Below are 144,179 nucleotides of genomic sequence, written 5' to 3' on the forward strand. Positions count from 1 at the left end.
TGGTTAACACGGCGGCCACCAATTGCTCGTTCTGCCTCGGATTCACCTCATTTCAGGTTGGATCTGGTCTCTCCCCCTGAAGCCGAAGCAACCTTTCTAAAACATGTCTGATTCTTGCATATCCTCCACACTTACAGGCAACCAAAAATCCCACTGCTCTTACAGTGAAGTCAAAGCCATGGGCGTGGGTCACGGGCATGGGCTGGCCTGGGCATCGCCTGCCTCTCAGGCCCTCCCTGCCTGCTCCCCCGAGCGCCCCACCCTCCAGAGAAATGGCGCCGGGCAGTTGGCAGAGCTTCAAGCGCTCCGTCTCCCCCCTCTGCAATCTTCCCGCCCGGCTGGCTGCGTGACCTGAGTCTCACGGGTTGCCGTGGTGCGTCAGACATTTCTCACCAACACCCCAGATGCTGACGCGCATGGCTGGCTCACAGCAACGGGGACAGTGGCCTGGGGTGGGAGACAAGAGGCAGCATGTCTCTTGAAAGAGGAAAGCGGAATTTTTGCCAATGCCACGGCCACGATTCGAAATTCAGAAACGGAAGAACAAAACAGAGCCGTTCAACCATAACGGCTTATGGCAAGGGGGACACAGATGGACCAGACATGATTGCCATGTGCCGCCGGGGCCACCGCCAGGCGCACGCTCGGTGCCGGACCAGTGTGCAGGACCCCCGCGCCACAGGCAGCCATGTGCACACCCACTGAAGGCCGGCAGGGGGTCTGTTCTCTTTGTAATACTGGCATTTAAAACTGCTCTGGCAGATGGAAGAAAACTATGTAATCAAAGTTGACATTTTAGTTTACTCTCTGTGCTTGTTAATTCTATTATCATTCACTGGGAGACCCGCGCGGAACGGTAACCAGGCTGCGGCAGCTTGCAGCTCCTGCGAAGAGGGTGCGCGTTTCCAGGGGCCGAGGAGACACTAATGATGAGCAACAATTAATCAATCACAAGCCTGTCACTCCCTGAAGGGGTTCAGGGGGGCGTAAAAGGTAAAGGCGCTATAAGTGAAATTTAATGAACAAAATAAACTAACAAACAAAATAGAAACGGACTCATGGACACAGAGAACAGACTGGCACCTGCCAGAGGGCAGGTGGGCGGGGGGCGGGGTGAGAAAGCTGAGGGGATTAAGCGAAAGAAAAAAAATACAGACACAAACAACAGTATGGTGGCCACCAGAGGGAAGGGGGGTGGGGTGAGGTGGGAAGGAGTAAAGGGGAGATGCATGGGGACAAAAGGAGACTGGACTTGGGGTGCCGAGCACACAGTACAATACACGGATGACGCGCTATAGAATCATACCCGTGAAACTTGCATAAGGAGAGTCACCCACTGAGTTCAATGAAAAAAAAGGTGACGGTGAATGTGTGGAAAGCTCAGTCTGCATTGGGTCACGTGCAGTTTTCAACAACATTCTCTTTGAGTCTTACGCTTAAAGAAAGGGAGAGATGGGGATGGGGGGAGAGAGAGATTTTCCGTCCCGCGTTGCTCCTTCATTTTGTCAGAATTCTTGCCTCTCTGTTTCTGGAGTCAACTAGCGTTTTCTTTCCCGATTCTCTCCTCTGTTTCCATCAAAAAGGCAGCATTTGAGCAGAAGCCTGGCTCAGCCGAAGCTTGGCTCAGACGCGGACCGCTGCGCACCTCCACCCCGGTCACGAAGTGTGAAACGGGGTGAATGGCCTCAAAAGGCAGAGTCGGCGTGGCCGCCGCCCGTCCCTCCCGGGAGCCCGAGGTCCGCGCGGAGGGCAGCGCCGGAGGCGTGAGGCGTCCAGACGGGCCTGTTGGTAAAAAGAGGCGCCGACACTCTCCCGTTTTTCTCAACCTGTGAAACAGGCTCATTTTAAACTCGGCTCCGGGGTCTTCTCTGTCACAGCCTGGCTCACGTGTCGCCTCCTCACTGCCTGACCCAGTGCAGCTAGCACTCCAGCCGCCCTCCGAACCCCGGGCACACGAGCGTGGCTACGCAGCGCCCACTGGTGTCCCTGAGCAATCACACCAAACACATAAAAGAAAACTCCCGCCCGTGGTCACATCCCTCCAAACAGACCCGAGGGTTTTCACCAAATCTAGGGACTGTGAACCAACATTTGTGGACTGGGACACAGCAACACGAACTTCGGGGGTGCGATGCCGGTCACGTTTTCACTTCATTTCCTCTTTCCTTTCGTCCAGGACTAACTGCCGGCTTCTGCGGTGTGAGACTGCTTAGCAGGTTTCTTTCTTCTCTGACCCGAGAATGAAGGCGAAGGCACATGCACGCAGCTCCCCAGCGGCTGGCCCGGGCCCCCCAGAGGCCACGCCTGGCGCAGCTGTGACGGGCTGGGCGAGCGCGAGGCGCCTGCGCACTTAAGATAGTGTTTCAAAAACACCTACCCCATCGTTACCTGTCAAAGAGAGAGAAAAGTGCATTTGTATACTGCTCTCGCTAAGTGTAAGATAATTCAGCCACACGCATGGAGTGCAGTGTAATATCCTGACAATTTGGGATCTTCTCTGGTTGTTTTTCTCACTCATAGTTTACAATCATGAACACAGAAGTAACTTAGAAGGATATGTTACCAAGTCCTGTTCAAAATATCATCGAAAGTTCTTTTTTATAGTCCATTATGTCGGCAAAAATATTTTTACCTTCTCAGTTGTTTTGTGTTTGTTTAGGGTTTTCGTTTTTTGTTTTGTTCTGTTGTAATTTTCTGATTCAGAAAACACCGTGGCCGGTAGATCAAAGGTGTACAGTTCAAGGGGAATGAAGCAGCCAGGTCTGGCCAGGCAGCGCTGTCAGCTCTACCTGCCGGCAGCTGGCGGCTGTCAACGGACTGTTCTCAGGGGTTGTCACCTGCTGCAAACATTCCTGTCTGAGCTCCATCAGCGGGGGCAGAGAGAGCTTCGTTTTGTTTTCATTTTTACTCCAAGGTGCATCCGTTCTGGCAGAAGCCAAGCTCGGACAGAAGCTGATGACAATAAGGATCGCATGTCCAGACCTGAGCCAAATGGCACCACGTCGTCTTCAATGTATTAGTTGTAGGTATGTAGTAGTTTTAGGGTCCCTTGTACAGCGATGCCCCGGCATCTTCCCGCCTGGCCCTTCTCCGCACCCGGGGTCCACAGTGGCCCGTCAGCCTGACAGTGCCCTCGTGCTGACCTTCTCCAGGCCCTGAGCAACGCATTTCCCCAACAACCAGCCATTGGGGGCCCTTCCCAGTCAGCGGTGACGGAGCCCAAGCATAGACCAACCCAGGGACACCGATCACGTTCTCACACTTGACGGCTGGCAGGTTTGGAGTTTGGGGCTCATGCATGAAAGGAAATAAATGTGAATGGACAAAGGAAGAAGGGTCCAGGCCCAGGGAGGGAGAGAGAGTGGCATTCAGTGACAGTTTGGAACTGTTCTCCGATGCGCTGAGTTCTGGGTCCAGGAGCCCAGACCCAGCGGGGCTGCCTGCACCCCCCGGTCCCCCGACAGTCTCAGCGAGAGCCCCCAGGTGTCCCACACGCTGCTTTATCTGCCAAGGAGTATTTTAAAACACAAGGCCCTGAATTAGATATTTTTATTCCTACGTTAAGGATTTGGAAACCAAGCCTAAGACAGGTTCTTTCTCAAAATAGCCCACCTTGCTGGTCTCTAAACCCAGGCACATTTTGCTAAAAGACCGAGGCATCTGAGACTCAGATGATGAAGACCATACCTTTTGCACCTAAGTCTGTCAACCTTAGAATCAGCCCGTGCTTCCGGCAGCCGCGCTGACCCTCTCTGCGAAGGGGCACCTGCGCACAGGTGCACCACGGTAAGCCGTCACCTGCCTTAGCGGGAGGCCCAGCTCCGCAGAAGAGGGTCCTCCCATGCAGTGGACACCCCAGGCTCCGGCCAATACTGTCAACAGTCGATGACGTTTATGGAGCTGTGCGAACCTTGCACAACTCACTGTGCTCCATGCTACCTGGATAACTGTGTTTCTCCCTTCCAACAAAACACAAGCAGAGGTATCACTATGATGCTGATAGCAAAGTGGAGGAAGCTGAGACTTAGAGAGAAAATCAGGGTTTTGCCAGGGCTGAAACGCCAGACCTTGGAATCCGGCCCCCTTCATCTTTTTACTTCAAGGCACGTGTCTCTAGGGTGAGAGCGTTCATGTCACCTTTCCTGATGCTAACTCCTTAGGACCCTAGTCCCTGAAGCCACTTGCTTGGGACCCGAGTCCTGGGCGGAGATGTGCCCACAGCTCCTCCTAGTGGCAGGAGCGGCCACTAACATGCACTGCCGGGTTAAGTGCTGGGAACCCGGGACACCAGGCAGCCCCAGCTGCGGCTTCGCGTGAAACACCTGCGCTCACACCCACCCTGAGCTCCGAGGCCGCGCTAAACGTCTGACGCCTTGTCTACACCGGAGGCCGTTAGCAACCGGGGAAGAGCATCGCGCAGATTAAACTGATAAAACTATCCCCGATTGTTTCGGCAGATGTGGAGCAGAGACCCCGGGGGCGCGTTGTTTTCCAGTTTCTTCCTCGCGCTGAATGGCAATGAACATCCGCGTTTCTTATCCCTGCTAATGACACAGTTGCACTGCACTGCGCTGCGGGAACTCCCTTTTCTGCTCCTTTGTGACTCGTCGCATTTAGTTGCATCCCCTGCAATGACCGGTTGCCTCCTCTTTTAAGAACGGGGTGCTGCCAGACACGCAGCTAATAGTTCAAGAGAGAGCGCTACGTCATCCTCCAACGCCGATTCCCTTCAGGGTTGATGCTTAAGGCGCGCCCAGCGGCAGGGGTCGGCCGTCTGGGAAAAGTGGCGATTTCCAGGCGCGCTCACAAGACCACAGCCTCACACACGCGTCAGGCCAGCTCGGACTGCTTGCCCCCTTCTCGGGAACAGGACACCTCAGGGACAGCCTGTGGCAGGTCCACCCGTCTTGTAATGAAGTCTTGCTCCTACCCTGCTTCTGCAGGAGAAGGCCGAAGAGCCCCTGGATAAGATATCGGGACACGTGCTCCCAGAATGGAAGCCAATTAACTGTGCACGTGATCAGAGGCAGTTTAGTGCTGAATAGAACGCCCCAGAAGCACCGGGGATCTGGCAGCGGATCCGCGCACCTGCTTTTGTGAGGGTGGCGAGGACTGCGTTGCACTCCTGGGGCTTCCTGAACCTTGGTCAGGGGACCCATTCAGAGCTCGGCGAAGGCGGCACACGGCTGTGGACTTCAGAAAATGACTCGTTAGGCACATCGACTCTGTATTGAGCGCTTAAAAGCTATCAAAATTGACCTTTCCAAATTGCAAGTAATTTTTAACCAAGAGTTCAATCTCTTGTTTATAAAATGCACCTTAGATCTCAGGTGGATGATGTGATACGCACTTAACAAGCAAGAAATCAACCTGAAGGGTCCAGGGCAAAAGCCGTGTGGCCCCAGGACTCCATGCCGCCTCTCCCACTGAGGAAGAGCCTCTCAGACCGGGAACGTAGTATCAGGCATGGGCCTGGAAAACGATGCTTCTTCCTAGAGCAAGTTCTGGGAAAACAAAAGCGGCATTTTCAGGGGCTCTTGTATTCACAGTATGTAAATAATATATGGCACATATGTCCTTATGTATTTTTTCCTCCAAAAGAACAATTATCCAACAGATCCAAAGAATTGCCCAGAGCAAATGTTCTTTTTCTCCAAAAGAACAATTATTAAACAGATCCAAAGAATTGCCCAACGCAAAGCAAGCCATGACATCACACTGATACACATTTACTGAAAACCTACTACGTGCACAGCATAGCTCTGCTTGGAGGTACACAGTGATTTAGAATGTTTGGTACCCGTGGCTGGCACCTCCCTGCTGGTCCACGTTTAGAAAATCCTCTCCATAAGACGTGGGGCTCCGCTCTGCCTGGCGGACCCCTCCCCCCGGGAAGACCTCTGAGCCTTGAGACTCAGCCATTGTTGAAGCAGGAGAGCGCCACCTTGAGAGGGGGCCGAGGCGGGGGGGGGGTCCCACCCTCGCTGCCAGGAGCGTGTCCTGCACACGTATGCCCACCACACACATATGCATACCACACACAACACACATGCACCTGATTCTCTGACATCATTCCCAAAACCTTCTCTTAGAATATTCAGATGAATTAGCTTCTCTAGTTAGCTCCCTCTCTTAAAAATATATATACATACATTTTTATCCTCATCAGAGGACATTTTTTTCCCCATTGCTTTTAGAGAGAGAGGAAGGGAGAGAGAGGAACATCGATGCAACAGAGCAGCATCAATTGGTTGCTTCCCTTGTGCACCCAGGCTGGGGATCGAACCTGTAACCCAGGTCATGTGCCCTGACTGGGACCTGAACCCACAACCTGTCAGTTATGGGACGATGCTCCAACCCACTGAGCCCCAGCCGAGCCCCCACCAAAGGCTCTTCGTTTTCTCCCAAACACAGATCCTGTGAATGAGCATAACTTCAAGTCAACAGAGACATGCAGGATTTATAAGGGAATGTTTTAAAAAACACGCATTTCCAAACACAGTTGGAGTTATAGCGACTCATAAAAATGCAGAGAGACAGGCAGCTCGCAGAGGAGACGGGTGCCGGGAACCCCCCGGGCTTGGCCCGAGGAAAAGACCCCACTGGCTCCATCCTGGCATGTGGATTACAAACCCCTCCCCAGGCGCGGGAAAATGAGTGTGCAGTGTTCGTCTCTCCTCCGGGTACAAGGCTGCTGATGTGCTGCTCTCTCATTATTTCTACAAACCGAACACCCTGCCTCAAAGCAGAGCGAGAATCCAAAATTCTGAGGAAATACAGCGTAGGTGCTCAAAAAAGCACACGTGAGAAGCTTTTCCTTGGGAACCTCGAAATCCGTTGGCGGTTGGTAGCAAGACTGAACCCAGAGAGAGAATAAAAATCCTATCACTATTTTGGCTTTTGAATCTCAAAAAGTATACATGTGTGTGGTGGGATTAATAGTTTCCTCTCGGGAGCCACACCCAGCAGAACACAGGCAAATTCCTAGACAATTTAGAAGAAGATTTTGTGTGTTGCTTTGTACACATCACTACCGAATTGGACAAAAACCTCCAAACTAAGCTCTATAAAATCGAGATTCACAGCGACTGAAAAATGCCTCACGTAGGTGGCAGGTAACATTCGGAACTGCTCGCCTCAATAGAGACTGTGATAAAAGTAAAAGTGTGAGTTTGAAAAGTGGTGAAGTACCCAGATTTTTATTCCAAATCCCGTTCAACAAGTGTCGAGTACACCCTGGATGGCCCTCCCCTGGCCTCGGCGGGTCCCCCGCACCCACGCACTCGCCGGCACTCTGCTGGGGAGGTGGGGGTCCGCTTCGATGTCTGGGGGCTCCTTCCGGGCAACGCTCTCCTCTGCAGCCCCCCGAGAGGCCATCGCTGCGCCTCTTCCTGTCCTCAGATTCTTGGCCGTGTCCCTTCGACTTCAAGCGTTGGCCCAGCTCGGCCTGGGTGCTGCTCCGTGTCCGTGGTAACGAGCTGGGGAAACGACGGGGGCGCACGCTGCCCCCCATCCTCGGGCCATCGCTACTCTCCTTTGTTACCTGATGCTCGTGCCTTGATAGGTCTTGTTCCATATGTTGTCCGCTTGTTTATTTTTTCAGGTTCGGTGGTAGCTCTGGTCCATCTCGGTTGGCGGTGAACGTCCCTGAGCGTATTCACTCTGACCCTCAAGGACAGCCTGGGAGCCTCAGCGTGTGAGCAGTGAAGGAGCCACGGTGACGGTCGCACCGTCCTGGCGACTCACATGTTCCTCGGGGAAGTAACCGGACAAAAGAAAAAGAAAATGTCTTCCACCCGAACCGATGCTGTCATTTAATGGGCGTTGCTTTCCATAAATATTCTGTATTTTTTAAAAAAATTTAAATATTTAAAACATTTCTTAAAATATTTTATACTATTCTTGAATAGCTAGAGTTGTTACATTGCCATGGGCTGATTTTATTTTCCTCTGCCCACTTAAAGCTCTTCTCAACAAGCTATAGAGAGAGATCTAGAAGTTACTCACTTTATATTCCTTAACTTTAGAAGAATCTACAGAATAAATAGAAATATTCTATAATAAAGAAAACTCTTTTGTGTGGGTAAAATATAACTCATGGGGCTTCTGACCAATTGCTCAGACTGCACCTACAGGTAAAACCACTCTAACTGCTTTGCCTTGGTTGACGGCTTGGTTGTTTCGAACTCGCTAGTAATTTAGTTTCACCGGCACGACCATGCCAGGGTACGAGACCGACGGGCTGTCTCCCGGAGCCAACTCACTGAGTCGGCCGGGCGCGGCCGAGCTGGTTGTACATGGAGCCGCGGACCCCCAGGAACAGCGCTCCCGTGAGGGGCGGTGCAGGCTTTGGGGCACACTAAGGAAATATTAGGATTTCTTTCTTTTCCTGTAATGTTTTCATCAAAGGACTTTGAAGCTGCACCAGTACGAAAGCTCCTGAGATCTAAGGGGTCTTTGTTATTTGAGTCAGGACACTGGTGATTGCAAATAGCTCGGGCGTGTCTTGTTCGCACAGCAGCACAGAGAAAGCAACCACAGCCAGAATCTGGAATCATCCCACTTGCCGCCTAAACAGAACACCCAGATGGACTCAGTGAAACATATACCAGGAGACACCGGCCTGGTTTGCACCCAAGGACCGCTGCACAAAGCTCAGAGGGCATTCCACGGACAGGACTGGGTTCACCAAGGATGCAGGGCGCTCTTGTCCCTGAAACGTCAGGAGGCGTTGCCGTACCAATAGGCCTGCTTGTAAGTCTGTAGCGGCAAGAACTGAGGTTTTTGCTTAGAACGCAACTCTGTGGATTAAGAGACGTCAGCGAAGGTTAATTTGGGAGAACAGCACAGCGCCGTTACAGCCGAGTGAGGAAAAGAACTCGGGGACACGGAGAGCAGTGCGGTGATGGCGGCGGGGGTGGGGGAGGGAAAAGGGGGTGTGGGGCGGGGTACATGGTAACAGAAAAACATGCCATAAAATACCTCGTTGATAAAAACTAAAATAAAATATAATAAAATGCCAGCGACAGTGGCCTCTTTGCAGTTCTGGACTCTCTCCTCACGGCATGTTGTGGATACGAAAGAAACAACACAGGATGCAGTGAGCATTAGAAGGAACGTAACAGGATCTGAGGTGGGGGCTGGGTGATCTCGCAGATGCACGTCATTTTAACATTAGAAGATACTTGAACATTCCCTGATTTGGCAGATGTTCCGGGTGGGGAAGCGGCCCCACAGGAGCTGGGGGGAGCAGCCCACGCATGCGGACCTACAGGAGTTAGCTCTCCCAGTCCTGCCTGGTCGGCGGCCGATCTGCCCACACGGGACCCCCAACCTTCCCTGCACGGCAGGGTTTCTAGAGGTGCCTCCTCCTCCCTCTACTCAAGGGGTTGCCTTGGCTGGGGGGACGCTGCTCTTCGTCACTGTAGAGCGAAACTTGGGGGAAACGCAAAGGACTGGTGTTTATTACAGGCAAAGTCCTGAAGGTCTCCGGCCAGGTGGGCGGTTCAGGGTCGCAGTGAAGAAGGCAGGCTTTAAAGTGCGTGTTGCCCTGGGGGTTGGTTGTCCGAGACTGGACAAGCTCTGTCACTTCTCTGAGCCGTTGATATTATGAAACCAAAACAATTGTAAAAAGTCTGATCCCAAGTAAATTGCTTTAGGCAATTATCTGTCGAAAACAGCCACTGTTACTATAACATCAAACAGGAGAGTCCAGCCCACGTTTGTTTGTTTATTTGCTTCCCCCCGCCCCCACCCCCGGGAAGGGCACTGTGACCTGACAGCTCTTTCTGTTACGCAAGATTCACAATGGAAAATATCAAGATTGCTATAGCTTATAACTGCGTTGAGACAGCCACGTTTTCATGCACCCAGTGTGAAGTAGAATGAACACATCATATAGAATCAATACCATACTGTGACCCAAGTTCTCTGTCCGATTCACCTGGGGCCACAGGCTTCTCAAAGGGCCACGGGCGTGGAAAGACAGCCGGGCGCTGGGGCTGGCAATGACGCAAATGTGCATGGAACGGGCCAGATGGCTCTCTCCACCTGTTCCTCCCTCTCCCTTCACACGAGCTGGACTCCGAGGCCTGGGAGCCAGGGGTCCAGCTGCGAACAGCTCCTGGGCGCTCAGGCAGCAGCTGAGTTGGGGGGATGAGGTGGGAAGAGAGAGCAGTTTGACCCTACCACAAGAACCAGAGAAATGTGTGCTGAAACAGGAGAGAAACACAGTGTTCTCCTCTTAACCGTTTTTAAAGCCCTTTCGTGAATGACTTGTTCAATTAATGAATGGAAGTAAGGAAGCTGGAGCAAATTTTGTTCCCTTTTTCCCTTCCCTGAAATGTCAGAATCTGAATTCCTTAAGGTGGGAGGTGTCCCAGTGCAACAGAGGCGTACGGGGCTTGAAACACCAAGACGCAGAATGAGTGTGAGAAAGGGGGACAGAAAGGGGGACACGTGAGTTAGAGCGGTGCCACTTGAAGAGGAAGCCATGTTTTGGAAGAAAGAACTTCCAAGAGCTAAATCGAGTGACCGCGATCTAGGGGGGTCCGACCTTTTGGTGTCTCTGGGCCACACTGGAAGGAGAAGAGTTGTCTTGGGCCACACATTAAGTACATTGTGACATGAAATTACAGAAAAATCTCACCATGGTTTAATTATATTTACGATTGTGTGTTGGGCCGCATTCATAGCCATCTTGGGCTGCAGATGGCCTGTGGGCCGTGGGTTGGGCACCGTTGCTAGAAGAAACAAATGATGGGGGAAAAAGTATCTTCCGGTCCTTCAAGAGTGGCTCGGGGTAAGGCGTGAAGTCTGAGAGCGACTTAAGGGCATCTCAGGACCCCGAGTCTCTCCATCTGCAAGTCCCTGCAGCAGATGCCCCTGGCGCAGGTAGGAATGGGGTTTCCATCCTGCCCACCCAAGGCTCTGGCGCGCGGTGGAAGGTGCTAGTTACCCGCTCACACCCAGCTTTCCCCTGGCCTTTGTCCTGGGACTCTGATCTTACTCGTCAGAAGCTGTCTACACAGATGTTAAATCCTCCGCTCTCCCTTGAAGGTACGGTATGCATGGCATGAGACTGGCCACTGAGTGCCAGGCAACACTGGAGTTGCAGTGAGCACAGATTTCCTATCGGCCAGATGGAGTAGGTCCATTTCCTGTATGTTGGCTCTGAAGCAATACACTTTATTCATTTTATTTATCCTGCACCTCTGGCTTCCTCAGCTTTCAGAACAAAATTCTGTTTCGCCCCTAACATTTTAGCAGCTCCTTTCAATTCTCTGCTGCTGCTGCTTTAGTCAAAATCTCGGTAATCTCTGCTCTGTTCTGTAGCAGCAAATCCTCAGTTAATCTCCAGCCTCCAACTCAAGGGTAACTTTCCAGCTTTTTATATTACAGAATCACCGTATTTTCCCTAATTGCGTTCAACTAGCACAGAATAAGAGAATGGGAGGCAGAGAGTTAAAGGATTATTTATAAAGAATAAAGTAATTATTATTACTGTGACGGTATTAGTCCCAGATGTAGACATGAGAACTCCAGGAACAGTGGGACATGACATAATAAATAAACTTTTAAACCCATGTATACAGGGTCAGTTAATTTTTGACAGAGGAGCCAAGAGCATACTATGGGGAAATGCACAGCCAAGGAAACCATCAACAAAATGGAAAGGCAACCTAAGGAATAGGAGAGAATATTTGCAAACCATATATCTGATAAGGGGTTAATATACAAAATATACAAGCAACTCACACTACCTACCTAACCTTGGTCAAGTTCTGCTAATTGCTCACAATTCCTTTAAAAAAAATTCTGATGGAGTCTTATCTTGAGACCCCTTTCCTCTCGTTGACTACACTCTGGACACCTGCCTGCCTTTCACTTCCTGCGGTGCATCAAGCTCTTCCCCACCCTAGGGCCTTTGCACGTGCTGTTTCACGCAGCCCCAAAGTGCTCCCTTTGCTTAGTTACTTCTTATTTTCTGGGTGCTTGGTGGTCCTTCCTGTTTACGCAGTTTAAAACCAATGCCCCAGCCCTGATCGGGTGGCTTAGTCGGTTGGAACATCACCCCGTACATAAAAAGGTTGTGGGTTTCATCCCTGGTCAGGGCGCATATCCAGGGCGTGTTCAATCTCTAGGATGAGGGATCGATCTTCCCTCGGGGGAGGGTTCCCTCTCTGGTTGGAGCCCATACAGGAGGCAGCCGACGGATGTTTCTCTCTCACACTGAAGTTTCTCTCTCTCTCCACCCCTTCCTCTCTCTCTAAAGTAATCAATAAACATATCCTCAGGTGAGGATTTAAAACATCAGAGCTCCACGTCATTCTGTTAATTGGCTCACTGCATCTTACCACTCATCACAGTTCGCAGTTTTGCATCGTTAGGGGTGTGTCCCTCCAAGAACACATGTCTTCTTCTAAACCTACTGCCTCATGTTTTCGTGTTTTCTAACCCCCAGTACCTCAAAATGTGCCTTTATTTTTAAAATAGTGTCTTTATAGAGGTGATCAGGTTCAAACGAGGTCATTAGGATGAGCCCTAACCATTATGACTGCCGTCCTTGTGAAGAGAGGAAATTCGGACGCAGAGGCAGACACCCAGCAGGAAGACGATGTGAGCACGCTGAGGGAGAAGGCAGCCGCGTGACGGGGCGGGGGATGCATTGCTGCCCGAGGAACTCCGAGGACCGCCGGCGAACACCAGAGGCAAGAAGAGGCAAGGAGGGACCCTCCCCTACGGCCATCAAGCAGAAGGTGGTCCTGCTGACACTTGACGTCAGGCTTCCGGCCTCCAGACTGCGAGACGGTGCATTGCTGTTATTCCGAGCCACCTGGTTTGGGCGCTTTATTAGGGCAGCCCTAGAGACTAGTATGTGCATCTGTTGAGATGTATTTATTATTCACCTTACTGTTCACCCTGCCCAGAGTGGGGCGGCTGGCACCTATCCAGGGCAGTGGGGTATTGGTGGAATTAGTGAATTAGCACGCGAACGGATGCACGGATGGCGACGTTGAAATGCAAAGAGGTTCCAAAGACTTTACAGTCTCAGATGGTTCAAACAAACCACTTCAAAGTGGTAATAACTTAATCTTAAAATCAGTAATCATAATACTTCAGGTAGAAAGAGAAAATCTTTTATGCATAATTATCAAATGCCTCATTTAACCAGCTACGATGAGCTACTTAAATTGCATGTGCAGGGATGACTTCCCCTAGAACGAGGAAGCATTGTTCTTTTGAGCTTACCAAAAGATGGCCCTAACTTTATGTTTTCGAATAAAAAATACAAACAATCTCTTCAATCTCCATGACTTACCTCAGGAGAACTATAAACAGGAACTGTGGAAGTTCAGTTTTGCCCTTTGGAACATATGTAATAATAGAACGCCATCCCAACAGGCCAAGGTTACAGGTTCGATCCCCAATCAGGGCACATACAAGAATCAGCCAATGAGTCCATCAATAAGTGGAACAACAAATCGATGTACATTTTTTCCTCTCCCTTCCTCTTTCTCAAAAAAAAAAAAAATCAGTAAATAAAAATTTAAAAGAAGAGTTACATTCACTGAGGGTGGCAAACACACCCACCCACTGCTGTCCCATTTGAAAGGATCTCATCGCTTACGATGAGGAATGTCAATACATTTTCAAAACCCATGGAGCCATAATCCATGAAGAGGAGGCAGGACCATAGGAAGCAGTGCGCTTGCCAATGGCTTCCTGCTCCGGCTAACTCACACGTCTCTCCACTAATTACCACCCACACTGACACCCTGCACACGCACACATGTACCTGTGCACACACTTATATCTATGTATATTTATAGTCGCACATATGCATCTTATGCAGAGCGTTTCTTAATACATCTTAGTAATGATGACCATTACTTTGCCTCATCTCAGCTGAATTCACGGGTGGGCTGGCAGCTTCAAGCATCAGGGAGGGGGCGAGGTAGGGGGACAAGGGGAAACCGTTGTAGAATTTAATACTTTTTTTTTTTTTTTTGTCAGAGCAAATAGCCAGAGTCAGCTGTGTTTAATTTATTCTCACACTTCCTAGCAATGTGCATCTGGCAGGTTAAGGCCCCTTCCGCAGATGGGAAATTGGGGCTCAGAATTTTAAATGCTGAAGTGCCTTTTTTTTTCTTGACAGTATGCTCCAAATTTCATTCTACCTTGGGTGACTCCAACGGTTTATCCAAAGCCCTTATGAAATGCGCTGGACCATTATTTCTACGTTCGCGAGCTGGACGTCAGAATCGTGTTGCCGGAAAGAATCTGTGTCCAGGCAACTTCCATTTCTTGGAGAAGGTGGCCCGTCACCTCACGTCTGGTTTCTAAAAAGCGAGGCACTGGGAAACGCTCCTTGATTTGTTTACTACTCTGCTGGGGAGAAAGGAACTGGACAGAGCAGAATCTGTGGTTTGGGAAGTGGTTATGGAAAGAAGGCCCCTGTTGAATGAAAGGTACACGTCATCTTGAGGGTCAACCTTTCTTCTTAGTAAAAGGCAATGACGTTATTTTGTTGTGGTTACAGAGCTTTTGATGCTGAGGTGTCCAGCCACCATTCCACATTCCTAACAAGGCCCCTCACAGCTCACGTCACAGCCGGTTCAGGAAGCCCGCCCCGGGCGCGGCTGCGGCCCATTCCCCGGGGCTGGAAGGCGGGGACGCGGTCTCTCCTCCAAGCGGTGCTGGGCCAGGTGGGTGTCCACGGGGAAGGGAACGAGAGAGTGCCCCCACTCACACACAGCCACTCCTCCTGCACAGCCACTCCCTCCACGTGGGCCCCAGCCTGAATCTAAAAGTGGAAACTCTGAGGAGAAAGCCGGGGGCGGGGGGTGGGGCGCATGGAATAACCTTGGACTTGGCAGTGGATTGCTAGACAGGACACCACAGGCAGAGCCGGTAAGGGAAACACCAGATACACGGAGCTTCGTCAAAGTCAAAAACTGTGTTTCAAAGCACATTATCCAGAAAGTGAAAAGAAATACTGGCGCGTCATAATCTGGTACGGGATTTGGAGCTAGCACATACATGAATAACACAATAACAGAAAGACAAAACTTGGAAAAAGGACAAAAGAACTGACCTTTCTCCAAAGAATATACAAAATGGGCAGTAAGCACATGAAAAGATACATCAGGAAATGCAAATGAAAACAGCAAGGAGATAACCGCTTCTTCCACTAGGATGTCGATAATAAAAGAACAGGAAATAGCAAGTGTTCCGGGGTGGTGGAGAAGTCAGAACCTCACACGCTGCTGGTAGGAAGGGCAAACGGTGCGGCCCCTTCGGGAACAGTCTCATAGCTCCAGCAATGCTTTAATATAGTTGTGATATGACCCCGTAATTTCATTCCTAGGTACAGGCCCGGGGGAAACGAAAACATATGTTCACACAAAAACTTAGACACCAACTGTTACAGCAGCCTTGTTCTCAAAGGCCAAACGCAAAAACAACCCAAAGGTCTATCAATGAAAAGATAAACCAATATAAGGGATACACAAAATGCAGTGTACCCATGCAATGGAATATTTTTGACCATAAATGAAAAATAAAGTATTCACAAGTGCTGCAACTTGAATGAACTTTGAAAACATGTCAAGGAAGCCAGCCACAAAGATCATGTATTACATGATTCCATTAATATGAAATACTAGAATAGGCAGATCTGGGTGGGCAAATGGACAGAAAAGCAAATTAGTGGCCCCTTCGGCCTGAGGAGACAGGGGCAGGGTAGGGGGTGCTGGCCAAGAGCTGCGTGATGTAGTGCGGGGTTGTGTGGTGTGAACCTCCTCCCCGAGCCCCACAAGGGCGCCCGCCCACTGTCTGGGCCACTGCCCCGGGTGGGCAGGGGGGACGGGGGGACAGGGGAGGTGAGGCCTCGAGCTGTGGGCAAGGGTGGAAAGGGAGCCAGAGTCTCTACTGCAAATGGTTTAAAAATCCCACATGCCAGTGTGTAAGGAAACGGTTTACGTTTGTATGCATATAGGTGCTCATGTCTCCTGTTAAGATTCTTTACATGCCTAACTGTGTGTGCGTGCGTGCGTGTGTGTGTGTGTGTGTGTGAGACGCTCATTGTAGGGCTAATACCCCAATGATGAGTTCTGCATGTAATGTAACATGCATGACCTCCAACTTTACTCAAAGTCTGGAGCAATATTCATTTCTAAAAATCAGCGAATATTCAAATACCATAAGGTATTCAGTGTTCAAACACGGCCATAACATGCGTAGGAAGCCACTTTGTATGACCACTCTTACTAGGTCTAAGTCTGCAGAACGGAGTGAGTGTTGTGTGTCTTTTTCATTGCCATGGATCCTGAGCACCACACCTGAGCCTCACAGACAGCAGGCGCTTACTAAATAAATGGAAGAGTAAATCTGGTCAACACTGGGTATACTCAAAAAGAAAAGTTAGGTGTGAGTAGCGAAGATGATGTAAAAAAATACAAAACCAATTTTGCTAGAGGGAATACGGTTGTGTCGTGATAACTAATGAATAACTCAATAATTTAACTTTATTTTGGTCCCTTTGTTTTTTAAATTGTGGAAAACAATTGCTTAATTTCTAACAAACCAACTTTTGAACAGTTATCAATGTTAAAGGATAGTAAATCATTTTTTCTATTTATTCCAAATTCCTAGTAGCAAAGTGAATCATACTTCAGAGGAAACGATGGTGAAGTCGAGGTGAACGCAGCATGGACTTGACCTGAAGGGGGGAGTTCGCATTAGAACCCGCTTCGGAGGCCCGAGCTCCTTGTGGAGAAAGAACACGCCACAGCCCGTCCTTTCATATGAAACTTTTTATTAAAATTGAGTCTTTATAATATATTTAAAATGATATGTTCCACAGACAAATACTCAAGAAAAAATTTTTTCTATATTTCATTATTGGCATACAAATTTAGGAACATAAGTAAAACTAAGCTAAATATTTATACATATATATATATGTATGTGTGTGTGTGTGTGTGTGTGTGTGTGTGTATCTCCCAATTTATATCAGTGATCTGGAATACCTGAGTGTCAACTTGTTGGTTTTCCAGCTAGTGTGAAACGCCTCTCATCCACTTTGTCAAGGACACGGCCCATCTGGAAAGAAGGCTTTGGCTAGTGGGTGCTCCTCCCCAAGGCCACGGCCGTCTCCCACGGGGTCACGGGCTCTCCTCACAGGGCTCTTTGGAGGCGAGGTCGCTCTGGGACGTCAGGAAGGATTCCCAGGTAGCGAGGCACTGAGAAAGGAAACACACGGCACAAGCAGATGAGCAGCAGGTCACGGTCAGTGTCAACGGAAGGAAGTCCTCACGTGCCCGCCCCCCGGCGGCCTGCCCCGCTCCGCTCTGCCCCCAGCTTGCCAGACTCCTCGTCATCTTCGACCTGTTTTCATTCTTACTGAGCGAAACTACCGCTCAATAAGGGGAAAGCCTATGAAAGGTTAAAAGATTAGCATGGGTTCGCTGGCTGGAATGATGCGTTGGTGCCCCTCTGCTTGAGGGACAGAGAAAGAGATGGACCGTTTGGGTCCGAAGAGGCGGGTGTGCGGTGTGAGGCGTGGAGGCTCGGGCACGTGTAATCGGATCCAAATCCCACGACAGCAAGTGTGAGTCTGCACCAGTCAACGATCTCCATTAGTTTCTGCAGCTGTAAGGCAGGTTGGTGAGCGCTTACCTCCCGCTGATGCAATTGCTAGGAAAGTTAAACTTACACCCTCTGTATAAATCTCTAGGCGGAACGCCTAGTGCAAACCAAGTGCTCAAAAAGTGAGCAATTAGTATGTCATGACGTCCCGTGGGCATGAGGCGGTGAGACTTGGTCGTTAACGGGCCCCAGAAAGTGAAAAAGGGTCAGAAGACAGGGACGACGGTGAAGGCGTACGCACAGTGAGGTGGCCCACGCCGCGCTTTGCCCGGGGCTCATCGCCCCAGTAGCCCGGTCTCAGTCGTCCGCGTGACATTTATCCAGAGCAATCTGAATGGTCTGCGTGTTACACACAGAGGAAGAAAGGCAAGGATGACCGCATTTCTCATGCAAAGTAATGTGGGAAGACAATAAAGCAACGTTTTTAACATGGAAGAGGAAAAACACGGTCAGCCTAGAATACCCCTCAAAGACAAAGGTAGGACAAAGACATTTTCAGACTTGCCAAAGCTGCAGAATTTATCAGCAACAGACCAAACTAATTTTTTTTTAAGTCTCGAAGGCAGAAAAGAAATGAGCAGATAAAAAGAAGGATCCAAATGAAGGAATGAAGGGCCCTACGTATGGTAACTATGAGGTTACATACATACTACTTTTGTACTTAAATATATTTAAAATATGACTGGCTACCTAATTAATAATAGTAACAAAATCTTGTGAGGATTAGAATATATGACGAGTGAAATATATGACAAAAAGCGCATAAAGGCCAGGAGAAAGAAATGGAGCAATATAATGGCAGGTTCTTTAATGACAGGTAGGCTGCTTTCATATTACTTGAAAGCAGAATAGAAGATACATCCAATAAGCCTGAAAGTAACCGTTACGATAATAAAACAAAGACTTGTACCTGATAAACCAACAAAAGATCTAAAATGACATCATGGAAAATTGTCTATTAATCCAAAAGAAGGCATAACAAGGAAAGTGGGAGCAAAGAAGAAACAAATAAAAAATAAACAGCAAAATAATAGATTATGCAAGACGTCTCGATAAATTTAAAAACAGTCAAATCATATGAAGTTTATTCTCTGAACATAATAGAAATAAATTAGAAACCAGTAATAGGAAGATATCTGAAAAATCCCCAAATAGTTGAAATATAAGCAGGACACTTATAAATAACCCCCTGTATTAAAGAAGAAGTTAAAAGGGAATTTAGAAGTATTTTGAGCTGAATAAAAATGAAAACACAAAACAGGAAAATTGTGGGACGGCACCAACATGGTGCAGGGACTGCTGCTCGGCACTAAACGCCTACCTTGGAAAGGAAGGGAGGTCTCAAATAAATGACTTAAATGTCTGCCTCAAGAACTAAAAAAGAACAAATTAAACCCAAAGAAAGCAGGGGGAAAGAAACCCAGGAAAGATCAGAGTGGGAATCTACACAAGATAAAGGAGAATAATAAGAACTACCAAACCTCACTCCAGAGAAAACCAGAAAACCCAAATGAATTTGAATTTGGTGTTCAATATCTTCACACACACACGCACAACTCTAGGCCCAGTTGGCTTCACTGGTGAGTTCTATCAAATATTTTAAGGAAGAAATCGTATTAATCCCACACAATCCCTTCCAGAAAACTGAAGACACAAGGACACTCCCAAACTTGCCAAAACCAAAGATATTACAAGAAAACCACAAACCATTGCCCCTCATAAACGTTGCTGCAAAAAGCCAGACAAAATTTCAGCAAGTTAAATTTACACAAAGGACTAAACACCAGGACCCCATGGGCTGATCAGACTGAGCACGTGGATAGAAGCGGATTTCCCTCGCACCCCTGGGAAAGTCTCTGCTTCCACAAGGACCTCTGCCCTTTGAGGATGACTGAGCTACTCCACGCCAGGCATGCAGCCAGTACTCAGTAAGTGCAGATGACCACATGCGTGCCACTACAGCAGGTACTCAGTAAGTGCAGATGACCACATGCGTGCCAGGCATACAGCAGGTACTCAGTAAGTGCAGATGACCACATGCGTGCCAGGCATACAGCAGGTACTCAGAAAGGCAGGTGACTATGGAGAAGAATATACTGGTCATCAAAAAAGCTGCCTTTTTCAATCTGAATATTAATCCATGGACACGCTGGCGTCTATTGCTCTCTAAATTTGTTTTGCCAGAAAAGCCTGCCCGCCCGCCTGCCCCGGGCTGCTGACCAATGGATGGGGTTGCTCGGCCTACGAAGCTGAGGGTCTGGCCCTGCACCGGGCAGCTCCCGGTGTCCCTGGGCCTCTTTTGGAATCTTGGTTGCAAATTTTTTACTAAATAAATGTGAACTGCGCCTCCTGCCAATGTTTAATATTAAGCCATTATGCATTTATGCAGTTAATACATATAAATATATTTAAAAATAATAGACAATATCTAACACTTTTCAATCTCTTTACTTTCTTGCTTTTCTGAGCATGAAAAAACTAAGCAAAAAGAAATGGATTGTTTGTACTACATAGTAAAACAATTTAGTTCAGTAGCTACTGTGTCCACGACATTGATAATCAGAGGATATAAAGAATCATTAAAAGAAAAATCTAAAAACCTAATGTGAGATTTGTTTACCATTGTGAGTTATATTTTCAAAAAGGAATTTAGCTTCTCATTGTTTCCTATCAAGGAACTGATTTTTTTTCCCCCACTTTTAAATCTTCACAATTAGTGAAGTGAGCTGAAGTCTGTCAAGATCAGAGCGACACCCGAAAGCACTTGTATGATCATCGGAGAATCAGCCACAGGAACTCCGCTTGCAGATGAATCCGCACTGTTTTACTTGCTTCGATACGGGATGAAGTCAAGGGCCTGCACCTCACAGCTAAGAGAACGGGGACCCACAGGCACCAGCGGCCTCGCCCAGTGTCTCCGCCTCTCAGTGACGCTCAGCGGGCCAGTGAGTGTGCTGGCCCTGCTAGAACCTGCTCATGGAACTGCTAATGGAAACTTTCGTTTCACCCAAACAGACTCACAGGCACAGAACAGGCTGACAGCCACTGGGGGCCGGACGTTTGGGGGCTGGGCAAAAAGGGGAAGGGGTTCAGAAATGTAGACGGGTAGTTTCAGAGGAGTCATGGCGATGGAAGGCACAGCCTACAGAATACAGTCTATAACAACTGTGGTAACCATGCACGTACTGGGTGGTACCGGAAATATCGGGGGGGAACACTTTGTAACGTACGTGATTGTCTAACCACTAGGCTGGACACCTGGGACTGCTACAACATAATATTGAACGTGAACTGTAATTGTAAAATAAAATCAAAGGAAAAACAGAAAATTTAGTGTCATCCAAATTATCACATAAATCAAGTAAAATATTACCTCTATAGCTCTACGATAATAAAGTAAAACCACCATATATTTGTCTACAACAATACCTCTTATTATAAAGTGTGCCATAAGCCAAAGCTTACCATATTTATTTATTTATTCTTAGAGAGAATATTTTAGTTATTCATTCTTAGAGAGAGGGAAGAGGAGGGAGAAGGCAAGGGAGAGAAACATCGGTGTGAGAAACAGCTGTTGGTTGCCCCTCACAGCTGCCCAGCCGGGGACTGAACCCGCGACCCAGGCACATGCCCTGACCCGGAATCAAACTGGCGACCTTCCGCTTTGCAAGACGATATCCAGCCCACTGGCCACACCAGTCAGCGCCCATGTATTTGTTTTCAAACCAGAAATTTCCATAGTAAAGCAACAGTGGCGCTGCTTCTTGTTTTTCTCACTAATCTACGCACCTAGAAGGACCGTTTAGGCAGTGCCGTGGCTACTGCTTCTCTCTTAATAAACTAAACACGAGAGCCATGCCCGGATGGCCTCTAAGGACTTGAATGCTGTCCCCGGGGGTCTTGGGCACGGATGACATCGCTTTCATCTGAAGAAATACGGAAGCTCAAATACGTAAACTTCTTTCCCCGAAGCTGATCTCACTGCAAAAGGAACTCCCTTGTAAAAACAGCAGACCGTGCCTTAGACAAGGGCGAGGGACTGTGAAACATTTTAGGAATTGCTGTTCGCCACCTAACCCTAAGACTCAAATCAGTGAGGAAACCTTTCGGGAGCTGCGTGTTTTAAAATTACGGAAAGTAGTCCATCTCGAAAGAAGGTAGAGATGGCGCTGCTAGAAGGAAGCAACATCTAGTATTTTGCAACAGTTGACAATTACTCATAAATTTCATTTTTGGCAAAGTCTAAACTCAGCTTCTAAGAATCACCTGCCAAGGTATCAGTTTAGAAATAGCAGTAACTAAAAATAATGGGATTTGTGTATTTTTGTCTAAAATGTACTTTTACATATCTCTCAAGAATAGAAGTAATACATGTGCGTTTGTAAATACTGCCGATAATGAAAGGACTGCAAGAGTGAGCACAAAAAGACTCATTAGCTACAGACGCCATCTTGTGGTCATTTCTTTATTATTTTGCACTGGGTCTCACGCTCAAGATCTGCTACAGAGAGGAGCCCCACAGCTCACTTAGTCCGCCTCCCATTTTTACAGCAGGAAAGCTAGGCGCCCATAAGGTCTAATGCGATGAGAATCTTTATCGCAAGAATTCATCCACGGGCCAAAATCTGAATGTGTGTCTTTTCTACTCGCACTTTTTCTATATCATAGCGTGGTTTTTGCCTAACCACAGGCCAAGTACACCAAGTCTGCCCACTTTAGTACTGGACGCTTCGAACACAGAGCGTGTCTGTGTTGGGTTAGCCAGACTCCAGAAAACCGGAAGGACCCCGTCCGCCTTCGGATTTCTGGGCGATGACTGAGGTGCAGCTGCGATGTTTTAAAGCAGTTCGGGTGTTTTCTACTTTTGTTTTGCAAGAGTCGTGAGGGCCTTGTGCGGAGGGGCAGGGCGCGGAGGGGAAGGGAGGGGAGGCACGGGAGGAGCGTCGACCCCTCTACTTGACAGGTAAGGGGACTGGGTACAGAGAGGACATGGTTAAGATTTTGGGATGAGCCAGCGGCAGGCGTCCTGATACCCAACTTTAATTTTTTTTTTTAAATCAGTAAATCCATCTTCTTTCTTCAAGATCTTTCTCTCTTACAACACTCTGGTTTTAGTTCCCTTTTATTTATATTTGCCTCCATCTTTTAACTTACACTTTCACTCCCCTCGGTGGAGAACACGTGAATGAAATAAAAGTGAAGCACAGTGGTTCTGTCTGCTGCTCCCTCCACACGGTTTCCGTTGGGAGTTCGTTTTGCGTGTTTTAGCGGAGCTCCTCGTTCCCCTTCCCCTGCCTCCCCAAAGCCCGCCCGGGCCTCTCGGGGCGCCTGGGCCACAGGCGTGATCACACGGGGGCGGCCACGTCCGCTTCTTCGCCGGCGTCCCTCCTCCTGCTTTTAGAACTGGCCATTGTTCTTCATCGTAGTCCCTTTGAGAGTCTGTGACTTTGAAATTACCACGACCTTGTTGGTCATTCTTCAAAACCGCTTTCCAAAATTCTGGAAATACGACTGAGGATGGGCAGGGGTCCCTCCCTCTGCTCTTGCCTCCCACTGACGGTGTCTCTCAGGCACAGGACAGTCCCCTTGGGCCGGCTGGCACCAACTCTAGGGTCGCTAACCCTTCTTCCTCTTAATTCACAGAGGTCAGCACAAAGGCCAGAGTTTATCCGATGTGCTCACAGAATTTACACAACGGTCACAGCAGGCTGTGCGCCACTGAATTTAAAACAAGCAGTACTTTCACTAGGATTTCCCATTCCCCAACATGACGAGGAATACCTTTCTAAATAAAGACAACTGCACCTGAAGAGTCTCCAGGAGAGTCAGCGCCTGGCCATTCCTTCCTCCTAGAGGGACTGCTATGATTACTGTTTTTTACAAAATGTCTCTAGTTTTTAAATGGCCCGTAAATGACTCGGATTTTAGGAAAACAGGCTGGATTATTCATTTGGCTGGATCATGTATCCTTGTCACGTCTTCTTCCTTCATTTACCTTCCAGAAAACAGCGTCCACTGTAATTGTTTTTCTGCTTCCTAGGTTTCCCTGGAGATATGTATATTATATTGTTCAGTAGTGATAACACCTTTCTACTAAGTCTGTGTATTTCAGTTCAGGTAAATAAAACGAATTTAAATATTCTTCCACTAAAATTTTAATTTGCTGTAAAGCTATACTGGTCAAGTGAAAAATACACGTACTTCTTCTTCCCTAATAAACTGTAACCTCCTAGTGAAGAAGATTTAGGTTTGAATTTGGATGCTGCATAGTGCTTAGCACAGGGTTTTGGCGTTAACAGAATATTAAATGAATGACTTTACTCAAGGCAGCTGACATCTTAAATAAGACTACTAGCATCTGAAACGAAGTGACCTCTGACCTGGTTATTATGCAACCACGTGTTTCTGTGTTGAACAGAGCAAATCGTTTTTCTATAATTGTACTTAAATGCACCCCTGTAGGAGAAAAGGTTATGGGCACACAATACATTTCTTCTTTACTGGTCCATGTACATAGCTCAGTTGCTGCTGTTCTTGTTTGTTCTTAGCGTGCACACGTGGATCTCATGAGAAAAATAATGCGATGAGAAAAGGACCTCCATCCATGGACCAGTCTAAAGTAAACTGTGCAAAGGAATAAACTACATTGCTTTTAGTAGTATGTTCACTCAACAACAAACTGCTGTCTATGTCAAAAATTCACATTAGGGGTTCTTTTCACGGTTATGAGATTAAAATTAAACTTCCAAAGAGCCCATTCTTTCCATTGGTCCCATACCCGTCCTTTCGATTCTCTTCACCACCATCATAATCCTCATCGCTATCGCCAGCATCGGCAGCAAGAACAGGCGCTCTTTTGTCCCTGCTGGCGAACGACGGGAGACGCCCGTGCGCGCGCTCGAACACGCCGCATTCTATGGTTTCAGCGTTCCTTCGTATTATAGCAGGAAATCATTGTCTTTGGTTATCTGGGCACGAATAGGCTTTGAAATGATTCACTCGTGTTCAGCTGGCTTTGGAGTTTTATTGTTTTGCTAGTCTCATTTTCAAAAAATACCCAATAAAATTATTCTTAATTATTGGTCCTACAGGAGAGAATGGGAATAACCTCATTTTATAAAATACCTATTTCATATTTGGTGTCAGCCGTCTCCAATTAAATCCACACCTCTAAGCACATTTCAGTATGACAATAATTGGCTTCTGGTACAGACCGCCACCTTATATTTATAATCTGATCTTCCTCTATCACTTTGATATTTAAATTTAAAGTTATAAACCAGCTCTGACCATTTGACTTCATAAAAGTCAGTCCAAAGGCAAATGTTTATACTGCATTTCATCTATCACACTAGAACCAAACCCCTTTGGGGATTTATCTTTGCAAATGCTGATGAAAAAAAGAAATATTTCCATAAGAATGTGATTATACTTACAAAGGGAAGGGAAAGATTGCAGAACACTTCACTTCCCTGCGTATCTGAGATTCTCTGAAGTTAACCGGTCACAGCGCATCGTGATGGGGCCGGGCGCACGGCACAGTCTCTGTGCGCATGGGGAGGCCTTGATTTTGGGGCTCCAAACCCCTGATCATGCGTGGACCAGTGTGCCAATCACTTAGAACTTACTCGCTCACGAAAAAAGCCAGCAAAACAAGTGACCGGAGCTGTAGGTGTCTTCTGAAGTCACGGTAATGAACACCAAGGATTCCTGCAAATTCATACCTCCAAGATGCAGTGCACCTGATACACGCGTATATTCAGTAACATTTAGAAATATAATTCACTTGGAGGAAAGTGTAAAAACATACCGTACTGATATCAAATGCTATGAAGAATAAAATTTGCCATATGGCAATATGGCACATGAGGCTAATTTATTTCTAAGAAAACAGTATTTTGTATAAACGGAATTCAATCTGAGAATGACAGAAGTATGTATTTATGTGAGAGGTATAATCAAAACCAAGTATTTCTGTTGGAGTTCTAGGGAATGGCTGTGGATACTTCCTCTTAAAAAAAAAAAAGGTCCTCACTTAGAACAGCCTTGCAGATCTTATCATTTAAAGGAAAATACAGTAGGTGCACTTGTCCCATGATTTTTGTACCCTAAAACACTTATGTTTTATAATCATAATCAATTGCCATACATTACAAACTCTAATTGTCAAGGCATTTCCTTAGGAATGAGTCCGGCTGGTCGTCTGGACGGGCTCCGTGGCAAAGGGGAGGCGGAGCCTCTCCTGCGGACTTGAAGAGCTCAGTGGCGATGAAGCCTGAGGTGGTAAATGTGCTTTCTCCAACAGGAATATTTTAAATCACGTCAAAACCGGAGGTTTATGGGGAATCCTCTTCAGACACTTGGATTTACTTCAGGCTGTTCATGTAGAATAAGAAGTTAAGGGAGTTACAGGAAATGAGCACTCCAGTCCCTCCTATTACAGAAAATCACATGGCCATGTCCACCAGTCTGTGGCCACCATCCCGAAACCGCCGGTCAGTTCACGTCTCTGACTTCACCGCGGCAACTGGCAACTAGTTGCTAGTCCCCTAACTAGTCTCACCACGTCCCACTTTGCTCCACTCTGACCCGCAGGCAGGCAGTGATGTTTCTAGACGGTGGGTCTGAAAAACAGTATCACTCGCTTGCTGAATGGCACTTCCAGGGCGTTTCCCATATCCCTTAGAATGAAAACCGGCAGGGCAACGGGCAGGCCCTCTTCAGCCTCGTGGGGGTCAGGCACGCTGCCCGCTAATGACGGCACCTTGGCACAGAGAATGTTTCCAGCTGAAGGAGTTTGAGAGGCAGCGCAGGACGGCCGCTTGGATCTGCCCCACACTCCTCCCCGGAAGCAGCAGGTCCTAAACCCCTCGTGTGACAGGGCCCTCCCCCCACCCAGAGGTAAGGGGCAGCCTTCTCTCTGAGGACGAAGGGACCCCGAGCAGAAAGCAGGCCTGGCTAAGTCTCCCCCCGCTGATGGCCTCTCCCTCCGGACCCAGCATTACTGCATGTGCCACCGGCGCGTCACGAAACCTAGCGGAGAAACACCCGGGCCTGCGCCTGGAGTCTGCCTTTCCGTAGCGAGGCCCCGGTGTCACAGGGAACTTTGATCAGTCTGCATGCTTTCCTGTTCATCGATCTCTGCTGTTCGCTTTTCCCACCCAGCCGGAGGCCCTAAGAGGGTCGAGGAAAACTTTTCCTCCCCTCTAAGCCTCACTTTCCGACTCAACGCCGTCTTCGCCCCCTCGCCCTCCGGAAAAGAACCTCAGTTCTTCGCAGGGGTTCTCTCCCCCTGCCAGGCCCCTGCGCACGTGCCTTCTCTCCCATCTGTGCCACCGGCCAGCTACGCACATCCCCCGGGAGCCTCCCCGGTTCCTTCCACCTTAGGTCTGACCCGTGGCGCCTCTGCCCTGGAACCTGTTACCCTTTACTATCATCTTTGTTGCCATTGGCTCTTTTCCTCGCTGGCTGGCTGTCTCGCCCGCTCTAGTCTCCCCAGGAGCCAGCACGGAGCCTGTGGTCGTAGTGCTCAAGTGTGATGCTCAATGAATGAAAAATGTCAGTATCAGCTAGCTAACCTGTCAAGATATACAGTATTTTAGTTTATAGCACCTTTAAACTGACAAGCGCTATAGACTATAAAGCATATCGGTTTCATACGTTCATTAATTCAGCCAGGGATAAGGTTAAAAATGCATGTTCAACACACACCCTCTAAGAGAATGCTTAGAGTACGCTGCATGAAGAAAGCAATAGTATAAAATTCATTTAAAACAGTAACTGCTCTGGGGAACCGTTCCTAGAGCGGCCACGGAAGACGAGGCTGGGCGGACCGTGGCACAGAGGGGACGGTCCCTGGACGGACTGCTGCTCAGCGTGACCGCTGTGTCTGTCCTCACTTTGCGAGCCCTTCAGCGTCTAAGAAAGGGAGAGAAGGAAGGGAGGCAGGAGAAGCACTAGGAAGCCTTAATAAGCACTTGTAAGGAATTCAGATCCCTCCAGGACAAGAAACGGAGGGGAAAACAAGCTAGACCCAGGGTGGCACGTGGAACTCGGTGCCCCGAGGCCCTGGCGGCTTGTGTGGAAGGAGAAAGAAATCAGTCACCCCCACCCTTGTGTCAGTGGGCGGGGTCAGCGTCACTCTGCTGCCCCGCAAGACCATGGCATCGAGCCACCAGGAGCTCTCGAATGTGACACCTGTTTCCTTAATGCTCTCCCAACATAGGACAGACAGAAAGTGGGAGAGGAGATAACGTTTTAGATGAGGCAACACCCAAATCACTAATCACCTGTTCGTAATACCGGACGTTCTGCTCGGCCATGTCTGAAAACGCAGACTTGATGTCATTTCGCATGTTTTGTCCCCATCTTTCCCAGTCCGCTTTCAGCGCGTTGTTAGCGCATTCCATCTTGTCTTCAAGTTTTCCGATCTCCTCTGTAAGCTGAATCAGACACAAAGAGAGAGAAATTGATCTATAGATTCTGGCCTTTGGTGTGTTATGACTTCCCTAGAGATGGTGTCGTCCAACCTGAGGGCAAAGGGACCCATCCATCCGCCTGTCCAATTTCACGCAAGACAGTGGGCAACGGAGGCGGGTTCTACCTCCAGGCGTCCGACAGCTGCCCCACGCCCCTACGGCAGGCTCAGTGGGACGCTTCCTCCTGCGCTCACCTCACCCGCCAACCTCTGAAACGTAAGCCGTCAGTGTATTGTTTGGTATTTGGCATATTTATATTTATATAAATGCTTATATACTTATACATATTTCGCACCCACTTACATTTACTCACACGTTCAGCGTATATTTAGTACGTGTTTTTCTAGGACAGAACACAGGTGGGTAGGCTGATCGGCGCTCGTCGGGTTTAAGACAAGTCGCGTGTTAGACCATCCCCAGTTTAAGTCCCACCTCTGGCTTTTACGAGCTAAGGGACATTGGGTAGGACTCCCTGTTGAAGCCCTAGTGTCCTCATATAAAATGAGTGCTTATACAAAGGTAACTATCGCACAGGAATTTTTATAAAATTGCATGATCTAATGAACATGAGTTGATTTGCGCAGTGCCTGACGATGCCTCCTCAATGTTACCTTTTGTTATAGCTCCACCACCGCCGCCAAAACCACCGCCGCCAAAACCACCGCGGTCGCCTCTGCCTCCTTCACCACCACCACCACCATCATCATGATAAAACTGAAGCTGACTCCCCATCTGCCCCAGTAGTTTGGTCTCTGGAAATAAGCCATCCCTCTGCCAGGGTCTGGGTCTTGTGTCAACTTCTAGTGCTATTTCTTAACCTCTTCTCACCAGTGTGGAAAACGATGCATGTGCTTTAAGTATCTATGGCCAATTCTTGCCGTTTGTGTGGTTATCCCTGAGTACTTTTGCTTGCTTTTATCACTTCATCATTATCTTAGTTGGCAGAGAAGACATGAGGCATTTCCCCCCACACTGAACTGGCTCCCCAGGATTTCAGTGCTAGGAAGCTCTGATCATCAGCACACAGAACTCTACCTTTCCTAACAATATAGAAAAGCATATTATTAGATGTCCTTCCCTTTAGTTGACTCCAATGTCTGCACATTCCTTGGGACAGGAGCTGTGCTTTCAGAGGGTGCCGTCCAGCCTCTGAACATCTGCTGTCAGCAGAAGTTAACCCAAGTGGGAGCGGAAGACAGCACAGAAGCCTGGCCGTCCAAAGGCGCCCCTCCGACCACACAGCAGCCGTCGGTCACTCCAAAGGGGAGCTCAGCTCATGGTCTTCACCGGAAAATAGCAAGGAAAAGGCTGCTGAAAAGGATCAAAGCTCTCGTAACTCTTTTCACAAACACAGGAGGCTCTTAGGGCCTCTGTTGGTGGAAACAGGAGAAGCAAGCAACCTTTTTTATTCCCCAGTAAAATGTAATACTAGAGTAAGGAATAAGAGGTTGTAAGCGAGTGAAAAAAAGATGTATATTTAAGAGCAAGGCTAATGGGTCGTTTTGGCCTCAGTTATTACATAGAGTTAGAAATTAGCCCCACCATTAAATGAAAACCATTAATACGGAGCGCTCAGGCAAACAAGTGTCCCTGTCCGAAGGTGGGTCCCTACAATGGTCCCAGCAACAGCAGCTGGAGCAATGGCCACCTCGGAAGCCTGACATTATTTCATTTCATCAGCATAATAATGCTGCGAATCTGGTGGTATTAGCACAGCACTCTCACAAGCTGGGACGCCGCCTGCCCAGAGGAAGGACAGAAAGAGATCACGTGGCTGTCGGGGCAGGACAGAGGTTCCGTCCCCTCTGCCTGCGCAGGGGCAGGTCCTCCCTCCACACTGACGGAGCAGAGCCCAGCCTGCAGGGCGGGGCGGGGCGGGGGCGGCTCTCAAGGCCGAACTGATTCAGCTCTGACCTCTCGCACTCTGCAATCTGTGAGGTCTCAACTATGCGAAGACAAAGCAAACCCCAAGGCTGCCACGCAAAGAGGACCGTGGTCTGTATCCTAATGGCGGGAAAAATGAAAGTGGTCCAGTGGCTGGGAGGCTACTACCGACGGGGGGTGAGCGAGCCCTCGATTTATTATCCAGGTTTTTAATTTGGTGTTTTCATGCTTCAGTTGCCCTAGGATCCCTTCCAGGACAAAAAAAAAAAAAAAAAAAGTAGTGATGTGGCTCCTTTGAAAGTCGTTAGACTCGCTCCTATGAAGTGTCTGTTGTCCATGGTATTAATAAGTTGTTTTTGGCCCCTCCTCTTTAAAAAGTTCATCGTCACACTCCCTTCTAGGTCAGTGGCCTTAGAGCCTGGCTCCGAACTCCCCTACCAACAGCGTGACCTTAGACAAGGTCAGTTTCTCCAAGGGCGAAGTTTCCTCATCTGTAAGATGAGGAGAAAGGAAAAGAATCTACTCCATAGAATTGTTTTGAATAATGCGTGTGAGGCATTGTTAGCCCAGGTTACGTTGGAGGGACACTCTAGAGAGGTTATGAAAGGATTACTGATAGGGCCTTGTCGATGCCCTGGCATGGGACAGGTGAAATGCCTGCTCACTCACCTGTCCTATGTCAAGGAATCCCTACTGGGGACTTGCGTGAAAGAGGAGGACCAGGCACACAGAAACAAGGAGACGCATCTTTAGTAGCTCAGCAAGCTCCCCAACACTTCCCTCAGGACTTGGTGGCTGGACTGGACTATACGGCCAGGCTAGAAAGTCCATGCAATGCCGCTCGGTCATGTCTGTTTCCGAGTCGGGGGAGACAGAGCCAAATGGTCCAGAAAATACCTCCAGTTTAAGGAAGTGGGTTGCCACGTCATGTTGGTAAATTTTTCCACTGTAATCTAAGCAATATCAGTATCTTGACATTTATGGAATGATAAAATTATTCCCAACACTCCAAAGGTACTTTACGGGTATATGTCCTAGTAATTAAAACACTTGTCCAGCTGTCCAGGTTTTTTCCAAAAACCACAATATTCCAAACGTTCTCTTAGGCTTTAGTTTTTCTTACATCTCAGAGATTAGGGATCAGTTTTCAGAAGATATATTAGTTCATTCCATGACTGTTTGTTGAGCACTTACTATGTGCCAAGCACCATCCCACTCTGTGACATATTTTACTTCTTTTCTCTTTTAGTTGTTGTAAAATCCTCACTTGAGGATATGTTTACTGATCTTAGAGACAGAGGAACGGAGAGAGAGAAACATCGATGTAAGAGAGAAACATCAATCTGTTGCCTCCCATATGTGCCCTGACCAGGGATCAAACCCACAACCTTTTGGGGTCTCAGCGGTGTCCAACCCACAGCCTAGGGGCTGTATGAGGCCCAGCACAAAATTGTAAATTTACCTAAAACATTATGAGATCTTTTTGTGATTACGTGTCGCCATGTATTTAACGTGCGGCCCAAGACAACTCTTCTCTGTCCAGTGTGTCCCAGAGACGCCAAAAGGTTGGATGCCTGGTAGGGGACGATGCTCCAACCAGCCGAGCCAGCATTCCAGGACCTCGTCCAAGTTTTCACACTGATTTGGCAGAAGCAAATCTTACCATCAGGAAGCCCGCTCCACACTGAGACCGTGTCGCGGTGAGACCGGGCCATGTGTTTCTCAGCCTGGGATCCTGCGTCCCCCTGAACACCCCGGGACGGTCTGGACTGCCCAAAGCGGGACTAAACACGCCATCTTCTTAAGGACGCTTTGCAGACAGCATATAAAATATTTTTAAATGAACACAAACCTAAATACATTCATAGGAGAACTTTAAAATGTGAGCCCACGTCAGCCCCTGACGGGGTGGCTCCCTCCTCCTGCTGGGGTGCAGGTTCCAGCTTCCCTACTTCCAAGAAAGTACTCGTTTCTGGTAAAAATGTTGGCTCTACACACACCCTGAGAATACGCGTCAGAAGCAAACCCGCCCGCCCGCCGGCTAGAAGCCCTTGCCACGGCAATGCCGGGGGCGACCTCTGCCATGATCCCCACGGGTTTTGTCCAAGTCTCATTTATAAAAATGGCAGACGGAGACCACAGCTTCCCCACAGTCTACTTCTGCTGCAGCAGCAGCAGCTGCCCGACAGTAGGAGAACACAGACCACTTTTTCAGTCCCTGTCCTCTCTCCCTGCAACACAGCCGTCCGGCGGGGACTCCCTTCTCTCTCGAAGAAAGGACGCCTTCCGCCGCCTGTGTCATGGCCTCGCCTTCCCCACTGATCCCCAAGAGGGTCCTCGCCACCCCGGGACTGCGCCTGCTTACAAGTTCGGCAGGGGAGCCCGTGGGCAGCAGCGACACTCAGAGGCTCTCCCACGGGACGGGGTCCCGCGGCTCAACAGCGAAGAGGGTCTGTGCTCCAGTGCATCACAGGGAGCGTCTTCCTCCAGCCCAGCTCCTGGCAATCACCCAGATCAGTCCAGGGTGCAGAGGCACCCGGGGCTAGCATGGCCTTGATCCAAGAGCTGACATTTCTGGTATGAGCAACGGTACTTACAAATTATTTCCCCCGGCTTTTTGAGGTGTGATTGACAAATCTGCGGATGCTGGCTGCGTACCGCCTGACTGATGATGATTCATTTTTATCCGGAAACACAGATACAAAAGTCCTGGAAAACTGAGCAAGCCAAATCCAGCCGGGGCCACGTTGATTCTACCCCAGGGATCCACGGTTGGTTAAAACGAAAAAAACCTCCATGTGAATCACCCCGTTAAGTACATAATGGAGAAAATCATACAATTATATTAGTAGATATGGAAAACCATTCAGTGAAATCCAACATCCACTTATGCCTCTGCCTCTTATCACACAGAAGTAGATAAGAACTGCCTGAATCTGATTAAATAGATCTATGTAAAAATACATAAACATACTATGGCGAGCACCATTATTACTAATGGAAAAAATCCTGAAAGCATTGACTTTAGAACTTGGAATAATACAGGGATGTCCCATTGCAAATTACACTAGAATGCATCTTTTAGCCAGCTCAATAAGAAATGGAAAGTCCAGTGATTGAATAAATGAGACAAAACTATCATTATGCATCCATCACAGGATTTTTGAGATAATCCCAAAGAGTCTACAAATTATTAAAATTAAAAATAATTTAGAAGATTATTAGATATAAGATTAATATGCTAAAGTAAATTACATTTCTATACTCTGGCCAAAAATAAGAGCTAGAAAATTAAAATTCCCAAATATATAATTTATGATAAATAAAAACAGAAAAGAAGATAGGAATACATTTATCAAAAGATGTAGACCTTTTTTGAAAAATACATTTTGAAACTTTATTAAGAGGTATCAAAGAAGACAAATACATGGCTAGGTATCTGAAAAAAACTATTCTACTTTAATCTTCAGGCTAATTCTCTTTTAATTCCAGCTTAAATACCAGTTCCTCAGATAACCCTCCTGAGAACAGTATTTCTGTGCAAAATAGGTTGTTTTTGCTAGTTTCTATTTCACTCCACTGTTCATCTCCTCAACATTCATTAGAACTAGCAATTATTTTAGTTCTTTATCTATGCACTTTCCTGTTGGAAGGTAAGCTTTACTGTGAGGGGAGAGAGGTCCATGGCTTGCCACACATCCTCAGTGCTTACTCTAAATGGGAATTTGATACATGTCGGTGGAATGAATGAATAACTTTAGAAAAGTAAAATGTTAGGAATGAATCTAGGCTTTTTTCCCTACTGCCTGTACCTAACCCTAAAGGCACATATCACCAAATTTTTTGAGCAGAACAATACAGTTTGAGGACAATAGCTATTCTTACTTAAAAAAATCTTCATTGTGTTCTTTGTTAGATGGCTTCTCTATTATTCCCTTTTATGGAATAAAATCAACCGTTCAATCTATTTATTCAAATGCTAAAAATTTCTCCTCATAATCAGAAAAGCTGGGAAATTATCATTTCGAAAAGTTCTTGAAAATAATATACCTAAATAAAAAGATTTAGATTGCCACTCCATCAGAAGACAATAGAAAACTCAAGAATTCAATTCTAATCTGACAGCTACCTCTTCTTAACAAGCATTAATTAAATTGCAGGGGAGAGATAAGAGCTCTTAACAAGAAAATTATGTTATTTTGTGATTTGCGAGAGAGGTAAGATGTGTCTGAAGAAATGAGATGCTTGATTATACAACGCTGCTCAGGCATACATGTGATTGCTAAGTAGGACCTTTGTTATATACTTCACAATGCACACTTTTCTTGAGAAGTAGAAGCCCCTCCCCCTGAAACCCACAGTAGATTTTGTTATCGAAAGGGAACTTTGTGCAGTTAAATACAATGCACTTTCTAAAAATGACAAATTGAGTCATAAAATGCCACAAACGTCGGTGACACATCGCCTGTCAAATCAGCACCTCCAACGCCATTAACATCCCTCAAAGAAAGAATAATCACAATTTCCTGTAACCCTGGAGGCAACAGGAAGTCAATTATTTAAGCAGTCCCATTTTAGGACCTGCTCTCCTTTGAGTCCTCCGCACAACAGAGACACACATTTGACCAAACAGGATTCATTTCTTTGTAAGTGCTTCCATAAATCCTGTTAGTATTAACCCTTTCAGAAAGAAAAACGTATCTCCTTAAAAATAAAACAAATTCAAGGTCTTTTAACCAATTAGATATGATAATATCCTGTATTTATATCTAAAGACCATAATCTAAGCTTAGAAAAAATGCTGTATTATCATTAGGTTGTACTAAGGTTAGAAATTATTTCAAAGCCAAAATAGGAACTTATTTATGTTCCAGAGCTTCATGGGCTATACGATTTTCTGTCATAAAATATTTTAATTATATTCAGTCATGATTTAACCAAACAGCATCTCACATTATCATCTCATTAAATCCTCAATCTACAGCCATCAGGTAACTATTATTTTTCTCATTTTACTAACAAAGGAAAGGAAGGCTGACTGAGGGTTAAGTGACTTTGTAACTTCTTGGGACCCAGGCTCTCTGACCTGTGATGAGACTCCCCCTCCCCCAAAAAGCTTCCTCTCTAAAGCCTAGAACTAGACTGAATCAAAATGCACTTAATTTAGAGGTAGGGCACCATGCAAGCGGAAAACTATGGTTCTGCTCTTTGTGGAAATACATTTTTTGTTTCTAGAAGAACTATTTAGAGGATTCAGATTTTAAATATGTTTTGTGATACCATTATATAATCTCTAACATATTATTCTTTTGTACTTTTTTCCCTCTTAACAAAATTTTTACTGACACAAGCTCTAATTCATACGCATTAATTCATCTTCAAAATATGTTTCTTCAAAGTAAGCATTATTTCTGCATGTTCATGGATGAAAAATAATTAACGTCTGATTAAGGTCACAAGTTAAGTAACAGTGAATCAAAGCCCGCCCGCGCCTCAGACTCCCTGTGTGTTTTTGCTTGGAGTCTAATCAAATATTTACTGAGGCACGGCCTGGGGAGGGAGATGTGAGACAGGCCCTCGGGACACATTTCTTACTAACAGAAAGCTTAAATTAAAAGGACATGAATGTGTGTTGAGTTCCTACCTGGGACAGCGTCTGCAACGATCGTGTCTATGGCAGGCAGAGCTCCGCAAGCCACTGCCGCCCCCCGACACCCACCCAAGGGCACCAGACGGCCAGTTAGTCCGTCCTGGCATGAAACGACTGGCATTGTTACTCACCCCATTCTTTTTTCTGCAGCAGGTAACACAGGGGGAGAAACTGTTGCTGGAGAAAGACATAGGGCTTATACTCGGCGGGAATCGCGGCCACGTTCCACGACAGTGTCCCATTGTCTGTCCCCACACGCCCGCCCGCCTGCCCGCCATGGGCCACAGGCCGTAGTCACCCAGACTGCTCGCCGGTGTGATCTCCTTCCAGATCAGTGAACCCTGAGACGCAATCACTTCGCTAAGCCCAACGCGCCGGGGGAAACTTTGCAAGGGGCACAATTTTTTCACCTCACCCTCAACTGTCTCCTGACGGATTTGCTGGATGCTAACAGTTAACACGAGTCAATTCAAGTTTGTGTTCCCAACAGACATGCAGGGGTTGGCAGATTCCAAAAGGCATATCACTGAAAACACATTTTGGGGTCACAACTATGTCGTAAAAACTGCGCACGTCTTTGACATAATCTGGAGAGCTTTACTTCTAGTTCTTATTTATTCATTTGTTTCTTCCTTGTCCCCTCTTGATTAAATGGCTTCCACACTTATACTGTAAATACGAGTCCAGAGGGATTAAGTAGAGAGACACTAGTGCACAGGGAGAATAAGAACAGGGCGCACGCAGGGGAAAGCCGGGGGGAGGGGGACACACCCGGACACCCCAGGCAGAGAGAGGCGGGTCAGCATGGCCTGCGGCCGGGCGGTCTTGGTGCAGAGCCGCGGGAAGCACGGGCAGCTCCAGGTACAAAACCCGAGGTGTGATGGGCCGGCGAAAGCTCACGCCGCAGGGAAACGAGGTCCTATTGCTGAGACGTGAGTGAAACTTTTCTCCAGAGGCCTCGTGAAGGAGAGGCACGATGCAATCCCCGCCATGGACACTCGGGACAAAGCGGCCCGCGGTTCGCCTTACCAAGTCCCGCCTTACAGAGCGATGGTGCGACGCCAGCTGCAGTTTAGTTAAAGTTATTCTACGGGATCCCAACACCACTTTGCATGTTAAAGTATCCAGGGCAAGTGGTCACTGTTAATCTCAAGCTGACTGTTTTCATGTGTTTTTTTTTTTTTAACAGAGCGTGAAGGTCTAGCAAACAGGATGACAGATACCACTTCCCCAACTTTGATCTGGAAGAGTGAAATGGTCGATATATCCTGCAAAAAACGTCCCTCTAATATTGTTTATAAAAATATTTATAATCTAAGCCTGGTTAGGCAGGGCTACGAGTTTCACGTGCTGATTTGACAATGCCCCAGGAAAGATACTGCCCCGGCTTTCAGAGCTGAGCTGGCTAAGCAAGACAATGGAGGCACCTTGTCCGCCGTGACAAAGGCGTACCCACAGTGTGGTGGCTGAAGTCACACGTGACTCCGCGACTGGGTTTAAGACCTCACAGCGAATGCCTTTCAAAGGCCTCTCTGCATGGGTGGGCCAGGGGCTGCAAATCCAGGGCAGAGGGGACGAGTGACCTGGTCAGGTTCCCAACAGATGTCCCAGGCTCAGCAGACTCACGCTCACAGGGCGTGCAAGCTTTCGTTGCTGTTGACTTGAGCTTTGATGATTTTCCTTCAAAAGCTGATAGAAATGGGCGCACATGGGAATCTTTCCTCCCACCCCAACTATGACGTCCTGAGCGAGGGGCCTGCCCGGGAAGGGGCAGGGGGACAAGAGTTCCGTCCAGGGCTGCCTGGGCCTTCGCCCTGGGAGGCCCTTCCTGTCCACGGCCTCACGCGTCACCAGCCCCAGTTCCCCACCGCGTGCATCCACGCTCCGACCTGCTGCTGCACTAAGTATGTGTGGCGCATATTTTTAAGTTGTGGACCCGGAATCCATTCCCCGCGGTCCTTCTCACGACCTGGAGGAGCCCCGGCTTTCGTCAGGTGTTTGTGACAGGGTGCGCAGCCGCTGGCTCGAGTCAGCTCTGGTGGCCACGTGCCCGCTCCAGGGAGCTGGTCGGCCCATGGATTTTCACAGCTCTGGCCAGAGAGATGTAGGAGAAGCCTGCTGAGGCCTCCTAGGACAGAGCGATGGAAAGAAATCTGCGTGGCAACAACCCCTCCTCCTCCCGCCTTCTCCCACGGGGGGGTGTCCTTCATCCACTGCTGTGTGGGTGTGTTTTTGTGTCACACACAGATGCCCACCTGCACACATACAGACAGGTCCTAGGAAGTAAGACATAAAGAAATACCTTTGTACACAGGTCAGGAGAGAAAGGTAAGACAGACATATCTGAGAAAAGGCAGAGACAACCTCGTCCCCTCCCCAAACACACACGCAAAAGCTACATCAATATTATCACTTCTTTAAAGCTCAGAGAGAAGGCAGTGTTGCTCTGTGAAGCACTTAGTGTACTATCAAGAGCATTTGAAGATTAATAACCATTATTTGAAGATAAGAGTAAAATGCTGGTTCAAAAATAGCTATTCACACAGAGCAAGGACCGGCCTGAATAAATTTGGTGTCTGTTTGTATCGACTGAATGTGGCTATATGCAAATTCAGACTATAATGATCTTATGAAAATGCAAATTTATTTTTTGCTCACAGAAATACCCTGCTAAACAGCGATGGCATTACTTACAGATCCAACTCTCAGATTCTGTGCACATATTGCTAAATGTCAAATGTATTCATATTCATTTATATCTGAATGCTGCTTTGAGTGGAAAACTATAAATCACCCATTCAAAAATGAAAAATAAAAATAAAATGGATATGCAGCATTATTTGGCACCACAGATGAACCTTATTTATCTTACAGTTAAGTGGTGAAGTGAATAAGCATTTTCAGACAGAAGCTCTGACTCTGGAAACTCAGAAGGAAACTGCAAAACCCACGCGTTCCCCCAGTTCCTGTGACACCTTTAGCTCCACCGTCAGAAAGTCTCCGACTTTGACTGAACAGTCTGGACACCTTCTTCTTTGGGACCCATGAGACAATGGGCCATTTCTCCTGAAATATTTTGTCACCTACACTTAATCTTCGTCATTGAGCATCGCGCTGTTTTTATAAATGCCTCATAAATGGAGACGTGCTTGGGAAAGCTGAATGACCCTATGAAAATGTTCATCGCGTCGGCCCAGTGACCTCCGAACAGCTGAAGCGCTGTGAATCCCCCTTCCTTCTCAGCAGACCCCCTTCTCTGATTCTGCATGTTGAAGTAGGCCAAGGGTCGGTCAGGGGACCGCTTTTTTTCTCATCCTTTAGTGACCTCGACAAATCTCATTGCTCACCATACTGTCTGTCTGCTAACAACTACCAGATACATGTCTCCCCGTGGATCCCCACGCCCCCATCCTCTGGGTTTGTACATAGATTTTTACCTGTAACTCCCTGCTCAACAGGTCCACTGGGAACCTGACAGGCACCTCAACGTCTGTGTCCAAATCTGATGTCTCCCGAACCTGTTCTTTGCAAGGTCTTCCCCATCTCCATGAACGCGACTCTTCGCCTCCCCGCTGCCCAGCCCCAAACCCCCTTAGCGTCTCAGACCCGTCCCTGCTCCGTCCCGATCCACAATCTGCCAAACCGCACACAGCTCCTCCTTCCAAGTACACTCAGAACCCGAGCTCTGCCCCGGACGCCTCCTGGCCCCGCGCCGCCGGCCCCAGCGCTGGCGTTCTCGCGTCCACGCGCACACCACGCACACGTCGCCCTTGTCCTCCCCACGCTCCGTGGCCGTTTTATTTTAACTGTGTACTCCTCTGGCCACATGTTCTGTCTCCCTGAGACCATATCCTGCGGCTGGAAGACCCCGTGTGATCTGAGCCCTGGGTACCTGTCCGACCTCACTTCCCACAGCTCTTCCTTCTGTTCGTCCTGCTCCAGCAGCACCGGGCCCCTGGAGTGTCCTGAACCGGGCAGGCCTTTCCGGCCGGGCACGCTTTGTCCCGGTGGTTCAAACCTCACCTCTTCCGGGTTTGACTTAATCCCAGGATGGGAAGACCTTCCCTGACCCTCGTTTTAAACGGCACTGCTCCCCAGCACTCTCCTCCCCGCGTGTATCCCCGAATGGCAGTATCTCGTCAGCTAAATTATCGTGTTGTCTCCATCCGCGAGAATGCAGACCGCCTGTCCCCCAGTGCTTGGCACTGTGTCTCTCCCGTGGTGGGCACTGGCATGGGCTCAAAGGTTTCTGTTGAGCACCCCTCCCCGAAATATCATCTTATCATGACATGAAATTGCGTATCTCTGATTTTCTTCTTTTAAGCTATAGTTGTTTATCGAGCTGTTGCCTGCCCGTCTTGCTGGCCAGAAAGGTTGAGTCACCAACAGCTTGAAATGCTGGCTGCCCCTCAAGCTACAGAGTTGACCTCCCACCTACATCCCTCAGAAGTTCATGGCCTCTGGCTACTCCAGGACACCTGCCTCTTCAGCGCAGGCTTCCCCTGGGTCCCCCTGCCCCCCAGACAGCAGCCACCCTCACAGCACATCCCCCACCTCCCCACCCCCTGCTCTCCTCAGGCCAGGATGCTGCTGGAAACGTCCCTACTTCCGTCACATCCACCAACATGAAAGTGTCTTCTTTGCTCTTCCAGGAGCAACTCCTGAGTCACTTTACAGGATCCATCTCGGACATTAAAACAACAGCAGCTGCCCTGACCAGTGCGGCTCCAGTGGGTGGGCCGTCGTCCCACAGAGCAAAAGGTCGCTGGTTCGATTCCTGGTCGAGGCACATGCCCGGGTTGCAGGTCTGGTTCCCAGTTAGGGCATGTACGAGAGAAAACTGATCGATGTTTCTCTCTCACATTGATGTTTCTCTGCCTCTCTTTCTCCCTCCTTCCCCTCTCTCCAAAAATTAAAAAATAAAAAAGCAGCTAATGACTTCTGAGTGCTTACTCTCATCCAAATAATTTTCTTGCATTGTATTATTTCATCTTTAAATAAGCCCACTAGACAGGCTCCAATAATTCCCCCAAATTTTACGTGGTAAAACAAGACTAAAAGAAGCTAAGAAACGTGTCCCAGGTCACAGCGTTAATAAGCACACGAGCTGGGATTTGATCCTACATCGATCTCGTTCCAAAGCCTAAGTGACCGAACTGTAAATGAACAGCGAAGCTGCCTCGCATGAGTATTCTGGAAGTTTCTGCTGAGTTTAGGTTATTTTGAAGCCATTAATTTTATTATTGTGAGATAACAGCTACAAACCGCAAACCCTGAGCAGCAGTTACTCTGCAGCTGTCCAGGCAACAAATGAAGAAATTCACTTGCAAACATTATTTTGGTCTGCAGAAAAATACATAATTTTTTGTGAGCATGTCTGAGTGATGGGAAAAACTAACCATAATGCCACCCCTGCCGGTGTGCAGCCTGTCCAAAGTCACAGGCCCGCTAGAGACTGTCGCCTTGCACGTGCATGCCAGGAAGCCCCACAGAGATCACCCGACGCGTGCAGTGTGACCTCCGGAAGGTCCCATCACTGCCGTATCTCTGCCCGGTCATTAGAACCCCCCGGTCCTTGCCCTTCCTTTCAACGACCTTTTCCATTATGAGCTGCTTTGCTGGGTTTGTGGGTGGCCTCGCACCCAGGGGTGACTGGGGCGGCGCCTCTGAAGGCCACCCCAGCAGCGCTCCACAGAAATGGCCCCGGGGTTGTCTCCAAAGCGGCCTCGCTTGCGTTGCCATGGTAAACAACCAGGCTGGATTGCTATATCCAGTTCTCCGCCAGGGTCGCCATGGTGACCGCAGAGGAGGGCTCCTTAGAAGGACCTCACAAGGGTGCGTTTCCATGGTGACCCTCGCCTGCAGCTTTCTAAGCCACTTCCCTTCGGTCGTTCTGTGACCAATCGCGGCGGGTTCCTGATGAAGGTTTCTCCCAAAGATACCATCATAACACGTAGGGATTTTGAAGTGAGCTCTGTAAACACATAAACTGTTAGAAAGTGTAAGAGGTGCCATTCGCCAAGCATTCGATTAGTCCCTATACATTTCAGGAAGGACCCGTTTTGATGGGTAACAGAAATACGTGTGATGTCTGTTTCAAACGTTCATTAATTAAAAAGTATCTTATAGAATATAATGCACACAACTGAAGTTTCAAATTTCTCCACTCCTACCACATAGCAGAGACCTTGGTAAAAAAATTCTTTACAGTGGACCTGGCATACACAAGAACGGAATCAGAAATACAGATGGATCATTAGGTTATAATGAGATATCAAGGAAGCTTTTACAGAGCAAAAGACAAAATATTTGCAAGTCAAATGGAAAAAAAAAATGTGCTTTTTTAGTTGAGCTGGGAAAGCCGGGCCATATTTGGGCCCGAGCTATTTCTTCTAGTGTTTTTGCAGTTGGAATAATCCCAACTACTCTTCTTTTCCACTTAAAATGTGAATCTAAGCTGTTGTGAACAGATGCTTGGTTTTTTTAAGTCATTTTACTAGTCTCCTGAAACTTAAAAAATATTTAACTTTTTCTAGTATTTGGTCAAGGGCAAAATTTCAACTAATCACTCATTGCAATATCTTTAAAAATTATTTCACAAATAAAAATATCTACAGTTCCAAAGAAACAATTACAATTTCTGTACAAGTGTCCCCCATTTTTGTTCCTTCTAATGGACTCTTCTAATAAAATTAAAAAGTTACACACACGCGCACACACGCACACACGCACGCACACCCCCTTGAATGCTTCCCCACGCTCCACTCACACCCTGCTCCGGGGCACGAACTGGAGTTTGAAAAATGCACATTGTCCAGAAAGAGGAAGATAGTTCACTATCACGTTTCAGGGGAGTCTCAGTGTTCTGCACAGAGTCTGAGTTTGTAGAGACTTTTGCTTCAAGCCTTTAACGTTTTTATGGACCATAAAAACGATTTTCGGTCGCTGCGGTTTTCATTCATTCCCTCCCGACCTGTTTACAGAGGGGCTGCCTGGGTCCGGGCCCTGTTCTGGGGGCTGTGAGCTTCAGGACGCAAGTAAGAGTCTCCTGCCCATAAGGCGCCTCGATTACAGACAAGGAGGGAACGGCAGGCGGGCAACATAAAGCAAACCAGTGAGGGCGTCGCGTCCTGGGTTAGAACATGACTGAAGCAAGAGAGACGATGAAGCAGCTGGGATGGGGGAGCTATGATACTGCGGATTAGCAGGGGTTTCTAGGATGCCCCTACTCACCTGCCAAAAGTGTACTCGATACTCATCTACATCCTTGAATTTAGAAAAAAAAAATTAAGAAAGTCTCTCACATAGAGAACTCAACAGAAGTGGAACCGAAGGACTCCTCTTTCCCCTGTAAACCTGTTCTCTGAGGGGCAGCGAGGTCTGAGGTGGGCAAGCGAGGTGACCGCTTCCAGCCCCACCTCCGTTCGGAACCGAACAAACGTGGCCACGTCGCTCCCCCTCCAAGGCTCTGGCTCAATGTTAAAATGAGAATATGCATTTCAATCTGATAGCATTACTCTGAGATTAAAAAAAGGATACTAAAATGTTGTGGGTGATAATATCATGCCTGGAATTATAATATCTGGAACAAAAGAGTGTCCTTTGAAAATACTTCAAGGAAAAAAAAGTGAGAAAGTGAGAACAAAGATAGATGAAACAATCTGAGTGAATATTGGGAAATAATGAAGCCCGGGGGTAGGTATATGAGTTCATTATGTTATTGGACCTCTTTTTTATTTTTTTGACAATTTCCATAAAAAGGTATTTTAAGCGATTCAACTTGAAAACAAAGATCCTTCACCTTTGTAAACGTTTTTACAATATCTAGAAAAAAGTCCGTAAGAACACCAACACATTTCATATAAATATAAAACTAGGTAAGTGGATTTACATACTGAGTACTTACTAGCCGTCTAGAACAATGCTAGGTACGTTTTATACCTTCTTCTAACACTCCAATTTAAAAACATGAACGGCATAGTGTGCTCATTGGAAAAGACACTACAAGACAGAAAGGCTGATAAGCACCGTGTTCCAGCTTGCGGGCTCACCGGGGGCTGCATGGGTAAGAGATTTTGGAGAGAAATGTTAGTATCGTTGGCTGAATGCTTCAAAGCAAGCCTGTCAATGGGGCTCTACGTTCCTACTAAAAGTTTCAGTCACCAATTCTATACATTATATCAAGAAACTCCAACACTTACCAGATCAGTGTCTCCCCTTTTATAAGTCAAAGCTTCCACTTTGGAGTCCAGCTCTGCTTGTATTTGGTCCCTTCTTTTCATCACACCCTTTGGATTAAAACACAAGGATTTCATCATTTTTGCCTAACCAAAAAAAAAATATCCATTTCAGGATATAAACCGCCGTCAGGACTTGAAAAAATTTACTTTACTCTCTAAAGGCTAAACTGAAAGCAAGTATTGAGGAAATTTTTTCATAACTCCTTCCGTTTGCCCAATGCACGTCTTTCTGGTATAAGTCTTTTATACACTGTCCTTCAGGAAGAACAAAGGCCCAACCAAGCAGCCGGCCAGCAGGAGCACCGTGAGCAGCGCTGTGGTGTAAACCCGCGACCGCTGGGCACGCCGGAGCCTCTTGGGCCTGACTCCCGCCCACGGCCCATCGGCCCACGACAGCAGGGAACCAGACCACGGGACTGCGCATTCGCACCTGAAGATTTTATTTTAGCTTAAACTATACGTGTGTGAATCAATCGGCCAAGCTTTGGGCGCGCAATCATGGCCTTTTCTCCGACTGACAGGAGCCCCGTGCTGTTCTCTCGGGTGACCGCGGTCCCTAGGGACGGAGCCGTGCCACGGCACATGCCTCTGCGCAGCGTCCGCGTGCAGAATCCGTCCGTAACTCTGGCCCCACCTGCTAGTCTTTCACAGCGACTTTCCCTTGGTGAGCACCTTCCTTCCCAGATATCCCGCCTGGGCTTCGTGGACACGAGGACTCCTGTGGTCTGAACTCATCTTTCACTGGGCGTCCAGCGTTCATCAGGTCATGAAATTGTCCTCGTGGACACAAATGGCCGCAACAGGTTAAGGGACAAAAATGACTCCACCAGGGAGAGTTAAAGGAAAGACATACCAGGCAAGGGACTTCACGAGACACAGGTCTCTGGGGTGTTTTCAGAAGCACGAAGAACCTAGACAATAGTAGGTCAGGAGCGACCGGAGGAGGCAGCTCTGCGGCGCCTGAGTGAGAACTGAGCGGCAGCGGGGGAAGCGCGCCGTGAAGACCACGCAGCCGAGGGCTGCGCCCGCGGAGGCGCCCTCGAAACATTCAAAAGCGACGAAGATGTCTCCCATTTTCAAGCGATCATTACAGAATTCTACTAATGATCACAAATTCTTTCATACTGACTTCTCTGTTTAATTGCCATGAATATCAGGGACCCCTTCCCTTCCCAATGACACATGACAATTTAGTCCCGTTTATTTCAGGGCTGTTTCCACAGCGAGAACATACTCTGCTTCATGGGGGTAGGAATTTTAGGTAAGAGGTTGGCGGCTTCAGAATAAAACTAGTCAAAAGTACCCAAATGTAATCATCTTGTTTAGGCATATACTTTTCATTACTTGAGCTCACACTGCAGAAACCTTCCAGTAGAAAACAGAAGCAGATGGCAACATAAATGCTACTGATTATGCCCAGGAGTCTAACAAATAATACAATCAAATGAGGGCCTAAAAAAATAATTCTTTCTAGTTGCTATTATAATCTTTCCACACCTTTAATGATACATGATTTAAATTGCTTAATTTCCATCTTGACATAATAAAGAGCAAAGCACTCTAATACGGAGAAAGAACACAGAACATGCTACTTCAAATGAGGCAAAGCATCTCTTGGAACAGTCACACAAAGCCGGGATCAATGAGGAAGTAAAGCAATGGAACATCGCCAAGGAAACCGAGAGCGACGAGAAGGACATGTTCAAGGTCTTTGGGAAGGGAGACGGGTTTGCCCACAGCAGGACCCAAGAAAGGCAAGTAACAGCAGAAACCTGAAATTGCCACCAAATATTTAATGACTCTGTGAAAGGAAAACCTTTATCAGATGATAACCGTGGAAGAGGCAGATCTGGTGAAAGGCTAAGGCAGCTTTTCTTACCAGGACAGGAGCAAAATTTAAAAAAATACCTCCCCCCAACCCCCAAAAGCAAGAGTATATGGAAACACCTGGCTGGTGTGGCTCAGTGAACTGAATGCCGGCTTGCAAAGCAAGGGGTCACTGGTTCGATTCCCGGTCAGGGCACAGGCCTCGGTTGCAGCCGGGTGTCCGGTAGGGGACGCGCCAGAAGCAACCACACATGGATGTTTCCCTCTCCTTTGTCCCTCCCTTCCCCTCTCTCTAAAAATAAATACATTTAAATTTTTTTTTTTTTAATAAAAGAGTACATGGAAACGGGCTCTGACAAGCAGCGGAAGAAGTGGGCCCCCTCTGCATGTCAGCCGCCTGGACCCGCACCGCAGCCCCGGGACAGGCACCAGGCCTGCGCGCAGCAGGCACCGCGAGCCGAGCACCGGGCGGCTGAAACCCGTCCGCTCTGCAGGCTGCCTCGCTGAATCCCCCCACCTGGAGACCTTCACGTGACCTGAGGAGGTTAAACGCAAAACGGGGCTCTAAGAGGGAGAAAAGCCTTTCCAAATAGTGGGAGAAAAACGTTTTCATGGGACGGATTTCTTTTTAGAAGCATCCAGAAGGCAGAACAAACATCGAGATCCTGCTCAAGTGCTTTCTGCATAATGCCACTCCGGGGCTACACGCTGGGTGGAAGGCGCCACCCGGCAGCGGGGAAGCAACTCTCCTGGAGAGAACTTCCGAACGTGCCGCCAATTTTTAAAAATTGTAAAAGGCTGGAAAAACGACTCCTATTCCCTATCTAATCCTCGGTGGAGGATGCTTCAAGTCTATGCATAACCTCACAAACTGCTGTTGTCGCTGCTGATGTCCCCCCCCAACCCCCCTCCCTGCCGCGCATCCGTTCGTTCGTCCGGGCAGCGGACAGACTCACTGTCCGCACGCGAAGGGCCCCGCAGGGCCGGGAAGAGAGCGGCGCAAGAGCGCGGCGGGCGCTGCCTTCGCGCGGGGTAGAACGCGGTCGCGGGGACGGGAGGGGGGGTCGGGGCGGGGTGCAAGCGCGGCCGGGTGCTCTTACCATCAGCGTCTCACTATACAGCACGTACTCGTGGACGACCGGGAGCAGGGTCTCCGAGAGTCCCGACAGGCGCCTCTCCGTGGCCGAGCAGCACCTGGCGAGGCAGCTGCCGACGCCGCCCAGCGTGTCGGCCAGACCGTCTTCTGACTCCGCCCACAGAGTATGAATTGGGGCGTATTCCTTCATTTCATCCAAGTACTCTAAATAAATAAGTAAGTAAATGAATAAGTTCTTCCGTTTATAGACATTTTAACACCCCTGCGGGTCGGCGGTAAGATCGGGGCTTGTTTTCGCATCCAGTTTGCACACGTTCCTCCACACGGACACGGGAAATGGGGCACCGTCCTTCATCAACTTGGCGGGCCACGCTGGTCGGCTCGGGTGAGCCTGCCGACGGCCGCTGTCCAGGGACAGGCCATAACGGCGCCCCTTTTCATTCCCCAAAGCGCCCTGACTTGGCGGACACACTGGACGATGGCCGTTTCTGCGTGGGCTTCCGCCCGACACACACACACTGCCCCTGCGTGTCTCACAGCAACACGACCTGAAAGCAAAACTCGTCTTCTGCCCCCTCCTCCCGATTGCATGTCCTGCGCTAACAGGGCCGCTCCCAGCGAGCCAAGCAAGAAGTCTTCGTCTGCACAGTCACCAGGTTCCATGTGTCCTCGTCCTGTCTGTCCATCCCTCCGCCTGTCCATCCCTCCGCCCGCCCGTCTACCACCCACCCAGCAGCCGGTCTATCCTCACCTCCTTTCTCTGCAGCGTCTCTAACCCACACTACCTCAAAGGACTTGGACCTCGCCTCCCCCTTTGCCTTTTTGCCACAGTATATAAACACTGACGTTTTATAGGAATTAGAAAGTTCTTTATGATCCGTCCTCGCCGCGCCTCCCCAGAAGCAACTCCCGAGATTCTCTCCCAAAGAGGGTTTAAGTGCAGCCAAAGTCCTTGCTCCTGTATGAACCCCTCATGGCGTCCGCTCGCTCAGACTCTGCGTGTAACCCTCAGCCGTCCCATCGTCCTACAAGCTGCTTTCAGTCCTTCACACCGCAGTCTAAGCGAATCTCTCCTGCTCCTGTTCGATTCGTAGACCCTTCGTCCTCAATGAGCCTATTGATGTTGCCGTCCTGTAGGAGCCTGTTATAATTTTACGTTCTATGGTCCCATTCTCCAGTGACTGCGGGACTGACATACTCCTAGGCCATATGCTTCTTGAAACATGGGCTGGATCTTCTTCTTTTTTTTTTTTAAAGTCTCAAAGCCTGATACATAATGTGTTCAAAAAATATTTTCACATCAATGAAAGAATAAATGAATAACAAAAGGACTATTCAATGCTTGATAAGCCATTTATTCAAAAATTTGACTTTCATTTTAAAATCTGAATATTTTTACATTTTTGCTTTCACACTATCAACTTTTAGCAACAGTTTTTTTATGGTAGAAAATGTAGAAGTGAGCATTTTTTTGTGGTCTGATAACCATATAAATAAAACTAAATTCTCTATATTTAATCATCTGCTACTCATTAGGGTTAGTTGTAATGTCATATTGCTCTAAATTAAACTATTATACCTTCAAAAATTTGTACAAGAAAGCAAATGGAAAAAATATTAAAGTAAAACAATGGAAATATTAGTGGTCACCTAATGAAGTTAATTAGGTTTAGTGACCTTAGACCCTTTCCAACTCACTCTCCTTACCTAGGCCTATCCTGTATTTTAAAGGAGGACCAGAGTAAAATAATATTCCTAAGAATAGAAAATATCCTCCTTTATTTCTTTTCTCAATTTGTGTATATCTCAGCATGTGTCATTTAATCTGTTCAATATTTATTCTTTTAATTCATTTTTTTTACTGTTGTTCTACTCCAGTGGTCCCAATTTCCCCCCTGTTGCCCTCCTTCGCCCATCCCACCCCCTGCTCCCACAGGCAAGTGCCAAGCTGTTGTCTGTGTCCATGGGTTATTCATACATGTTCTTTGTCTAGTCCCTGCCCCTTCTTTCCTCTATTATCCCCCTTCCTACTCCTCCCTCCCCTCTGGCTGCTGTCAGTCTGCATCTTGTTTCCATGCCTGTGGTTCTATTTTGTTCATTAGCTTATCTTGTTCATGAGGTTCCTCTTATAGGTGAGATCATACAGTATTTGTCTTTCGCTGCCTGGCTTACTTCACTTAGCATAATACTCTCCAGTTCCATCTGTGCTTTTGCAAAAGGTAGGAGTTCCTTCTTTCTTTTTCAGTAATAAAATAAATATAGAGCTTCTGTAAAATTCAAAAGTGGGCTTACAGAGCACTCAAGTCACATGGGCTTGCAGACATTTAGCGAGCTGCGCCATGGTGTGTCTGTTAATATGTTTGTTCCCCGACTAGGAGGCGAGCTCAGCACAAGCACCTTATCCCTGCTCTACTCTCCACACAGACAAGCAGCACAACGTGGTGTCAACACAAACTTGCCAAATAAACTGGGGAACCCAAAACAAACACAATCAAAGAAACAGCTGAATTAAATAAAAAAGAGAGCACTGGTTGCGATCACCAAAGTCTCTGATTTGAACATGAACACAGCGCCCTCTACAACCTCAGCTCCCGGAGCCAAGGAGAACACCCTTCATGCTGAAGGGCACCCTGATGAGTGGGCTGCACTCTCTCGAGAGAAGAAATGCCTCAGGTTCAGGCCCGTGGCCTTCACTCCCTGAACAAGGAGAGCTCAGACTCAGGACGCCTGCCACAAGCCCAGGCGGCCTTCTGCGCATTTCACAAACAGGGGCGTCTCCCTAGGAGCCCTCACCTCGTCCCTTGCACCAGCCAATACAAAGCGTACGGCTATTTCATAAACCTCCTAAGTGTCACGCGTTTCCAGGGGCCTCTCCAAAGTGCTATTCCACTTAACGGGGCACCGAGAATCTACGTAACAGAATTGGAATCACGGAACTGAGTTAAAACAACGAGCTTCTTGAGCTTAACAACAAAATGACACACGGTGAGGACAAGGGCCGACTGAGAATATTCAGTCACGACAATGAACTCATTAGCGTCAACACTCAGGAAGGTAGAGAAACCGCCAGCCGGTTCCCAATGCAGCGAACTTTCCTGCCACCAAAACTGACGGGCACTCATTGAACAGATTTTAACTGAGCACGTTCTACATGTGAGACACTAGATACTAGAAATATAACAAACTTTTCCCTTTTTGTCCTGATTGAACTTACAGTTTAATTGGGGGGGAGGGCGGGGCACAAACAGTAAAACACACAGACACACACACACACACACACACAAACCAAGCTGTCAATAATAGGGACTTTAAATAGTTCATTTCCTAATGTATATTAGGAAATATAGTTTCTGACTTAGCCATCTATTTTAAATACAGGTAAATGCAATTAGAAAATTAGCAGAAGTCATCATGGAATTAAGGAAAAATCATGGCATAAAGTTTAACTTATAAACTAAAAAAAACCAACCAACAGAGGGAAACTAAAAAAAGGAAATGGTGAAAGAAAAATAAGAGACCTTTTTTTCCTATATATAAAGCTCTCTGCCAAACTTGGACAGGTCTAATATGTAGAGTACTTGTCCCTTCCAAAATCACTTCCTGAAACTTTACTCCTCTGATTCTAAGCTATGGTCCATGTTGAACATTTAGACCAACTTAATACAACTACATCCCAAATCTTAAGCTCAGGGCTTACTTCACCGTTATTACTTATAAGCGGGAACACGAAAAGCTGCTGACTGATGAAAGCAAGTACGGACTGGCCGTGACTACCTTCCAAAGCATTTAGGAGTCAGAAATGTGTACAGTTTGTCTGGGCATAAGCCACACTTCAAAAGTGAAATTCCAACTTAAAGCTACACGACCCCTTATGGAAGGAGGATGAAGTTGCCATTGGGTCGTAACAACCAGTAAAACACTGAACAGGCTGGAAAAATCAGCATCTTCTCTTGGACCCGCCAGAGAGGGGACAACACAGGACAAACCGCTGTCCCCAGGAATGGAATGACAGGCAGGCAGGCAAGCCTTCCTGGCGCAGAGGCTCAGGAACGGATGGACACCGGGTCTGGAAGTGGCCTGGGGCAGGGAGGCGGGGACGTGAAGATGCGTCAGAAAGGAAGCCACTGCAAAGTCCCGAACCGGCGACCCACGTACCCCTTTCCTCCTTGTAAATTCTCTGAGATATTTTGTCTATCAAGTTTATTTTCTGGCCGAATGCTTCAATGAAGTCATTCATGTCCATGAACTCCTCGGGGCGGCTTTTCACGCCGCGCACGGACAAAGCCGCCGCTCGGACCGCCTGCCCCATCTTGCTGAGCAGCCCAGGCCCCTGCTTCTTGTGAGAAGACAGTTCCTAAAAACAAACAAATGAAAAAGAAATATTCGTGGTCAAGCAAGCAACAACATTCCAAGATCCAACAGGAAGAGAAACCTCATTAGAAGAATAGTATAAAGATAATGAAAGTGCTTCATATACATCTTCGTTTTTTTCACGTTAGTTTGAAGCAGATGAGTTTTATGAGGATGTAGCTCTTCCGTGGCGTCTCAGTCCCTTCGATAACACTCCTTTTCAAAGCAAACCATGCATCTATGTTTCCCCAGGGCACAGATCTTTAAAAGAACAAGGTTTATGGAGAGAATCATGCTTAGGGAGATCCTGAGGAAGACAGGATGAGAGGAAATGTAATCTGCATTTTATTGAGGGACTTCATGGGAAAAACGATTGGGAGAAGATTGCTCAGGGTCTAAACTGCTCCCTGAAAAAAAAAAAGGTAAACTTCATTAACTCTTTAGTTATAATAATAGCAAACGTGTATTGTGAGTTTAATACGTTCCAGGCTAATTCTCTCATTTTTATATACGTAACTCACAAAAGTATCATGAGGTAGGTTTTGTTATTACCCTCATTTTCCAGAACAAAACAGAGACATGGGACCGTGAAGGGGCTTATTCATGGTCGCAGAGCCACAGGTGTGAACAGGGCTTGGGACTGCGTGGCATCTAACGCCAGAGGCTTCTCTGTGAAGCGCTGACCTGCTGTCTTCGTTAAGTCACCAGGCCAGTTTGTAAATAGACACAAACTATCCCTGACCACAGCTCCTCAACCCACGGAGGCGGGTCAACTGGTATACCGCCTGCACTGGCTGGCTGTCTGCAGAGAAAGATTTTAATAAGACACGCGACCAACTGTCACAGTTTACCCAGGAGGGGCAGTGACAGGCTGGCAACACAGAGAAGATTTCCAAACAGTGTCATTCTGCATGCAAAGGACAGGTGCCTGCCTGAGCAGGCGACACATCTACCCAGGAGAGCTGGACCGTCCCTTGATGGAGTGACCACCATCAGAGACAGAATGGACCACACTGTTAGGGCCACTGCCGACTGTAGACAATGCTCCTCACAGCTTCTCCGGGGCTGGAGTTGGGCAACAGACTCAACTCACACGAGTCACCAAAGGCTTGCAGGAGCAGGACTATCTGTCAAGACGGAGATGAACCACTTTCTAGCTTCTATCACTTTGGCAATGATGGGGAGATTGAGTAAACTCAACATCGGTCAGTAATTGTTTAATGTTGACTATCTGTCCTATCCAGGATCTTTCTTGGTGAATTATGTCTTCACAGGAGAAAATAAAAAAGAAGAGGAACATATACAGTTTCTATAGTAGAAATTAGAGTTCCCTCCTTCCCCCCCAAAAATGAGTAATTGAAGGGAAATTAAGAAATTGCATTATCTACCTTGGTATTTATCATTCCATCCATCCATCCACCCATCCATCCATTTAATAATAACTTTTATCCTAACTTTGAAAGCCCTAAATGAAATATCCATTACTACTCAAAATAGTGTCAATAAAAGAAATAAATATATTTGTATGTGTTCAGTATTGGCCAACATGAATTAAAAAATCAGCTGCCAAGGGAAATATGAGTAAGCAGTGTGTGAGACAGGTACAAGATTTCCGTAGTATTTCTATGTAGATTTGGCAACAGGGTTAAATCTGAAGGTATTCCTCCCATTTTTCAAAAATGCTCCCTAATTCCAAGACCCTGCTGTCTGGCTTATATAGGTAAACAGGGAAGGGTACAACTGTCTATACGTATAGGAACTGCAGGGTTATATAAGTGTAAATCAAAACTCTCTACCCAAGCTTGTGCAGTAAGAAAAACTTTGAAGTCTTCATTAAATGTTAAAGTTGGATGATCAGCAATTCGGTTCAAAAACGTATGCAATGCCTTCCGGCGCGTCTCGATGAAGTCATCGTTAAAGCGTTCCACCATCCCCTTCACTATGAACTTTTCTGGCAATGGCTGAGGAAAAAAAAAATTAAAACTGTACCTGAGTACCAGGTGGCAAAGAAGCGTAAGAAATTCTACAAGTTTCCATTTTAGAAGACTATTTGCACCTGTGATCATTTCTCATAAAAATAATTCTAAAAATTCACAATGCTAAAACCAGAAACAATATTTTAACATTACAATAGTTAAAAAAAAATTCTGTACTTTGATTGAGAAGCACTTAGATTGAAAAGTTTAAAAACAAATGCTTCCAAGATAAGTGAATTACACGGAATTTCAAGGTCTGAAATTGGGTTGTAGGCATTTCATCGATTCACAAGATAAGACAGCAGCTATTCTACGAGAAACAATGTCAACTTACTGGAATAATCAGGGTGGGGTGTGCTTCCTCCAGTTTTCCTTTCAGCCAAAGGAAATCTTGATACCGCCTCCTAACTTCGAATTCACTGGAGTCAAATTCCCCACGAGACGTCTGCCGGAAGCGGGAGAAAATAGCGCCACATGCAACGTGAGACGGAAGACATTTGCCTGCTGTTATTTTAGACATTCTAAAATAAATGGGTCTCTAAGAAACATGAACAAATTCTAATTATTCAGTGTTTGTCAGGCTGGGCTTTTTTATTTTTTTATTTTTTGCAGTCATCAATTCATGTAGCAGATGAAACAAAGCGAACTTTCCAGTATTTCCAGAAAGAAAGCAAACATCACACTCAAATTTAAAATCCAAACTGAAAAATCTGTCTTAGAGTTACCATCTGCCTTCCACAAGATTTAACTACGATCATCTTTGGCATGACTTTCTTGCTAACGAGAAAGTGTGTTCTGAATTTAGGTTTCAAAGATATGTCTTTTCTCAAGATGATCAGAATTCAGAATTTGAGGAAAGTTCTATTATTGCAATTGGAAAAGAACCTGAACATAACTGAGAAAAAATGTTTTCCTGGAATTTGCACAAATGAATTGCTTTGCTAAAATCTGCTTTCAGTATATGAAAATTCTAATGTTTTACAGAGTAATTTGCCCCACTGTTTTAAAAATGTTATTAATGGAGACTTGATGTGAAAGAAAAATGCTCCTGTCATTCGCAAGGAATTTTATTTTGAGTTTTGGCTTAACTCGTAAAAATTAAGCAAATATATTAATATATCTGTTCTCAACAAACCAAAAACCTACGCCAACACACATGACGTGGGCATGGGTATGGTTTCATCAACTTCACTTCTACTGCCTGCATCTTAAGCCAAATACAAAAATAGACCGCCTAATGCATAGCCCCCCTCAGAAGAAGACAGCCACCCCCGCCAACATCTTATTTAACTGCATCTTTATTTAACTGAACTGCATATTAAAGATCATACGCAGTGACATTAAGGTTGAAGTGTTGCTGTAAGACTAGAGACGACATAATGCGTTGCACACACATTTCACACTCACCAGAAATCTCAGTCTCGCACACAGATACGCACGATTGTGAAAGGAAGCAGTTACGTTGTCAGCAACCTTAACTGTCGTGAAAGAAGGCTCACATAAGCTGTGCTTTCCAAGATTTAGTCTTTTAAAATGAATGTTGAAAACACCCTACAGGGTATCTCAGTAAAACATTCCCTTTTTAGTGGAAAAAGTAGAGGTAAATGACATGCAGAAGTGTAAAGAACTAGATGTTCATGAAACACGAAAAAAATCTTGACTATTATGCAAAATGGTGCATGTTATAGAAGTGGTAAAAATAGGAAAACTAAATCTAGGAGAAACAGTTTAACTATATATATGAGTTGGTGTGTGTACATATACATGCAAATATACACACATATGCACACAAAACATGGTTTAGAGTCCCTCATTAAAAAAAATATTTATTGAGCACCTCTTTTACCAGGCACAGATGTGCAGGTTCACTACTGATTTCCAAGGAAGAATGGCATAGCTAAAAATAAAAACACTCGAAAACTGAGCAGTTGGGATTGAGCTTTTCAAGTTCTCAAGAATGCCTAGCACTTTAAGTAAACATAGGACAAAAGGAAGATATATAGTTCTCTTTATTAGCCAGTGGAAGCTCTTCTGTTCCAAAGACAATTTCTTTACAATTTTTTAAACCCCAAACGGAAAACGTTCCTATTTTAAGAAGCACAATTGCTAAGAAACAAGCAACTGTTACTCAAGTTGTCTTGAGTCTGATTTGATTCAGAGCAAGGGCCGCGCAGACGGGATGCGGCGTCCTACCCAAAATGCTTGAGGAGCACAGAAGTCACCTCCGCAAAGATTCTCTAAGGTGGAGAGTTATGGTGAACAAGAAGCACGTCCAACAGTTCAGAGATGGCAGCAGTACTCCAGAAAACGTCCGCTCCATATTTACCTTAGTGACAACCCTGTAGGTAATGAAAGTCTCAAGTGTAGTGACGTGGCTCTCAGGTTCGTCGACTGTGATGAAGAGATCTTTCAAGTCCGGCTCATCCTCAAACTTGACCTGGTTTATCATCGATAAAGGGGATGTTGGCATCATAGGGCTGAAGGAATTCATGTCCATCAGTGAGGCATCCTGAGGAAGAAAACGGTCCAACATTAACAGCCATAGAAAAAAGTTAAGATCCTCTTTGTCGTAGATGCCACAAGGGTTAATAAAATACGTCAAGAACCACAAGGGTCATTGGCTGCCTGGTTCAAGAGGGTACGTTGAACATGTGTTTGTTTATCTTAGCTTTCTCTCAAGTCCCACAAATGACAGAAAAGAAACAAATAAATAAAAACAAAACAAAAAGGTATAAACCCTCAAGGTAAAAAGAAGAGACTACACAAAGTTTTCTTTTTGGGAACTGGAAATCTGGTAGCTGAAATGTCAGTGTAGAGAAAACTGAAAAGTAAGCCCGGGAGAGAATGGTAAATTAGGAAGAAAAAGGCACGTTTGTGACGGAAAATCCCAGAGAGCCACCAGAAACCGTGGACCTAGAGTGGGGCGAGAGCTCAAACCAGAAGATTGGTTGAAAAGCTAATAAAACTAAAAAAGAGTTAGTGCCTTGGACTCCCTCACTCATCCCACAGGATCAGGTGGCCTTTTGCCTCCATTCTGCAGAAAATTACAACTTTCCTTCGGGGAGCGTCTCTGGAGTGCAGGGCACCAGGCAGGATGGGGGGAAGGAGGCCCTGAGAAAGTACAAACGTCGAGGCCAAGCTCTACGTCGTGGACGGAACAGGGCCCAGCCCCCGCCCCACAGGGCCAAGAATGTTGGCAGGAAGCTGGTGGGAGGTCTCCTCGCCTAGTGACTGTCCCAGGGAACACCTGGCAGCTCGGGGGCCCCTGCCGCCTACCCGAGGCTCTGCGGAGTCCCCCATGGGGAGCCCAGCACTCCCGCTGCGTGTCCCCTCCGCTTCCGCGACCCGGCGGAGGACCCGCCGGACCTCTGAGCACAAGAGAAGCCTCTGATGTGGAAGGTGGACAAACCCACACAAATACAAGGGGAGGACAGGAAAGAGAGAACAGGGCGCTTAAGAAGAGGCGAAATCTCTAGAGGAGGTTGCTGGGCCCTCGGGAGACGCGGGCAGGAAGAGCCTGTGGGTCGCTGGGACAGTGTCCCCTCCCTGCCTGGGACTCTTACACTGTGAGTCTGTAGGAGAGGGCCCCCGTTTTCCAAACACCCAGAGACTGGCCCGGGAGGAGTACAACAGCCGCCTCCAACTTCCTCGGCTTCCACGGAGATGGCGCAGGCTGCGAAAGGGTCCCAAGTGGGCAACCCGGGTTCTTGGAGGGCCTGGCTGGTTTTCGGGCAACCTTTCTCCAAGTTTGAAGTTATTGCCAAAGGGAAAGTATCATTTCCAGTTTTCCAAAGGCAAATCGCCCCACAAGGCTTCAGGTAAAACAGAAACGAACTAAAAATAAGAAAGCAGCCCCTCCGCTCCCGGGCTGCCGTTGCAGAGTCCACGCGCCTCGGAAGCCCAGCCGGAGCCCCGACCGCGTGGCGTGTGTCCCCGTGGCCTTCCTGAGCTCAGGGCAGCCTACGGAGCGCTTGCTTGTCTGCATTTCGATTTGGATATTGTTGCCTACAAAGGAAAATGAAGAGTATTTTTCTGTTTGGTCAATTAATTATGAGCATATAGCCTCACAGGTGCCTAATTCACTCAATGGGCTACAATCTATTAATATCCTAATTTACTCTGATGTTTTAATTGTTCAAATCCTGCCTGGGGGAGCCCCTCAAAGCTGGCACTGGTGAGCTGTTGTTATGTCTTCACTACGTCCTGAGCGCTTGGCTCCCTGGCATAAAAGAGATGTTTCAGGTTTATCTTGTGTTTCCCCTGCCCCAGCCCCGGAATCAGCCATTTCTCCAGGGAGCTCTGGCTCCTTTTGGAGGAGATTGCTATTTAGAAGCCAAGATATCAGTGCTAGGAAGTATATGCATGATCCACGCGCACACACATGCACACACACTCACACACACCTGGGCCTAGGTACGCACAGACAGAAATAGAGATATTAAACACCATGGAGACCAAGGGGCTTACTAGAGCCTGTCCACACCTGTGACTCTTCTTGCCAGCAGAGAGGTCTGGCTTCTCTTGTCTGAATATGTATCCTCATTTGCACAGTCCCCCGCCCCCCGCCGCCCCCAACAATGTGACCAGACGCCCAACCGCACCGCCTGCGCCCTCCGCCCCGACCGCCACGCTGAACCCGCCTCGGTGCCAGCCCCACCGGCCGCTGCCTTAGACACACTGGTCAGCTCCCCAGGCTCCTTCCCTGGTTTGTTTTTAAATAAAGGGAAGGGAAGGGCTACATGTCAGTTTAAAAAATTAAATAAAACAAAAGGGTAACATGCAGTAAATTTTAAACACAAGCAACACCTCATTCATACGCAAAGACACTATCAGTATAACATCTGAGTTATTTCTTCAGTGGTAGGAATGTCTTCTCCAAACCTTTTTGATCCCTTTTTCCCCAAGAGTAGTAATATAGGTTCAAATCAAGTATCTGTCTGTTGTTATAAAAAGACCAAAGATAATTCACTGACACAGAGATAAATTCTGCAACAAAGTCCATCTTAGCTTAGCAAGCGCTGGCCAGCCCTGAGTGAAAAGGCCATTAAAAGGAGTCCAAAACCTGGGTTCTAATCCTGTTGTTGCCACTGACTACATTCAAGGTAACCCCGAACAATTAATTCAGCCCTTCGAGGTGAAATGACGGAGCTGGACTTGACAATCTCCAAAATCTCTCTCACGAGGCTAAAATAAGACAACTGCTTAGTGTATTAATACAGTAAAATGTAGCAAAATTCTGGCATTTTAAAAGCAGGTTGTTTTTTGGAGTACTGTAAATGAAAAAACATCCAAAATCCTAATAGAGGCCCGTTTTCCCCTCGCATCCATTTGAACGCTTTGGAAGCATCAGCTGCATCTAGAGCACCGGTCTCGGGGCGCCTCCCCCACACAAAGTGACATGAAGTTACAGTTCGGTGTTTGGGTAAACCTTCAGGACATCAACATGAGCAGCGTTAGGATAGGGCTCGGCACGCTGGTTGAAGAGACAAGAACAATGGTTGCTTTATTAAGAAGGTTCAGTTTACTTTTATTATAGAAGGATTTGGGAAAGAAAAGAAATAGAACATTTAGGCATGAGTTGGACCAAAAAAAAATTGAAGACCAGTTATGGATGAGTTATTCAGGCAAAAGCACAGAGACAATAAATGTCTTGCAATGAGAGTTTAGTGAAATAAACTATGGCATGGCTCTATGATAGGATGTAGTAAAGTGAGGTTTTAGAAGAATATACAGTAACTTGGAAAAAAGTTCACATTGTGTAATTAAGAGAAAATTGCAGGTTATAAAATTTGTGTACAAGTAGATTCTAATGTGCATCTGTGTGTATGATGCGGAGCCAGAGGGTAGGAGAGTCGAAGGGAAAAAGTGTGTGTACGCACGTGCACGTGAGAGAGAGAGAGAGAGAGAAGGAGAAAGATAAAGCCAGAGAATGGGGGGGGGGGTATGCCTTTGGTGTGGATGAACTTAAAAGTTATCCACAAGAGAAAGTTAAAGTTATTAGTTATTCCAGGTGCTGGGATTGCTGCTGAATTTCATATTTTTCTACATGAGTATTTCCAAATGTTCTAAAATAAACACGTGTTTTGAAAAAACATTAAACCTGTCAGAGTGAACGTTGCACGTCGTGCCCGAGGCAGTGAGAACTGCTGTAGTAGATTAAAAGGGTCGCCGAGGGTCATTTTGGCAGAAGACCTTGGGTGACATTTGATTTTCCCCTTAACTCACCAAAGTGGCAGAGTTCCACGGGAAATTTAAAAATACGTTGGAAGCGCACGAAAATGGGATTGTCAGAAGAAATTATAGGATGCTAAGACAATGGAATACTAAGCAGCCATTAGAAACAGAGTTTCGAGGTTCCAAATAAACGAGCCATCAGCTTGCACAAAGATCTCCCCCAACAACCATCCCCGGGAAGTGGCAGTTTTTCAGGCGGACGACTTTTGACGTGATGGGCAAATGTCCTTCGAAAATCCCCCCGCCCCCAGCCCACGACCACGGCCCTCGCGTTCTATGAAGTCGCCCATTTCGCTCACCACAACCCACTCCTTTCACCTACATAATTTAGCATTCCATTTCTCCTGCTTAAAATGCATCCTTTTGTAGAGTCGGAAAGATCTGCATGAATTTACAAAGGCTCACAATTCCAGTGAGTGTAGTGCGGTGTCATAAAAATATGCTTCCACATCGAGCAAAGGAAGAAAATTACAGGCTGAAATTTAGCAACATCCAAGATTTCAGTAGAAGGATTTAAATTACTATGAATCACTCAAAAACATTCTTAAAACCTCAATAAAACTGACTATCTGAAGTGTTTCATATTCACTTCCAAAAAAAAAAAAAAGGAAAGAAAATATGCTGATAATACTCAGAGGATTTACATTTGGACATGAATAAATGAAGAAAATAAGTGTTTGAGAAGATCCAAAAAGCACTTAACCGAAAAGGAGTCCATTTAACCTTTTGTGGTGGATGCTTTTCAGGAGAAATGGATCATTAAAATTTGTCTTTTCCAAGCCAAAGGCCTCACCTCCACAATGAGGCGTGCTATTTCTCTCCCCCACCCCCCGCCGACACACACCCGCAACGTCATTTACACATGCATTCATTCTCAGCAATTGGACATGTACCCATTATCTTATGAAAATGTATCTTTTCATTGTTTTCTTCAAGAGATTAAACCAAAAGGGCAATTATCTATGTGGTAAATCTCCACGTCTTAAATAACATTGAATACTTTTCCTACAGACAGGAACACACACGCAGAGACACACACACACGCTCACAACAAGGAAGTCTTGGGGTGGTTTTAAGCCGAGATCGGCATCTGTGCAGTAGAGAAGACGCATTGCTGCGGGGAGTCGTAGTCTTTTGTCCCCACTCCAACCCGACACATCCGCTGTAAGAGAAACCGCTCAAGTGACTTTACTGAAGAAGAAACCAAAAAGGCATTGGCATTGGCATTGTATTAGCACGCGACTAAGATTTACTGACAAAGCCCCTTAAACGTGTCCGTTTTCTTTGCTGCTACCGTTTGTTTCTTGGGAGCATCTGGTATGAGTTGAATTGTGTCCTTCCAAAATTCGTATGTGGAAGTCGCCTGGTACTTAGAACGTGGCCTCTTTCTGGAGAGAGGGTCTTTATAGGGGTGATCAAGGTAAGACGTTGGTCACTGGGCTGGGTGCTGATGCAACAGGACGGGTGTCTTTATAAAAAGGGGACATGGGGCGCAGAGACTTCAACAGAGGGAGGACCACGTGGAGAGGCGCAGCGAGGAGGCGACCACCTACAGGCCAAGGAGGGCGGCCTGGACACACCCCTCCTCGCGGCCCTCAGAGCGCGCCCAGCCGCGCCGAAGGCCGGGCTTCGGCCCCCGAGCGTCCAGAACGGTGGGAAAGTAAACTGGCCTCATCTGTGACGCTCTGTCACAGCGGCGCCGCACACTCACAGCGCTCCTACACAGGGAGTTGTACACGGTGGAAACCTAAGAAAGTAAAGGGAGAGAGGAAGGAAGGGACTATGACCAGAACAGTTCAGCCTTGCTCCACTCAGGAACCTTTCACAGGGTGACATCCACGCCAGCAATTTCTGAGACATGTGTGCCCCTCCCGCCTTCCGTGCTGGTAGGTGTTTCCAAATTTCTGTTGAAGTAAATAAAAGGCACAGCTAGAATGTCGAACAAACAACGGTCTGTCGATATGGGAGTCCTCAGGAAGTCAACTCCAAAAGAAACAGGTTAGAAGGGGACAGAGGGCCTCTCTCTACGCGGTCCTTCCCGCGGGGCCTTCAGGGACACACGGCAGGACCACTGGCAAGCGCGCGTGGCACGCAGGGACCTACAGGGTCCTCTGTGCCCCGGCAGCTTATGTTCCTTCTACACGTGGGGGGTGGGTGGCAATCAACGTGAGAAGTGTGATGAGCCAGAATGCTGGCATGAAAGGGCCGTGCAAAGGGAACCGCTGTCGCCGCGGATGGCGCACACCCAGGACATCTGGTGGGACAGCACCTCGCAGCGGGAGGAGCCGGCGGAGCCACGTTGCTCTCAGGGACCCTCGCGCGCTGATGGGCCTAAATTTAGCCTCGGCAGCTGTGTTTGGGTTTACGACTCCCTCCAATCTGCTGCTTATAATAATAAGGCAGAAGCGGAAAGGCCCGCGGGGGAGGCCGCGAGCACGTGATGAGCCGGGCCGCGGGGCGGTGCCACGCGACCAGGCCCCGAGCTGGAGCCCTAACCACGGCCCGCAGGGGTGGTGTCCGCCGGGCCTGCGCCGACCCCCTCCACCCGGCCGGGCGGGCGTGGCTAGTGCTCCCACTTCCCAGCTGCGTTGCCTTGCATTTGGACCATAGACGTTTTTCACAGAACCTTCTGTGACATCATTTTCCCCCTTGGACAAAAATAAATAAATAAACAAACAAACGATTAAGATAGATAGATATAATGAAAAAAAAAAAAATAGCCGCAGCAGCCAGGCGGAGCTAACCTTAATTTAAGCTGAGACACAGGCGACCTGTGCAGGCCTGGTCCGGTGACTTGACTTCGGAAGCTCGGTTTTCTCACTCGTGGCCTCTGAGAAAGGCCTCATCCTTGATCAGAAAGGATGAAGGAGGGGACACAGAGGGGTGCGCACTATCTGCTTGGAGGTTTTATGGGAATTATTTTATAAACCTGACCGCGACCGGGGACAGCACGTTCTGTTACACAGCAGTGAGAAGCGGCCACGCCTCCCGGCGAGAACACAGGCCGCTCATAAAGTGCATGCTGGGGGGCGGGGGGTTGGCACAGAGCAGAGAAGGCTTCCCAGCGGACGCTGTCACTTTTAAAAGTCCTGAAGCATACAAGATCCAAAATCGCATAGGTCCTTAAAATACATTCCTTCAAGATACACAGATAAACTTTTATGAACACCAAACAAATCATGACCAAAATTCTGATTATTATTTTCCTTTAAGCAGATGAGAGAAAACCTTGGGGAGGCCCACACAGGAACCTGAAAACTTGGGGTAATGTTTTATTTCCTCAGCTGAGTAATGAGGGACACGGGATGCAAATATTATTACTCTATTACTAAGAGTCTGCAAACATTTTCCAAAAAGGGCCAGAGTAAATCTGCGCCTCACGGGCCACCTGGTCTCTGCCACTGGGGCCTGGGCCGCTGTAGCGCGAATGCGGTCACAGGCAACACACAGTGAACAGGTGCAGCTGGGTGCCAATAAAACTTTATTTACAAAGCAGACCCGGCCTGGCCCACGGGCTGTTGTTTGCCCCCACCGTACGCGATAGATACACAGTTACACAGAGACAGACAGACTATACATACACTTTTATGTATATTCTTTTGCATGCATGAAAATAGTTTACAATAAAAGAATCATTTTAAAAGTTTTAAGAAGCATTAAAATGGTGTGATCCGATAGGATATGGGTATACTCTTGATTATGGAACATAGGGCATTCGTTTTCCTTTCTCAGTTTTCTCACGAAACCTAGAGAGAAAAACAAAGTCCTCTTGACCTCGGCCGGGTAGGCGGCAGGCGAGGGCGGGCCGGCGTTGGAGCACCTGCACTTCTGTTAGGGGCTTCTCCAACCCGCAGACCCGCTGCACACACACCCGCAACCCAGCGCTGCTAATCCCCTCAGGAGAGACGAGTGCAGAGCGAGTCGAACACCAAGGCCCAGAGCCGGTCAGAGCTCCCTCACTAACAGCTACGGCACACGCAGTCCGTTCTGGGACTGTGTGCCAAGGACATTTCAGACCACGACCGCCAGATGCACAGAGGACCCGGTCTCCTGAAGCTGCCTTCACATATGCACACTTTGGAAGGGACTCACTACACTTCCAGTACCAGGAACACTAGCAGTTAAACCTGTGTAGCGAGAATACTCTCCCCCCCCACCCCAGTGCTTCTCAGCGGCCGGGCAGACACGTAGGCAGTGACTCACGCAAAGCAGAGCTCGACACACACACAGCTTTTAAAGAAGAGACCGGCATGTGGGGCAAGCTCTCAACAGTAACTGAAAACATATGCCTTCGTTATTCCCGATTAAAAGCGCCCCACCTCCTTCACTTCATCTCCACGGGGCCTGCTCTGACTCCATGGGATTTTCCCCAGGATTTTCACACATTTAGTCTAAGTCGTTGTATACATATCCCCACCTACGCTATCAACATGTGACCATATCCTCCCTTCAATAAGTAGAAGCTCCTCAAACACAGAAACCAACATACTTTCGTGATTCTCTGAGGATCCCACTACGAATGCAAAATGGATGCTTATGTAAGTTAAGAACATTCACCCTAAACACCCTAACAGCAAGTACCGATTGCTCCGCGAGTGCCTAAGCGCCTCGTGGGCACGGAACCCTCTCTAGGTTCCGATGGCAGCGAAGGCCCTGGTCAGCGCGGGCGCCTCCCGGACGGCACACTTCCCGTGTGGTGCCGCTGCCGCTCCCCCCAGTCACTTAGGGCTGAACTCGCAGGCCCAGGACCCCACCACCACGGCTCCCACGGGACACACAGGGAGCACCCAGCCTCGGGGCTTCGCCCCGCTGCACGAGCACCCCAACGTGTCAGGCTCTGGGCTGGGACACCGCAGTAGCCAAGTCTGACTTGGGTCCTGTTCTCCTGAGCTTATACTTCGGTTAAGGGGGAGGGTGATAATAATAAACAAATAAGCACAGGAAAATAATTCCAGATATGACTAAGCGCTGGGAAACAAGGGGGTGGATTCCAGAGACGGAGAAGCAGGTGCTGGGGGGCAAGGGGTGGGGCACGGGGCGGGAGGGCTGCTCTGGCCAGCGCTGTGCGGGGGTGGGGGGCGTCTTCAAGGAGGGCCAGGTGAGGGGGAGCCAGCCATGGGAGACACGGAGCGGGCGGGGCCCACCAGGGGACCTGCAGGCCCCAGACAGGAAGGGACTGAGAGCCTTAGAGGGTCGGCCAAGCCACAGGCCCGGCCGGAGGTGCAGCCCACAAAGCCCCCGTTGAGGTTTGCTGTGGGAGCACTGCCAGGACCCCCAGTTCTTCATGGTCCGGGTCTCTGAAGAGCGGAGGGGGGAGCCCCGTGGTAAACGACCGCCGCACCCCCAGGTCCGGAGTGAGACACGTGTGGCACAGCCTGAGGGCTTTAAGGAGCTGGGGTCTGACTCAGATAACTCGTGAGAAGCATCCGCTGACGGGAGGTTATTAATGATGACGCATGCCTGTCCTCGTACCCCAGTTACGCCTGGGCAGCTCCTTGCCGGGTGGAAAATTCTTTTGTGTGAACCTGAGGGGAAAAAATTGATCTTCCTTCTTCTGAAAGGCCCAACGGGCCCTTTGCCTATAACTTGGGCACAAGACCGCCGTGGGCGGTGGGGTGATTGTTCCCGATGACCCCTCGTCTTCCCGGGGGCGGGTGACGCCTCCCGGCCAATCCCTGGGCCGCCTCCGTGTCTCCGGCGAGGAAGAGCTCCCTGCCCCATGGATTCGACCATGACTGGCTCCGGACGACGGCCTCGGCGCCTGGGCTGGTCTGGGAGCCGGGCCCGCTTCCCGGAGTGACACGTCCCAGTGAGGGGCCCTTCTTCCTCCAGTCTGGACCCCAAAAGGAAGAAGGCGTGAAGCCGACGCCAAGTCCGGAACAGGCTCCCAGCCCTGCCACAGCTCACGGGGACAAGAGAAAGAAACAAGTCTTTCCTGTGGGTTAGCCACTGAGATCTTGAGGCTGTTTGTACTACAGTGTAACCGATGTGAGCTGATGAAAATACTTTCAGTGTTCAGTTAGATTAAATACGTACATGTATCCACATATGTGCGTATGTATACATACACACGCTTCATCTTCTCAGAGTTAAGTACAAATGAACAAACTGGGGATTTTTTTTCTAGTTTTGAACATTCACACACCACGTTTTTGATCACGTATAATAAGGCTTTTATTTTAATTTGAGACAGAATGTCTACCAATGTGTCACTTTAAATGATGAAGCAATGTTCTTCACTTTAAAACTTTATTTCTTATATCAAAAATTAAATCCATGACTAAAAAAGTAGTAAAATTACAACAGAAATGAGCCTAAAATATTATGCTAAATGGAAGAAACCAGGCACAAAAGGCCACATGTTGAGTGATTCCATTTATATGAAATTTCCTGTAAAGCAAATATATAGAGACAGGAAATAGTAGATTAATGTTGTCTATAGTTGGGAGTGAAAACAGAGATTAACTATAGATGGCATCACGGGTTTGGGGGAGGGAACATAAAAATGTTCTAAAACTGGTTTACAGTGATTATATAAATCAATAAATTTACTTAAAAAAAAAACAACCCCACATATTCACCCCCAAACGAGTGACTTCTATGGTATATAAATTAAACCTCAATAAAGTTAATTGAAAAACAGTAACAAATTGTACGTCATACCAAAGCATTTATGCTCAACATAAAAAAAAATTATTTCAGTTTCAAATTTAAAAACTGTTAGTTAAACCTTCTATCATAAATGTGTTCTACTGATTTTATGTCACTATTTGCTAATACCTTTGATTGTCTGACTGCACACTTTTTATTAATCCTACAGACAATACTGTGCGTTACCCAGCACGGCTGCTCTATGCGGTATCAGAGCCGATCAAACATCCCACTTAATCGGATAAAATCTTTTAAGAGAGTATTGAGAAAACTTTAAAATATATCCTTAAAGTGAGTAACTGCGAATGTTCATTTCCACGCCAGCCTGACAGCCTCCCCGGGAAAGGCGGGATACAGACAAGTCCCTGTCGAGCCTACGACCCGCTGACCAGCCACCCGGCTGCTGAACGCCGCGTTCCGACCCCACCGGCAGCCCGCGGCGGGGCGCCCATCGGCCGCAGCTCTGCAGGGGCGTCCACCAGGACCGCGAGGACGCGGAACTAAAACTGCGCCGCACAGCTCTGCCAAGTCTGTTCTTCAGAGCGCGGTATGTTCAAATCTGGAGTCTCCTGACATCGTTTTTCAAAAACTAGTTGTAAAAATGTCCCCCATTGCTACTGTCCAATAAACAAATGAGACACTGTCGTCTGCACAAATGAACTGTAGTTCCTCTTCCTACGGGTCCCCACCGTGTGCCTGTCTTTTCCTTTCGGCCGCACAGCATCCTCCCCCTTCGCAAACACGTCGGCTGTGGCTTCTGCTGGCAGCCCCCCTTCCGCCCAGGGAAGCCACCAAACGCTCCTGCTGGAGCGGGTCCCCTGCTTGTGGCCAAGCCCCCCGATTGAGATAGGTGCTGTCAGCTTAAAGGGATTTATTTTTCAAAGTACAGGAAGGTTCCTAAAAAATGCCACTGTTGGGGGGTTTGTTTTTTTTTTTGTTTTTTGTTTTTTGTTTTTTTCTTTTGTTTTTTACTGTTTTGTATTGATTTCTTCTAAGACAATCCAAAGAGAAGATTTTGTCTAGGCTGACACTCTGCATAGCTCTGCCAACCAGCAATCATTCATCCCCATTGATTAAGACCAATTTGCTTTAATTATATTTGCCTCAGCATCCTGCTAGAAAAGACCAATACAATGCAAACTGAATTTACTGAAAACAGATCAATGACAAATTACAGTCATAATTGGGTCTATACACAGGAAAAAGGTCACGGGCCACGCCATTCACTAATGTATTTATTCCATAAACATCTAGATTTCCTGTTCTTTTCCCTTCCAGGAGTTTAAACTATTGAAGATAGACAAGCCACCAAGGTTTCAGAGAAAAGAAATGCCTATTGATAAGGTATGTATTTCATTCAGAATGAATTAATTCTGAGTTAATGTATTCAGAAATTATGAGAGTCAAAACAGTATTATGAGGCGCAGAGTGGACAGGTCATTCCGGCTGGAGGCGAAGAGGCTCATGGGCTGCAGGTGACCAAAAGGGTATTGTTTTGTTGACCTAAGAGCCATTAAAACAGAGACAGGAAAATACAAAGTTCCCATCATGGCACACAGACCAACCTAGATCAGTGCTTTTCCACTTGCAAGGTGCCAGCGAGTCACCGAGCCCTGCTCCGTGACAGACCCCGACCCACTGGGTGTGTGGTGAGTTCCAGCCCGCTCCCAGGGGATGGGACGCGTGTGGGGGGCAGACTTCGGGTAGCAAGGCTGCAGAGGACAGAGTAGTGAGGCGGGTCAGCCGGGCGCAGAGCCTTGAACGGCAAAACGCGGGGACAGGATCGGAGCTCCGTGCCCTAGAAACATGTTGGCTGTGAGCACACAGGATGGACTCAAGGGGGAAGAGCTGAGGTTGAGGCTTGAGGAGACTATGGAGGGCTCTCAGATGTAACCATGCAGACTGTAGCCATGGAAACGGAAGGAGGGCACTCATCCCGAAGACAGCAGGGTGATGACACGGATGGGGACATGGAGAGGGGGTGGAAGGGATAAGGAGAAGGTCGCCCTATGTATTCCACCCGGGATATCTAAGGAAGTGTCACCTCATTAGCAGAGCATTAAATGGGACAGAGCACACGCATGAGAAGAGGAACATGTAAGAATTAGGAAATGGCAGAACACAGTTCAGTTCGGGACGTAGGCTGAACGGTGAGTAGGACCATCTAATTAAGACTTTCCATTGCTCCTGCAGTTAAATTTAGGAGGAGAACACTGCATTTGTGACAGCCTCTTAATGTTGGAAGGGACAGTCCAACCGTCATGCTGCCCTCTTTTCTGGGACAGTCATCCAACTGGTACTAGAACATTCTTAGTGACAGAATTCATGACCGTGCTGAGTGGTCCCTGTCATGTTGGAACCTTCCATAAAAGCTCTTCCTTAAATTGGCCTACAACTTGTCTCTACATATTTTTGACCTCGTGGTTCTAGTTTTACCTCCGGTACTCGGTTCAACCCACCTGGATCATCCTAACTCTTCAAAAAAGACCCACGTCTTGCCCACGCAAAGGGATGTCCTGTCCTTCCGCAGCCTTCCTTCCCGGCCACGGCTGCCGTGCACACCGGTGAACCCCCCTTGTGTGGGTCCTTCCCGGTGGCCCATGCTGGCAGCTCCCTCACCTCCGCGCTCAGGCCCGAGCCCTCCGGCCCCGGCAGCACACGCGGGCGTCGGCCAATGCCAGGGCCCTCACCTCTGCCGGCCAGGGGACAGCCCTCCGCCATTCACTGACATCAACTGCCCATTCCCCTTTAAGATGCGAGGGTGGAGGGACCTCAGAAGTGAAAGGGACAGTTCCGATTACAGTCTGCCGAACACGCCAAGTGACCTTGGAGAGGCAGCGTCTGTTTAGACTCCAAATCACGTCTTTGTGTAAACCGGCCTTTCCGTCGGAAAACCGCGAGGCATGTCTGCGCATAGGATGGCCCTGCACACGGCCTCCCCGGCTCATTCTGAAATGTTCTCATGTGTGTTAATCCCACCGGGAACTTGAGGACTTTTCTTTCTTTTTTTCCTGCTTCCCTCGCCCCCTCCTCCTCCCCTGGGAGGAACAGAAAACAGTACTGACATTATCCAGAGAGGCCGATGGCAGGGAATGGAGCTTCTGGGGGAGGAATATCCATAGAACAGATCGGCCCCCTGCCTTATCGGTTCCTCTCCCTTAACCGTCATGCTGTGAGACCCTCTGAGGCCGGATCCCCACGCAGGTTCCCCCAGCGGGAACCCTGCACACCGGCTTTTCAGTGGGCTGGGCAGTGGAGACTGCACACACACACGTGATACATACACACGCACATTCATACATGCATGCACTATACCCATGTGCCACACACATGTGCACACATACATGGGTGTCCAGTGTGCGTGGGCTTTATATATGGCAGCAGGTCATCAAAGTGGGAAACTACTCCTTCGTTCAAGGGTAGTCCTTGTCTGCTCCTGAACTCTGCTCAAAACTCCATGAATAGTTCCTGTGTTATCTGCCTCCGCATAAGTCACTGGAGAGAATTCTGAGCCTCAGTGTGACCAGAGCCAGTGCAGGAACACAGTAGACACTGGAGATGGTGCAGAGAACAAATGGGGAAAATCAATACCCAAACATCCAATATCTTCTAAGCATGCGACAGACTTGCTGAATAGCACAATTATGTCCCTGCCCTGGCACACTGAATTTCTGGACTGAGAGACGGACTGGATGTCTCAACAACTATACCCAATTATTTTTCCAAAAATAATTTTCTCCACAAAAATAAGGGCCTTTCAAAACCATGTTCAAATAAACACGTCTGTCGTGATGTTTCTGATGCAGCATGAAAACAATCTCAATTTTCCATTATTCTGATAAAACATGATCACCTCTCTTCCCCCCCGCCCCCCACGCAAAGTGTTTATAAACGAAATACTAAATTGTTCCATCGCTTCGGTTGTTTTGCTGGAGGCTGAAATGAAGCCAACAGCTATACCTTCCAGAACTCCCTATTTGCTGACTAGTTTTAAAGACTATTTAGCTCTCCCAGCTTGAGGCCACCATGCCTGAATTCCACAACTTCTCGAAGGCGACTGGTGGTGATGAGGCAAGTTACAGCTGTAACGTCCCTGAACATCCTAGAGGACACGGGCCTCCTCTCATTTCGTGGCCCTGAGACCCGGAGAACAGCTGAGGACGAGCGCTGTCCTTCACCGAGGACCAGATACGCGTGTCCGTGTTCGCTGGGACCCAGTCGCCGATGCTCTGTTTCAAGGGCTGTTTCTTTTACACGTTATATTATTTAGTAAAAACATAAAGTCCATTTATTTTATTGCAACATATTCTTTTCCACCCAAAGGGGAACTTTTTCCTTTAAACGCAGAGCGATCGGCCCCTCTGTCTCACCAAAACGGCCGCAGGCCCCTGTCATCGGGCCCAGGTCCGACCTGCTCTTACACTCCCGCAACATCTCACCGTTTTCTTCTTTCGGAGCCTCGGTTAAGCACCTCTGCCTCCCGCCTGCCCCGCAGCCCCTGGAGACCGGGCACCATTTTCTCCCCACCGGATGATGGAAAACTGAGAACAAATCTTTTTTGTTGCACTTTCCCTCTCTCTTGGTTTGTGTTGCCATTGAGAGCATTTGCCCCATCTTCCACCTGGGCTCCCAGACTGTGACAACAGGAAAGGAATCTCGCATTTCTTCTTTTCCAAAGAACCCGTGGCCGACCGCACCTCATGTAAAAACACTTAATGTGTGTTTGCCAAGTCCTTGCACTATACTGTGGGGGGAGAAAATATAAGTCAAAGGCTCTGCTCTTTTGGAACAGGGGCACGGTATAAAATCACAAGTTATCTAAGGGGAAGAGGGACTACGGTTGTAAATGTAAACTAACCATGACAGTCGTCAGTGTGAAGGCACTCAAGGGCGCCGTTGGAGCCTTCGGGCATCATTCCCATACCACACCGCGGCGGGCTGGCCCGCGGCAGAGGTCTACAGAAATAGAGAGGCCAACAAAGAGGGCTTTCTTAAACGTGCCTGTTTAACTACCTGTGGTTAATGGTTGAAAATTCAATGTACTGAAATAGAAGCGGGCGGCTAATTTAAAATTTTCCAAGCATTCTTTTCTGACTTTCACCAGCACTCTGTGCTCACCTTTAATCTTTGTGACCAGCGTCTAGAGAGAGGCGGAGCTGGTTCTTAACTTTCGCTCAGCGCCTGACACCAGATAGGTCGCTATAAAACACTACGGGGCTGAGTGAAGCCAGGTGTACGGGGCGGAGGCCCACATTCTTTTAAAAAGAATGCAAAACATCACAGACAAACTTAGGTAGGAAAACACATTTACATTTACAATGTTAGAAAGATGGGGACAAATGCTTGGAGCCTGGGAGACCTAGCAGCCGTTCTTCTGAGGCAGCTGGAGGCAATTAGCAGAAATGCTCATTTACAACCGCTGCGGGGTGGTATTTTTCCCTGCTTAATCCCTTCACCTTTTTCACCCCGCCCCCCACCCTCCCCGGCAGCTGTCAGTCTGTCCTCTGTGTCCAGGAGTCTGTTTCTCTTCGGTTTGCTAGTTTGTGAGTTTATTAAGTTCATTAGATTCCACGTGAGTGAAATCACATGGTACTTGTCTTTCTCTGACTGGCTTATCGCACTTAGCATAACGCTCTCCAGGTGCCTCCGTGAGATTTCGCTTGAAGCCCGTATGGTTCTGTTAACCAGTGTCACCCCAATAAATTCAATTAGACTAGAATTGAAAACCACTTCTGGCTGCCACCTGTCGTTCCCTGCCCACCTAGAACACGTACAGCTCCCAGGAACTCCCAGCGTTTCCAGAGGCCTAAGCAAACGAACCCCTAAAGCTTCAACGTCATTAGCTTCACCTCAGGTCTGCCTGACACCCGGGGCTGGCTGAGAGTGGGCTGGGGCACTTGGAATCTGGGGCAAGCACTCATGTGACCCGCTGAAAAGGCTCCCATGTGACTCCGATCCAGAGCTGCCTCTCCCATCACCTGACCCCTCCCAGGCTGGAAGTTGCACAACGCAGAGCCGTCCAGGGCACTTTAGGGACTAAGAGCACCTTAGAAGGCAAGCAAAGAGGAGGCCAATTGTCCTTCACTGAAAATAAAGTGTGTGTGGAATAAAAGGCAGCGTTAACGTGTTGCAAGGGAATCTACCTAAGTCCATCGTCTTACAGTTTAAACCCACTGAAAGGTCAAATGACTTTAGCGAGCGAACAAGACGGCCGCTGGCCGACCACCTGCACTGCAGCCTGGCCCTTGTCTTCCACTTCCTTTGAAGGGGAGACAGAGTTTTACGCATTCGCCGTTTGGGCCGCAGTATAGCTGTTCACTTTCTAACTTCAGTCGTCCTCCCAGAATTAAGCAATGGTTACATCCGTTGCTCTGCCTGACACCTCAAGGTTGACACCTACCCACTGCCCTGGCGTCTTAGTAACAAATACCATGTTGTCACCTCACGTCTTCTACCAGCTCCGAGAAATGCCACCAGGGTGGCATTCGAAGGCCCCGCAAGAAAGGCATTTTTCTTTTGCAAAAAGAAATCGCACCCACAGTCCACACACACACTCTAGTCCACCACGAACCAGAGTCGGCTTCCGACTACACTACACGTTAGGAGGCCAGGGTCTTAGATGTCCCCTGGGCCAGAGGCTGTGGGTCTTGTGGCTGCGGCTGCTTGTCTGAGATCCTGGGCTCCGTAGCGTAGCTTCCTGTTGGACCCACGAACCTGCTTCTCCCTAAGAGGGGGCCCCGTGGCACCTAGCCCCGCTAGACTTGAGACGCACCCCGTACCAAATCCACAACCAGCCAGACTAGATCAGGCTGGCTGCGCCCGAAAGAAGCTGCTAGGGGCGGAGCACTTTGGGTCACCGCCTCCCGGTTCGGGCACTGTCCCCAGAAGTCCGCATCGGAGAAGCGAAGAGAAAGAGATCCAAGGGGCAAATCACAACTTTGCAAACTCCACGTAGCGACAGACCTGCCCCGCGAGAGGTCAAAGTGCAGGCAGAGAAGGGAGCGGCGGCAGGACCCACCCACCTCCCGCGCCCGGGGCGCACGGGAACTTTCGGGGGCGCCGCCGCGCTCACCTTACTGAACACCTCCAGGTCGTCCTCGTCCCCGTCCAGGTCCAGCACCTCGGCCGGCAGCAGGGCGGAGGGGCTGTCCCCGCCGCTGCCCCCCGCCGGGAGGCCCGAGGAGCACTCCGGAGCCGCGGGGAGCTCGCCCTCCATCCCGACAGTGCGCGCCCGCCGCCCGCCGCCGCCGCCGCCCTCCCGGCCCCCGAGCGCGCCCATTGGCTCCCGCGCAGCCCGGCCTCCGGCCCCGCTCCAGCCCCTCGGCCGCCGCGCAGACGCGGAACTGCCGCCCGGCTCGTCCCACCTGGCCCGGGGCCCGGCCGCGGCGCAGGCTCCGCTCGGGCGCAGGGAGGGACTCTGCTCTCCGAGGGCCGGGGCTTGTGGGCGCCCTGGCCAGGTCCCGGCACCGACGCGGCCCCGGCGGCCCAGCGAGCGTTTCCGCGCGCGCGTGCGCGCGCGGGGAGGGTCCTGGCTTGGCGACCCGTCAACTCAGCGGATCGGCGGCGGGGCTGGAAGGCGGCCACCAGGCTGTCCCGCCCAGAGAAAAAGCCGATACTGTATTTCCTGTGTGTTAATGGTTGCCTTTCTTCTTGGTGTGGTTTTCGACTCTTTCACTAAGGCCGATGCTGCGGGAAGAAAAAAAAAAGACGCGAAAAGCTCTTCTGTTTCGGCATTGATTTTTGACCCAGTGACCGGATTGTGTGGTCATGGGACTGTCAAGACAGGGAAGTTGGATTGAAAAGCTATTTTCAGCCACTTTCAAATGTAATCCTATATTCCGGGAAGCCTTCGTGAAGTTCATGAGCAAGAATCAGGGAGCAGGACTGGCCACTGCCAGCAAGAAATGACCTGCAGCCTCTGCCACTGCAGAGTTGTGATTAGTTGTTCGCTGCTTTTTATTTTTCAAAAAACCCCAAGCTCCCAAAGTCGTGGGAAAACTGAGTGCAAATTGATATATTTTGGAACTGTCCTCAGGCTTTGTTTCCCGGACCCAGGCCTGTTCTCCCAAAGGCCCTGGGAAGGGTGTCTGAGGAGTCTGCAGGCGGCCAGGGAGGGGCTGGCTCGGACTTGAAGTCTCAAACCGTTGCTGGCAAAAGACGTAGCCCAATGTTTAAACCTGTTTAACTTTAAACAGATTAAAGATAGATGTAAGGTAATTGGGGGGAAGCAGAATCGCCCAATTTCCGATTACAGGACAGGCCTTAATAATGTATTCCCTCTTAAGCAATCCGACGTTGCTCCCGTAGGTTTCCGCTCCTGCCACACTTCTCCGGTCGCAGTGGCCTCAGGCCCGTGACTGTCCAGTGTCCTTCCTAGGCTTTACGGCCCCTGGTCCCAAAATGCTGTCCCCTGCCCATCCTTCGGGAATTAACTACACGCCGCCCCCCCCTTTTCAGGATGACTTTGCAAGGGACCCAGTCTACTACCAAGTCAGCATTTCATTTTATTCCATCGTATCGATTGTATTTATTTCATGTAAATGCCTTACATTCTTTGGCAAACCGTAACATTATAAGGTTAGCGATTGCATTATTTATTAATAAACCGTGATATCTAATATAGTCGCTTAGAAAGCCCCCCTGCTGAGGCCTATAAGGAATACGAGTTATTAAAAGACGATTTTTTCCTCTCCCTCTCTAAGCTCATTCTGGCCCCTAAGGAAGTTCACGGTTTTCTCCCGCAATCCGAAGCGGGAACTCCTTTGGACACCGCGACTCAGGGCATTGCCAGAGAGCACAGAGCGCGGCTCAGGAAACGGGCAGAGCCGACCCGGCTGCGCCGTCGGGAACCATGGGGAACGCGCCGTAGACCTGATGGGGCGCCCACGGCGCCGCCTTTGCCGACCGCGGGCCGCCCCACCACTTCCGCAAACTGCCACGGCCGCTGAGGCCACGGATGCCAGGCGCTGTCACCCACGTTGGCAGGGCAGCCGTCTCTGCCGCACGGTCCGATTTCTCCGTGTTCACAGTTCTAGTTTCCAAATCCAGGAGGCCAGACCTCCTTGGGCCCCACCCATGGCCACGTCTCCAGGAGGTTCCTAAGTCAAACAATTTTCCCAATATGGAAGAGCCGCATTCATGCTGCTCAGCCAAAAAAACGCCACACAAACAGAAACCCTACTGTGCTTCCCAACATTCATAAGACGTTTCCTTACACACGTCTTTTCACCGGGTTCCTCAAGCCCCGAGGAATACAGTCCCCAGCTCCCCAGAGGAAGAGACGCCGCACCTCCCCCAGGGACAGCTCAGGTCTGCCCCGAGTCCCCTGCCTTCCCATGGAATAATGAGTTCGCCCAAGGGTGTGTGGCTTCAGAAGTTGCCATGCACTAGATCCATTTTTTTCAGAAGCCATAACCCAGTTTATCAAAAGTCTGAACCAAGAGGTCCTGAGGTGCCTGTGACTTGCAGGAACATTGTATGCATCACAGTGACATGCAAAATGGCTGGTAGAGTCAATGTTACACAGCGTCAAATTGGTATATTATGTTCTAAAGGTCCTATTGTTAGGTGCTCATAGAAATGATCGCCTATTAATTTTCCGTGTTGGCATATGTGTTATTTTTTTTCCCCAATGAGATCACTAGATGCCAGTGAAATTATTGCTGAGTACCATCGAAAATAAACAGCCTCAACTGAAGTCTGGCCATACAGACCTAACGTGAGAAAGTTATTTTAAAACAGAATATGGTTTCTAAGGCTCTTAAGAGACTCCAGAGTGTCCTTTTCTGCCTGGGTGTCTGCAAGTCATAGGCTCGGAGAGGCCATCTTTTTCTCGTCTATGGGGGAGGGGTAAATTTTCTCAGAAGTGTCATATCTTATGTGTCAATCAGCTTCCGAATAAACAACAGCATATGAGGGAAATGTTCTCTATGTGGGTTGAGGTTGGTAACAGGTGTATAAATAAACATTGGACAAAAACCCAAAGGCCAGAGGGAAGAGATGCAATCGTGTGGTAAGGTGCTATGCTCAGGGTAGAGCGGGGAAGCCTCAGGTAGAGGCAGACTGTGCAAAGTTATGGGGGGGGGGTGCTGTAAATGCTGGGTCAACCACCACAACGATGGGGCACAACGTTTAATGAGTCAGCAAAGAAAATGAAAGGAAATAATAGAAAATGCTCAAGTCATAATAAGGCAAAAAGAGGGGAAAGGAGAAAAAAGCAGGAATGACAAATAGAAAATAAATAGTAAGAAAAAAACCCAGATGGTATAAATAGAAACAAATGCTGCTGCTAATCCAAAGCAAGCTAGTGTAGCTATATTAAAATCAGAAATGGTAAATTTCAAATTAATATAAATGTTATGCTTTAAAAAGTAACTTCATAATGATAAAGGTGTCAATTCACATGAGATAACATTCCTAAACATTTATGTACCCATTAATGGAAATTGAAAATAATGAAGCAAAACTCAGCAGAACTGTGAGAACTATTGAGATAAATCCACAATTACAGGGGCTGATTTCAGCTGCCCTCTTGCTGAATGGATAAAAGAAGTATTTGGTACAATGGAATGCTAGACCAGTAAAGGTAAAGAAACTCAAATAACACTATCCACTAACCAGACCTACAGACCTTTCTGAAACACTTTACCCAGAAAGAGCAGAATACATACGATTTTCAAATGCACACAGGACATTTGTCAAGATTGCCATATTCTGGGCAATAAAACAATTCTTTCTCAATTTAAAAGGATTGAAATCATTTGAAGTATGCTGTCTTACTGCAATGGAATTAACTGGAAATCAAAAATTAGAAACCTCTCTGGAAAATCCCCAAATATTTGGAAACTGTTTTCATCAAAAAATACTACAAAGAAGTAGAACTGTTAGGAGATCTCTATAAGAGTGAGAGAGAGAGGTTGAGATTTTAAGGACTTGCCTCTTTGGCTGATGGGATTGTGGGGACTTGCATACTTGGAATCTGTAGGTCAAGCCAACATTCAGCCTACTAGGCATCCAGGTGGGAGCTGATGTTACAGCCTTGAGCCAAAGGGTGGGAACTCAAGCAAAATATCTAGGTTGCAATCTGGAGGTAGAATTCTTTCTTCTTGGGGGTACCTAAGTCTTTGCTCTTAAGACCTTCAACTCATTGCATAATATCTACCCAATTATGGAGGATAATAGGTTCATAATTAATTTAGGTCAACAGATTATAAATGTTAATTACATCTAAAAAATACCTTTACGGCAACATCTAGACTCATGTTTGCCCAACTAACTAGTCACTATAGTCTAGACAAGCTGACAAATAAAATTCACCGTCACAGGAAGTAAATAACATACCTGTAAATTACCCATTGGTCAAAGAAGAAATCATAAAAGAAACTAGAAATTTTTTTTGTGTAAATGAAAATTAAAACAGGTGGGATCAGCAAGAACAGCTCTTAGGGATAAATTTATGCCACTGAACATTAATGTCGGAATTGAATGAAGATCCTAATCAATTACTTCAGCTGCAACCTTAACGAACTACAATAAGAAAAAGAGGAGCATATGAAACCCAAGTAAATTAGAAGAAATAATAAAGGTCATAGTGAAAATCAGTAAAATATAAACCAGAAATGCCTATTATTTGAGATCAGTAAGACTGATAAACCTCTACTCAGATCAGCCAAGTAGAAATTAGAGAAGATACAACTTATCAATATCAGGAATAAGGCAGATAAAAGTTTAACTCCTTCAGATACCAAAAGGATGAGGGAATTTTATGAAAGCCCATGTTATTTAAATCAACAAATTATATGAAATTTAATTGGTAACCTTCTAAGAAAAGGAAAAGAGGGAGATAAAGCTCTAAAGAAATAATTAAAAAGAAATGTCCTCCCCAGATATTTTATAGAATGTTCAGTGGTTTAACTTTATTTGGTGTTTTCTCATGACTAGATAGAAGTTTGGCAAAGAATGCCACAAAGATAAAATGTTTCCATATCGCATGTGCTCTTTTATAATCAAACTTTCCCCCCATCTCTGTCCCAGGCAATCACCGATCTATATCCTCTATAGTTTTGTTTTTCACAGGAAGTCATATAAACAAAATCATATGCCTTATAGACTACTTAGCTGGCTTCTTTCACTTAGCAAAATGCATTTAAGCACTATCCATGTTTTTATGTTAATCAGTTCATCACTTTTGATTGCTGAGCAGTCGTCCATAATAACACTCACTCATCGAAGGACAACTGGATTGTTTTCATTTTTTGGTAATTATGAATAAAGCTGTAAACATTCTTATACACACTTCTTTGTGAAACAAAGATGTCAGCTCATTTGGATAAATACTTAGCAACAGGATCATTAGGTTTGTCTTGTAAGTGTCTATTTAACTTTATAAGAAACTGTCAAGTCATTTTTAATTTTGGTTAAGTCCAATACATTAATTTTTATGAACTGTGTTCTTAGCATCATATCTAAAAACAATTTGCAAAGCCCAAGATCATACATATTTTTAAAACAAATTTATAGTTTGAACTTCCACAGTAACATCAGCCATTCCATGTGAGTTTATTTTGGGGTCAGGGGTCAGCTTGGCTGACCTTCAGGCTAGGCGCACTGTCTTGCACTGGGTCATCTTAATCGCTGCTGAAAAGACTGGGCCTCTTCCATCCAGTTGGCTTTGCATCTGTGTCAGAAATCAGTTGATTATATTGTGTGGGTTTATTTCTGGGCTCTTTCTTTGTTCCACTGAACTGTGTGTCTACTTTTTTCTCAAATAGCACATGTTTTTCTTTTCTTCATTACTGTATCTCTTATATAGTCTTGACATTTGGTAGAATGAGTCTTCTACCTTAATTTTTTTCCGAACTGTTTTGACTACTCTATCCCTTTGTGTTTCCATTGACAGTTTAGAAGCAACTTGGAAATATATTTTTTTAAGTCTTGGGACTTTGATTAGAATGGCATCAATTCCATTGAGTGCACTGAGGAAGATTTATATCTTAGCAATATTGTATCATAAATCCACAAACACAGTCAATCGTCCCATATTTTAAGATCTTTGACTTCCTTCATCAGTAGCTTCTTAAGTTTCAAGCATACAGATTCTGCATGAATTTTGTTAGCTTTATTCATAATGATTTTATAGTTTAGGGTGCTATTGTGAATGGTGTATTTAAATTTTCAAATTTCAGTGTTCCATTGCTGGTAATGAAGAATGCGAGTGACTTTTGTGTATTGATCAGGATGCCAGGACAAGCCTAAAAATGCTCATTAGTTCCAGAAACAGGGAGACCGTTTTGGTTTTCCTACACACATCATCATATATTTGGATATAGAATTATTTGAGACAGGACTATGGCTTCCAGACCATTTAGATTTGGGAGTAAGAAGGTTACCCTCTTTTAAAAAAAAAGTAAAATGCATGTGATTATTTATTGAATTGTTAGTAAAAATAACCTTAAAATACGCTCGTATTGAAGGAAATAAAAGTTTCTCAAAATTCTAATCCACTAAAACTATCGCCTAACTGATGTTTATAAATCTGTCTAAAGAAAACGTTACTAGATATGGAATTTAGAAAAGTAAGGCAAAGGAGCGTGGTGTTGGCATGTATAGGTTAGCCACTGAGCCAGCAGCACGTTTCAGGGAAGATGGACATCGCGTCTTAAGGGGAGTGAGTGAGGTCTCCCTTGCAGACGGGAGTGACTCATTGTTCCTGACGCGGCCTGGATGCGGCTGCTCCTCCTGGCGTGACTTCTGCAGCCCTATCTGGGCATTTACCTAGATGATGCTGGCCCTCTTGCTGGTGCTGCTTTTGGAAGAGTTCAAAACAACAGGACTGACAAGCGCGGGACCCATCATGGCCCAGAAGTCTGCGATCAGGGGCACAGGAGGTGGTCAAGTCCCAGTGTCTCAACAATCAATACCCAACTGCCGTTTTGCTGTCTTACAAATGCGGTCCTTTATAGCAAGAGAAGGGGCCAGGCCTCTGTTTATTGGAAAGCAATCCAAGCCAGAGTGATTTAGAGAGAGAAGCTCAAGGAAAGATAAGCAAAGTCAAGGAGCAAAACAAAGGTGACTTATAAAGCTGACCCAAATCAGAAATCAAATGGATGTTAGGATTAGAGCTACTATTTACTAGTTGGTTAGAAAAAGAGTCCCCTGCTAAAACAAAACAATGCTAGAAAGGCTGTAAATTAGTGAAATGTCTATGAGCACTTAGAAAGAGATAGGAAAAAGAAAAGAAAAAAAGGACTTGGAAGCCCCAATCTCAGGGTGTTTCTAAGCAGAAATTAGACTTTTTGCATCCAGCTGAAGCAGCCACACCTGCCCAGGCCTTCCCTTTGCTCCCCGTAGCCGGTCTAATGGCTTCACGTAATAAAAACATCAACGTTGCTTCCGGGTTTTTTAACGTTGCACGCGAAAGGTATCATTAGTGTTGCTAGTAGTTGCTTTCCGGTTTCATGAACAAATAAACCGGGCAGGGTCCCATCAGAGCCCGCACCGGGCGACCTGCCGCGGGCAATCACACCCTCACGCCACTTGGCCTCTGCGACCCCGCTGCCTGAGCACAGGTCGCACCTGCGCTCCGCTTCGGCCTCTGTGTCCTGCGTCGCCGCGCACGGGAGGACGGGGCGGGCTCCCCTCTGCCCCGCTGTGCAGGGCGGGTCCGTGGACGCAGGGTGAGCCGAGGGGGAAAGAGAACGCGTGGAACTGCTCGCGCCCAGGTTATTTTCATCGGTAATTCTCGGGTTCTACAGTCGGGATGTTTTGATGGAGCCTCAGGAGAATAGCACTGCTCATTTTTTAGCTTACTCCACAATTAACCCAGCTGGCGATCCCGAGGAAACCTCGCCGTCTGTCCGCGGCTCAGCTTGCCGTGGATTTCAAACAGAAACGCCGACGCCCCTGGGGGACGGCGAACTGCCATTGACTTTGAGCTGAATTGTTAAATATGCCACAGAGGCGACAGAGGAACCTCTAGCAGTTTCTATTACCTCAAAAATGGCAAGACTCTGAAACTCCTCCAAAGCCCCCCGAATATAAAATCATTGCCAATCAGTGTTCAAAACTTAACTTGCTTTTTTAGGGAAACCAAGTTCATTTATTGTCTCACTTAGTCTTTAGTATAAAAAGAAAAAACACATTAGTCAACAATATGCATATCCTCTCTGACTTGGACAATTCTACCAGAGTGAATTATGCAGCTTGTTTCTATGGTTACCATTTTTATGATATTTTGATTCCACAAATCCTTTGTCAATCAATACTTAGAGGGTTTTTTGGGTTTTTTTTGGGGGGGGGGTGTTGTTTTTTTACATCTTCTCAAGTTTGAAAGCCTGCTGACATATCTTAAGCCTAAAATATTTACCAGGTGAAATGCTACCAAGTCCTTAATTTTTTTTTTTTTTTTTTTTGGTCAGGATCTAAAAACATTTGCTATGACACCCTAGAGCTGGAAGTATTGATTTTTTTAATGGGTACACTTTTCTCAAATGGAGTCCATCATTTAAATCCAACATCCGCTTCTTTGTCGAAGGAGCAGTTTCTCGTTTCCAAGTAATTACTGCTCTCCTTTTTGCCACTCATAATGCTGTAATATTTAAGAATCTATATATTCGCCCAAGGAAAGTTAAAGCTGGTCTTCTATGCCGGGAAGCAAAGAGGAGATTGCATGTGAATAATTGATAAGTTGTGATGTTATTACACGGCACTTGAAAACATAGAATTTTAAAGCAGAATTTTGAGCTTTATTCTGCATAATAAACATACTTTATATTTGGGTATCTCTCCCCAGATGGGCTGGATAGGTCTATTTTATCTTCTTTCACTTTGTACAGACCCTCCCAAGGAGGTGGGGGCTGCAGATGCCGCCGGAAACAGTGATGCTCTACTGCACCTTCACGAAAAAGAATAAACACCTGGGAGCGTCAGGAAGTGGAATCCATTCAGCCAGGATGCCAGTCACTCCGATGGCTGACCACCTAACCACCAGGCACGCCCCAGTAGTCTAAGCTCCACGGCACAGAAGGTGGCAGAGAAGACCTTCTTCTCTGGATTTGCCAGAACTCTCTTGTCTTGGGCCCGCGGGGTGGCGATGTGCCTGTTCTCTCCCAGTCCTTTCTTGCTCCCCAGAGGATGTGCCCCTCGGTCCATTTTGACCCCTCCCCCTGCCGTGGCCTGGCCCACGGAGCTGGGCTACTAGCCGACCTTCATTCACTGGAACAAAGCTAGCTGACCCCCCGTGAACTGGAGGACAGCTCTCTCGGGCTCTGGCCAGCAGGGGAAGGGCAGGCCAACCGGAGAAGCTGACAGGGCCCATGGGCAGGGCAGGGCAGGGCAGGGCAAAAGCTCAGCGCGGCTGAGATGAGGCTGCAGGAGGCGCCGTCGGGGGCCGGGGCCCGGTGGGAGGCTGCTGGCCGGCCGCGGGGGAATGAGGCTGAGCGGCAGGCGCCTCTCCTGCTACCCGTTTGGAGTTTGGACTCGATTCTGAAGCCGTAGACCCACTGGGTGACACCGGGCAGGAGAGGAATGGGGAAATCGTTGTTTTTGTCTTATTATTTTGCGAATGTTCACTAAGGATGTCTATGGAGAAACGCTTAGAGCAGGAGAAACATGAGGCCACCTGAGCGGTAAGGAAGCTCGGGGCTCCACTTACTCAGGCACTTTAATGCACAGCGAAAGGAGCCACCGCGGGCTGCTGTGAAGGAGGACTGGGCGGATGGGGAGAGACGAGATCAGGGACCACTTATTACCTGATTAGATGTGGGGACATAGGAAAAAGTGGCTCCCGAATCTGATTGGAGTGGTGGAATGGAATTTTAAATGTTTACGATTTATCGGCTCTACCAACACACAATTTTTCAAAAAAGTTTAAGGTGCCTTCAAAGAATTATAATCAAGAAGATATTATAATAAGAATTCTCATAAAAATTCAAGGGATTCTTATAAAGATAAGTAGAATTTCAATTTTATACATTGATAAAAATATTTTTCAACTTCACAGATTGATTAGGTTTTCACCTTTCAGCTCCGGTACATTTTAGGAATCCAGGTCTCCACCTCTGACCCTTGGCACTATGTAAAACTCAAGCAATATACTCTTTTCTCCTAATGTAGGTAACTCACACTTGATTTTATTTAACTTCCCCATCAGTATCAAAACTCATGCTAAGTTCTTAAACAGCATCAAAGGCACTTACCAGTTAGATTTCTATCATCTTCAGCCCTGTATCCATTCAACAGTAAGGATTTTTTAAAAATCACAAGTGTCAATTCAAATGATGAATGCTTTAAAAACTGAACTTATTGTTGCATTAAAAAAAAAACAAACACAAACAACGAATCCTTAAATCATGTTTGACAAACATGACGGCCACTGGAGCCCATTTCAATGTGTCCCCTGTCCCTGTCCCCACCTGAAGTCCTACATCAGCGAGGCTAAGTGGGGAAATGGGTATTTAAAATCCTGCCGCCCATCCCCAGAGTTCACAGATGGAGAAACAGGCTCAGAGACATTAGGTGGCTTCTCCAAGGTCACACTGTGACGGTACCATGTTGAAGGGCTGCTATCCTTGAAATTTTCCAAAAACCCTAAGGCTGACTAAAGGCTGTTCTGTGACTCCTCCTTCCCCATGAGAAAAGAGCAAAGTCACTTAGGGCATCAGGGGACTCATTTTTTCTAAAACGTTTTAATGTTTTAAAAATGATTGACTTTGCTTTTCATGAGACCAGGTGATTCCCAAAATGTGCAAAGCAGCAGTCGTTAGCAGCGATAACAAACAGTGGCTGAACATTTACCATTGAGCTCTTTGGTCCTGGAGACAGTGGGCTTTACGTTGATCTGAATACTTTACTCAAAAACAAGAACAAAACTAGGTTGCCAAGTCCTACAAAGGGAAGGTTGGGGGAAGGTCTTTGCTATAAACCAGCCAACTGACCGACCAACCAGCCGACCAACCCACCAGCCGACTGGGCAACAGCTTTCTGGAATTTCTACCTATGTGTTTGCTACTCATTCCTGCATTTTAAGTTCCCACTACTATCTTTAGTTCGAAATACAGATAATTAGGGGCAAGTACAGTGTAGAAACAAACTCGGACCCAACCATCCCGCTGGAGCTGGGCCTAGAAACATGGGGGTTACCAAGACTGAGAACAGGTGGTGGGAATGGAAGCAGACGGCTCAGAACACCCAGAGACCAAGGTACCAGAGGAAACCGGAAGCCTTGGAGATGACAAGGAAGGACAGAAAGGAGCTCATCGGTGACAATTGGGTGGACCGCTGAAGTTAGACTCCCGCGAGGTTCAGGAATCAGGCACACGAGACAAGAGGCTGAAAGGACAAACACTGGCTGGGTCAACGTCCCCAGCAGGACTGTCCATGGGAAGCGTGAGGGGCTTTGAGATCATGTTGACAAAAAGGACAGGTGAGGCCATTTTCCGTACCAAATAGGAGGTTCACGTATACTCTCTGCTAGTAAAAGAAAACATTTAATAACTGTCAGTCAGTAAATCAATCCCAGTGCCCCTTGGTGAGAGCCAGTGAAAGAATTAGACTGGACAAGGAAGATACGAGATCCCATTAGAAGCTGGTAGTCCCTTTTTTATATCAGATGTGTTAGTTGGCTTTCCTCCTACTTAAGATGTATTGCTCTGCTGTTGTTTTATTTATTGTTTTAGAGAGAGAGGAAGAGGGAGAGAGAGAAATAGCACTTATTTATGCATTCATTACTTGCTTCTGGTATGTGCCCTGACCAGAGATCGAACTCCCAGCGTTGGCGTATTGGGATGATGCTCTAACCAACTGAGCTGTCCGGCCAGGGCCTGTGTTGCTCTGTTATTATCAGTCAGTATTTGTGCGGCAGCCTCTGGAAATTCTTCCACCGGAGCGTGATGTTCCCGGACACAGTTTATGTGGTCAAGGGTCATGGCTCCGAGAATACTTCCACCTGTGGGCACACTGCTAGAACATCGGCGTTGCAGGTTTCAAAGAGCTTTCTACCCCTTAATAGTTAAGATGTTCAGCAAAACAGGTTAGGATTTGTCAGAGTGTCAAGATAACCTTCTATTAAGTATTATAACATTAAAAAAAGCCTTGGTTTGATATTTGTCATTTGCTGTCTTAATTTTTGCACCTCTGAAAAGATTTTTTTAACACATGAAAAATCATCTCTACTATTTTCCCTGACACACCTTAAAATGGTGAGCAGAAAAAAGTAGCATAATTTATGTTCTTCCATGAGCTTTCCTCAGGTTTTGTGGAGTGAAGTTATATGCCTGGTTAATGCTGCCCCTTAGGATTATATCCTTTCTTCCTCTCGTGTTATCATTGCCACTTTGCGTGTTTGACACGCACCCTACACTGTGTTCATGAAGTCCAACGTGTGCTTGTGGCCCGGGAACATGAACCAGCTCGCCTGATCCTTCTTTACAAGATTGATTTTTCTCAATGCGAGACTGCATTGCTACCGCTATAGGAGCAGAGTCTTTGACGACTGTCAGGTTGGCAGTAAATGTGACATCGTGATGTCTGATTAGTGCTTTATGGCATATGTAAGTTAATAGGTGAGCTGGAAGAGAGTATTATGTCGAAGAATGGATTTTTATAATCTCTGCCTAGGGTTTGATTGTAACCCGCACTATTTTAAGTTATGAAAGGTTAGCTTCTTTAATGGAAAAATTAAGTGTAAAAACATTTTAATTTCTTTTCCGCAAGGAGGTCACCGTGTAAAGGGTACCATTTAATAGCAGAACACATGACAATTTTTCTGATAGAGAAGAGTGAACGTGTAAACCCTGGACACCTGTGTAATGTCACTAACTCATAAGAAGAGTGTCCATGAGGTTGCGCGCGATTCACCACAATGCAAGTGAGCCTCCCTGTGGAGGACGCAGCACTGGGAGGGGTCCGATGTTGCTGAAGGTAATCAATACCCCGCCTTAGCAAACAGTCACATATACGCCTGAGGGTTTTTTTTAAAAACGGGTCTGAGATCAGAGAAGGGAAGTTTTAACCAAGGTCACTAAACGGAATAATTAAAAGAAAGCTTTTATTTTAAGTCCTCACGGCAGTTTTCCAGATTTTTGCCTCTGCTTCCCTTCAGATCACCCGCACATTCATTCAGATCACCCACAAACTGCGTAGCCTTGGAATAGCGAATGTGACTCTAGTGAGAGGAGACCAACAAAATACAGAAGAGAGGAGAGCTCAGAATTGCACACGAAGGCACGTGGTGAACACTCGGTGCTTGTGTGTGCGCGCAAACGTCCACTAATGAAGGAGTAAACATCGGGGGAAAAGGGAGGGGACAGGGGCACGGACAGAAAACAGCGATGGGGGTGGTGGAAGGCGCGTTCTGCAGAAAAGGAGGGAATGTGGGCGCCCTAATGGCTCAGTGACTGCTGGCGTTCAGTGAAGCCCTTCAAAGCCAGGGGAGCCCGTCCAGGACAGGGGAGCTCCCCACATAAAGGGGAATTAGAGGCTTACATGGGAGTCTCCACCTGGGGACAGCCTCCCCTTGTTCCCAGGAGATTTCTGTGGTGTCAGAGTGTCCAGGTTCCCCAGGAGGGAGGCTGCCATCATTCTCACATGCACGGCCTTTGAAGTCGAACGGACCGGAGCTCAAACCTGGGCTCCGTTACGACGCAGCTGTGTGCTTTACCTCTGGCCAACGGGCCCTCCATGCGGAGCTCAAGGGGGAGGCTGAGTTTCAAGTGCAAGAACCACGCTATTTACACGGCAGGCACTCAATAAGTGTGTACTTAAAATAAGCAGTTCACGTATAAATGTTTTTGAAAATAGGACTTCTATATGCTATAGGTAGAACTCTTCCTTATATATTCCAGTTTGGTTTTATTTTAGTTCCGGTGGTTCTGGGCGGTTTTCTAAACTGATGAAAATATCTTCCAACTTCTGCTGACCACATATGCAATTAAGCTATGACCTTCTTTGCAGGTCTTGTAATCAGGTAAGTCGATGCTTATCTGCTGAAATTAAAAAAAAAAAAAGATATATATATATATATGTATAAAAGGAAATCTGTTCCTATTGCTGATGAGACTGTTTTGATCACAGAGATGTACTTATTGTGAATTATTTCACAAAGAAGGATTATCTATCCAAATTAAAATGCTCTGATCATGCAGCTAGATACCCAGCCCCAATACAGTCTGTGTGAAGTAAAGTAAAGTAGAATCTTACTTTGCCTCTCCCTAGTTTCCTGCTCCCTCTTTCTTATCTCTTACTCTTTATCCTGGAGGCTGGTATCCCATAATAAAATCACAGACGGAAAGATCCCGGCCTCGGGCTATGGCAACACCCAAGTGGAAATGTCTAGTAAGAGACTGGATAGACAAGTCTAGAGTTTCGGAAAGAGGTCTAAAAGAGAAGCTTTCGAGTCGTTAGCCTGCTAATAAAATGGGAAGCCTGCAGACTGACTCAGAAGCCCAAGAGAACGAGCATCGCTGAAGAGGGTGTATGGGGACTGGGGAGCTGGGACCCTCCGTTATCCAAAGTTTACAGGATGAAGAACAGCAGCAAAGGAAGCTGAGAGGGAGCAGGCGGTGAGGCACGAGGGAACCGGGAGGACGTGTGGGCTCCTGAAATCCTGAAGAGGACCCTTCGGGAGAGCAGGAAGGACGGTGGCCCGCGGCTGCTGAGGGCCCAGGAAGACGAAGACGGAGCTTTGGCCGTGTTGTTTGTCAACGTGGTGGCCACTGTGATCTTGGGGAGGGATTTTTGCTGGGTTCTGGGGCCAAATTCAGATGGAATAGTTCAAGACAGGATGAGAAGACTGGAAGCCGTTTCTAGGAGTATCGGTAGCTCATCCAAAGCATCTCTCTCTGCGTGTATTCCCTTCATGACCATAAGCAGTTTAAGTGCATTAAATACCATCTCCCTATTGAAAAGCCCACACACAAGTATCCAGCCCAGACCTCTCACCTTATCTATAAAATTATATGTCCAAATACTTCCTCGACCTCTCAACTTGGATTTCTAATAGACAACATAAACTTCAAATATCTAAAACAGTCTCCTGAACTCTCTAGCCTCTCCCAAAAAACCTTATTTTCCGTCTGTCTTCCAAGAGCTCAGTTAATAGGCATTTTGTTCTCTCAGGTTTTATGTACAAAAATCTTAGACTCTCTCTCTCCACGTATACCACTATATTTGTTTGTAAACTCAGTTTTCTATCCTGGCTGTTTCTCTGAGCCTGGGAACATTCTGGGTTCAGGAGTGTTTGTCCCGGCTGCACCATCTGTCTGGAATGTTCTTCTACCAGGTGACCAGAAGAATCATTTCCTGACTTCGATCAAGCCTTTGCCCAAATGGCACCTCCTCATCGAGGTCACTGTAACCCAGCCCTGGCTCTCTCTGTTCCTCTTATCTTGGTTTATTTTTTTTCTATGGCACTTAACAGTTTCTAACACACTTATAATTTATTTATTATGTTGACTCTCTTCTTCAAGTGGAATGCAAGTTCTTTTGACAGAGATTTTGATGTGGTTTATTCTTTGTTGTGTTTTTAATGCTTAGAATACTGCCTAACATATAGGAAGTACTCAAAATATATTTGTTAAATGAGTAAAAATTATTACCGATACATCTGCATATATATGTGTGCATACACTCACACACACATACGTGTGTATATATATACACACACACACATTCGTCAGGCAGAAAATGTTGGAAAGTTTTTTTAAGAAAGCTTTGTGTCACCCACATTGGAATCAAACTCCCTTGATCTACCAGCATGCTTTAAAACTAATGCAATCTTTGCATCGAGGATGTGCAATTTTTGATGTGACTGTTCAAAGGTGCTTATGAGTTCCGTTCCAGCATGTTAGGATGCTCTTACTCATGTGGAGGGCCAAAGATAAGGCAGCAGCAAGAATGGGATGAAAAGAAAGGTGTTAAAAGGGGTATTTTGGAACATTTGCTGATAGAACACAGGAGTGGGGTATGTGGGCACGAATTTCTTATTCAGAGCCAGGTTGAGCAGCGTGACCCTTTTCCAAAGCTCCTTACTCCTTCCTTAGATGGCTGATGTGAACCCTCTGTTTTATTGAAGCTTACGGTGATAAGAACATTGGGTGCAGATGAATCTAACATCTCCTTTTTTTTTCTTGAAATCCAATGAAAGCATTTTATCACATGAGAAATACATTTTACATTCAGATGAAAAATGGAGAGCAAAAAAATAAGTAAGCTTTTTTTACCATGGGCATTCTAAACTAGGTTTCAACCTATCATTGCTAAAGAACACTTTCTTCCAATTTCTAAACAAAATGTGTTATTTCCAAAGACATCCTTTATTCCTCCTTAGAGACGTCCTGAAACCCAGTAGAGAAAAACTGTTTGTTAGCACAGGACTTAAAAGTCAAACAACAAAAAGTCCCTAACACGATGGCAGAAGCAAGTCTGACAGAGCCCGCTACCCTGGATCTTTAGCTTTGGTGCTGGAGTGACAAACGATAACTTTACAAGCTAAGAAATCATTCTTAAAAGAAAAACTGTTGTTTCCAGGCATGGAGAAAATTTTTAAAATGTTAGGTGAGAAACAATATAAAACTGCAGGAGGATGACTGGCGAAGACAGCTCAGAATGCGAGATCAATGACCTTTACGGTGATACTGGAATCGACGCGGGGAGGCCCATGCCCCTTCCTTGGACTCCCAGTCCCGGCGGAGAGGCAGGCACGCGGCCGGCGAAGGCCCGGCTCCCCTCCCGCAGCGTCTCCGGGGGCTGCTTCCCTGGCTTCACGAGACGGGCTGAGCTCCATTTCCTTCTCGTTCTCTTTCTTTCTTAGCTTTCCCCAGAGTGTGCTGTTGGGGGCATTCTTCCTTATATTTTAATTTGTGTTCTGAAATGTGAGCTCGTTTTTCTAGTTGAAGGAACGGACCCATGCCCACATGACAGTGAAAAATGAAGCTTCCGATCACGAATCCGAGTTGCTGAGTTATTGAGTTACTGCCATATCCGAATATGTCGAATGGCCGAATTTTTGAACATTTTAGTCCCTATTACTGTTTTACTATTTTTTTCCCCTGTGATTCTTTTTTTTCTTGGTTTTTTTTTCCGTTGTTTCTCTGTAATTTTATCAAATTTTTTTATTTGTCTTTTGGGGAATATGGATTTGACATTTAATAAGCCTAAATACCTGTAACATTTACAAAATTGAAATCTATCATGGGAGAATGAATGGCTTAATTTAAAATGTGATTACTTTGTATTTATATAAGGATCTTATCATTCAAAATGATGACCTTATTATACAGTACTTTTATAAATAATTCTGTATCAGATATATTGAGAATATTTTATATGTTCATTTAATGGTAAGATTCATTTCTGGACCTTGGCTATAGCATATGGACATTATTTCTATATTATGTAAATATTGGCTCCAGTCGTTTCTACAGTGAATCCAGTCCTGGGCAAAATGAAGTACACTTTACCCTGTCTCTCCAACTGAATGCAAATGTAAGTCCTGAACAGAAGGCGTAAATAGCTACCTGAGGACTGAGAATAAATGGTGGCAAATAAATTTGGGAAGGAGTCCAGAATCTGAGGCACCACCAAACCAGAGGCAAGTTTGCCGCCCCTGTTACCACCTGCCAAAGGCAACCTGAAAACCTGGAAGTGCCACCTGGCAGGGGCAGAGGGGCTGGACAGCAGACTTGTAGCATCCAGAGAACAGGGGTCAGTCCTCTACTTTGTCTTTCCTTCTTTTTCCTCCTGTCCCAGCCCCCGGACAATACCTCCATGGCACAGAGGCCAGGCACTCACCTCGAACACAGGAGGCGGGGGACCTCCCTTTGTGACGAAAGAGCCCTCCGTCAGAGGCCCAGGGATGACTCGACTCGGCTCGTCATTCCTCCTCTGTCCTCCCGCACCAGGCCCAGACACAGGATCGCCCTCGGAAAGCAGAAAATAGGAGAACTGAAGGCCTGGCTTTCAGATTAGGAGGCCGCGACATGGGGACCCAGAGAACCAGAGTGTTGAGGAGGCCCCAGGAAGGAGGGAACTCCAGACAGCCACAGCATCAAGTGGCACATGGACCTCGGAGCTCATATCCGTGCTCCACATGCATGGCCAGACCCCCAAGGGTGCCCGCAGCCCAGAGAACTGCAGCCGAGGCCCCTTCTCAGGGCCCCGCCTGGCCCCTGAGATAGTTGTGCAAAAGATCGTCGCTGGAACCACAGCCCACAGGAGGCAGGGTGGAGATCATAGTCCGAGCCTGTGCAGGCCTGTTGCCTCCTGAAAGAAAACTAAGCAAAAAGTCAACTGTCAACATAGAAGTTAAATAGACCCAGAGTCTCCTAATCTAATATTTGACATGTCCAGGATACGATCCCAGGCACGTGAAGAACCAGACAAATCTGAACTCACAAGGGGAAAGACACTCAGCAGATCCCAGACAGAACCAGGGGCCGACAGGACACGCGTCTTGGGATCATCAGACAGGTCTTGTCTGAAGAAGTCAGGCTGAACTCAAGGGACAAATGGGAAGATGGAAAGTCTAAGCAAAGAAAGTTGGGAAAGAAGATTAATAGGAAATTTTAGAAATGGAAAGTACAATAAATAACGGAAATAAAAATGACAGAGGAGAGGGTTCGTGACCCCGAAGATGGATCATGAAAAATCATCCAATCCGAACTCCAGGCAGTAAGAAGGTTAAGAAACTCAACAGCCTCAGGGGCTTGGGAGACAGCCTTGAAGCACCTAGCATTTCTGCTGACGCTCAGAAGCAGCAGAGGACGAGAACGCGATGCAGAAAAAATATCTGAATGACTGAAAATTTCCCAAATTTGCTGAAAGGCCTGGGTTTACAGATTTGGGGGGGAAAAATCATTCAATTTTAAAGGGTATTTCCTATAAAGGAAATTCTGAGCATGCGCTCAAAGAAATCCACACTCAGACACGATGATGAAACTCCTTAAACTATAGAGCCCAAAGTGTCCTAAAAACAGCCAGAGAAAAATGATGCGTGGCCTGTGGGTGCATGGTAGCTCCTGTCACTGTGGATTTCTCATCGGCGGCCACGCGGCCCAGAGGAGAGCCCTAAAACTGGAACACTGTCGCCTGGAATTCTAGATCCGCCGGAAATACCCTTTCGGAGTGACGGGGAAATAAAGGTATTCTCAGGCGAAGGAAGACAAACGGAATTCACTTTCCTTGGGTTTGCCAGAAGGGAAGTGATACCAGAGGGAAACTTGAAACATCAGGAAAAAAGAAATGGGAAATGTCTGGGTAAATATATTAGACCATTTTTCTTTTGTAAAATTCTTTAAAATATGTATAATGGTTGAAAGCAAAACTGATGGCCAGGTCAGATAAGGTTCTTGATATCTGTGGATGTAACAGATGAGAAAGGCAGCCTAATGGGAAGATGAAAGAGGCTTTTCTGAGGGGGGACCCAAAGCATACCCGCAATTTATTTATAAAAAATTGTATATTTATGATTACATGTTTAAACTTCAGTCACCTTCCAAGCCCTCCCCAGTGGATGCAATACACTTATCGAGATGTTTTTTCCACGGCTCAGAACAGTCCCTGAACTCATCAGGTTCGATGTCTTTTAGTGCTTCTGCTGTTTTTTGTTTTGCCTCCTCCACCGGCCAAAACCTTTCCCTTTGAGGACCTTTTTCGTCCAGGGAAACAAACAAAAAACCAAGTTGCTCGCGGCCAGATCGGGTGAATAGGGAGGTAGGGCACCGGGGTCATGCCGGCTTTTGATCAAAACCTGCCGGGCAGCGTTCCTAGTTTGGGCCGCTGAGAGCGAGCGTCCCAGGGGCCCAGGCGTGGCCGCACGCCCTAGCGCCTGGCTTCGGAGAGGACAGCGTCCGTTCTCGGGCATTCTGCGGGTACCGCTCTGTGCCCGCGCAGGCTCCAGGGCCGGAGACCCAGCAGGGTCATGAATACGGAGAAGCGCGGCTCCGTGCAGGCAGCTTTTCTGCACTGCCCTGACCCCCTGTGGTCCCCGGTGAGCCACCCCCTTGATGTGCACGCGGATCTCCTCGTCGAGCCCATCTGACCCCGGCAAGGCCGCCTCCTCTCCGCGCCCTGGCTCAGGCTGGAAGCCGCGGCCCTGGCGGTTTCAGTGAGGTCAAGTCCTAGCATCATGGAGCTCGATGCCAAGGCCCGGGAGACGCGGCTGGGATTTCCGCCGCCTACTGAGCCCCGAGCGAGCCTGGGACAGGCCGGGCGCAGTTCAGGGTGGAGGCTGGCGGGTGCAGGGGGTCCTGAGCGGCGGGAACGCCTGCACCCGCATCTGCTCCCGCACGCGCACGGAGGCCTGACGGGCCGCCCTGCAGTTCCAGGGGTGAGAAGGGACACGGACGTGCGGCCGAAGGCCGCCCCACGCCTGCCCTGAGGCCGTCCCTTCCTCCCCAGCAAGGAAAGCATTCCTACCCAAGGCGAATTCTGCCACCCGGGGCCCTGGCCCGACCTCCTCCCCTGCCTTGTGGCGCGTGTGTCACCCGCTCTCCTTTCGGATCGGCTCCCTTTCTGGTCTGCTTGCCGTGCACTTGGGTGACGTTCAGGGCGGAGAGATGAAAGCCTCCCACCAAGCCCGCCGCGTCTTCTCCCCCACGCAGACGGACAAGGCGACCCTCGGCCAGAGCCGCCACCGCTCACCGCGGGCGGGTGCCGTCCTTCCCCCGCGCGCTGCGCCGGGTCCCCCGGGCCGCGCGTCCCGCGTCGTTTTCCTTCCTGACCGGAAACGCCGAGGCGGATGGATCGTGGGCGAACTCGGCGGCTCGGAAGGTAAATCAGGCTCCACACCCGCCGGCCCGGGCCCCACCTGCCGAAGGTTCCGCCTCCTGCGCCCCCACGCGGCTGAAATGAACTACTTAGCAAGGCCCTGTCCGGAACGGGTGGGCTCATCTGTGGCCACCCTGGGGAACCGAGTCCCCTCGACGCTGGGATGCGCCCTCCCCACTCCCCTCTTGTCGTCAGGCCAACATGGGGACTGAGCAACGACGCCTTCTACATAGAGCCTGTGCTGGGACGCGGAGGGAGAGGTCCCCGTGCACGCCCAGCGCCAGAATTCGGATGCCCTCGGCAAAACGGCATCACACGCTCTCCAAGAGACCCTCGGCACATAGTGCTGAATAAATGAGTGAGCGGATGTGCGGGAGTAAAAACGCATATCCTCCTTGATGAATTCACATGAATACGCTTTATTCATCGCAAGAGGGAATTGGCATTTGATGACAGGGAGCATCAGTGAACAAAAGAATAGAGAACATGGCAGCCGCCGCATTTGTAATTTAAAATTTATTTGAGCTGCTTCTCCTTCAATTAAATAAGTGTGCATGGCTTAGGGACCCGATGTAAGCTCGTCGCTGGGTTAGGCACCGCGGATAACGAAAGGAAACCAGAATATTAATGTGCTGAAGGTTGTAGGTTGGGTTCTGAACTTGAAAGAAACTGAATACATGCAAAGGGTCATCTCATGGATTTCTGAATTTCCTACTACAACCTGTCACACTGCTGTTCTATACCTTTAATTAATAATTTATGACAATTTTTCCAGTTAAAGACACTTTCAAGCTCACCGGCATAAGAATCTACCGCACAGGTTATTACTATTCCTTACTCCCTCTTCTTACATTTTTTAAAAAACCAAATGGCCCAACTTATTATAGTTTTCCTGTGTGAAAATGACCATCCTGGGTTGTGGGTTTGCCTTCTAGATCTTTTTTTAATAAAATTGTGTATAGAAGTTCCTCCTTTCCCCACTTCAGGTAGTTGCGAGGGCGTCTCCTCCACGCGGCGCAGCCGTTTGCTCATGGTCGCTGTCCATCATCTCGGTGCCCTGTCCTCAGTGCCGGACCGGGCGGGCGAGGGTCCTGGCGCCGCAGACCTCTTTCGGCCTTTCCATCGTGCGGGGCAGTTATACACGGAGTCAGAAGGGTCAGAAGTTTGAGGAGAATGTATTCTAATCAACTGAAAAACGCTTTGGAAGAGGGACTCACGGCAAAATAAAAATAATAGTAGACATATAAAGATTTGGCATCCTCTCCAAGGCATGTTTTTGTGACAGTAATAGCATAGTAAGTCTCCAGCCACAGAAGAACCGTCCCCTGCCTGCATCCCGCCATGGAATTTTATATCAGGCACCACTGCTGATCTGGCAGGAAACAGAACGAACTTTCTCGCTCTTTCTCTGGGCATTTGGACATCGTCACAGCCATGGTCCGGGGAGCTGATACTGTCCTCGCGGGGAAAACTTCTGCGACGGGCTGGGGGCTCTAGAAAGCTGCCACATGTCATTAGCAGCCCGCTCGTAGTGTCCTTCAAATCCTGGAAGCCACGCCCAGGAAGTGCCAGGGGCACTTCAGGCCAGGGCCCTGTGCCCTTGGTTTCCTCAAGTCCGGGAGCAGCGTGGATGAGACCGAGTCTGCGGTTAAGGGGCTGAGACCTCTGCGTCAGTACTAGGCTGTGGCTCTGCCAGAGGCCTGGCTGTCTGCAAGGAGGGCGGAGGTGGGGGGCGGGGAGATAGAAAGGCTACTTACACAACGCAGAGGAAGGCAGGAATCCGCCCTCCACCCTTCCATGGAGAAGACAAGGGCCCGTGTTCTTACAAATCTGGCTGCTTACCTTAGAAGAAACATCTTCTAAGTTTGACTTCTTTGACCACAGCAGGGGCCTGGGTAGGGGTGGTCTCCCACTGTGCAGGGAAGAGCCTGATGCCACCGAGGGCAGCAAGGCCCAGGGACTCCCCATTCTATGGTAGGAGTGTCTGGTGACAGGAGAAGAGGGTGCTCAGGTGCGGTTGCCCATTCCCTCCTGCGAATTCAGCGCCTGTAACTCTATGTGCGGGGAGCAGGGAGGAGGAGCAAGAGGGACCAAACGGTGAGGAGAGCTCAACGGGGAGCAATGGGGAGCTCCTGTCCTGCGTCCCCACCTGAGAACGTGGGAAGTGGCTAGCTTGAAATCGACCCGAGAGGAGTATGGTGTTCAGCTTTCACAAGGTGCCTGGTTTCCCGCGAGCACAGATGGAACCTGGAAGGCTGAGAGCCTGCCTGCAGTGCTTGCCAGAGGGGACACAGACAAGGGACGCCGAGGGCTCTTCAGGGAGACTAGGGTGATCGATCAGGCAGGGGCTGCGCTGTGCACAGCCAGACCCCAGAGTGCCCGAGAGGACTAAGATCGGGCCACGCCAGCCAGCGGGGACCGCTGGGCTAGAGCTGAGACAGGCTCTTGCTCTACGTGTCTCCAGGCCACAGTTACAGACAGCAGAGTACAGGTGCGCCGCGACACCTGTGTCTGCAAACACCAGAGCCGAGAGCCAGGTCACCTGTTCCATCAGGTGGCAAACGCTCCAGTGCCATCTTGAAGAACTCTGGAGTTGGGGATAGGGCATTTCAGAGGGAAGAAATACGTAATCAAAGGAATGTTTTCCATCACAAGACGAGGCTAAGTTTAAGGTGCCTCATCTGTTTGCATCGTAGAATTACTTAAATGTCTCTCTCACCCAATTACACATGTGTGTGAGTTAGTATATATAAATATATGTTGTTATGTGTTTTAAGACTTTTCTCTTCATTATAAGAAAATATTTGCGAAGCCCTGGCCAGGTGGTTCAGTTGGTTGGAGCTTCATCCCATACACCGAAAAGGTTGTGGGTTCGATCCTCGGGCGGGGGGTGTGCAGGCGGCAACAGATCAAAGTTTCTTTCCCACTTCTCTCTAATCTCTCTCTCTCTCCCTTCTTCTCTAATGCAACAAACCTATTCTTAGGTAAGGATAAAAAAAGAAAAGAAAAGAAAATATTTGGCAAGTTGGTTAAAACTATCATAAAAATTGGAGGCCTTTGAGAAAGCAAGTATTCTACTAACAATTACTCTAGCACAGTACACATGAAAGGGGACTGTCGCAGGCCATCAGAGACACACCCTCTGAAAAAGCTAAATTCTGTTTAAGATGAAATTTTTCCTTCAATTGGGGTGCAGAGAGGACAGGGAGAAAGCCTTTGCTTTGATGTATATATCATTTTTTAAAATTAATATTTTCTTGGGCCTATCTTAGCTGAGAGAGTTTACACAAAAAAAGAACTGAATTGTTCTGTTTAAGAGAGAAACAGAAATTCAGTGGATGTACGTTGGCTAAAAAATGGAGACAAGAAGAACCCTGAGACACACAAAGAAATTTGAGGGAATAGCAGTAATTTAGCACCTAAAAACTGGGTTCGGTAGGGCGGTCACATGGTGGTAAGAAACTGCCAGTGGGTGGGTAGTTATCACTGATACGGATTTTATTTTATTTTTTTAGTTTTCATGTATTGATGTGTGTGGGACAGAGAGAAGCAGTGATGTGTTGTTCTACTGACTGATGCATTCATTGATTGATTCCTGCAGGTGCCCTGACTATAGGACCAAACCTGCAACCTTGGCATATTGGGATGGTTCTGTAACCAGCTGAGTTACTTTGCTGTGCCTATCTCTATCCATATCCAGAACACGCAAATCCTTGTCAAATCTGGAATGTTCTTTGGTTATAGTTCAGGAAACGGGAGTGAGGAAAAGACGGCATAAGACTATTTGAAGTGAGGCATAAAGCTGAAGCCACATGAAAATAATGCATGAAGCCTGAGAAGTGAGTCCTGGTGGAAACTGAAAGCTTCCTAGAAGCCAGACATGGAGAAAGAGGCCACCCAGAAAATGTAAGGTCCTCGCGAATCTGGGCGCTACCCACGGTGTGGGGAGTGGGCGTGGGTTTCCACCTGCAAGCTCAGACTTCCATCGAGTCTGCTGAAATATTCCAGAAAATGTGTTCCCTTAAGCCTGGAAACTTAGCAATAACTAGGCTATAGAAATCTAGGTTAAAGGCATTTTTCACTATGTTACACAGTTCTGCTATAATTTTAATGATCAGTCGGTGACATTAATTAGCCATTCCCAACAGGTGGTTGTGCTCCATGCAATGAATGTCTTGAACTCACAAAATCAGTTAATGCCATTGGAAAAAAAAATAAGAAAAAACATGCGCATTAGCATTCTTCTGTGGTTATTGACATATTTTTACCTTGTTACGTGTTAGCTGTAAATAAATAATACCAATTCTCCACACTCAAATTGTTTTTATTATTATTAAAATAACCATTGCTTACAGATGGTGGCATAGATTTAGGCCCACTGGTTATTTAAAGTTTAAGAAATGCCTTCAGGTCCCTGGAGGAAAGGCACTGAATATGTATAAAAAAGTAATAAAATGATATTATGCCCAAGGAGAGCAGTGTTCCCGTGTTTTCAAACTGTGAGCGTCCTGGGCGTTTTCAGCACAGGTTGTTCGTAAATGAGGCCCCCGGCCGAGACCCAGCCACTCAGGCAGAGAGGGGGAGTCGACAGAAGACGACCGTCCTGATTACAAGAGGAGGCTGTTTCCACAGGCATCCAGGGCGAGCTGCATCCTCCCCGGGAGGAAGCAAGCGCACCTCAGGGGCTCCTGGGCAGTGCCGTGTGCTGACCCCCTCCTTCCAGGGCCTGAGCGACGCCTGGGTGCCTTGAGAAATTCACGGGTGAGGGGCTGACTCCGAGAGCATTTTCTTCCCTCCGCGCCAACAGAGGATGCTGCCCAATTAAGTTCTGGAGGGCAGAATTTGCCCTAGAAAGAGCAGTTTAAGGGTTTAGAGTTATCGAAGCAATATAAAAACCAGTCCCCGAGGCTTGGTCAGGATAGGACTTCGCACCGTGGGTGAGAGTTTCATTATCAGCAGAGTTATAACGTTTTCCTCAGTGGCCAAATGAAGCGGGGAAAGGGTGGGAGCTGCCCTTAAAATACAAAAGGCAGTCCCTTTTTCTACGTTGATTTATTTCTAGTCCACCGGCTATCTCTTGGTCTCTTCCGGAACATGCCACGTCATCTGGCCTGGATCCCGCTGTCTCAGGCAGTGCAGGCTGCTGCCGCATCGAGGGAATAAACATTACTGTTTCCTCTAGAAATTTATTTTCTAGGTTTAATGGATTATATATATTCATTGAGACAACATAGAATTCAAATGGGCCAGAGGCATTATTGGATTTTGAACTAATTTTTTTTTAATAGAGAAGGCCAAAATGGCATTTTGTTCAGCTTTATCTAATTATTTCTCAAGCTCTGTTCTACAGTTGGTTATATTAAATTAACAAAATTGAATAATGAATTTTTGAGAAGGGTTTTCTTTAAAGAATCTGATCGTATCGTGGTTTATTTCAACAAAATGGATATACCTTTTTAGGTGGTAAAAATGCTTAACGTGTCTTTGAACCTAGTGTGAGTAGAAGTGGTCAAGCAGTAATTGTTTGAGGGCGACTCACGAGGGGGTATTAATGCTGTCGCATCTGTAAAGCACTTTTATTTTCCGCGAAATTGCGGCTCTTGCGGCTCCGTGTCTTAATTGTTGCTCAGCAGGCGCCCGTGACACAGAGAGGACAGAGGGCTCGCAGCGGTGAAGGCCGAGGCTCCAGGGCGCGCGCCCCTGAGAGCTGTGCCCCGTCCCGTCCCGCAGCCCCTCTCGGCAGCTGCCCACGCGCTGCGGAAAGAGAAACCCAGTCACGACGCGCCGCTATGGAAACGGACGGCAAAGAGTGCGAGCGCATGCGTTTGTCTTTACAAAACGATGACCGAGAGATACATCAGGTTGCCTGGGTCTCCCGCCCGTCGCAGCCCCTGGACAGCTGGGTAGTCGCCCCCGTGGACTTCAGATTTCCTGTCTGCAACGTGGGAAAAACAGCCACGTCCCTGCACGCAGGCGTCCCAGTGATGAAGCGATTTCAGTTAATTTAAGGCACTGAGCACCGCGCCTAGCAACGACCGTCCTCCATAAATGTCAGCTATTAGTATCTCATTATTATTGTCATCGTAACTATTGTTTCGGCTTTGTGACCAGCACTGGTCAATGTTATGAAGGGTATAAATGATGTAGAACACATGGTTTTTGTTATTTGGGAAAAGTATTTGTAACATGGGAGACTATATTCATAAAATAAGCAGGAAAGGATGGTATGTGGTTATATAAAAGGTAATGTGATAGAGATAATAAATACCACCGGTGATGCATTTGAGAGTTTTATCAGAGTTGGAATCCTGTTCTCATTTTTGTCACTGAGCACATCTTATCAAAGTATATTAATTCACTCGATAGCATGTCCTTAAGTAATGTCCTACGATGGACCAGATACTTCTGTTCAGCAGGAGGCAAAACTGACACAGTTCTCCTCTGCCTGGAGTTTGCCCTCCAGCTTAAATTGGAAATTATCCTGTACTGATTGAACTCTTTTTACTTTTTCATGTGTTCCCAAGTGTCCTATTGAAAAACAGCCTCAAAGGCGGCTACAAACTAGACCCAAATTTCAATGCATTCTTTTAATCCCTCCTTCCTTAGTTGTATCCTAGACCCTCTGGAATCCTGGCTGTTAAATTCGCAGAGACTCATGGAATCACTTGAGAAGATGGCATCTGAAATTCTCCATCATCCTAGGACAGCAAAACCAAGGGGCAGAGATGCCGAATGATGCTGAGGTGGACGCCTCGCCCTTATTCTGTGCCTGACCGCGTGCCACACACTTGAGCCCTCTGGCCGCCCTGAGCGGGGCAAGTCCGCTGCGCAGCCTGCCTTGCAGGAGCGCCGCCTCCAGGTCCCGGACCACCCCCTCTGCCCACGTCGGTGGGGGGCGGGCTGTGGGCGTGGCCATACTGTAATGAGAATATGGGAACAAAGCTCCCTAGCAACCACAACTTAAGAATACATGGTTCTTGAGGAAAATGCGGTATGCTTATTCCCGGAAACTGAAATGCCATTACTTTCTGAATAATTCCAAGTGAATTTACACGTGAGGGGTAGAAAGATTGTATTCACCGACATTCCTTCCAGGAACACTGTATTTGTTCTGAAGAGAACGTTTTCATAAGCCGACGTCGGGCTGGGATGTCTCCAACGTTCAGTCCTAAAGAGGCTCCTTGATGTGTCGAGTGTTACTCACCCAGAGACAAGGGGCGAGAAGTTCTCTCGTTGGAGGACAGAGATAAGAACAAGGAGGAGGGAGGGAAGGGCTGCTAGAGCAGATAAAATAGGCCAGAGTGTGGTACAGGAACACACAGTACCATTGCCTAATGTGAGCTCTTTTTGCATCTCTAATCATTAGCACAGGTTTTAAAAGTGATGAATTGTATGATTTTTTTTTTTGGATGGGAGAACATGCTGTGAAGAGGCAGGCTCCAACATCCAGGGAGTCTTGGTTCAAGTAGACACAGCCATGACAAAATAGGTCCACAGGACACAGGTTGTGTGTTCAGTTTTGCAAATGGACTCGTTGGCAATATGGGGAAATGTATTACATTTTAAAACTTATTATACACCATTAGGGAGGGGCTGTGCCTTGCAGCAGACAGGTCTGGATTTGACTCTAGACTCCACTTCTTAACAATGATGGGCTTTTTTGACTTTCTGTTTGTGGGCTTTTACACAGATGGCATAGGTAGAGTTCATTCCCAGATACACGTTCGATGGACTATACTCATGATAATGAAGAAGAGGAAGGAGGAAGAGGAAGAGGAGGAGAAGCCACCAAGCCCTGCCGCTGACAGGCTGCAGGCTCCGCAGTCACAACAGCATATTAACACAGTAATTACTGGCATCGGCACAGCTCAGAACTATTTAAATATTACGTCAATGACTTTATGTTGACAAACACCCATACAAAGAAAAAGATAAAAGTGAGTATGAGTGAATGAAGATGTGTCTTTCCATATCTTTTATTAGCCAACCTAACGGTAACAGGAATAAAACCCCTGTTAGCAGCACTGTGATTTCCAGAAAGAGATCTTGGAGTCATTAGGAAGCAGAGAACAGAAGATAATGTGAACCATAAACGACTTCTCTTAAAGTAGCTTTGTTTATAACTGTACACTGACATGGGTTTTCTGGTAAATAAGAACTTGGATGGTTACCAAAAACCAGGTCATCCTAATCTGATGACTCAAGGACGTATCAGGGGGACGTTGCCCAAGGGACTCTTGGCCCTCCAGGAAAGTATAAATGTGGATTGTTCTCTGGAATGGCACAAATATAAAACCCCAGGGTTTTTTTTTTTGACGGGGGGGGGGGGGTGTATTTTTATAAAATATCAAGAGAGGAAAATTTCGCTCTTTTAAAAAATACTTCCCATTAGACTCTATGCTTCAAGGAATCTACGGTTACTAATAAAGGTAAACAAAGCAAAACTAAATATAGGTATTATTTACCTCTAATACCACTTACGACAGGGAGCTTGGGCCTGCACGAAAACCTCCACCAGTCACTGAGACCGTCCAAGGAAGTAAACGTCTTAAGTGTTTCACTGTCGAGGTGAATGTTTGGCGCTATCGTTTCTAGCGACACGGAGCAAGGGGTGGGTTGGGGCAGGTTAGCATCGCGAAACATTGACCCGTCATCGAGACCCGTGACTACGATATTCTTCCCCCTTCTTCATTTTTCTACTAGTGGAGGCCATCTCTCAGCCACTTATCAAGGCACAATTGATTCAAAGATGCTGCGTGGCACTTCCTCCACAATTGCTGATAGAATCCACATCTGCCTTATTTCCGTTCTTAGATGCATTCGTCGGAAAGATACACTCATCATATTTTAGGTGTAAATAATTAGGTGTAACTGAGAAAATAAAGTTGCAAATTCTTTTCTTATTGTCTGGACAAATGCAGTTTCTAGTGTATTCAGATTTCTACTGTATCTTTTTTTTTTTTGTTTTTGCTATATTCCAGCTTTCTCCTCTATTTTTGTTTGAAAATTCTAACACAGAATTTCATGCCAGGAAATATTTTTTTTTCTCCTGAAAGCTGAAAGAAATCATTTCAAGTTTCAAGACTGTGAAAATTGACTATGCCTGACTTTTTCCAAAATGACTTGTAATGCTTTTTGCCAGGCAGATTCTAGGGCCGGTTAGTTTATGTTCAAAACCTACAGATGGTCCTTATGGAAGACTAGCCAGTAGGGCGTTTTTCAAGAATGTCAAGATCAAAAACTATAATTAAAGGTTATTTTGGGAAAAGCCAGCATTCCCATCAAACTCCACAGGGGAAAAAGAAGAAGAAGAAGAAAAAACGATTTTGTGACAAAGTAATTGCTGACAAAAATATTGCAACCCAATATGTCATTTGAAAACAATTGAATTTCTGGTCTTTTCCTTGTGGAACCTTAGCTTTCAAAGTGATGGCTAGGGTTATAATGTATAATGCTGACTTTTCCTCAAGATCATGGGTTATTTCTCAGCTGTCACAGCTACTCGGCCATCTTCCCTGTCACCAGGGACCGTAGCCCGTCCTTGTTAGTTGATATCTTTATGCCAAACCCTCATAACATTTAATCAGCACAAGGTCGAGGTCACATGATGGCAACTCTGCGATGAAATTTCTCCCACTTAACGACACGCAACTGAAAATGTTATGCACCGAGGCAAAAGCACAGAAATAATGGGTACCTGGCGTGTGACCGCCACCTGTCACTGCTGGGAGCTGTGCAGTAGTGGCCAGGGTGGGGGCACACAGGGCTTCAAGGGGTGGGCTGGTGGGTCAAAGAAGAGAATTAATAGTCATGATGTGAACTGTACGGATCGTAGCCAAGGGCTGCGACACAGTGTCAATCATATGGCGGTGTCTGTTTCAGTGCCAGACACGGAACGTTTAAAATTTTGTAATGATTGCCCTGTTTCTTGTGTAAGACAATGTCCCCACATCAAAGTCTTGCTAACAATAAATGAATTCCGTGGATACCCGTCTTGAAAAATAATAAATTTAAATTATATATCTATTTTATGTACTAACTGATAAGCAGTTTTTTTGATCTCTTTTATGTCAGTCAACCTAACGTTGCATATCTACAGGTTCATCTTTCCCCCCCCTAATTCTGTAATTGCTAGGTAACAATTCTATGACCATAGTGTATTTAATTAGTCCTTGAATTAATATTTGTAGCTCAAGTTTATATTCCTCAACAACGAGGAAGAATATTTTGTGGCTAGGAAAAATGGCAAAGCCTATTTTCAGTCTTACTTATTTATAGGTTGAAGTTTTTTGTGACTAATGGCCATGCATAATCTTAAATTGCAACACGCAAATTGTTCACACACAGACAACTTATTGGGATAAATGAAGACTATGTGCTTTATTTGTGCTAAGAATACATCTGACTTTTATGCTGACTACTGTAGAGGACACTTTAAAAAAGTGTCCCTCAATATTTATATTCCCTGTATTTCTTTAGTTCTACTTTTCATTAGACATTTGAAACTTAAAAAAAAAAAAAAAAGTAGGCTTCCAAAAAAACTAGTTTGCAACCCTGGAAGAATATCTAAAAAAACGATTACATGCATAGTGTTACTTGTCTGAGAATTCTTGTTTTTGTTTTTGTTTTTTAATTTTAAAAAAAGAGACCCTGAATTTACCACAAAGAAAAACTCAAACATGAAGCTTTTTAAATACAACACTTTGTGGGTTCAGGAAGACCTGAGATAAACCAATTTTCTAGCCATTAGGCCAATCACACGCGCGCTCGCGCGCACACAGAGTCTGTGTCCAGATCCCTGCTCAGTGCTGTGCTTTTGCCGTAACAGTCGGTGTTGTGTTACTTTGCGTCGCTCCGAGTCGAGGGCCTGAGTCACTGGTCAGCACACAGCAGGTAAGTCAGGATGACAAGCCCCGAATCCAATTTGAAACCGGAGGGGGAAATGGAAGCGGTCCCACAGGCCAGGGTTCTGTGCGTTAATTCCATCCGTGGAGGGGCTGTAGGTCCAGATTTTCATGCTCGTGAAATCATTCAAATCCCTCTCTTCTATTTTTAACTTCTTGAGGGGCCGAGGAGACTTTCACGCTGAAGATGACGGCTTCCGCCGCGCTGCAAAGCAAGCGCTGCGCGAGGAGCCGCACCGGGCCGACCCGAGGAGACACGCAGGGGTTGCCATGGCGACCCCGTTGGCTGGAACTTGTCTCTGTTGGCTTCACTCTGACGTTACAGCCTAAAAAGAATCGAATGAGCAGGTGTGGTGGCTGTGAAGACACACGCGAGGCCTGCGAGATGGAACTTTCTCATCTTTCTTTCTCCAAGACAGAGGACCTGCCGTCCTCGCTGAGCAATGCCACCGAGGCAGGCCGAGGGCTGGCTGAGGAAGTGTCATTCCGACATTTCGTGGAAACCCTGGGGTGTATTTCTTTCGGGCCTAAGTGGAAAATTGGCAATTCCAGGGCCAGGAGCAAAATCCCAACGCGGACAAGGAAGTTTAGAGCAACCTGCAAGACGAGGAGGCCTTCGCCCCTGGAAGAACCAAGACCTGTTGTGTGGGGGTCGGGAGGGGGGTGGTATTGTTTTGTTTTATTTTAGCAGAGGTTTGCTATGTTAGCATTTCATTCCAATGTAGGCACCCACGGCACATGAATCCCAGATCTGAGTCTCTTTCAACGAGAAGGGCAATTTATTAATTCGTCTGGTGTCATTTCTTTCTAGACCGATCTTCCTTGCAGAGGTTATGAGCAACACGACCGTTTATAGCAACCACCTCAGTTAGAGTCTCATTGCAGGAATGATGTCAAGCATTTTTTCCTGAGTCCTGTCACTTAACTCTTCCCAAGCACCCCGATGAGGTAGATACTATCATCCTCTCCATGTAGCGCTTGAAGAAAGGGAGACACAGAAAATGCAACGGGGCCCCCGGGATGAATCATCGAGAAGAGGGAAACCCGGAACGTAAGCCCCGAATCAAGCTTACTACCCTGTTAAATAGAACGGGGCCAAAATTTGACGGGAGCAGAGGGGGGGTCCTAAGAGTTTACTGATGAGCAGGAAAATACGAAGTTCTGACACTACTGTAAAAACATCCTTTTCCAAATGACAAAATACAACCAATCAGGTAAGACTAGGGAGGTGATGTGTCTGAGAATCTCGTGCCTTAAAAAGAATCCATTTTGCCATTTTAATTCAACAAGAATCCTTTATCAAGCTCTGAGCCTTTCCTCAGAGCACAGGCAGGTGTCTGAGACACCTGCCCTTGCCCCAGACGCCGTCACTAGCTCCTGGGAGGGCAGAGGCAGCCAGGAGGGGAAGGAATCGCCTCGGTCGCATATTTCGCTCTAGGAGATTCTGAATTAGTGGCCTCAGGGCTGAAGTGGCCGTCAGACATGTTTCATTTGTCAAAACCCAATGCGGTTTTGAACATTTTTAGTCCATGACCACAGTTAAAGATAGAGATATTTCACATAAAACCTGACTCTTCTCTTGAAAAAAAGAAAACAAAAACCGAAATATCTGCGAACACCAAGTCCTTTTCCCGCTGGGCACCCCCTGGCTGGGGCTGACAGCGCGCGCCCCCGCCCAACTGCCCCCCAACACTGACGTTCACGGGCAACGGTCGTTCACGTAAAGCTCGCGCCGTTATTCTTGTTCCTGTTTCGATTCAGCGTAGGGCAAAAGTAGATTTACAGTTGTTCACATGGAAAACAATACAATAATGAATGAATAATAATACAAGAATAAACTCTGTGTCTCGTGTACTCACAACTAAAAACCGACTGTTGCCCCACCTTGCATGGTTTGGTTTTGGTTTTTTCCTGGCCCCGATAGGCTTCTGAGGTGGTTGCTTCGGTTGTAAAGACACTAAAAAGCATTTGAGGGACAGATTAGCCCTGGGTAAGAACAAGAAACCGTCCCTCGGGGGACAGCGGAGTGTCCCGGCTCTGCCTGCTGGTGCGAGCTGCTGCGGGCGTCCTCGAGGAGCCGAGCGGCAGGACGGAAACCCGCACGGAAGCCGCCGGACTTCGGAGTCTGCCAGACAGAGCGGCTACTGCAACACGACTTCCATTTCCCGAAACCCGCAGAGGCCGGGGGGCCCTGGGGTGCCCGGTGGGGGGGCTGGGGTGCCCGGGGGGCGGGGGGCGTGATGCGTCAACGCTGGCAGCCGGGCGGGCGCAATTGTGCGCAAGGACGATTCCAGCTGGGGAGTTCGATTAAGTAGAGGAAATAGGCCGGGGAGGAGGGCGAGAGGGAGGCAGGGGCAGGGAGGGCTTGCAGAGGGTGAGGGCGGGCTCCTCACGCCCCAGCACCGCTCAGAGGCTCGGTCTGCCCCGCCTCTCGCCCCGTAGCCGCGGAGGATGCAGATCACGCGTGGACAGCAAGCTTTGTTCTGGGCTCTTGCTTTCACCGCTGCCTGGAACGACCTTCTCTGCAAACCTTCAGGTCTCCTGATTGGCTCTTACTTGCACTTTAACACCTCGTTCAGAAGGCTCGTTGTCCACTAAACTTTCTGTTGCCTTTTGAGCAGCCAAAATTTTCTTGACCTGTTGACTAAGGAGCCAACATATCACTCCACTAGTGGGTTTACATCTATAATTATTCATTCCATTGATAACAACTGTGACCCTATTCTGAGGTTATATGTGTGCATACATGCATATATCCATACCTGTGTGTCTGTAACTGTAATTAGTGGAACATGGTCTTCATCTGGGGGGACTAAATTAGTCACTCTGGAGAGCATCTGAGTGAAATTTAATTACATAATTAAATAAGCATTTAATTTCATTAAAATGTCTACCAACTATACTCCTTATCCAGCCTCCCACTAAAGTTGCCATGTCCTCTTGCGTTAAAATATTAACCAAGACAAGGAAACAACTATGAGCGTTCTATATAGTACCTGGGATATATTTTTCACTTTATTGAAATGCAATGAAGAAAAGTTCACACAAGCGTTCAGCTCAGCCGCACACGTCTCTGTGACTAGCTCCCAGGTCAAAACTACAACCCCCCCCACAGCCCCCCAAAGCCCCCTGGCCTCCCCTGTTCGGGCCTCCTGCAAGGTCGCCCCGTGACACACTTCTGAAAGCGTAGGTTCGCTTTGGCCTGGCGGTCGTCACTGGGACGTCCCCTACAGTTAAAGTACTTGTTGCTTGCACGATGCATACATTATGACTACATTTAAAAAAACATATCTTCACTCTGCAGAGTTACAGAGACATAATCTTGACACTCCAGAAGTTTATTTGGCAGAGGAGGTAACACCTAACCGAACACCTGTGGATACCTAGGTACATGTCGCACATGGCGAACAGCTTCTGAGCAACAGCAGAGACTGGCGCGGGGAAGCTTACCTCCGGCCTCACACAACACGTGGAACCACTGCTGAGGCTTCAGAAAAGGTCCGACTTTACCGCCGGGTTTCCTTCAGGTGGGCAGACAAAGCTCCTTGTATCGCCAGGATTGCAGTGAATCGGTCCCACAGAGAGATCTTTAAATCTTCTCTCTGATGAAAGCTGGGAGGGGGGTAAAGCACCAATTTACCCCCTGCGCTGATTCCTCAGAGGAAGAGCTATTAATCAACCGCAGGGGGCGTCGGTGGCCAGGAAGGTGTGTCTGAAGGCCAGGTTTTAAAGCTACTCTGACTTACGGATGACAAGTCGCAGAAGCTAGAAGTAAGAGTTTGGCTAGGAACCACTTTTCCATGGGTTACAGACCACCCAGGGGTGTGCTTCCAAGTGAAAAGGCTTCCAGGCCGCAGAGAGAGGCGGGGTGGGTCTCCTTTGTCTCTGAGAGGCTGGACAGCTGGTGGCAATGAAGAGTGTGAACCAGTATGGTACATTGTTTTTTAGAAATGCCTTCTTTGTGTTCCAATAATAATAATAATAATGCCTCAGTCAGATGCTCTTTCATGGGAGCAGAGTGGTCCTCGCTCTGTTACACAGCTGTCGGCCGGAGAATCCGCTGGCTCTCCCGATGGCTGGGCCCTCTCACCGGAGCCCTGTGTTCCAGCCTGGGTCTCTCACATGCTTCCCATCCCAGGCTGCTGTCTAGAGCTGGCCCTTCCCGCCCTCGCTCCTATCAGCCCAGGAAACCACTGGCTCTTGTGTCCTCCCTCCGGACCAAAACAATTCCCCAACAAAAGTCCTCAGGAAGCTCCAACCAGTTTTGGAGAAGAGGTACCCGACATCGAAGGTCCAGAGGCCATGCTGTTGTTGTGTGATGTCCCGAGAACAGCAGCGCCTGGCTGTGCTGAGCTCGGTGTCTGAGGAGCACCAGCCGGACCCATGTCTGGGCTCCGAAGGACTCGCGTTCCCGAGTCACAGTGGGGGAGAGGCCGGGCCAGGGGGTGCGCAGTGGGTGCCGGGGCCAGCTCCCCGGGGCACGATGAGGGAAGCTCAAGCACTCAAGTCACAGAATATGAGGACATTAACATAATGGCACAGCGTGGACTCACCCTTGTCCCTTGAGCCCCGCTTCCTCTCCGCCTTCCTGGGTAATCTGTCCCCGACGGGCTTAGGGAGGCTTGTTCTGTCCCGGCCCCAACTCACATCAACACTAGTTCTTAGATTCATGGGGAGGATGCACTGAAAAAAACTAACGTCACAGTATGGTCTCGATTATGGAAGAAACAAAACAAAAACTATACATGTATGTAGTATCAGAGGAAGGAACACACATACGCACATACAATAAAGCGAAGAAATAACGAGAAAACATAACCAATGATTTTTCTTTCTGGACTGTTAGTGGGCATCAACACGAATTTTGTGACAAAACTCATCTCTAATCACAACGTGTTCCCGGTACTGATCTGATTGTCCGAGGAGCCTATGACTCAAAGTGAGTCAGGAGGACTGACTGCTGTGAAGTCCCTTCGATTTGTGGGACTTCAGCGGCTGGAGCTCTGTGAAGGTGTCAGAGCGTTTATTTGCCTCTTTTGAGTGCAAAGCAGTAGATCGTGCAACTTGTCTCTGAGTAGCAGTTACTGCAGGGGCGGCTAGTGAGAGTAATTTTCCAGAGAAAGTTGATATTTTCATAGCAATCCAGTAAACTCTATTCCCCTGCAGGGAGAGACGGATGTCTAGAGCATTGGACTTGACAGGCTCCTGAAACTTCCATGGGAAACAAAAGGGGAGAGGACAGTGACGTCACACGCACCACTGACTTTGTCTCCATTGGACATCTGCCCTGTGAAGACCTTCATGAGGGATCTGTTCTCCGGATGGAGCGTGAATACCCTTCTTCCCTAGGGAGGGGCGCTCTCAGTTCCTGGACCGGCTATACGGTAACTGAGCACAAACCTTCTGTGACGGGTCTATTACCGGATTGAACTGTTATTTAAGCCTTGCACTGCCATTTCATTTCTCACTTAGGCACATGCTTCAGCTCTTCAACGGGGCTGTGAGGCTCGGGAGGTCACCGAACACGTGTCCCGGTCCCCATCGCAGCACCATGCCTTTCAGAGTCTCTGGTAGGTACTCAATAAATATTGATAGATCGGATAAGATTCAGCTAAAACACCCATCCTGAGCTTTGCCTCTCAGCTGCCAGTTCAATTCCATGACTTGCAAATTTAATTTTGAGTGAGTGCAAAGTACTCACTTATTCTGCAAAATGAAAAACTGTGCATATTAGAAAGAATTGATCTTCTTCTAGTGATATCAAAATTCTAGATTTCCTTTCTCCCTGAAAGGCCCAGATAATAATTTGCACACTTCTATGTTAATTTACACGTACCGTAACTTAATAGCTCAGCATTTCAAATAAGCACACCCTGCAAATATTTTTTTAAAATATGGCACTTCTATTTATGACAGATTTTAAACTACAGAGAGTGAATTTTACATGTGAATTATAAACCAACCCATGTAAATATTATATCTTGAAATACCAAAGCCTCCTAATTCTGAATTAATATTCACTAAAAGTTACATGCAGAAGGCAGATGAAATTTTTACTTGATTTGTTTATATCACACAGGTAAAAGGTAAAGACAAAATCACACAGTATTAGGCCAGAGATGAATATTTTCTATTTAGTGAAAAAATACAGTCAAATACATTGTCAAACATGCCAGGGTGTCCAACCCACAGCCCATGGGCTGCATGCAGCTCAGGATGGCTGTGAATGAGGCTCAACACAAAACTGTAAATTTACTTAAAACATTATGAGTTTTTTTTGGTGATTACATGTTGCCATGTATTTAATGTGCGGCCCAAGACCGCTCTTCTTCCAGTGTGGCCCAGAGACGCCAAAAGGTTGGACACCCCCGGAATCTTTACGTGACTTGAGTTTGGCAAACTACTTTAACAATGAGATATTTTCTTTCTGACCTGGAGGACCATTTGGGCAAGAACTCCAGCCTAACATATGAGTACAGCCTGGTGTCAGAGTTCACGGGTCGATATCATGTTAGCTGTTTCACCTGGCAATACTTCCAACATCTTAAAAGGAGAGCAAATGATATATTGCGTCCCATGAAAGGGTGAGAAATTTAGCACCGTCTGTTTTCTCATGATAACCTTAGCATTTTCAAACCAAATGATACAAAACCATTAAAGATACCAAATAGGAAAAAAAAATCATTTAGAAGTACAGGAATGTGAAACGAGGACTAGAGACTTGAAAAAATAGAAACTTTATACTCATCAATAGCCTCACTATGCCTTTTTCCCCTTTCTCTGAAACAGAAACGCTTTAAAACAACATCCAAGCTTTGGTAGTTTCAGAACCCAAGGGCAAGGCTCTGGTTCCTTAACAAACAAATCCGCGGGACAGATGCTGGACTGTGGTTTCAAAAATTACCGTCCATATTGATTCTGAGGAAACGTGGAAGGGCCTGACTTTTGTATCTGCTTAAGCAAATGCAGTTTTCCCACATTTGTCAGTAAAAAATTCAGAGAATCAGCAGAATTAGAGAATACATTGCGATGTCCATTCCATCTCTCCCAGGACTGGATGACTTGGAGACAAAAATGAAAGCTCAGTGGCTCGGATAAAGCAGAGACTTAATACTCCAAATGAATGCCGTTTTCTGGTTCTTGAGGAAACGATGGGCTTTTGAAAAACCGTTTTAAAAGAGATATGTTTTCTATGTAAATGGACAAGGTACTGGGGGAATGCTGAAACTTCGGACAGAAGGCGACAGAAGCCCCGCCCACCGCCCTGGGTTTGCCGTGGTTGGCGACGGAGCCACAAGTCCTTTAGGTGCAAAGGCCGGACTCCTGCTCAGTCAGCCCCCCGCCCCCGCCCCGCAGCTTCCTCTTCCTCATCGCTCCCCACACAGCAACACCCACCTTTTACTGCAGTTTGGTATTTTCTTTTGTTCCCCTTTGCTATCTTAAAACATAAAAATTATCTTAAAATGAGTTTTCTTTCTGCAGGCATAAAATGTTCTCTCCTCCTGTACTGTTCTGGCGGGGGGGGGGGGGTGGATCGGAAATGGTGGCCTGGGCTCCCAATAATTATTTGCGTTGCTTCAGTCTCCGGGACTTGACGAAGACACAGCACGTTTCCATTTACTACCAGTGTGTTTAAGAGGCTTGCTCAGGAGCCTCAGCTCCGGCTTGCCTGTCCACTGTCCACTAGATGACACTGTTGTATCAGCACAATAATGAGAGGCCACGGCGTGACAATAACCAATTTATCATATATATATATTTAGATACTGTCAGTGTCTCTCTTTCAAGATGAAACTGGCTTAGCATTTTTAATTGGATATGGCTGATAACTACAACTTCATATAATTAAAGTAAAGTTACCCTCAAAGGTTAAAATGTAGGAGGAAAAAAAAGAAACGTATCTATTTCATAGCATTCATATTTTTACAATAGAAAGATCTTTCAGAATCTGGATTTTTCCCAGTTAAAATAGACTTCATTATAAATTTTAAATTGGGCCATTTTAAATCGAGTGACGATAATTGTACTGATAATGTTGGTTTTCAAGGAGCGCTTGTCAGTGGTCTTTTTCCCTCTCCCTCCCTTCCCCTCCCTCCCTCGTTTCCTCATCCTTTGGTCCTGTCTTTTCAATTCTTTTTTTCTTCTGGACTGAGTGCAGGGCCCACAGCAGGGAAGAATCGCTGACCCTAACAGCCTCCAGGACAGGTGAGTGGCCAAGCCAGGAGCCTTCAGCCTCAGAAGCAGCAGAGAAAAACGGTCACGATGACCAGGGTCCACAGAACTGTGGAAGGAAACTCTCGGGTTGTATACACATCTCCGGACGTCGACATTTTTCTGCAAAATCCACGTTCGGAGACACAGTGTAGATGGCTGAGATCGCCCCCGATAGGAGGAGTCCTTCTTGCTAACCTCACGCAGGGGTGCTCACACCCACTGTTCCGCTGACCTGACTGGCTGTGACTCGCACTGAACAAGCACAGTGCCAGGCACGCGGTCCTACTCCACACCGCACGTCACCGCTCCGGCCTCACGCTGCTCACTTGACAATCTCGGAGGCCGGGCCGGGCCCCAACGAAAATGACTCCATGGGCCAGCGGCAGACAAGAGCTTCATGGCATGTGGCGTGTCTCAGAGGGAAGCGACAGATGCGTCACCTTCTTTTTCTTCTTTTCTGAAGCCAGGCGTGCTAGAGCTAGAAGAGCAGAGTGCCGGACACCCTGGGCTCCGGGGCCACGACCCGCACCCCGGTGGGACGGGCCGCTCACCCCCCGGCTGGGTTGTCCCTGGGCTGTATCTGCCTGAGCGAACTGATCAGATGACGCCGTCACATTTCCCTGAAGGGCTGCAAAGGGAGCCACGTGCTGAAACGTGTTTTCAAAGACGTGGTCATAACGCTTAAATGTCGGAACATCCTCAGAACAGGGGGATGGCGGGCATTTGGATCAGGAACCTCACGTGGAATTTATTTTCTCTTACTTTCACTTCTCTGTGCTTTCTTTTCTTTTTTCTTTTTTTGCACGTCTCTGTTTTGTCATCTTCTTTTCTCCTCTGCTTACTCTAAAAGGAAAACTATTCTCTGTAATTTTACCTGAAACTCTATTGTAGGTAGCAGCACATTTATAGGCCTGCTCCTTCACTCTGGGCACATTATATAACCCCACGGAGCCTTAGATGTCCCAGCATGTAATTTCATATAGCTTGTTATGAAGATTAAACAAGAGCATAATATTTGTGAAGCAGAGGGCAGGATTTTGACATATGGTAGGTGTTCAGAAAATGCTGACCTATAGGAGGCTTCCTTAAAAAACTGTGTCTTGCCATGGCCAGGTAGCTCAGTAGGTTAGAGTGTTGTCCCGACATGCCAAGGTTGTGGGTTCGATCCCAGGTCAGGGCACGTACAGGAATCAACCAATGAATGCATATATCATGCGGAATGACAAGTCAATGTTTCTCTTTCTCTCTCTCTCTCTCTCTCAAATCAATAAATAAAAAAACTTTTTAAGTGCCTTCAGGTAACTGGGTGTAGGGAAAGAGCCCAAGTCAATGGTGGTCCATCAGATGATGTTCCTTCAGGTCTAGATGGAAAACAAGGGACGCAATACAGGAGCAGAAGAAACTAGAGTTTCCTTAAGCTGGGGAGGCAAGAATCCGGAAATGGTGTTACAAGCAAACTAAGGAGGAATAATATTATGACCAGGGAAATAATCATTTCTTGAGTGACTCTTGAGTGCTAGGCACCTTCTGTACATCCTCTCATTTGATTGTAACATCTCTATAAAGAGTTTTTATTGGCATCTATTTTTCCCAAAGGAGGAAACTAAGGCTCATAGATTTCAAGGGTCAAGTCCAAGGTACCATTGGCTCCTAAGCAGTGAAGCCAATGCTTCCCACCACCATTGAGCTGCCTGTCTCTTCCAACACTTTACAGATGGAGCAAAAGGGACTCGGATTTTTACTTTCTTGGAGCCCCATGTTGATAGATGTGGTGTTTGGAAATTACACTTGAGCACTCATAATGGATTTTCCTTTAGGAGTAAGATTTGTAATGCTGGGTACTTGTTCAGGCACTTTTTTTTTTTTAAATCAAAAGATTATTTAATTCAAAATGTAGCCAATTGATAGATGATAGAACCTGTAGTGTAGGGTACTACCAGATACTACAAGAAAACTGTGCCTTCTTCATTCCAAACGAACAAGTGAAAGGGGCACTAGTTTTGACCACTTTTTACCACTTAAACCACATAAAGAAGCCACCTCTCTGATCCTTACCGTGGATACATTCAGTAAGTGTAAAGACGAGGAGGAGGGATGGATTTCCCAAAATATTTAGGAAACATTACAGCGGCCATCAGCGCGCACCGCTAATCGTGGGCCGCCTCACAGGTGTGTGCCCACGCGCGATGGAAAAGGAATGTGCAGCCTGACAAACGTCTCTATCCATAGGACTCACAAGTCCCATTGAATGCCTGGGCACAATAAATTTAGCCCCCACACTAGTGCAATGTCCCTTCTGAGATCAGAGATATCCCTGGCTTGACATCTCCCCCTTCCCTAGCGCGCATAAACAACTCAGAAATGGGAAATCTGGGTTTCTTACCAGGAAATTACTGTAACATTTAGTAAAAGGCATCCGGGCTTTGGTGGTAGTTTGTAAATCTGAACACATACTCCTCGCCCTCTCACACAACCACCTTTGGGCCACAGCCTGGATTTTTTAGCATGCCCACCCACTTAGCGGTGGGCCTGGAGGTGTGATGAGCTCTCCCCTGGGACTTCCTCCCTTGCCGAGGCTCTGACAGGGCTGCCCTGCCGTATTCTTTCTGAGAGGCCCGCACGAGAATCACCCGTGATGACCGCCCGTGGCTCAAAGGACTTGTCTCTTGTTCTGAATGCACCGTCCGCCAACGCTGCAAGAGATGAAAACACTAATTGGTACTGGCTACCTTGAAATGTTTTCCTGTCTCCGCTGAAATATCTCCGGTGATCCGCCCCTTGCCTCTAGACCCCCTAACGTTTTCCCATTTACCCTGTCAGGTCCTTTCCTTCAACATCACCCATAATCTACAGTCATTTATCTTTCTGATTAAAATTTTTACCTATGCCCTGACCTAGAGGGCCCCAAGGCACGGAACATGTTGGGTACTTATGATGGTAAGAATAGTTAGGAAACCCTAAAACAGGGCTGCCCAGCCTTCCGGTGTCTCTGGGCCACACTGGAAGAAGACAACTTGTCTTGGGCCATGCATTAAATACATCGCAACATGTAATCACAAAAAAATCTCATAATACTTTAAGCAAATTTAACGATTTTGTGTTGGGCCACATTCATAACCATCCTGGGTTGCATGGGTCCCATAGGCCGCAGGTAGGACATCTTTTAGGGCCAAAAACATATGGGTCTGTTCCCAGATGCCTAGGATTTTCTGATTAGGTTCCCTTAAGACTTAAAAATTATAATTTGGTACAGATTTCTGGGCTGCTAAACTGAGTAACGAAATGTTGCCCAGGACATAGGAGGGATCCAGCTGTAGCTGCTCCATTGTAAATTCAGGCTTTAACAATCTTCTCTTTTGAACAAGGAGGTTTTCAGAGGACTGGTTCCACATTTACAGAATGACCTTTATAGGGCCCAGTTATACCGTGGGACGTTAAATGGGTATGGGATCCACCTCTTTGTTCAGATTGACATTATTCCATGACCTTTGCAATTGGACAATTCATATTATACATGAAAAATAAATTCTTTATTTTCAGCAAAATGCTGAAGATTTAGATGCAGTACAAGTGTCCAACTGTGTAAGCTAGCTACTTAAACACACAGAGACAAGCTCCTAGGGGTTTTTGTTCCCAAAACATATGAGTTACATACATTTTAAAAGTTAAATCATTTTAGAGACTAAAGCTTTTTCTTTCATACACATTGGCTAATTTCTTGGTAATGGGATGGTTTCATTTGAACAGGAAAGCATGATTAGGAAGCTTTTTATTAATTTATCAGAAGATGTATAGGACTATAAATTGCTCTTATTAAACTAGCATCAGAGGAAGACAAAGGTCAAACGTTGATCATAAGGGCTAAATCATCAGAAAAATATATACAGCTACCTGTCCCTTACCCAGCCTGGGGAGGCTGATCTTTCAGAGCAAACAGACACACACATACATACACACACATATATCTGTCAGATCTCTTTGGTATATAATTCAGTCGTCTGCCAAATGATTGACTCAACATCAAATGATTGGCCACCTCATTTGGAGAACGGAGATGCTATTATTCTGAAGTCACTCTGAGCATTAAGAGGCAATAGAAAGTATGTGCACATGATTTTTAAAAGGGGAAGCTGTAACAAGTCTAGGATGTTACTGTCATTTTCGGAGCTTTGCGTTGTCCAGGGTAAGCTATGTTTTAAAAAACAAAGTCAGAAACGAATCTTGGAGACACCCTTAGAAATCAGGAGTAGTGAAACTCAATAGTTTATTTTCCTAATCCAAAGGGATGCCGTTATGTTGACATTTTCTTATGTGACATAGACAAGTTAAGATTTGGTTTCTATATAAGAAATAATCTTCTTGCAACTCGAGGACTTCACTCAAGCAAGTATCTACCTTCTGAGGCAGAGTGTTTCCACCGTTAGAATGTTCCGACAACATCCCTGGAAGGACAGAGGCAGCGTCACTCTGTTTAAGGTACGGTGGTAGAATTTCTCATACAAAAGAAGTATTCTTTTGCATGTTGTTTCTCAATTTGCCCAGCATCATTTAGGGAAGACGCTTTCTTTTCTCCATTGTATGTTTTTGGCTCCTTTGTCAAAAATTATTTGCCCACATGCACATGGGTTTATTTCTGGGCTCTCAATTCGGTTCCATTGGTCTGTCTGTTTTTCTCCCAATACCATGCTGTTTTGATTATTAACACTTTACAGTATAATTTGAAGTCAGGAAGTGTGATACCTCTGCCTTTGTTCTTTTCTTGACTGATTTGGCTACTTAAAGTCTTTTGTGGTTCCATGCAAATTGGGTACAGAATTTGTGGCACATGGAATGCAATACTATTCAGTCATAAGAGTAAAATAAAATACTGTAATTTGCTACAACAGGAATGCATCTTGAGAATACCATGCTAAGTGAAATAAGTTAGAAAAAGTCAAGAACCATATGATTTCACTCATGTGGGATTCAGAATTGAAAGCAACAAATGAACAAACAAGAAAAACAAACAAACAAAAACTCAGACACAGACATCAGTAGGGTGGTCACCGGAGGGAAAGGCAGCGGGGGAGTCAGTAAAGGGTAAAGAGGGTTAAACATATGGTGACGGAAGGAGATTTGATTTAGATGGCGGGCACACATGCAATATGCCGATGACTTATCATAAAATTGCATAACTGAAACTTATGTCATTTTATGATTTCATGTCACCCCACTAAGTTCAATTTAAAAAAGAAAAAAAAAAAAGAAGCAATCCTTTAACATTTCCTAGTCCTCCCTCCTTCCCTTGATAACTATCTCTATTGAACCCACTATACACAATGTTACTTATTCGTCTGGTTTACTGTCTCTCATTAACATGCAGCGTCCATGAAGGCAGATATTTTAATTTATGTTACTCATCAGCATATTTCCTGTTTTCACAATGTGACAGGCGACTCGTAGGTACACTGTAAATATTTTTAACGTACGAAAGACTGGATGAGTCTTTTAAAAATGAATTCATAGACAGAGCTTCATCACATAAATGAGGTAAAAGGGTTTCCTGGAAGTATAAACCTTCATTGTTTATCAGAAACTATTTAATTACCGCGAGCCCCAAAGGACCATGGGAGCCCCCGAGTTGTCTCGAGCGTCAGTTTGAAAATCACGAATCTCAAGGGCAGTGTTTTGTAAGAAAAGACAAGACGCCCAGGGCGCAGGCCTTGGCTTTACGCTCTTTCGCCCTGGGATGCGGGGAAGCAAGAGAGCTTTGGGAGCACCCGGGGAAGGCCTGTGCCGGTCGCTCGGAGGGCTGGGCGCCGCGGGCCCCTGGGGCCCATCACTAACCTCGGCCGCTGCTGGGTTCTTTTTGAGAAACGGGGTTGTCGATAGTTACCACCTCCCCTGCGCCCTGGAGGTGCTGGCGACATTAATGAGAGGCTGTTGCTAAGGCTTTAAAGGGTCCTTTGGAAATAGGCTGTAGGTAAGAAAAGATAACAACATAATTCACTCAATCCTGCTCAGTAAATGCTCTCAGAGAGACAAGAAACAAATACCCAAGACTCTCGTGCAGAGTGTCGGCTCCAATTTCCGTCTCTGCTCGACTGCGGGGGTCTTCGAGAGCCAGCGCACGGTGCAGGCCAGCTTTCTGGAGCCCGGGTGCAGCCGGGGCGGGCGCGGGGCGCTCGGTGAACGGGTCTGCTCACCGGGTACCGCGGGCGGGGCGCAGCCGCGAAGGTGGGGTGTGGGGCAGCGGGAGAAGCCTGGCGGGTGCACGTGGGCTCTGCGGAGAGCAGGGTGCCTCCTTGTGTGTGTGAACCAGGCGCTGGCTACAACCCGGGGGTAGCTGTCCCCATGGCGTGGGAGGGCGGCGGCGTGGGCTGCTGAACAGCTGTGGGAACCAGCCAGGGCGCGTGTCCAGCCGCGGGTGGCACCTTCCCGGCTCTAGCTGTCTTATTGATGCTGAGCTTTCTCACAGGTGGCAGACAGGGCTGTTTGCAGAGGCGAGGGAGGGCAGGACAGTGCCCGGGGGCAGATGCCTGGGACAGAGCTCCCTCTTCCCACCGCGCGCTGACCCCAGCCCCGTGGGCTGTCTACACGTCCAGCCGGAAGACCTTCAGGGTTTGAGGCTCCAGGCGCAGTGCCGGGGCCTCCGCCGACGTCCGCGTCCCTCCGGCCTCACACTAGCGCGGAAGGGCATCGTGCGCCCAGTGTGACCTGGGCCGCTCGTGCCCTGCGCCGATCGTGCCCTGCGCCGATCTCCACGTCTTAGCTTTGGAGTCGGGTTCAAGGTCCTTCGCTCTCTGAACCCAGCTCACGCGGCCAGTCCTTCGGCTCGCGACCTCGCCCTCCCTCGGAACACGGCCTGTGTCTTCTGGCTCTTGGGACTCAGTCCACGGCCTTCGGTTCCAACGCTTTCCCATTCACCGACAGAGCCAGAGACGCCACCGCCCTTGGACCCGGCACAGCGAGCTGTGCACGGACGCCACCCGACTTCCCCCCTCCCGCCCCTCCCCCTCTGTCACCGGATTTATTTCACTGGGGCACCTGCACGGGCTGACGGTCCGACGTCCTGGGCTCACACTGAGCCCCCACCTATTAGCAAGTGGTTGGGGACAAGGAACGTCTCTTTCTTCGAGCCTCAATTTCTTAACCTGCACATGGACTGCAAGACTTTACAATGAGGCAAAGCGCATGAAGGCCCTTCGCCCTGCCCCGGCACAGAGTAGGGAGGTGACAAACCCTGATGGCCCGGGTGAGGAAGGACACGTAAACAGGGGGTGGCTGTAAGGCAGCGGGCACCGTGCGTCCTTGCTGCTCAGCCCCAGGAGGAGCGGGCCTCTGACAAGCGGCCACTTGCCACGCCACGCCACGCCTGGCCACCAGCGGTGCCCACGGCCGCGTGCACAGGGCCCTGCCCTCCCTGCGACTCGCGCGGAGCCTCTCGGGCCGATCCGTTGGGTCCGGTTACTTCCACACCCAGTTGCCGGCGTTTTGCCTGCTCCTTCGCTGCCGCACTGCCGACCCCCGGGCACCAGAGCACGAGGCTGGGCTCTGAAGTCCCGGGAAGCCAGGCCGTCGGTTTGCGGAGACCCGGGGAAGTACCCGCGGAAGCCGCAGGGGAGGCGCGGAGAGCAGAGGCCGCTGCTCAGACGGCTTCGCTGAAAGGGGCGCTGGGCCGGCAGCCAGGCTGTGGGACGCTCCTGCGCGACCAGTTTGAAATGTGTTTGTGGTTCATGCGAGTCCTGATGCCCAGTTCCCCGTCTCGAGGGCAGCGATGGCTGCTGCGCTCAGGCTCAGACGGCAGCCCGGCCGAGGAGCTGTGCGGGGCGCCCCCCACGACCCCCACTCCTGGGGGGCCTCGGCAGGAGGCCAAGGGGAAACAGACGCGTGTCCCATTTACTGATTATTTCGCTCCCAGGACGAAGTCATGGCTAGGAGGTCGGACTCCAGCCCCGAAGCGTCTGGCAGACGTGAAGCACGTGCTTGCAGACCGGTCTGCAGATTCACAGAACTGCTTCCTCGCCCTCGGAAGCGGTGACTCTGCCTCCAAGTTCCACATTTAAACAAGGAACGAGGGTAGTTGGGGCAGCCCCGTGCGGGGTTCCTTGGAGAACAGAGTTTGACAGCCGAGAAGGAAGGAAGAGAAGCTTCCTGGTTTGCGTGTCAGCCCCTGCAGCGGGATCAAGCTGAGGGTGAGCAGACTTACTGAACTTATCAAACATTAAGTTGCGAGAACAGAAAAACTGAAAAAAGCAAAACATACAGTTGGTTGCCTCTCCCTGAAAGCCTGTTCCTGGCGCGGCGAAAAACGTCCCCGTGGGCCATTCCCCTCCCCACCAGAAGCTCGGCTCTCTCTTGCTGGGCCCCACGTGATGTCCGTGTTGTGAGTTCAGCTTCCAGGAGCACTCCGCTAGACGACAGTGATTACTGGGTTAAGAAATGGAAATGGAAATTAAATTTTATTACTTTTGGGTGGAACACCTCGAGGAAATAATTGCATACATCTTTCACACTTGAACCACATTTCTCAGTTGTAGAAACGACAAGGACAACAAACACAACATCCACCCCCCCGCTTCTTTGCGCCCTGCACTGTACTCTATTTTAGGAATCAGGAGGAGCAAACTTCACAGGATAGAAATCCAGACACCCCGGGTCGAAGGGACACAATCGTATGGTTCAACTCTGACTTCTTATGTAAACTCACAGCATATGATAATGTAGTTGTACTGCATATTCAATTTTGATATGTAACCTTTGAAATAAATTGGAATATTCTTCCCTGCTACCCCTGGCACACACCGAGTGATCATAAACAATAATCTCATAAAGGTCACCTGCTCAATAAGCGCTGCATTTGGCGAGAAGCGTTTGGCGCTACTCAGAAATATTTCTCCATCTCCCTGAGAGTCTTAATTTATTCTTTCTTGCTCCTTTGAAAAGCTCCAAAAGGACACAAATTTCCTTACACCCTACAGACATATAGGATTTCTGGAGTGTTTATTGTTTTTCTCTCTTTCATACACTTCACTCTTTTTTTAAACTTACAGTGGCCGGTGGAGGGAAGGCAGGGAAGGCGTCAGCCGGGGCGGGGGCGGGGGGTGCGGGGGGACAGGGTCAGTCAGGGAGCTGCATCATTCGGCCAAAAATGAATCGGCTATTTCAAAGAAAATGATTATTTGACTTCAATTTCCGCTCTCCTCAAATGAATGTATATGAATAGACGGTGCTAAAATAAAATAAAATAAAAACAGTATATAGCTCATGTTTTCTCTCTTACAGAACTTGGGCATTTAGGAAATGCATTTCAGGAATCTCAAACACGCCTCATAGTGCTTGGCCACAGTACCTTCAGCTCCTCTTGCAAAAGTAAAACCTGTATTTTGTTAAATTCAAGCTCCAATCATGCCACTTGTGCATTTTACTCTTATTCAGCAGCAACATGGCCCCAATCAATACGATTCTCCTGGTAGATAATAACGTCTCTGAGTACGTGCCAATTCCGTCTGTGGCCAAAAACACAGGTGACCGTCTCCCTTACAAGAGAGTGACACAGAAAAGGACTCCCTTGCCACAAACCTCCCTAAAGACATTTCCATGGGTCACAGCCATAGTGACCAGTCACCCAGAAAGCAGCCTGGGAGTTGCAGGAAAGTGAGCAGGTCACACCAAACCCTCTGCCTGCAGGCCCGCAGCTTCAAGCCCATTCATTTCAAAATCCCTTTACAAATTTTAATTACATAAGGGGGACAGGACACTTTCAGGATGAAATCAGTAAAATAAAACTTTTCATTATTTTTATTCTCCTTGTTCTAACAAGATGTGAAGCAACCAAAGACGTTTTGTGGTGATACCAATGGACTAAACGCCAAGTTCTCCTTTTTAAACGCCAAGCATTTGAAGTCTGTGTCCTGGATGGTACAGAGTCACTTAGCGATGCGCCTCGTTCTCTCTCCATCTCTCTCTTTTGGTACAGTAATTTAATACCGTAGGTTTTAAAATAGGGATGAATTGGTTTCATTTGCCGTTAGGGTTATGGTGAGAAGCACTGCAGGGTCGGCGGCATTTGAATTGGGCCTTGAAGCAGGCGTGGGTGTCAGGGGACACAGGGCAGCAGTGCCACTCAGGCAGGGGAGTGTCGTGGGGGGCTCGCCTCGAGAGGCGTCCTCTCACCCGAAGTCGCCCCGGGTGCCTTTACGGCGTCCAAAACGCCATCGGAGCGGACCTCCGGGAAAACGCAGCGTCCCGGGCGGTATTTCCTGAGGACCTCGTGTTCTCCTCTAACTATTAAAAGAGGAAACGTTATAGAGGCAACGCGGCCCCTCACTAGAGCACACAGCGCTTACGTTGTTTTAAAAAAAAAAAAAATCAGGGGTGGATGTGGATAAATCGAACGGCTGTTGTTAAAATGTAGATTCTCCTGCTCGCTCTTTCCCTCAGCAACCGAACGCGGGAAGGACACCCGCCTCGCAGCAGCCCAGCTGGCGTGGACTGTGCGGGGGAAGAGCGACTGTGGCCTCTGGCAACGGAGGGGCTGCGGTGGCCTGGCCACGCCCTGCAGAGCTGCCTCCTTTGTTAAGGAACGAACGTCAGAGGACTTCGTGGGTGGTCCAAATTTGCAGCTGATTTCTGTGGACCAAAGGGTGCAGTGACTTCACTTTCTGGATCATTTCGATTTCACACTCAGGCACAGAATACCCACTCCAAGCATAATAATTCAACCTAATTCGCTTGGCTGTTGCATAGTTTAATATAGGAATTCATAGAATTGAGACAAATTACGGTGTTAATATACGGTGGGGCAGATGGACCAAATAAACATTCGGAACCGGGCAAACCTCAGGGCCTGTGAATACATTTTACAGCAGCAAAGCTCCTGTCGGTGCATTTCCCCCGTGTCCCTCCTTATTATGCCCCTTGGGTTGCCCAGCACCTATAGGAGTCTGTCGAGACAATGTGACTTGGCTGTATGAATCCTGTAAGGATTTGCATTTATCTTTGTCAAGAGGATAAGTGATGGCAGCGAGGATTCTGTGAAATATTCTAATTCACCCGGCGCACCATAGTTTTGTATTCTGACAATCCCCCCAACTGAAATCCTGTTCTCATCTTAAGGGGACAAAAAAGAACAGAGGTGTCCCTGAGGAGCAGAGAGGGAGGCATTAAAATTTAAAAAGTGACTAGAACTGAAGGAAGGAACCCACATAGGACCCTTTTGCATAAACATCACCCATCTGTCTGCTTCCTTTCCAGTCACCCTTGCCCTCTGCCTTCCTGTTGTCAGGGAACGCTTTACTCTTCCAGAAAACCCAGAAACTCGGACCGGGTTGGCTTAAAGTCGGCCGGCTTGCTAGCTGGCGTCTGCATTCTGGTGGCGCCTGCGGGAGAGCTGTCCCTGGTGTCCTTCCACCTGCCAAGGACGCCTCCCAGTCCCGAGTCCAGCAGAGGCCCGTTCACTGAGACTCCGCACTTGAGCCGCACTGGGCCGATCTGCCCAGATGCGGGTGTGAAGGTGCATATTTCAGAAGGTCCCTCTCCTGATTAGCAGGCGGCCCAGGAGCCTGTGCTACCTCCTGGAGGGATCCTACTCGAAATGCGTCGCATCTGTAAACAGCTCTTAGCGGCGGGTGAAGGCTTTCCTGTCAGCCCAAGGGCTGCAGCCGGACCCTCCGGGAGGACCTCAGCCCCATTTTGTAGCTTCTCAGGGCCACCTGTCGAAAGCTGCCTTTGGCCCTGATGGTGTGGCTCAGTGGGTTGGGTGTTGCCCTGCAAAGCTAAAGGTCATCGGTCAGTTCCAGGTCAGAGCACATGTCTGGGCTGCAGGTTTGGTGCCTGGTCCGGGGGTTTATGGGAGGCAACTGACAGATGTTTCTCGGTGACATCCATGTTCTCTCCCTCCCTTTCTCCCTCCCTTCTTTTTTCTCTAAAAATAAATACATACAATCTTCAAAAACAGTAAATGAAAGGGACCTTTGTCAGCACGTTTGAGGTGTTAGGCTTCCCACCGGGTGACTCAGCCCGCGTGCACGTGAGCGTGTGGCAGGGTAGCTCTCCAGATCCGGGGCAAGCGCCCCACTTCGCAAGGGGATCAGGCAGATACCGCACATGACGTTTGTGAACGTTGGGAAGGGCTGGCAGGCCGTGGCCCTGGTGCACGCTTTTCTTTGAGCGTTTAAAAATACCTATAGCGTGTACTATTTGAAAATTACGTTTAAGCCTGTAACTATGAGTACCAAGTAACCATCACGGAGAGGGAAGGAAAACCTGTGCAAACATTTAAGCGTCAGCAAAGGACGATGTACAATACAACAAACGGGGACTATACTTTACTGGTTAAACTATTATTCTGAACGATTTCCTTCTTCGGCGTTACATATACACCTGTAAGTGCACAGGAGGTGCGTTTTACGGGTTAGGGGTCGGCTTCAGGACAACAGTGACTGCTGGAAAGTTATTTCCTGCGAGAGTTAAGGGGAGGAGACTTAAGGTCCTATTAAAATCATCTCTGAGAACGATCGAACCTCTGTTACTCCAGCCTGGGGAACAGGAGAGAGTGGCACAAACTGGAGGGAGGGCATCAGCCCCATTTGCTGTCCAGGCACCTTGCCTAGCAGGCCTCTGATCTTGTCACACGGCTGCCATTTTCCCCTTCTGAGCTTGTCCCCAGGCCTGGGAATGACTGGAAAGCAGGGGTAGAACGTGACTACCCGCTCGCTACAGCCGCAGGCAGAAGAAAACGCTGGAAGGAACTGCAGCCTCTGGTCACAAAGTCCCCATAAGCCAGGGGCCACACAACAGAAGCACCACACCCCCCCTGCCTTTTAATCCAATTATAACCTAACAACAGCCCCCAGCCCGCACCGCTTGGGGCCGGAGTGTCTCTGCACACCAGGCCCCCCGCCTCCATTCTTGGAGGGAGAATAAAAACTTCACTCTCTACCCTGTCTTCTCTGCGTGAATTCTTTCACCGCCTGGTCCGACCGCCCTGTCATAAACGATGGCATCTGAGTGCGTAGCTGTGATTGATAAGCGTCTAGGAACTGAGCTATTGAGCCTTTTCAAGTTCATCAAGCACTGCTTTCCTAGGCTCTTGTGTGGATAAATTATATTCTTCTAAATTCCTTAGAATTGAGAACATCAGAATTAAACTCTCTCAGTGTAGTAATAACCTTCCATGAGCCAGATCCTCGTCATTCATAACGAATATGGTGAATCCCTCAGCCCAGAATGAGAATAGAATCACTCAAACAAGACATTTGGACTGTTACAAAGAACAAAAATATAGATTGGCCCTAGATTTTTTTTTTTTCCTTAATCTGTCTAAATCAATTAGACATTTGAATTGTGGTATTGTATTTCCAGGAAGCTTCATTGCTTTCTATTATCCTCATGACAAAAATAAACAATTCCTTTTGAAATCGTAAAGGAAAATGCCTCCCACTGAGTTGCTGTTGTGTGCTGTTATATGCAAGAACATGTGTCATAAAAAATGAGAAATTATGGATCAAATAATGATGTTGGAGCCACTTACATAAACAATAGAGAGCATTTTGGATGAGCTCCAAATATCATCACTATTGTTTAATTTCAGCCCCAGTTACACATCTGCCTAGGCTAGTGTCAAAGATAATGATCACACCAGATAGATATAAAATGCACAACTAAAATCACACAGCTCCGTGACTCTGTTTACACAGAGCGCTAAACCACTCTTTCCAGCTGACTGGCCCAACAGCACATTTTATCCACTGAGCTCCCTTTTGAATTCAGTGGGCTGGTGCCCGCTTCCTTGTACATATTAGGTCATCTTGTACCAAAGTAGAAATACAGTAACTAAGAAGCAGCATGAATGTGTTTGTTCTCTAATGAATCTGCACTTTAGATCTTGCACTCTTGCCTTTCACACACGATTTGGGTTCTGAAAGCCAGGTAGAGCCCCAGCTGGCACGGCACAGTGGATTGAGTGCCTATCTGCTTTGATTCCCAGGCAGGGACCATGCCTGGGTTTCGGGCCAGACCCCCAGCAGGGGGCGCACGAGCGGCAACCACACATTGATGTTTTTCTCCTCTTTTCCCCTCCTTTCCCCTCTCTCTAGAAATAAATAAATAAATTCTTTAAAAAAAAAAAAAAAGCAAGCCAGGTAGAGCCTATGTGGAAGCCACAAAATGGCGATCACAAGAGATGAGCAGATGCCGAATGCCTCACCCTGGCAAAGATAGGCGCGCAGGGAGAGCTGGGCATTTTGGCCCTGTGCCTGCTGTGATCGACCCTCGGTCAGTCCCTGGGGAGGAGGCTTGGACAGCTCCTCAGCCCAGGACTCTGTCTTCAATGCAAAACCAGCAGAGGAAGTCACCACTGATGAGATTAGTTCAAAAAGAAAAAGAAAGAAAGAAAAAAAGAAAAGAAAGAAAAAGGAAATGTTAGCCAGAAATGTTCATTGCCTAATTTCTACCTAAAGGAAAGGTCATTCTGAACACTCTGATTTGTTGGTGGGAAGAGACATCAGACTCTTCGTTGAGTCACAGACGGAAGGACAGGCCTCTGGTCATTCGGTTCCTGCTCAGAGAGCCTTGCCCTCCGAGTAGGATGGAACAGGGGCGGCCTCTCCATCACTGACAGTTAATAATTAAATCAAACATTATATTCGGCAATAGAACATATGCATCAGCTTCTTTCAAATTGCATTTCCTTCCTGTTAGGTCCATTAGTGTAAACCAGACTGCCTTCCGAAGCCCCTGCGCTGCCGCTGCCTTTCAGCGCGGCTCCCGGGACGGGTAATGCGGTGCGCATTATGGGCAATTACACGGAACTCCCCAGCGATGGGGTTTTAGAGTCACAGAACGAAACAGCTGGAACTGCAGAGCCACCAGCTGATCATAAAAAAGGAAATAGTTAAAAAAATAAATAAACAACCCGGACAAAGGAAAAAACAAAAGGAAAGCCCGAGAGGTTCTATAAAACCATTGTTCTCCTAGACGCCCTCTGGATCTAGAAGAATCTCCAGGGCTCCTGGGGCAAAACTCTCTAAATCTCAACACGTTATTGTTCTAATGTATTTTGCCAGGTCTTTTAAACCGTGGCCTAGGAAGCACGTAACAGACCGTTAGCAAATGTGAGGTGTGAGAAACAATGACCTTTTCCTCTTCAGCCGTATCAATGCCGTTCTTCCATGGTAGCAACATCGTGAGAAAGCTAGTCTTCTTTTTCAGTTTTATTTCCATGGACACATACGTGGCACTAGAAGATGAGTTTTCTATTTCCTAAATGAGCCACATTTATAATATTTTCATCTTGTTCTTCTAGGCTCCGGCTTGGTGAGTCGGGCTTCTGCCGCACAGATCAGAAATGACATAATCTATCTCCCCGCTTGGTTCGGGGACAGCAACTGGAATGTTCTGCTTGAAAAACCAGACACAAACATTAGACATATACCTAAGGGAAAAGTTTCATATTCAAAGGGGAAAATATGTATTCTGATTTCTTCCACAGTTTTAGGAAAGAGAGTAATAATGGGTTTTGATGGCAAAAAATGTTGCTTCATTTGGTTTTAAGTAAAATGCAGTTTCCACTGGTGCCAATGGAGTAGTGTTTTGAAATTTTTCAGGAAAATGACTTCATAACTTGAGAAACAATGGAACAATCTGCACAGTAACTACCGTGAGATGACAGAAAAATGGGTGTCATTTCCAACGTTACATATCGCCTCCAAACTATTTTCAAATGTGTTGCTAACATAGTCTACAAACATCTGAACAATATTAAAGGTGGAACATCTATGCCACCCATGGAGGACTATTCTTCTCTCTGAAGACATGGACGGCACAGTCACAGCCACATTTATCAGGCTACTCAAGTGCGTTCAGAGGCCTTCAGGAGCCGGTGTTTATTTCGGCGACGATGGAAGGCTGCAGGGAGCAGCGGACGTAAAACCTGCTCCACAGTTTGATGAGTCCTTGCTGTTCTTGTTAGTGTCCCGCTTTCCAGGAGAAGCTTTATGATGATACAGTGGAAGGAGGGGAAACAGAGGCATTAACAAGACAAAACATTAAACTCCGAGAAGACTACGTCTCCGCCTTCTAAAAAGCAGTGCTCATTTCAACAGAACGTCCTTGTTTGTTTTTATCATTGAAGCTATAATCGGTGGCCGCACAATACAGTAAGTGCACGTGCCTCGAATACCCCAATCCATTCATTACATAACAAAGTTCAGGAGACTTAATTGGAGGTTACGTCTTTGTATTGTCCCTGTTTTGTTTTTTTTTTATATAGAGGGACATTACACAGAGGGCAGAGAGACCTAATAGAAGCGATGTCTATACAGGGCAGAGCGATAGAGAAACTAGTAACCGCTACATGAAGACATTTCTCACGTCTTTTCATTTCTATAGAAATGTACCCAAAGGGGAAAAAAAAGTGTTGTCTTTAACTTCTGATACAGGAAATTTCTGGAAAAATATCCTTATTCTTCATATGAAAGAACTAGTTTTGGTCTCCCTATGCTTTGCATTTCTATTTAGACAAAATAATTGCCTGCGAGCACACCCTTGCCCATGACTGAAGACACACTTTATAAATGTTTCTGATGTAATCCTCTGACCACACCGCAGTGTAGGTGCTATCATTTTCCTCATTTCGCAGGTGAAGAACGCACACCAGTGAACGTACCCAACTGTGGGGCCCCACAGCTTTGTGAAATGGGGGCGCTGAGATTTGAACTCAGGCCGTGGGACTCCAGAATCAGAGCTCTTAAGTGTTACAAGATCGGTTGCCTCTGAAGGCAGACATATTGCAGATCTTCGTGGTCCCTAAATGATAAGGTGTCAGAACATTCTTCTCGACTGGCTCAGGGATGACTCAACAACAGTGAGCCCTGTGTCCCCATCCAGAGCATACTGCCATGATTCTGTGGCATTGCTTTAGTTACGGGTAAAAGCCTGTAAAGGTCTCACATTTACCTTAGATCTCATTCCAAAGAAAATAAAAGAAAAAGAAAAAAAACAGAGGCAGAGCCCATCCTGCTGATCTCGTGCTACATTATTAGTTCGCTGATCTGTTCATTTAAAATATTTTGCTTCATTCTAACCATTTCTCTTCAAAGGCTTCAGACCCTTGGCTGGAAGGCCTTGAAAGCACCTAGAAATATCCCCTCTGATACCTAGTGAGTACGAGGTATAAAAATAATGCCCCGTGATAAAGCAGCCTATCATCCATCATCCATAAGAAAGTAACTCCACATTAAGGTCTCGTGAGCTTTATGGTGTTTTCATTCTTCTTTAAAATGTTCATTGCATGGGGAAGCAGTGTGGTGGGTTTTTATTTTTATTTTTTTATGAAAACATTAAAGGAAAATAGAGCAACACGGTTGTATGATTTTGAGGCAGGTGGGCTTCTTTCGAGGCAGCCACAGCTCTCGGAATTCATGAAGAACAGGACAAATATTCTTGAATATGTAACAGTTTTTAAATGTGTACTCATGATACCAGATTTTAAAAGCACGCCAGATTGTACACTAGGAGAATGTGCGCCACCCACATGAGATGGGAGGGGTTAATACCCGTGTCCATTAGCAGACAGAGGGGCTTTTTCAGGGAGATTTTCCCCTAATGCGCTGTCTCTCCGAGCATTTCCTGGCCTCCACGCCAGCCCGCCGGCCGGTCGCACTGCAGACCACAGCCCAGGAGGCGGGGCCGGGCCTGCGCCGCAAGCTCCCCGGGCGCGGGGCACACACGTCGGCGCAGGGAGCCGCGCTGATCCCGACCACTCCAGCTCCTGTAACATAAAAATACTCGAACTGGCTTCAAACACAGTTTTGAAGACAAATGTTATGTTTTCATTCATGGAAATTGCTTGAAGTGGGTTGTTGTCAAGGAATACATTTCTTTAACCTTGGATTAGAAAAAGGATTTTTATATCCGTAGGACCTAAGTGTGAGGAGAGAACTTTTCCCTTCCTACCTGCTCTAAATCTAATTTTGAAAGAAAAAAATTTACACAACTCAAGAGAAAACTGGGCAAATGATAGTAAAAGACAGCTGATGTAAAGCAAGTTAAATGGACAAGAACTTTGAGAAAGTATTCTCGATCTCACTGTTAGTCACAAAATACAAATTAAAAGGGTAAGACTATACTTATTTTTACTTACTGTATTAGCAAAAAGGAAAAAATGAAACTTTGGCTTCCATGCAGGAGGTATTAGGTCATGGCAGGTCAACGTGTGCTTGTGACTAAAAAACAGAAAAAAAAAAAAAAAAAAAGAACTATCTGAATTACATGCAACAGAAGGGAAACAGACCCCGCAAAGGTGAACTGTTCAAGGTCACACAGCTGGTAAGTGATTGAGCTGGGCTTTGAACCCCAAGAGTCTACACCCAGATTTTACTGCTATTATTTATTCTAAAATATAATGCTGATTATTTTAAGGTTCAGGTCATTTAATGTATTACCATAGTGAGTACTGCTTATCTGATTTTGACAAGCGTTGAGTGGGATGTTTAAGGCCTAGCATTTCAGTGCAGACACTAAAATAAATTCAGAGCTTGTTTCTCGGGCACCTAATTTACACGCTGTCTGTTTGATAGCAAAGCACACAGATACTAATGAGGTCATTGTGCATAACAAAAAAAGCTTACAAAACCCCGTGCTGAAAAAATGAACTCCGTTCAGAGAGAAGAGGTAGGTGACAAAAATGAGCACATATGAATGTTAAATGCAGGTGTGCTCTATGATTTCAGGACAGCAAGGCCTAAAAGTAAAAGAAGAAACCCGCCAGAATTGAGATACGGTGAAAAGAAAGAATGAAAGGAAAACTTCTGTTTCAACAGTATTTCCCCTGTTAAACATTTTCAGTGTGTTCATTTATAAATTGTATTTATTCCTCTGAAAATAAACTCTTTATGTCCCTGGCTCCATTAATTTGTGCATAATTTTCTTATTGATTGATAGGACTAAATTATATTAACCTTCTGTCAAGTATGTTGTAAATACTATTTCTCTGTTCATGCTTGGCCTTTCTATTTTTGTCCTTAATGTTTTGGCATTATTTTAACATATATTCTGATAAAAAAATACATAAATAGGTCCTCTATCAAAGAAGAAATACAAACATACAAGGAACATGAGGGAAAAAGTTCAACATGACTGCTAATGATAGAAATTTCTAAAAAATTAAACACTATTTTCTCCCATTAGGTCAGAAACAATTTAGACATCATGCTAAGGCCGATGCTGAGGCAAATTCAGTTACAGGTTAGCCTTTGCAGACTTCTAGTCGAAATGTAAATGCATACAGTATTTATAGACGACAATGAAAGAATTTATAGCAAGAACATTAAAACGTTCAGTCCCATCAACTGCTTCGTTCAGTCAAGGTCGTCCCCTTGGGAAATAGTACAGGTACAAAAAGGAAGAGGAGAGATCACCCCGGGGGGAAGGAGAGCCCCTTGTAAACGCTGACACTGGAACCGGCAGGTGCAGTGCAGGGAAACAGGGACTGTCCGAAGGTCCCAGCCAGAGGGCCATCAGGTAGCGTGGGGACTGCCCCAGTCTGCTGGCCGTCGGCAGGCGCGAATGCACGCAGCCTGTGACTGCTCACAGGGCGGACGGAGGCGAGAGGGCGGACACAGCACGGATGGGCCTCTCTGTCAAGAATCTGGGCCGAGAAGGGGGAAGGGGAGATGGGGGAGGCATCCACAGGCAAGTAGCCAGAAAGAAGTAACGGCTAAAAACTCAGGAGACAGAGCTGCTGATGAAGCACGATGCTGGCAGACATAAAGGCGCACGGAGAGTGTCCAGCCTTGAGTGGGATCATGGGCCCTCTCAGTACCGAAGAAAGGAAACCCAGAAATGAGTATTGTCTTTTTCAAAACTGTCTCTTTGAAAGGTTATGAAATTATCACAACTTTGACTCAGTTGCTTAAAACGTTTTAGGAATGTGCCTCGATTAAGGTCACCCTCAGAGCCGGGAGAATGCAGCAGGCGCACGCACACGTGCATGCGTACACAAGGCAAACAAAAACACGTTCGCAAGAAGATTTGGACATGAGTGTTTTTAAAAGTTCTCATCACAGGAAAAAAAATTGTAACTATGTGTAGTGATGGATGTGAACTAAACTGATGTGACACGCATTTTGCAATATAGACCTGTAGCAAATCATTTTGTGGTGCACCTGAAACTAATAAAACAGTAGGTGCCGATTACATCGACTACAAATAAATGAAAATATCTTAACACTTTTATTTATAAGAAACCAAACCAGGAAACAATTCAAAGTGCCCCTCAACGGGAGATGTGTTCATGCGGCGGACCCCGACACACCAAGAGAAAAGGATGAAATACTGACAACACTCAGCGACAGTCGAGAGCCTCACGGCCCGGAAGAGCTGAAGATACATGGAATGAGCGAGAAGGTGCAGTGAGACTCGGGTGCCTGAAGGTCAGAGCAGGCAGAACTAAGATGCAGGGATGGAAAACAGAACAGTGTCTGCCTGTGGTCCTGCAGGGTGAGGTGACGGATGTGTCCGGGGAAGCTCCCTGAAATGGTGGCAAAGGACGGTGTCTCCAATCCCGTGCGGCCATGCGGGTATACACAGTTGTCAAAACTCATCAAATTGGTCGCTTGAGATAGGCGCATTTTGCTCTATGTAAATAGTACCTCAACGTTTTAAAAGTAATGTGGTAAATCTCTTTGTCAAGAAAACAACCTGTTGGTCAGCAACTTCCACCTCCTTTTTGTATGGTACTGATTAATTTTGAAACCAAATGCTTGCTTAAAGGGGAGCCAATCCGACGAGTCTGAGCGAGACCTCAGGGGCGTGGATTGTCGACCTCTCCTTCCGTCCTCTCATGTTGGGCGTCTGGATGGACGTCACGCCTTCGCCTACATGCTCACTCGTACATCCATGCTGACAGATGAGAAATAACCTCTCCCCACTCGGAGGCTGCCATTTTCCAGCAAATTTGACAATAGCAGGTGTTAAAGACTATCTAGTCTCTAGGTTATGATTTCTAACAACTGCTTCAAGATATCACACTGTTATTTGCCAACTCTTTGCAGGCGTGACCAGTGTGACAAGGACCTCAGGCCTCTGTGTTGGAGAGCCGCTGTGTAAGCGTGCTGTTATTGACCAGCAACGTGCCGTGGACAGCCTCGGTCACACGGGGCCCATGAACATCCCCAGGTGGCCTCCCCCCGCCCCTGTGTACCTGTCCCCCACGTAGTGGCAGGTGGCTGGCCTGTGCAGCGCTCTGTGCTCGCTTCCAGAACATTCCATCTGTGGCCCCTGCGCAGAGACCGCCAGAAGCGCGGCATGGGCTCGTGCCAACCGTGTTGCTGTTTTATGGCTCCGTTCATCTCGGATGATCTACAGCCTCTCCCACCACGCGCGCTGCGGCATCTTGGCACCTTCCCAGCTGCTCTATTGATCTGAAAGTTGGCCAGCAAGCAAAATCTCTTGTTTGTTTGGGGGATTATTTTTATTCTCTGGCTCCAGACAGGGGGCCCAGAGGGGGGTGGGGACCTCAGAAGAGAGAGGACAGCCCCCCCCCGGGGGCGCCGCTGGGCGCCCAGCCTCTGCGCCCCAGAGAACAGTGTTGGGAACTGCGCGGAGAAGCCACGTTTGCCTTGTGCTGGCGGCACCAGCCGCTCGGCGGGCCCCCATCTGTCGGAGCAGAAGGTTCTCTACAGTTCAGAGAGTCAGGGCTCTGGGGCACCTCTTTCTGGAGTGATGTACTGCACAGCGGCAGACGCAAGTTCGGAGGAGCCTGGCGCTGCTCGGGGACGGCAGAGTAGCGCCCTGTGCACTGTCGCTGGGGGCTGGCGGCCGTACCAGGGCTCGCTGTGTGCAAGCCCCATACAGTTCTAACGCCTCTAAGCCTGTGTTTCCAAAGCCGAGGGCCCAGGCACCTCAATACGCCCGAATGACAAGTGCCGTCCTTCACAGGAGTTTTCTGTGCTCCATTATTTTGGGAGGAACATCCCATACATAACAGTCATCCCTTAGAGATGCATAATTTGTTAGTACATTTAAAAGCTGTGAAAACGCCTCTGGTGGTGGTGTGTCGGGCGGCGGCGGGGGCGGGGGGACGGGAGGGCTGCTCTCTCTCTTTATACGAGCACTTCCCAAATTCCTTGCCCCACTGAAGAGGTTTTGCAAATTATATTTAAGATTGAAATAGAAGCATGTTCATGGAAAAGCTTGCAGAAGAGGTTCTGAATGAAATGTATATTAAGGTGCAAATGATTACTATCAGGCCTTCCCTAGAGGCAGATTTTGATGGGACAGAATGTGTGTGTGTGTTTGCGTGCATTCCTGTGCGTGTGCGTGCGTTGAGGCTTAGCTGTCCACATGATCCATATCCTCTTCCACAGTTACAGACTCCGGGCCAGAAAAACACTGCTTTTTCCAGCCTCCCCTGTAGTGGGGTGCGGCCACCGGAGTAACATGTGCCAACAGAACATGAGGAAAATTAATGCATGCGACCTCAGGCTGAGGCGTGGCCTAGAGAATAAAGACAACACCAACATGTCCTTAGGGCCACTGTATAGAAATCTGGTCCCTAAATCAGGGTCTAGGGGACAGCCATTTGGTAAGCAGGAACACAACTTGTACCACTGTGTGAATGAGACATAAAACTTCTACTATATTAAGAAATATTTTAGGATCTATTGGCTACGGTACTTTAGCCTAAGCTCATTAATACTGTATTAGAGAGGGGATGGTGAGCAGTAACATTTGGGAAGATATTTGTAGAAGAATGAAGAGAATTGTTTAGCAGAATCAAACATCTGAGGGGGTTAAGCCACGAGTACCACCAGAGAGAAGAGACAGGGTCTGACGGTCCTACGTTAATTTTGCTTTTTTCACTCTTTAAATTTTTTAATTTATTGATTGATTTTACAAAAAGAGACAGAGGAAGGGAAGACAGGGGAGGTGGGAGAGAGACCAATTTTGTTGTTCCACCCTTCCATGCATCCATTGCATCGGGTGCTTCTTGCACGTGCCCTGACCGGGGACTGAACCTGCCTCCTTGCTGTACCAGGATGAGGCTCTAAACAACGGAGCTTTTTTTTTTCCCGCTCTTTACTTAAGTGACCAGCACTGGAGGCACATTCAATATGATGTCTGACTCTGGCACTTACCAGTGTGTGGCTTCTCCCTTGGCCAAATGTCAGCTTTTCAGGAGAGGAAATGGATAACGATTCTCAGCACACACAGGTATTTTGAGAACTAAACGAGAAGGCCTGGGCAGTGTTTAATACAGTGTCTGTCCAGAAACGCGCATATCAAGTGACCATCATTAAGGCCGATCACTAATATTTTATGTGCCTGCCTCCTGGGCACATACGATGCTTTCACTTTCCTACCCCCTTTGACATTAGGAGCTGTCATGTGACCTACGGGGTCAATATTTTAGGAGCCGGGACACCCTTTTCACGTCCCCACTTTCCCACCTTAGCAAGTGTAAGACTGAGACGGGTCCCCCCTTCAGTGGGGCTACTGGAAAGAGGACAAATGGAGCCGCGTCCCCAGCTGACCTGCACTGGACACACAGCATTAAATGAAAAAGAAACCACTGTGGTTTGAAGCCGCTGTAGCCAAATGTGGTCTTTACTGAATGATTCAGAAACGGTTCGCCAGCGTTCGAGTTCGGCCACAAGACGAACCTGAGTTGCAACTCAAATACATAGCGTTTCCTTACTGTTCGGGTGGTGGAAAGGAACTGTTATTGCAGGTGCAAAGCTGGTGGCTTATGTCACAAAGTCACCAAATATTCATTACCCCCGTTGCCTGAAATAACCTGGAAGGCAAACAATTACCCAACGAACTGGGATCTCTCCGAGAAGAAGAGACTGGAGCGTAGAACGCCAGGCCGCGCCTCAGTGAATCTCGGGCGCAGCTGCCAGGGCGTCACGAGAAGGCGGGAGCAGGGCAGGCGCTGGCCAGCCGGCCAGCAGGGGCGACGGGAAGAGGGCGGGGCCGGGGCTCGGCATTGGCTGAGGGTTAGGACGGAGCGCTGGTCAACCCCAGTGGTGACAGGAAAACCGGAGGGTGCTCTTGAGTGACAAAGGCCCTATTCAAACGGAAAAGCTTCTTCTGCACAGCAAGAGGGACCACCCACAAAATAAAAAGGGAACCCACTGAAGGGGAGAACGTATTTGCCAATGGTACCTCTGGTTAGAGGTTAACATCCAAAATAGAGAAAGAACTTAGCGAACGCAGCACCAGAAAAACAAGCAACCCAATTCAAAAATGGTCAAAGGCCCTGAATGTAGGCGTACACCCCTCCGAAGAGGACATACAGATGGTCAAGGGACACGGGAAGAGATGTTCAACATCACTAATCATCAGAGAAATGCAAATTAAAACCGCAATGAGATACCAGCTCACATCTGTCAGAATGGCCACCACCAATAAAACGACACACAAGCGCTGGCGAGAATGTGGGGAAAGGGGACCCTCGTGCCCTGTGGGTGGGCGTGCGGGCTGGCGCGGCCACTGTGGAGAGCAGTGCGGGGTTGTCTCAGAAAACTAACAATGGAACTGCCTTGTGACCCAGCGACCCCACTTCTTGGAATATAGCCAAAGAAACCTGAAATACTCATTTGAATGGATATTTGCCTGCCTCTAATCATTGCAGCCTTATCTATAATGGCAAAGATCTGAAAGCAGCCCAAGTGCCCGTCAGTGGGTGAGTGGATAAAACAACCAAGGGACAGTCACACAATGGAATACTACTCATCTTACCTTTTGCGACAGCATGGTTGGACCTGGAGAACATCATGCAAGTGAAATAAGCCAGTCAGAGAACGACAAATACCACACGATCTCACATACATGTGGAATCTAATGAACAAAATAAACTGATGAGCAAAATAGAAACAGAGGCCTGGACTCACGGAACAGACAGACATGGAGACAACCAAAGCGTCCTTCGATACAGGGCTGGATAAAGAAGATGTGGCACACATACACGATGGAATACTACTCAGCCATGAGAAAAGACAGAACGCTGCCATTTGCGACAACGTGGGTGGACCTTGAGAATATTATGCTGAGCAAATTAACTCCGTCAGACAAAACTAAGAACCATGTGATTTCACTCAGAGGCAGGATATAAAACTGAAACTCATAGAAAAAAATAATACATAAAAATAATATAGCATGTAATTGTGAATGTTATGAAGTATATTATGCATTATATGTTTTACTGTGTATTATATTGTATTACTATGTCGATGTGTGAATGGGATCCGAGGCCCGTGTGGGCGTTCTGTCAGCATCCTGGGATTAAGTAGAGGGCTACTGGATTGAGGTGGAACCGGTGTAAACGTTTCCTTCCCATCCAGGTCTCCTCTAGGTTAAACTCAATGGTCCGGACAGGTTAGCACATTCTGATTTTAAAAGGGAGCGGAACAATTTTTGTAAGAAATCGCCTTTATATGATCCCTGACTTTCATATCCATTTTGTCCTGGGGAAAATGGATTGCTCTCTGAGGTGAGTAGTTTAAGGAAAATATGGGTTGCAGAGAAATTAAAATACATTTGTCTAACATTTGCAAAATTGCTCTGCTAGCTTCCTACCAAAACCAATCATTTCTTCATCATTTGTTATGTGCTCAGCCCTGGCCCCGTGACAGAATTCTTGTCTCATCTAATTCTTAGGACGGCCTGGAGAGGTATCCTCTGCCTGGCTTTCAGACAAGGAGACGGGAGCCCCGAGGAGCTGTGGTTTACTCCAAGTCACACGGCGCGACGTGGGCGAGCAAGGGCCGTCGGCAGACCCGACACCATGCCGGGGTTTCTCAGCACTGAGGATCGGGGTGGGGTGCTCCAGGGTCACATTCATCAAAGGGCACCATATGATTCGTACTGCAAGAGAGAGTACACTTTTTATTTGAAATAGGCACAACACAACATCTTCGCAGATGGTGACCTAGAATTGGTAAATACGCTCAGCCGCCCTAAAGCCGTAATGAGCGCAGGAAGGGCGCCGTCGGGGTGTGGGAACACTTTCAGGACATCTGGGGCCCATCAGCATCAAATCATTTAACAGAGTGCAAACAATTTAACACTGAGAGCCTCTCAATTATCTGCTTGCAAGCAAATAGATGGTAGAGCATAAATCTTTACCCTGAGAGCTCAAGGCAAGGGGCGTAACTCTGAGGTACCTCCTCCACGGTGGCACCATTAGTCACTGAATGTTCAGAAAATGTACACAAAACTTAACATTTATCTGGGAAAAAATGCAAATTAGGTAAACAGGTCACAACATGGATACCCTAAGAACACCACATCGCCACTGTCACGAAGATGTGCAGGCAGGGGAGCCGCCGGCCGGATGCCTGACATCCGGGTCCTACGAACACTCCCAGGTGTGAGTCACATGTCCGACTCACGCCTGGGGCCCAAGGCCTCACATCGTTGTGGACTTTCTAGTATCGTGAAAAAGGCTGGCATTGGAAGGCAGACCGATCACGTCTGATTTTGTGTTTGATATTTTCCAAACATATCCGCTTTCCCATCAGCCACCTCCCATCCTCACAAGGAACGTTCTAAGAATAAAAAGGCAGGCATGCGTGTGAAGTGCCCGCGTGCCCTGTGTCTGTGTTGCCGCGACCACTCCTCCTGTAATTCTCATCATGGCACTTCCTTCATTCGACCCGCACGTCAACCCTTTGACATGAAGATCGTGATGCCAAGAGCTCTGAGGCCCACGAAGCTCAGTTCCCTGACAGTTCTGGGAAAAACAGCTCATTGCCAGTTTGCACATCTTTGTCGTCGTCGTGAGTTCGACAGTGATGTCCTTGAAGCTCTTTACGTGTCCGCAGGGATATCCGAAGTCCCGATTGATTTGAAAAGGGATCTTGACAGTGTTTCAGCCTTCAACGGAACTGGAGGGTGTGAAAGGGAGAATCTCATGCCTGCGCCCCCAGAACAGACCTCAAAAGCTGAAGACCGGCTTCCTGGAAATGCCTTGTTGACAGCAGGTTGAGGCTTCTCTCGACCAATGAACACCTGCCAAGACGCTCTCCCCGTCCTTAAGCCAATGACCCGGGGGCGTGGGTTGGCGGGACAGCCCCCTCTTGGCACCTCCTGCCCACAAACACTGCCCGCCCCAAACTCCTGCCAGACGCCCCGGTGGCTCGCTGCCGCGCGCGTTTCCAGAACTGCAGTTCCTCTGCTGTTCCTGAGCAGGAAGCTCCATTTCTCGCGGTTTGAGCTTGCCTCAGTTTGACTTGTATTTAGGTTGACCAGGGTTCTTGACCTCAAAGGAATGTCTGTTTTCCTGATTATAAATTTGTTATCTCCATCACAAAAAAATATTAGAGAACAAAGCTTAAAGATAACTTAATAAAAATTAGGCTCCTCAGTAATTCCTGCTAAGGTTCTTTAGGAATTTCAGTATTGATACACACATATTTTGTTTGCGTTTTCCCGCTCAGCCTATTTAATTGCGTAAGTATCTCACTTCCCATCAAAAAACTGTGAAGAATTATTCATGAACATTGCCCTAATGGATGGGAATGTTCACTGTGGGCCCCTATTAGCGCCCATTAAAATGCTTTGTGTTTGGGTCTGTATGTGCATGTGCGCACACGGGCCTCCCTGCGTCTCCGATGGCTGGAGACCATTTCCTCCGGCTCCTCTGTGTTTTGCGTATTTTTAGCACCTGCCCATGCAAGTCCTCTAACTTTTATTTTTTCCCATATTCCACGACCTGCACTATCACTCCTCTCAACACTCAGCTCCACGTACAATGGCTTTGTGATATACAGCCTGAAACATGCAGGTGCTATTTAAAAACATGAAACATTTTATGTTTATAGAGCCTTTAGCTTTCTAGTAAATGGTTTCATGCTTTGGAACTCCTGGCATTGTTAGCCCAGAGGGTTTTTCTTGCCTGAGGATTAAGGGTCCTGCTACGTGTAGGTATAGTCTGTCTCTTCTTACCAGCGACCGTGCAGAACCTGCCCTGCAGCCCAGGGCCCGGGGCACAAACAGCGTGGGAGTGACATCCTCCGGCCCACCCACCTGCGACTTGGCGAGAATGTCCCCGAAACACGGAACCGAGAATGGGATCTCTCGGATAAGGAGCACACGTGTTCTTGCAGGAATGTTGCTCAATGCTGACATGTTGCTTTTCTGAAAGGCTAAAATAGTTCCTCACCACTGAGCTGCTTTTGAGGCTTCTTTTTGCCCCTTTCCTTGCCAGCACTTGGTGTTAGCTGAGATACTAATTTTTGCCATTCTGCTGCATATTTATTTGCTGCCTTAATCTGCATTCCTCAGGTGACTAGTAAGGCTGACTACATCTTCATGTATCTTAGTCACGTGGACTTCCCATCTGGGTAACTGCCTGTTCATTTTCTTTCATGCTTTTTTATCCTCATCCGAGGACATTTTTTCATTGCTTTTTAAGAGAGAGAAACACCGATGTAAGAGAGAAATACCGATTGGTTGCCTCCTGTACATGGCCCGCCGGGGGACTGAACACGTGACCTGGGTATGTGCCCTGACAGGGAGTCAAAGCCACAACCTTGCAGTTATGGGACGACTCTCCCACCAACTGAACGCGCAGCCAGAGTCTGCCTGTTCATTTTCCATGTTCATTTTGTTTGTCTTTATTTTTTGATAGTTTAAAAAATATCTCCACAAATTATTATACATTCCTCCCATCAAGAATGTTGCTTAAATCCCCTCTGGAGTGTGGGCTGAGTTTTTAAAGAACAGAACACTGCAGAAGCAATGGTTTGTCACTTGGTCCGGCTGACTGGTTACTACCGGAGTTATGCTGTTTGCTTGTATATGACTATGTCCTTCTGTTATGTCATAATATCTCACAGAACGAGCGTCCAGGCCTTTTTGAAAGTTAATCTGAGTATTTGTAGATTCCTGCTCTTCCGTAGTTATTTTAGAATGAGTTTGTTAACTCGTCCACCAATACTGGCTTAAATTAGATTGGCAAAAATAGAAATACCATGCTTTCCTTCTCACAAAGAAATAGAAATTTGTGCAAAAGGTTCACATCCTTCCCATTCCCTCGTCAACGCGGTATCCGAGTGACATCTGGCTGTCCCTCCTCGCTCCTTCCGCTCTCCGCCCACAGGTGGCCTCTTCCGCTGCCCATGGATTCCCAGCCTGCACTGGCGTGAGCGCAGGCAGCAGAATGAGGGATGGTCACCCTTCCACGTCAGAGGAGTACAGGGACCATGGGTCCCATCGGGTGATTTTTTTTTAAAACAGTCCATATAGGTGTTTATTATGGATCATTTGGGAAATTAAAATGACATGCTCTGTCAGCGAGTTTTCACGCATAACAAAGCGTACACATAAAGGAATTAAGTCGCTCGATCAAACCTCACCTGAAATGAATTATTCTGATGCCTCTCAGTTATGACATCAAATTCCTTGCTTCGTTCAAGCTGATTTGAGATGGCCTTTATGTTCCTTGCCACTTTAAGAGCCTTAATTAACACATCTACAAAGCTCATGTTGGGTTAAGATTTTAAAGGAAGGTCTTCCAAAATTGTCTAGATTGGTGGTAAAATGAACAGAAGCTGAGCCTCATTTGAAGCATTTTGTTTCCTAAATACATCTCAAGTTCCTAAATGGTCTCAAGTACTAATAAGAGAGTGACCCCCTAGCCTGTGGCTGCCAAGCATTGCAAGGGACCGTGGGAGAGAAGGTCATTGGGAGACCGGCACCCACAGGTGTGCAGGAAAGCCAGGTGAGGGGTTATTTCTCCAGAATTTGCAAAGGTAACAGAGATATTTTGCTCTGCTACATGTAGAGAGGAATATAGAACTCCATATAAACATTTTCTTGCAATTCTTTGTATGATTATTATTTAAAATGCAGTGCAAGAAAGCTCCCAGTAGCTGATAATGGTTGGAGATAAAAATGTTCTTTGTAAAGCAATTTCCACTATTATCCATCTACACCAATTTAATGTATTCAGTTGTTTAAAACAGCTATTTTTATATTCAGTTAAATGTAATATTACAGTTCATATCATTTTCTTTTCACAGAAAAGTGATTCTATGAATCTAAATCTTAAAAATGTAAATCAGGAGAAAACAAATGTAGTCTTTTTACATGAAAAAATCATGGCATACTAAATCAGTTAAATGATTTAACTGGGCCAACTAATTGTTTATGCAAACCAACCAATTAACTGATGACTTGATCGGTCACCTTAGTTAAAAGATGAATCCGGAGTGTTTTGACGGAGTTTGACTCAAGACTCGGCCAACTTAGGGTGACACCGTTCAAGAGGCCTTGGGACCGACCCCCTTACCCTTCCGCTCCCAGCCCTACCGCCTCCCCTCCCAGGGTTCCACGAGCATCTGTTTTTTTCTCTATCACAGCTCTTGCAACAAGTGTTAACATTTATTGCGTCCCCGCTGTGTGACAGGGCACCGCTCCCATCATGTGCTATTTTGTTCGGTCGTCAACAAATCTAGGAGACAATGTTGTTGGTGGCGCTGTTTTTTTGGTTTCACGAATAAAGGTACCGAGGCTCAATGAGTTCATTCGTCGGCCCACAGTAAGTAAGTTAATAAATACCAAAGACGGAGCAAGCGTGACGGTGAGACAAGAAGAGAACCCGGAATATTGCTGGTTTCAAAATTCAAAAGAAAATTCCAAGAAGCCGAGGATTGGCAAGAATATCAAGGCAAGAAAAATGATAGCTGCGATGGAGCAAATAACGATCATCACACAGATGTCGTCTGGCCGCGGTGGAAGAATCTAAACGGTATTATAAAATGCCAGCGTACACGGAGCGGTCCAGACTCAGGCTGGCTGCGCGCGATCGGAAAGGCTCGCACGGCTTGCCCCGCGGCCGCAGGCCTCCGCCGTTAGCGCGCACCACGAGCGGCCCGCGGGGGGCTTGTGCACGCAGGCCCGTCTCAAAGGCAAATCCCTGGAGGCAGGCGGGCGGGCCCTTTGAGGCAGCAGTGCCCCAGACGATTGCGGTGCAGCTGCCGAGGGACCCTGCTTTTAGAAACACTGCTGCCTCGTGGCACCTCGACCGGGGAGCTTCTCGAAGGCCGGACCTCATCGGGTCCTCGGCAGGGAGCAGCGTGCTCGATGCCCAGGCAGCCTCGGAGGAGGGGACCTGACGGAGCTCAGCTCCCCTGGGGTTTGGAGCACGAACTGACACGGACCCTTGTCTCCACCCCCAGGTCCCTGCTGTTTGCGCTTTGAATTTGCACAGCGGTTCTAAACGGTGTCCTTTCATGTTCCCCTGAACTCCTGTGAAGGGACGCAGTTTCGT

The 144,179-nt window shown here is 47.3% G+C and overlaps 1 protein-coding gene across 2 annotated transcripts; it reads right to left on the bottom strand.

Moving 5' to 3' along the window:
* Positions 1 to 16,837: 16,837 nt before the first annotated feature.
* SNX7 (sorting nexin 7) lies at positions 16,838 to 73,257 on the bottom strand. 2 transcript variants are annotated; one of them, XM_054564797.1, is made up of 9 exons: positions 73,111 to 73,257; positions 55,480 to 55,662; positions 53,488 to 53,598; positions 52,974 to 53,138; positions 50,983 to 51,181; positions 46,832 to 47,031; positions 43,866 to 43,952; positions 27,942 to 28,094; positions 16,838 to 17,246 (listed from the first exon to the last, which is right to left on the bottom strand). In XM_054564797.1, exons 1-9 carry the CDS (start codon positions 73,252 to 73,254, stop codon positions 17,169 to 17,171), a joined length of 1,320 nt encoding a protein of 439 aa, XP_054420772.1. In that variant the 5' UTR covers positions 73,255 to 73,257; the 3' UTR covers positions 16,838 to 17,168. The 2 variants fall into 2 exon arrangements, with proteins under 2 accessions (XP_054420772.1, XP_054420773.1); XM_054564798.1 differs by lacking the exon at positions 43,866 to 43,952.
* Between the last annotated feature and the right edge of the window lie 70,922 nt (positions 73,258 to 144,179).

The sequence above is a fragment of the Pteronotus mesoamericanus genome, unplaced genomic scaffold, assembly GCF_021234165.1.
Source record: "Pteronotus mesoamericanus isolate MK-2021 breed Mesoamerican mustached bat unplaced genomic scaffold, CSHL_Meso_final scaffold_99, whole genome shotgun sequence".
NCBI classification, from domain to species: Eukaryota; Metazoa; Chordata; class Mammalia; order Chiroptera; family Mormoopidae; genus Pteronotus; species Pteronotus mesoamericanus.

What these genes read in the sequence shown, in the direction of transcription:
- SNX7 (XM_054564797.1), bottom strand. Translation starts at nt 73,254, where the DNA reads ATGGAGGGCGAGCTCCCCGCGGCTCCGGAGTGCTCCTCGGGCCTCCCG. An exon ending in ACCTGGAGGTGTTCAGTAAG is followed by an intron (nt 55,663 to 73,110) that starts GTGAGCGCGGCG and finishes TTTCTTCCTCAG; the next exon opens with GATGCCTCACTGATGGACAT. An exon ending in ACCCCACCCTGATTATTCCA is followed by an intron (nt 53,139 to 53,487) that starts GTAAGTTGACAT and finishes TTTTTTCCTCAG; the next exon opens with CCATTGCCAGAAAAGTTCAT.